At 64.4% G+C, this 119,641-nt stretch overlaps 14 protein-coding genes across 25 annotated transcripts; 6 read left to right on the forward strand and 8 right to left on the reverse strand.

Moving 5' to 3' along the window:
• The first annotated feature begins 1,969 nt into the window (after positions 1-1,969).
• Positions 1,970-4,888, forward strand: TSPAN10 (tetraspanin 10). Its single transcript, XM_032322173.1, is given in 3 exon segments — positions 1,970-1,984; positions 1,986-2,578; positions 3,950-4,888. Coding segments are annotated over 3 exon segments (966 nt in total). The 3' UTR covers positions 4,308-4,888.
• A 1,238-nt stretch (positions 4,889-6,126) lies between these two features.
• Positions 6,127-7,192, reverse strand: PDE6G (phosphodiesterase 6G). The gene is made up of 3 exons (XM_032322221.1): positions 7,026-7,192; positions 6,631-6,671; positions 6,127-6,203 (listed from the first exon to the last, which is right to left on the reverse strand). Exons 1-3 carry the CDS (start codon positions 7,169-7,171, stop codon positions 6,127-6,129), a joined length of 264 nt encoding a protein of 87 aa, XP_032178112.1. The 5' UTR covers positions 7,172-7,192.
• Positions 7,193-10,663: 3,471 nt separating this feature from the next.
• OXLD1 (oxidoreductase like domain containing 1) lies at positions 10,664-12,096 on the reverse strand. Its single transcript, XM_032322215.1, has 2 exons — positions 11,966-12,096; positions 10,664-11,247 (listed from the first exon to the last, which is right to left on the reverse strand). Exons 1-2 carry the CDS (start codon positions 12,023-12,025, stop codon positions 10,828-10,830), a joined length of 480 nt encoding a protein of 159 aa, XP_032178106.1. The 5' UTR covers positions 12,026-12,096; the 3' UTR covers positions 10,664-10,827.
• Positions 12,097-12,200: 104 nt separating this feature from the next.
• On the forward strand, positions 12,201-17,417 carry CCDC137 (coiled-coil domain containing 137). Of its 2 annotated transcripts, none has more exons than XM_032322181.1 (7): positions 12,201-12,381; positions 12,717-12,850; positions 14,120-14,342; positions 15,697-15,779; positions 15,878-15,957; positions 16,124-16,347; positions 16,644-17,417. In XM_032322181.1, exons 1-6 carry the CDS (start codon positions 12,251-12,253, stop codon positions 16,343-16,345), a joined length of 873 nt encoding a protein of 290 aa, XP_032178072.1. In that variant the 5' UTR covers positions 12,201-12,250; the 3' UTR covers positions 16,346-16,347; positions 16,644-17,417. The 2 variants fall into 2 exon arrangements, with proteins under 2 accessions (XP_032178072.1, XP_032178073.1); XM_032322182.1 differs by having other exon boundaries at positions 12,720-12,850.
• A 1,666-nt stretch (positions 17,418-19,083) lies between these two features.
• ARL16 (ADP ribosylation factor like GTPase 16) lies at positions 19,084-21,341 on the reverse strand. 2 transcript variants are annotated; one of them, XM_032322201.1, is made up of 5 exons: positions 21,200-21,341; positions 20,989-21,047; positions 20,469-20,582; positions 19,822-19,937; positions 19,084-19,682 (listed from the first exon to the last, which is right to left on the reverse strand). In XM_032322201.1, exons 1-5 carry the CDS (start codon positions 21,324-21,326, stop codon positions 19,511-19,513), a joined length of 588 nt encoding a protein of 195 aa, XP_032178092.1. In that variant the 5' UTR covers positions 21,327-21,341; the 3' UTR covers positions 19,084-19,510. The 2 variants fall into 2 exon arrangements, with proteins under 2 accessions (XP_032178092.1, XP_032178091.1); XM_032322200.1 differs by having other exon boundaries at positions 19,816-19,937; positions 21,200-21,303.
• A 143-nt stretch (positions 21,342-21,484) lies between these two features.
• On the forward strand, positions 21,485-35,503 carry HGS (hepatocyte growth factor-regulated tyrosine kinase substrate). Of its 2 annotated transcripts, none has more exons than XM_032322120.1 (22): positions 21,485-21,614; positions 23,021-23,105; positions 23,415-23,490; positions 23,887-23,979; positions 25,614-25,737; positions 26,744-26,796; positions 27,302-27,370; positions 28,024-28,148; positions 28,983-29,061; positions 29,129-29,227; positions 29,376-29,477; positions 30,057-30,095; positions 30,171-30,314; positions 30,414-30,473; positions 30,959-31,172; positions 31,529-31,701; positions 31,778-31,918; positions 32,043-32,220; positions 33,634-33,767; positions 33,842-33,961; positions 34,360-34,449; positions 34,829-35,503. In XM_032322120.1, exons 1-22 carry the CDS (start codon positions 21,578-21,580, stop codon positions 34,937-34,939), a joined length of 2,346 nt encoding a protein of 781 aa, XP_032178011.1. In that variant the 5' UTR covers positions 21,485-21,577; the 3' UTR covers positions 34,940-35,503. The 2 variants fall into 2 exon arrangements, with proteins under 2 accessions (XP_032178011.1, XP_032178012.1); XM_032322121.1 differs by having other exon boundaries at positions 30,962-31,172; positions 34,829-34,939.
• A 1,911-nt stretch (positions 35,504-37,414) lies between these two features.
• MRPL12 (mitochondrial ribosomal protein L12) lies at positions 37,415-40,870 on the forward strand. The gene is made up of 5 exons (XM_032322199.1): positions 37,415-37,589; positions 38,172-38,358; positions 38,480-38,566; positions 40,226-40,360; positions 40,486-40,870. Exons 1-5 carry the CDS (start codon positions 37,516-37,518, stop codon positions 40,600-40,602), a joined length of 600 nt encoding a protein of 199 aa, XP_032178090.1. The 5' UTR covers positions 37,415-37,515; the 3' UTR covers positions 40,603-40,870.
• Positions 40,871-42,864: 1,994 nt separating this feature from the next.
• On the forward strand, positions 42,865-50,500 carry SLC25A10 (solute carrier family 25 member 10). Of its 5 annotated transcripts, none has more exons than XM_032322185.1 (12): positions 43,860-43,959; positions 44,855-45,063; positions 46,730-46,852; positions 47,134-47,248; positions 47,334-47,382; positions 47,652-47,693; positions 48,330-48,373; positions 48,500-48,570; positions 48,861-48,953; positions 49,269-49,346; positions 50,152-50,208; positions 50,301-50,500. In XM_032322185.1, exons 3-12 carry the CDS (start codon positions 46,769-46,771, stop codon positions 50,400-50,402), a joined length of 735 nt encoding a protein of 244 aa, XP_032178076.1. In that variant the 5' UTR covers positions 43,860-43,959; positions 44,855-45,063; positions 46,730-46,768; the 3' UTR covers positions 50,403-50,500. The 5 variants fall into 5 exon arrangements, with proteins under 5 accessions (XP_032178078.1, XP_032178076.1, XP_032178074.1 ...); XM_032322186.1 differs by having other exon boundaries at positions 43,897-43,959; positions 44,858-45,063; XM_032322187.1 differs by lacking the exons at positions 43,860-43,959; positions 44,855-45,063 and adding an exon at positions 42,865-43,288 and having other exon boundaries at positions 46,733-46,852.
• Positions 50,501-67,201: 16,701 nt separating this feature from the next.
• On the reverse strand, positions 67,202-74,017 carry LOC116578166. Of its 2 annotated transcripts, XM_032322196.1 has the most exons (3): positions 73,032-74,017; positions 69,186-69,435; positions 67,202-67,623 (listed from the first exon to the last, which is right to left on the reverse strand). In XM_032322196.1, the coding sequence occupies exons 1-3, from the start codon at positions 73,096-73,098 to the stop codon at positions 67,338-67,340; spliced, it is 603 nt and encodes a 200-aa protein (XP_032178087.1). In that variant the 5' UTR covers positions 73,099-74,017; the 3' UTR covers positions 67,202-67,337. The 2 variants fall into 2 exon arrangements, 1 of the variants encoding a protein (XP_032178087.1); XR_004280755.1 differs by lacking the exons at positions 67,202-67,623; positions 73,032-74,017 and adding an exon at positions 71,159-71,234 and having other exon boundaries at positions 69,346-69,435.
• A 63-nt stretch (positions 74,018-74,080) lies between these two features.
• GCGR (glucagon receptor) lies at positions 74,081-78,181 on the forward strand. Of its 2 annotated transcripts, XM_032322152.1 has the most exons (13): positions 74,081-74,169; positions 74,241-74,343; positions 75,088-75,195; positions 75,276-75,397; positions 75,491-75,597; positions 75,680-75,836; positions 75,917-76,076; positions 76,147-76,207; positions 76,485-76,554; positions 76,833-76,921; positions 77,051-77,189; positions 77,274-77,315; positions 77,658-78,181. In XM_032322152.1, exons 1-13 carry the CDS (start codon positions 74,107-74,109, stop codon positions 77,886-77,888), a joined length of 1,452 nt encoding a protein of 483 aa, XP_032178043.1. In that variant the 5' UTR covers positions 74,081-74,106; the 3' UTR covers positions 77,889-78,181. The 2 variants fall into 2 exon arrangements, with proteins under 2 accessions (XP_032178043.1, XP_032178044.1); XM_032322153.1 differs by lacking the exons at positions 74,081-74,169; positions 74,241-74,343 and adding an exon at positions 74,358-74,931 and having other exon boundaries at positions 75,088-75,172.
• Positions 78,182-82,612: 4,431 nt separating this feature from the next.
• Positions 82,613-90,602, reverse strand: MCRIP1 (MAPK regulated corepressor interacting protein 1). 3 transcript variants are annotated; one of them, XM_032322203.1, is made up of 5 exons: positions 90,535-90,602; positions 84,426-84,480; positions 84,213-84,331; positions 83,608-83,709; positions 82,613-83,457 (listed from the first exon to the last, which is right to left on the reverse strand). In XM_032322203.1, exons 2-5 carry the CDS (start codon positions 84,431-84,433, stop codon positions 83,393-83,395), a joined length of 294 nt encoding a protein of 97 aa, XP_032178094.1. In that variant the 5' UTR covers positions 84,434-84,480; positions 90,535-90,602; the 3' UTR covers positions 82,613-83,392. The 3 variants fall into 3 exon arrangements, with proteins under 3 accessions (XP_032178094.1, XP_032178093.1, XP_032178095.1); XM_032322202.1 differs by lacking the exon at positions 90,535-90,602 and adding an exon at positions 90,016-90,247; XM_032322204.1 differs by lacking the exon at positions 90,535-90,602 and adding an exon at positions 89,257-89,567.
• A 392-nt stretch (positions 90,603-90,994) lies between these two features.
• PPP1R27 (protein phosphatase 1 regulatory subunit 27) lies at positions 90,995-92,183 on the reverse strand. Its single transcript, XM_032322216.1, has 3 exons — positions 91,856-92,183; positions 91,616-91,766; positions 90,995-91,331 (listed from the first exon to the last, which is right to left on the reverse strand). Exons 1-3 carry the CDS (start codon positions 92,043-92,045, stop codon positions 91,208-91,210), a joined length of 465 nt encoding a protein of 154 aa, XP_032178107.1. The 5' UTR covers positions 92,046-92,183; the 3' UTR covers positions 90,995-91,207.
• A 4,082-nt stretch (positions 92,184-96,265) lies between these two features.
• P4HB (prolyl 4-hydroxylase subunit beta) lies at positions 96,266-105,877 on the reverse strand. Its single transcript, XM_032322150.1, has 11 exons — positions 105,653-105,877; positions 104,557-104,763; positions 103,125-103,258; positions 102,856-102,993; positions 99,077-99,181; positions 98,771-98,896; positions 98,493-98,693; positions 98,197-98,317; positions 97,903-98,084; positions 97,747-97,833; positions 96,266-97,206 (listed from the first exon to the last, which is right to left on the reverse strand). Exons 1-11 carry the CDS (start codon positions 105,801-105,803, stop codon positions 97,129-97,131), a joined length of 1,530 nt encoding a protein of 509 aa, XP_032178041.1. The 5' UTR covers positions 105,804-105,877; the 3' UTR covers positions 96,266-97,128.
• Positions 105,878-111,271: 5,394 nt separating this feature from the next.
• ARHGDIA (Rho GDP dissociation inhibitor alpha) lies at positions 111,272-115,224 on the reverse strand. The gene is made up of 6 exons (XM_032322195.1): positions 115,113-115,224; positions 113,455-113,671; positions 113,246-113,329; positions 112,929-113,005; positions 112,782-112,845; positions 111,272-112,636 (listed from the first exon to the last, which is right to left on the reverse strand). The coding sequence occupies exons 2-6, from the start codon at positions 113,642-113,644 to the stop codon at positions 112,437-112,439; spliced, it is 615 nt and encodes a 204-aa protein (XP_032178086.1). The 5' UTR covers positions 113,645-113,671; positions 115,113-115,224; the 3' UTR covers positions 111,272-112,436.
• Between the last annotated feature and the right edge of the window lie 4,417 nt (positions 115,225-119,641).

The raw sequence follows: 119,641 nt of genomic DNA on the forward strand, positions 1-119,641 counted from the left end.
GAGGACAGCCCCGCCGCCCACGTCACGCCTGCCCAGAACTCCGGGGAATCCCCCAGCGAGGCTGTGGCTCAGCCCTCTGGGGGGTGCTCTGGGTCTCCACGGGCAGGGGCTGTCTTAAGCCCTACAGTGTGACGCCTCACATGACCTGGCCATGACTGTGGCATCCTGGCTCGGCTCACCGCTCACCCGGCCCTGGGCTGCAGAGCTCGCCGGTCGGCTGAGGGCACCAGCTCCAGCGTCTGAGCTAGAGACGCCTGGCCGGGGACCAGCACACCTGTCCGGGCGCGGAATGGAGGCGGGGGAAAGGCGCCCCCTGCTGTCCCAGGTAAGCCAGTGCCCTGGTGGCCTCCGCCCCCCCACCCCCCCTTGGCAATGTCTCCACCCTGAAGGCCCTGGGGAGGACCTCAGGCACGTTCTCACCTACCCTGGCCCCAAGCCCCACCCTGAGCCTCAGCCAGTGCTGGGCTGGCCGGTTGGTGCCCCCCTCTGACCGCCAAGGAGGTAAGATTAGGGCGGGGAGGGGGGAGTCTCACTAATCCAGAGCTTTATCCTCACCCAGCACCTTGCCACAACTCTTTCCCCTCGTGTGTGTGAGGGGGTGTGGGGTACGCACACTCTGAGAAAAGCACACCCCCAGGCGATGTGCCCACGGGCCTTCGGCGCATCCCCTGCCCTCCCCCTCCGCCCGTGACCTCTCTGCCTTCTTGCTGTTTCTCCCCTTCCCCACTGCGGCCTGCGGTTCTGGAAGCAAGACAGTGAGCTCGGGCGTGGGAGGGGCCATCCCGACACCCCTCCGGGGCATCTGGCAGGGCCGTAACCTTGTGGCCCCCGCCCCCCACCTCTGGCGAACCCAGCCCCTCCACCCCCCAGCCTGGCCCAGCAGCCTGTCCTTCTGCTCCCACTGACTGTTGGGGTCTGGGGGGCTGATCAATGCCCCTTTCCTCGCCTCCAAGTTCACAGTGAATGAGGTTTCAAGGCAGAATCGGATGTCGGGAGCGGAGGGCAGCCTCGTCCTGGTACGCTGGTGTGGAAGGGAGGCCCTGCCTAGGTGTGGCCCAGGGGACTGTCTTTTCCGCCGGGGCCACAGCTTCCTAATCCTCCCAGATTTCAAGGGCAGACGGTCCCTCTCCCTCCAGCAGGGAGCGAACAGAAGTGCGACCCGACCCGCATCTGCCTGCGGGTGGAGAGGGTGGGGGGTGGGGGCAGGCAGATTTGAAATCGAGATTGTCCACGAAGGGACAAAGGGGGGCAGAGTCAGCAGCTTCTCCACGAGCCACTCCTCTGGGAAGGGGGGGATGGGTCAGCACTTCTCTACTTCGCACACTTGGTGTGACCAGTGCCCAGGGCGCGGCTGAGCGTCCCGCTAGAGGGCAAGGCAAGGGAGGCCCCGACTCCCACAGAGCCCTGGTCTCCTGGCCCTCCTTCTCCCTGCCCTGGGAGCCTGGCTGGCCTGGCCCCGAGTCTGTGCTCAGAGTGGGGTCCTGCGATGCTAGGGCTGGTCTGAGTCGGGGAAGAGGAAAAGACAGTCCCCTGGGCCAGCCCTTCTGCCTGGGGGGCCTCCACCTCCTGGGCCCGGTGGGGAAGCCCTTCTCTGGACTGCATCGACAGCCCAGCCCACGCAGATGCTGTTCAGACCGCCTGCCACGTGCCTGAGCTGCGGGGCCCACGTCTTCCCTCACACAGAGGGGATGGAGGGTGCTCGTGTGTTCCTGGAACGCCTGCTTCCCGGGATCGCCTCACTTTGTCTCCCGCGAGCTAGCGGGGTGCAGCCCTCCATTCTGCAGGAGACGAGCCTTCCCATTCCCCAGCTGCCTGGCCGGGAGACAAGCCTGGAGGCTGGCGCGTCAGTCCCCGGCCATCTCGGGTCTGCGAGCCTTCCCTTCTCTGCCCACTGTCCAGCCTCTTCCCCGCTGCCAGGCTCCGACCCCAGCCTCGAAGACGTGACCCTCCCTGTTGATTATCCCAGATTATGCCAGTGAGGTCTCCCCCGTGTGCTCCTTCCTCCACAGGGCGCTGGGGGCCGGGAGGAGCCCCTCCCCGCAAGCAGCCAGGAGCCCCAAGAGGACCGGCTCTGGAGGGCAGGCCTGGGGGGAGACCCGGCCTCCTCTCTCCCCTTGGGAAGCAGCTGCCTGAAATACCTGATCTTCCTGTTCAACTTCCTCTTCTCTCTGCTTGGTGCACTGGCCCTGGCCTTCGGGCTCTGGGGCTTGGCTGTCAAGGGGTCTCTGCGGGGGAGCGGGGCAGCGGCCCTGCCGGAAGACGCCTTGCTGGGACTGGCGCTGGGGGGGCTGGCGGTCAGTGCCGTGAGCCTGGCGGGCTGCCTGGGCGCCTTCTGCGAGAACGCTTGCCTGCTGCGCTGCTTCTCGGGGGGTCTCATCGCCTTCCTGGCGCTGGAGGCGGTGGTGGGGTCCCTGCTGGTGGCCCTCTGGGGCCCGCTGCAGGACGGCCTGGAGCCCACGCTGCGTGCGGCCATCACCCACTATCAGGACGACGCGGACCTGCGCTTCCTCATTGACCAGGTCCAGCTGGGGCTGCAGTGCTGCGGGGTGTCTTCCTACCGGGACTGGACGCGGAACCCGTGAGTCCCAGAGCCCATGGGGCAGGGGGGCGTCCCCGGCGGCCAGCCGACCGGACCACACGGACATACTCGCACACGTGCTCACTTGTACACGCACACGAGTGTGTGCACACATGCCCGTGCACACACGCGGGCCCCCTGCGTGTTTCTGCCCCCTCCAACCGGGGACCAGGCGGACAGGGATCATAGCGGAGAAGCTGAGCCGGCAGACTCAGAGACTCAGCTTGGGGAGTGTTTTGGGTAAGGTCATCACACCGGATGTCTCACTGTCAAGTGCACTTAAGTTAAATGAGGGCATTGTTCTGGACTCCACAGTTCTCTCTCCATAGCGTGTGTGTGTATAAGCATCTCTGTGTGTACACGTGTGTGCTTGTGTGTGCGCACGTGTGTCTGTGTCTATTCTGTGTGCACGCATGTGCGTGTGCGTGCTTGTCTGTGTGCGTCTCTGTGCGTGTGTGTGCACGTGTGTGTCTGCACGTGTGTCTCGTGTGTCTGTCGGTGCATGCCTATGTGTGAATGTATCTGTGTGTGCATGTGTGTACGTGTGCATGCTTGTGTGTCCGCATGTGTGTGTCTCTGTGCTTGTGTCCGCATGTGTGTGCGCACGTGTGTGTGTCTGTGTGTGTGTTTCTGTGTGCGTGTCCGTGTGTGTCTCCGCATGTGTGTCTGCGTGCGTGTCCGTGTGCGCATGTGTGTCCACATGTGTATGTGTGCACACGTGCACGTCCGCATGTGTGTGTGCGTGTGTGTCGCGGGCATGTTTGTCTGCATGTGTGTGTGTCTCTGTGTGCGTGTGTCCACATATGTGTGTGCACGTGTGTCTGTGTGTGCGTGTCTCTGTCCGCATGTATGTGCGTCTACATGCATGTGTTGCATGTGCGCGTTGGTGTGTGTCTGCGTGTGTGTCTCCACATGTGTGTCTATATGCGTCTGTGTGCGTGTCTGTGTCCGTGTGTGTGTCTGTGTCTCTGCATGTGACCGCATGTGTGTGTGCACGTGTGTGTGTGTAAGTGTTGTCTATTTAGGGACACCAGGCAGGGATCGTCTAGTTCTGCTGGAGGACAACTGACCACGACAGATGGTCACGAAGACTTGAAAACCGGCCTCTTGCACCCAGCAGTCACTGAAGCATGCCAGCGTTCTAGAAGCATCCACATGTGTGCTCTTGTTCGTGAGCTGAGTGTGACTTTGGACTGGTGATTCCCCCTGAATCACCGGAAGCTGGCTGTTGTGTATGCACAAGTGTGTGTGTGTGTGTGTGTGTGTGTGTGGCCGTGGACATTGGGAGGGTCGGTGAGAGAACTTTCCTCAGCGCCGGGCCCGGAATGGTGGGCCCTGCCCTCTGGACCGATGCCCCATGTTCCCTTGCAGGTCCTTTAACTGCAGCTCCGAGAGGGCCCAGGCCTGCGGCCTCCCTGCCTCCTGCTGTGTCAGCCCCAGGGGAGATGGAGTAGTCGGCCACGACCCGTGCGGCTTCGGAGCTCTGGGCCCAGATGAGGCCATTCAGAGGCGGGTGCACCTGGAGGGCTGCAGCCTTGCGCTCCGCGGGTGGCTGCGCGCCAACGTCCGGGCTGCCGGGGCCTGGGCCATCGCCACTGTGGTCATCCAGGGCCTGGAGCTTCTGCTGGCGGCCCGGCTGGTGAGGGCCCTGGCTGTCCGCCAGGGGTTGGCAGGGAGCCCCAGAACCGCAGGGACAGAAAGGCCCACCGCCAAACCGGCCCAGGGCTGACAGCCCCGTGGGACCCCCAGGGAAGGTGTCCAAGCAAGCGTCCTGCATCTCAGACACTCTGGCCTCCTCCCCCCGCTGGGTCTCCCGCCCCCCAGGGGTCCCTTTCGCGGAGGGTAGGGCATGTCCACCTCCTTCCCAGTTGTTTGGGCCTGCGAGAACAAGTCCCTGCACCGCCACCTGACCTCACTCTCTCTCGGAGACTTTTGCCCTTGGCCACGGAGCACTTGCCAACCCCGCGTGGCCTGCGTGAGCCGCACCTGCCAGCGCCTACCTCCTACAGAGGATGCCAACGCTCCCCGGAGCATACGGGGCTCTCGGGGCCAGATGCAAGCCTGCTGTCGAGCCCCCGACTCCAACTCACACCCCCGACCGTCGCCTCCAACCTCCGGCTCCGCACACCTGGGCTCCCTACCTCTGACCCCATCCTGCCCCAGCCTCTGGGTGCCCCCCGCCACCCCATCCTGCCCCAGCCTCTGGGTGCCCCCCGCCACCCCACTCCCTGCTGCCCGGCCCTCTCCGTCCACTGTGGTGGCCACGGCGGGGCCCCGACGGGAATAAATTTTGGTGAGCTGCATCTTTTATGGAAAATGGCACCCGTCTCAGTGGGCAGTGTGAAGAAGCCTTCCGTCTGCGCGCCCACACGGACCCCCAGCCAGGCAGGGAGCCGGCCGCGGCTGCTTCGCCCCCTGCCCACGGGCACCCTGAGCGGCCTTCATTGCCTCGGGTTACCATGGCTTTTTCTGGCTTCCACATGAATGGGAATCTGTCCGGTCGCTGCCGTGTGAACAGGCCCCACAGAGGCACCTGGTCCCCACGGACACCCTTGGCGGGCGCCAGACAGCAACTGCTGCTAGCAACCATTTCGCCAGGCCGCCTGGGTGTGGCGTCCAGCGTGGACACCGCTGCTGGCTCACCAGTGGGCACCTGGCCAGCGGTAGAGGACAGCTAAGGACAGGCTGGCTGGGCCACTAAGCGAATTCCCTGATCTCCCCGCCCCTGTTTCCTCCCATGAGGCTGAGCTGAGCACACCCTTCTGGCGTGAGCTGCTGCTGGGCCTCGTCTGCCTCCTTGGTGAGGCCTGCTCCGGGGGCTGGCTGTGCACGCAGCTGCCTCCCAGCCTGGCTGGCCGGGCTGCATGGACCCCCAGCCTCCACGTCTAGTGTGTTTCCTTCCCTCTCAGCCTGGCCAGGCCCCTGCTGCCCCCACCACCCTGCTCCTTCGTCCCTCCGCCCCTGCTGGAGACCCATGCCCTCGGACCCTGCCCCCACCCACCACCCACTCCAGCCGAGTGAAAGAGGGGCACGCGAATTTTATTTTGAAACCAGGACAGCATGTGTGGGCTATGTTGGGTAGGATGTTTCCTGCTGGTGAGGGGTTTGGAGGGTGTTGGTCAGGCACCGCCAGGACTCCCCCCCAGGAATCCCCAACCCAAGGGCAGCAGCTGGGAAGGGCTAGTGAGGGGAGCTTATTCTCATCACCAGACACCAGGACAGGAGTGGCCTGTGACGAACATTCCTGGGAGACCCTGCTCTGGCTTTCCAGCCCTAAGAGAAGGTCTGTGGGCCAATGTTTCTGGAGGCTCTGCTTCAGCAGAGCCTGCCCGGCCCTGAGGTGTCTGGCAGGGAGCTGGTGCACTTCTGGTAACTTCTGGTAACTGGCATCTGGGGGCCTGAGGTTGCCACCCTGCAGGGGTCTCCAGACACAAACCGGGCAATCTGGACACCCTTGGTGGGGAAGGGGCTCCTCACAGGAATCCTGAGCAGGGGTCGCAGCGGGCAGCAGGGGAGATGGCCCTGAGGCTCCGGGTCAGGCTCTGGTGCTAGATGATGCCGTACTGGGCCAGTTCGTGGAGCTCCAGGTGGTTGAACGCCTCCCACGGGCAGATGACCGTGATGTCTGCAGGAGAAGGAACAGTGACACCGGAAGGCTCCTGGCCCCAGGGGCTCCCCCCACCCAGACCCTGTCGTTTGCACCCCAAGTGGTGAGGGCAGAAGTCCTGGGTGGAGAGCCCTCCCCGCCAGGGCATGCCAGCTTGAGGGTGTCAAGTGCTAGAAGGTGGGTGTAGCACGCCAGCGAGACAAAGGGGTCAGCAAGGCCTCCTTGTCACTTTCCAGTCCCTCCAAGTATCCAGTAAACCCACTGAATGCGAGCAGCCCCACCTCGGGGAGGCCCAAAGCTCGATGTTGGGGCGGAGAAAGCAGGACAGGCTTGGGGTGGTGCTCCAGGTGAGCTCTGGCTGGACAAACCGGAGGGAGTATGGGCCCGGCACACGGACAGGCAGGAGAGTGGGGGGGACCCGGGAAGAACCTGGCGGCCGTCATACCTGTTCCCAGACCTTCCATTCCAGGGATGTCGTCCCCAAACCTGCGGGACAGGGTGGTCAGGGCCAGTGGCCGGGAAGAGGGGAGTGGGGGTGCATGGGGGCACCCCTGTGCTTGAGTGTCTGCCAGTGTGCCCTGGCTGTGCGTGCGTGTGCAGGGACACACATGGGTGCGAGGGCTGTGGCTGTGGCCTAAGTGGCCGTGAGCATGGTCTCCAGGTCCATTCGGCAGCAACAGGTAGAGGGTGACAGGAGTCCCTGAGCCCTCCCGCCGCCCATGCTGAGGAATGGGGGACCCTCAGGACCCCGGCTAAGAAAGGGTGGCCAAGCCCCCTGCTGTAGGTCAGCACCCCCCTTCCTGTGTAGCCTGTAGGGCAGCCTCCACCAGCTCTGCTTACCCTTGGACACCTTTCTTGGGGGGCTTGCTCTTGAATTGTCTGGTTTGCCGCTGCTTAAATTTGGGGGGCCCTTTTCTGGGAGTGACGGGCCCCCCTGTCACCCTGGTGGCCGAGCGGATCTCGGCCTTGGGTGGCTCCAGGTTCATGGCCAGGCTGGGAGAGGCCCCACGGCAAACTCCGGCTTCTAGACTCCCTCACGCCGTGGGCTGGGGACACACCGGGGGGGGGGGGTCCCGGTCAGCTCCCTTGCTTCTGCCTCCCTTGCAGGTCTCAATCCAGTAGAACAGAGAAAGTCCTGAAACAGGAAACCCGGGGTCCTGAGCACGACCTCAGTGGTGGCCCCCCGCCATCTCCACGTGGGGCTCTACCTGGGGTCAGGCAGGAGGACCCCAGGTGCACCCCGCTCAGCTGTCTCCCCTTCTGCAACCCCACCCCAATCCCTGGGGGTAGCGACCCTCAGCCTCATTCCTGGCAGCACGTCAGGCATCCAGCTGGGCCAACGAGGGGTGACAGAGAAATGGAGGGCACGGTGCCCGGCAGGAAGGGCCCTGTCTCAGAAGTCCCGAGCTGAGCTGAGCAACCGCCACCTCCCGCAGTTTCTTCCCTCTGTTGGTAAATACCCCAGCCACTCACTGTGCTAAGAGGCTGCCCTGGGCACCAGCGTCACCTGCTGGTGTCCATGAACCCACTGCACAGGGCGACCCTCCCTCTGCTTCTCCCTGGATGTCCTAAGCCCCACTGACCCTGCTCAAGGGCAACCCAGCTTCCCCTAAGCCTATTAGCCCCAGAGGGTAACTCTAATCCCTCTGAGGCGCTGTGAGTCTAGAAGGTTCTGGGGTTAAACCACAGGATGCAGACTAGAGCCGCTGACACCACCCTGTGGGCCCCCTTTGCCACTCCAGTCCTGTGGGCTGTAGTGCCCGAGGCCAGCCTTGGGCTGCCACCAGCTGCAGGCTAGAGCCTCATGGCTGAGACCGACAGGCAGGCGAAGCAGGCTGGGTGGTGGGGTGGGCGCCCAGTACCAGGCACACCCCACCACGGATCTTTCCTAACGTTTATGCCCCTTGCCAGAAACTGCACCAGCCCAGGAGGACATACATGGGGTCCAAGCTGACCTGCGGCAGGCCTGGTGGTCCTGGCTGTTCAGGTCCCATCACCCCTACCCCCCACAGCTTAGATGGTGTAGGCTGCCCAGTCCCAGGTCCTGGGCCCAGTGTGCACAGCCCTGACCCAGACGGAACTCCTTGTCAGACGCTAGCCTCGTGGAAACCATGGGCCAAGCTCTCCCAGCGGCCCCCGCCGCGGTCCCATCTCTGGCTGAGGACCACTCAAGTTGGCTGAGAGTGCGTGGCCCAAGGTCCACTAGACCATTGCTGGCCTTGGGGACCACCTGCAACCATCCTTAGATAGGGGGGAACTGAGAGTGACCAGGTGGGGACCCCCTCTGACTAGGACAGCAGACAGACTCCTGTGGCTCCAGCCAGCAGCACGGCGGTGAGAAGCCCACCAACTCCCCACCGTCTGCACAGACATCCACCCCCCCCCGGGTAAGTGGCCACCAAGAGAGCGGCTGAGGAAGGTCAGGACTCACCAAGCTCTGGGCAGGTCTCGGGAGGCCGTGGGTGTGAATGTCCAGGCATCCCCCGGCAGGGGCCCGGCTGGGCATTTATCCTGCCTCTGGGTAAGCGGATTGGGATGACCCCCGACACAGCACTAACGAGATTGGTAGGGCCACTCGGGAGGGTGGTGGGAGGGCCCCGGCCCTGAGGGCTCCGGGGATGAGGGAAGGGCTGAGGATGGGACCGGGACAGGGACGGGACGTGCCATCGCGGACTGCAGGGCGGACGAGCTGCTTGTCTTGGAAATGAGGAAACTGTCCTGGCTGAGGTCCTGGGTATCCCCACTTTCAGTTCTCTGACCGCTAAAGCATCCACCTTCATGGCCCCCGAAGTCCCGTGTAGTCTGGCCACTGTCTACCTCTTGGACCTCCTTTCATCCCGCTGCCTCGTTCTCCATGCTCAAGGCCCCTTCTTCCACCCCAGGATCTTTGCACCTGCTGCTCTGTTGGCGTGAGGTGCACCTCTCCTCACTTGCTCTGCTCCCTCTTCCCAGGACTTCAGAGCCCTGCCCCAGGGTCATTTCCTCAGGGTAACCCCCCAGGATAGAGCAGGATGGCTTTCATAGGCCCCCACGGCAGCTAGAACTCGTTCACGCTCCTAGAGTTGTGCGTCCAGATAATGCTCCTGTTAACCTCCATCTTCTGTGTTGGAGTGGAACACAGCAGAGGTTTCTGCTGGACCGCAGCTTCTAGCCCAGGTCCAGACACGTCACAGATGGCCAGCCGGTGCCTATGAAACCAACCAATGGGCAGCCAAGACCTGCAGCCTCGTGACTGGGCTGGTGCTGCACAGGCATCCCTGACTGCCGTGGGCTGCGTGGAGGAGGAGCCCGCCTTGCTGGAGGGAGCAAGGCCAGCGGCTGCCCCGGCACGGGACTTCGCTGTGGCTCTGTCATTCCGCAGTAGCGCTAACTCCGTAGGATCCTTCAGATGCGCATGGTTAGGTGTACCCAGGTACATACAGACAACTTCCTATAAATCTGCATTTTGGAAAACCTCCACATCTCTGCGATAAGCCACCCTTCATGGAGCCTCAGAGCCTGCCAAGCTTTGCCGTTGTCCTTGGAGAAAAGCTTTCTCTTTCTGGGACGTTTTTGAATCTGTATGAGGCTGTGTTAAACGAGATGCTCTGTGAGATACAACCCAGTAGGTATGGGGCACCATAAACCCTGTTCCTGGAAGGCACGCAGCCATCCACAAAGATGGCCTGAGCCACAGATGTCTAACTAGGCCCTGCGTTTTGCTTCCATTCTCGCCCACACATCTCTACGTGACTCGCCAGCTTTACGTTAAAGGTTCCTACCTGGGAAGCCTGTTTATCAGCTCGAACCCCTCCTGAGTTCATCCTTAAATGAGGAGAGAGAAAACACAAAGTCCTCTCAACTCCTTCCCCATCCAGGCTACTGGTATGGGCGCTTGGAATTGCTGGGGGAGGGAGGTAAGTCGGGACCATGTCCGTGATGGGGGTGAGCAGGGGACGGGGATTGGCAGGGAGGGCGCTAAGAAAAAGCTCTTCCCGGGCAGAGTGGTCCCACAGCCAGGTCTGCAGCTGAGGACTGCCTTCCTTATTCACTCCAACTTGGCTAGCACCGGGAGGCTGATTCTAGGGCTGGTGCTGGAGGCCCTAGGTCAGTTGCCTGGGTCATCGTGTCTAAGTGGGTTGCAAGGACTGGGGGCTCAGGCCCCCGAGGGCTGATCACCAACCTTCTAGCTGGCTGGTGGGTGGGCATCTCCCCAGGGAGCCTGACAGCTGGAAAGACGGGGCCTTCCCAGGGGGCCGTGTCCACGCCTGCCAAGGGCTTTGCCAACAGCAACTTCATGGGCCCAGGCAGTCCTCTCTCTGCCACTGAGAATAACCACAGCGGACCTTGGGGCAGGACTTCTGCGTGTTGGGACATGGAAGGGGACTCTGGGGACGGTCATGACGTGGCTCGTCAAAGACATGGACCTTACTTCGCCCTTACAGTTGCCAAACCTGCAGGATCTCAATGAAAGTTCAAAGGCAAGCCGCACACGCTTTCTTTGACAACCTCACATAAGGCTTATTTATTCTCAGATCAAGTCAATCGATGATTCTTCCTAGTCCAGCCTGACACGAAGGGCCACGCAAGCTCCTTGATGCTTCCTGAGGAGGAGGAGGAGGAGGAGGAGGCCGGAGCCGGTGTGGGTGCTGGGCCCGCAGGCTTAGCCTCCGCCCCTCACTCGGAGCCGGATCTCCACCCTGAGGAAGGCCTTGAGGTTCTCGTCGGCCACGTGCTCCTCGAGGGCAGCCAGGGCTCGCTCCCCGCCATCCTGGTAGTGCCGCAGCAGCGCATCCGCATACTCCACCCACACGCAGCTGGGGCAGCCGCTCATGCAGCAGTTTGTGGGGGGCTGGAGGTCAGGTGGTGGGGGGTACAGGGGCTCAGGGGCGGCCCTGCCAGGCATGGACGACTTGGGTGGCCTGCTGCCCTCAGCACCTGCCTGAGAGCCCTCCTCTGCAGGGTCCTTCCGGAAATCTCTGTGGCCTTCACAGGCATGGACAGAGACACGCGGCCTGCTAAGAATGCTGCCGCTTCCAGGAAGCCTTTGGCACCGGTCCCAGTTGGAGAATCCACGCGGCCCCTGAGAAGACACACGCTGGTGAGCCCTGCCGGCCCCCAGCTCCAGGGAAATTTCAACCCGGGTCGCTGGCGGGGGCTGCAGGCGCCCCCCCATTCCTCACTGCCGGGAGATCTTGGACTGCAGACTCGGGTTCCCGTCTGCAAAGTGGACACAGGCCTGGAGAAAGGCTGGGTTCAGGGACAGGCACTGGGCGTGCACTCCAGCAGATGGGGCCTGGGGGCGCCCTGGCACCCCTCCTCCTTGGGCAGAAGTGGGGGCGGGTGGAAGCCCGCGGGCTGCGGCCACACAGCAGCGGCTCCCTCCGACCCGTGCTGCCGCGCGCCGCGCCTCTGACCATCCTGCCTGACGCGCCGCGCCTCCTTCCCTGTCCTCCTCCAGCTCACCCCGTAAAGATCGCGAGGGCAGCCTCCCCACTTCTCCAGCCCCGGCCCCCCAGCGTCCGGTCCCCTGCTTGCTGGTGTCCGGGGCTCTCCACACTGACTGCCCCCGCCCTGCCTTCCTTATTCACTCCAACTCCGGCGAGGAGCACCAGCTCCTCGTTCACTGCGGCTCTCCCGAGGGACTGGACACAGCCCGGCCCGCGCGGGGCGGCGCTGCCCGCGGAGCCGGGGCTGGGACAGAACGACAGCAGGCGGCGCGGGCCCGGACTCTCTGTCCCTACCGGGCCCCCGCCCCCCCGAACGCGCCCCGCCCCGGCGCCCGCCTCGCCGGTACTTGCCGGACCGCGGGCAGCGGCGGCCACCGTCCGGCCTCCCGCAACCAACCTCCGGAGCAGCATCACCCGCTGCCCGGCCCGGGCGCACGCGCGCACGCGCGCCGCAGCCCGAGGCCCCGCCCCCCCCGAGCGCGTAAGCGGCGGCCGCTCTGGCCAATCCCGGCTCGCCGGAGAGCAGCACCGCCCCAATGGTCGCAGAGCTGAGCGCAGGAAGCGGAAATGGCGGTCGTGGGGCGGGACTGTGCGGAAGGGCGGAAGTGGCTTACTGTGGGAGCACCAGGCGTGTGGATGGCGCGACTCGGGCGCCGCGGTGCTGCGCCCGTGGGGCCGGGGGAGCCGCGGGGTGCTGGGCGGCCGCGGGGGCGGCGGCAGCAGGTGCGGGGGACGCCGCGCTCAGCGCCGTGGCCCGGACCGCGCAGGTGGGTCTTAGTGCCCCGCCGTCCCTACCTGGCCCCTCGCTCCGTCCGGCCGCGGCTGCGTGGGAGGATCGCCGGGTGAGCGGAGGCGCGAGGGTCCCCGGCGCGGCACTGGCCCCTCCCGGGGTGCGGTCCCCGCCGTCCTGCGGCTCCGGGAGCGCCGCGCAGCCCAGCGTCCTGCGAGAACCCAGCTCGGGCGGTCTCCGGGGAGGGTGCTCCTCGCCTGGCCGCGGCAGCCAGGCCGGCCCCCAGGTTCGCTTTCCAGGCCCAGCTGCGGTGTCCCGGGTTCTGCTTCGGCCGAGCCGGGGCGCGTCTCACCGTCCCGCTCTCGCTCCCAGCAGAGGAGAGAAGCAGGCGAATTGCAAGCCGCAGAACCGCGATGAGCAGGAAATCCCCTTCCGGCTGCGAGAGATCCTGAGGAGCCGCCAGGAGATGGGAAGTCGCGTCAGCAACCGGGAGCGGAGGAGGCAAGGTAAGCGCGGGCTCGTCCGGGGCGCCGCAGCCCCGGGCGCCCCCGTCCGCTGAGCCGCCGAAGTGCTGAACGGCCTCGACAGCAGCGACCCGCCCGCGCCCAGGGCTCCGAAGGTGCGGGAGCTGTGGAGTGCTGACCAAGCCTGGCGTCCCCGGGCCCCCGAGGGGCTGGCGGAGGGCAGTGTGGTTTCACGGCCGCTGTGAGCATTGTTGGTTCCCCTCCCAAGCCGTGGAGCGCCATCAGGAGGGACGGTGGGTTCAGACTGACTTTGAGGAAAGATCCCCGCGGAACGATTTGAGGGAGTGGACAGGGCAGGCCAGGGAAGCTCTTGCAAGTGAGAAACGGCCGTTTCTTGGACGGGAGTGCAGAAACAGTGGGGCAGAGAAGTGGATGTTTTCTGGAGGTTAAGGAGGGACTTGATCAGACACTCCCCCACCCCTGGCCTGGAACTGCTCACCTTTCCGACCCCTCACCCAGAGGCCAGGTTGGGTGCCCCCCTGTCGGCCTGTGTCAGAGATAGCAGTTGGGTCATTTGGGGGAAGGGTGTCTGGCATGATGGTGTTTCGTGTATATACGTGTCTTCCCAAATACAAGTTTTATCATTTCTTTGTAAAGCTCACGCTTTCCTTCGGGGGTTATACGCCCGCCGAAGACCTAGCGACAGAAAGAGGCAGGGAAGGTGAGAGGAGGGTGCACACTGGCCCCGGTTTGAACTGTGCGTTACTGGGCTGGCTCTTGCTTTGGGATGTTGAAGACAAACACATGCGTGGTGAAGCAAGCAGGGGTGGAAGGTATGAGGTACGGTATAGCCTTCTCGCTGTCTCTGGAGCCTCCTCTTCCGCCTTGAAAGAAAGCTCTGTTCCCGTTCTGCCGTGCCTGCCCGAGAGGAGCACCCTGTTCGTTTTCCCGTACTTGCAATGAGAACGCTACCCGTTCCTCCTGCGCCGCGCTTAACGCCCTGGGTTTGCGCGCTGAGATCTTCACATGCACGTACACTAGTTACTCACCAGTCTTCCGTGGGTGGTTAAATAACGTTTAGGTTCTTCTCGGTTTTCTTCCTTGGCCGAGCCATGGTGGACATCTGTGATGTGCAGCGGTGGGCTGGGGGGCTCCCACCCACACGGGTGCCTGAGCTGGGCACCGTGAACGTTCAGCGGCTGTCGCTGGGCTGCCCTGACTTGAGTCTGGTCTTCCTTCCCTATGGCCCCGGGCAGGGAACTGAGCCGGCCAGCCTGGCGCCACATCCCTGACCTCTCCGTTTGTCCTCAGCCCAGGTGGCCTTCAAGAAGACACTGGAGAAGGAAGCAAAGGGAGCGGAGCCAGACATCGCTGTCCCCAAATTCAAGCAGAAGAAGTGGGAGTCTGACGGGGCCTACATCCAGCGAATGGAGCAGGAGGCCCAGCACGTGCTCTTCCTCAGCAAAAACCAGGTGGCCCGACAGCCCGAGGTGCAGGCGGCTCCCAAGAAGGAGAAGTCAGAGCGGAAGAAAGCGTGAGTGGGGTGGGGTGGCAGCCCCGTGACTGTTCTCTGCAGCGGTAGTGCTTTCTCGCTGCGGGAGCGCCACCCCGTGATTCCGGGGGAGCCTGGAAGTGAAAACTTGGTCCGTTGCCGAGTGTTTTTCTCTGCGTCAGAGCTTTTCAGCCTTGGGGGTTCAGGGAGTCTCTGAGCCCACGGAACTCTGAAGGCCTAGCTCCATCTTTCCCTTTCTCTGGAAAAGCATCAAGGGGGCCCAAGAGCCAGGTGAGGTCAAGGGCCTGTTGTCCACCCTGGCTAGTTGCAACAGAAAGGGGGAAAAAGACAAGGCTGGTGGTCCCTCAGGAGGGCTTGCTGGCCCCTGGGGAACCCCACGCAGCTGTGGGGCTCCCTCCGCTTCTGACTGGCTGATGCCACCTCCTCTCTGAGGACCTGGACCCGGATCGTTGCCCTGAAAGAAGTTTGAGGCCTTCAGCTGTGCCGCACACCCGAGTCCTGCGACCATTCAGCCCCAGGCCTCATCTGTAAAGCGGGGAAACGGCCATCTCCAGCCAGGGCCTAATGAGGTCCTTGCAGGGGTCCTGAGGGTGGCATCCGGCACCAGGAAGGAGCCCACTGCCAGCTGTAGTGCCCCTGCCCCCAGCCCTGAAGTCTGGGAAGGAAGCCCTGTGCCACCTCCCTGGGCCTGTGGGCAGGGGCGGGGAGGTGGTTTCAGCAAACAAGGGATTTTCGAGACGTTTCTGCCACAACTGCAGTGTTTGAGATGAGCGGATCCCAGCTTTCATCAGAAGTTTCTATCCCAGCTGTGGGAGCTGGAGCTGGTCAGCAGCCCCACGGTGCTGCCCGTGTCTGAGCGCCCTGTGCTTGTGGTCAGGCCGAGTGACAACAAGCAAGTCACAGAAAAGTGGAAGCACGCACTGGAGCCACAGCTGTCTCTCACACACAGGGCTGCCCTGAGAGGCCCTTCAGAAGCAGCGGCCCTGTCGACACTTGGGGCCAGTGACTGTCAGCGGCAGGGCCATTCCTTGCGGCACAGGGTGTGGGACGACAGCTGGGCCTCTAGCCTCTATCCGAGATGCCAGGAGCACTCCTACCCCGCCCCCCCAGCTGTTGGGACAACCCAGAGTGTCTCCAGACACTGTCAGAGGTGCTCGGGGGGCACCATTGTCTCCCGAGAACACGGCCGTGGGACCCAATGGGCCCTGTTCTGCATGCACGGTTGTCGGGGGAGGCGGTCACCAGACTGGGGACTTGGCGGCAGCCTGCCAGCCTGTGCTGTGGGGCACCTTCCTGGGCAGGGGTGACCTCCGCCTTCTGAGTCCTGTGAGATGAGACTTGGGGAATCTGAACGGCATTGTGCTTTCTTCCCCAGGTTCCAGAGACGGAGGCTGGAGAGAATCCGGCGGCGAAGGGAAGAGAAGGCAGCGGAGAGGCTGGAGCAGGAGCTGCTCCGAGGTAGGTCTTCAGGGGCCATCGTGTGGGCCCTGAGCACCTGGGCCTCTGTGGGGACCGCGATGGCCAGAGGCATCAGTTTTGCCCCTCTGCCCCTCCAGACACAGTGAAGTTTGGCGAGGTTGCTCTGCAGCCCCCGGAGCTGACCGCCCAGCCCAGGACAAGCACAAGCCGGGACCAGGTAAGTGGGGGCAGCTGCCCTGGGTGTCCCCCAGGGCCACCTGGTCCAGGGCCTACACGCGGAGTCCCACATTCTCACTGGGCATCCAGCTGTTGGACCAACGTGGGCCCTTTGTTACCCCTCCTCCTTCCTGAACTGAGCCTCGGTCTCCGTCTCCGTTCTTCAGCCTGGGAGGAAGTCGCTGATGCTTAGGAGGCTTCTGAGCCCTGGCGGCGTGTCGCAGCCGCTGAGCACGTCGCTGGCCCGACAGCGGATTATCAGGGAGGAGAGAGAGCGGGCCGTGCAGGCCTACCGGGCACTGAAGCAGCCGCGGCAGCCGGGGCTCAGTCAGCACAGCCGGCCTGCTCCCCGCACCTCACTTACGGGAGGAAGGCGGACGCCTCTGTGATGGTGAGAGCAGGGCCTCCACCCCCGGCTCAGGGAGGGCGGCTGGATGGCCGGAGCACACGCTGGCACTCCCACGCCCCAGGTGCTGGCTCTCCAGCGCAGGAGAGGGTTTCCGGCCTTTGGCCTCTCACTTTTTCTCCCTAAGATGGCTTTTTTGTGAGAGACCCTTTGCCGGGCAGTCTCACACAGGGCATTATCTGTCCCAAGTGTCCATAGAGTGGCCAGCACCCGTTTGGGATGGACACAGCCGGTCAGGCACACCTGGCATCACTCCTCGCAGCTTTGTTCTGAACACACAGGTCTAGGCTCCGCTACCCCAGGACTGCTTTACGGAGAGAGGACGATGCCACAGTCCGTCATTCAGCGCCAGTCCATGGGAGACACTGCAGACTCCATGGGCTGAATCCATAAGGGAAGCTCGGTGTGGTTCAACGGCACAGGACGGCTTGGAGCACAGGCCGGAGCGGGGGCGGGGTTGGCGTCCGGGCCACGGAGAGGCGCGCTCCTGATGCCGTGTCCCTGGAGCCAGGTGGAGTCCACCCACACTCTCACTGGGTATGGAGACAGGACAGCCCCCATGCAATGTGGGTTTGCCAGGGGGGTTGTGTTCTCAAGGTCTTTGGGGAAAGAAGAACAGGTCTGAAGCAGCTTGAGGGCAAGGGCAGGACCCTGGCCCAGGACTTTCCCATGGCTAAAAGGGCTGTGTGGGGAATTCCTGCCAACGGCAGGGCCTGGCAAGGTTTGAACCTTCCAGCAGAACCTAAGGAGGGAATGCCCAGATGTTGCACGGCACAGACCTCTTGGCCGTCGAACACAAAGGGGGAGTCCTACTGCCCACATCCTTGTGAGGACAGCACTGGTCCCCTTTGGGCTTGAACAGCCCGGGAACAGCTCCGTCTCAGGCTTGGCTAGGGTGCCCTACAGAATGTAGTGTAGTGTGCTTCTGTGGGATCCTTTTTTGTTTGTCCCTGTTTGCAGCCTTTATAATGTTTTGTAGTTGTTTTCTGTTGTTTTTTTTTTTTTAAATTAAAACCTGAGTTGGGGCGCCTGGGTGCTCAGTGGGTTAAAGCTTCTGCCTTCGGCTGAGGTCACGGTCTCAGGGTGCTGGGGTCGAGCCCCGCATCGGGCTCCCTGCTCGGCGGGAGCCTGCTGCCCCCCTTCCCTCTCCCTGCCTGCCTCTCTGCCTACTTGGAATCTCTGTCAAATAAAATCTTTAAAAAAACCAAAAACTTTCTGCGTTGAAGTGGTTTCTGTGACCAGGGCTAGTGTCCCAGGGCTGTTTGTGTGTGGCACGGGCCTCGTCCCCGACATCGGGTACCCAGGAGCCCTGGGTCCACTGTGGCGGCAGATACGTGTGGCGGTGGTGGGGCAGGGGGTGTGCTGCTCCCTCAGTGGTTGGCACCCTTCCCGCGCTAGGATTCCAGGTCGGGGGCAGGGTGGCAAGACCGGGGTGAACATGGTCCCGGAGGGAACCCATGCTCCTGGACACGTCGCCAAGCGTGGCGTGAAAGCCAGAAGGTGGGAATGGGTTGTGGCTAGAGGTTTGCTTTTCAAAACCAGGTCCAGCTCAGCCACAGGATGCAGTCACCTCGAGCCTGTCAGTGTCCCAAGAACTCACCAACTCGGCCCAGGCTGGCTTTATCACGGGTGACCAGGCCCAAATCCAAGATGGACCCCAGCTTGGGGTCACCCCTAGAGATGGAGCCAGGTGCTTGTCTCCTGAGTGTGTGCTGTGCTTAAGTTGTCTGAAGGGGGGTGGACAGCCAGTTATGCTGGGTACCAAACTCAAATCCACGAGGACTCCGTGGGCGAGGCCACTGGCACGCGCGGCTGTGTGGTGTGACTCGGAGGGCAGTGACAGCAGCGTGCAGCAGTAGCAGACCTTCCCAGGGAGGAGTGCTTCCACGCGGTGGCAGGCGGACTTGGAGCCCCAGCGGCCGGTGGTCTCTGCCAGAGCTCCTCTGAGGCATGATCTGCAACCCCTGCACATAATACCCCCTGCCCCCAGCAACGCGGCCGACTGGAGACCACCCTGGTGGGGCCCAGGCCACCACTCTGCTCTGCACGACGGGGTTCCTTCCCAGCCCAGCTAGCCTCCACTGCCAGCTGGGACAGAGAAAGCCATTTGTAGAAAACGCACCACCACACCCAGGAGAAGGCTTCTCAACCAACCGCAGCGGCCTAACACCTCTCCCTGGAGCCCTGGAAGCAGGGGAACGGGACACTATTTCCAAAAAAAGTCTTTACAGATATAACTACAGATCTCGAGATCATCCTAGATTTAGAGTGGACCCTAAATCCAGTGACCCTATAGGTGTCCCTATAAGGAGAAAAAAGCACATGAAGACAGACGCAGGGATTCCAGGTCTGCAAGTCCCAAGCTGAGTTATATCAAGAATGGCCGGCAGCTGCTGGAGGCCAGAAGAGAAGCGAGGAAGGCATTCTCCTTCGGGGCCTCCAGAAGGAACCAGCCGTGCGATCAGTGTTTGACCTCCACAACTGTGAGCGTAAATCTGGGTGGTTTTAAGCCACCAAGTTTGTGGCACTCTGTGACGGAGGCCCCAGGACATGAATGCACCCTTGTTTTCCTGCAGGCCCCCTCGGCGGGAATCAGGATGAGCTCGCCGGGACCTCCTACGATCTCAGAGCTGCCCTCCACCTCGCCTACCTGCAGGACCACTACGCCCTCCCCCGCGACGACCGACCGTGCACTGAGCAGAAGAACCAGTGAAAACACCATTCTCATTCCGACTGCACGCTCAGATCTTTCTGACAACAGCCTCATACAGCGGGGGTCGTGTTGTCAGCCTGTCACAGACTCAACAGGTACAGCCTGTACCACATTAAGAGGCCGTGTTTGTGGGGTGTGCAGTCCAAACAGCTCTGGGAAAGGGAATACACCCCGGGAGCGTCAGCCCAGCATGGGCATAGGACACCCTGTCCACCTTCCAGCCCTGTGGACGATCTCTTTCAGAGACCAGCTGTCTAGAGTTTCTGGAACTGGGGTTCCTCCGTTTACACAGCACTGCAACTCGGGCCAGAAGCCCATCCCCTAGACTTCTGTGGAGCCATCCTGCCCCTGTAAGAGCAGATTGACGGAGACCAAGCAGAGCTGTTCTCGGTCTCCTCCCCAGGGCCGGCCAGTGGCGCTACTCCTGGCAGTGGGTCAGCCGTCGGCTCTGTGGGTGTCCTGGAGCCAGCGCAGCACTGCCGCCAAGCCAGTGCCCCTGCGGGCGCTGATCTCCACCGTGCTGACGTTCTGCCTGGCAGAAGCAATGATGTCTGGGAGCCTCATCAAGGACTTCATCTCCTCCACGGTCATGTAACAGGGCAGATCACTGGAGCAGAAAAAGCGCTCTGTCCAGGTGAGCTGCCACAGGCCCATCCCAACCCCCGCTAAACGCCCCTCCATGGCTACGCTCCGAGGGACCTCCTCACGGGGGGACCCCAGCGCTCTCCAGGATGACAGACCCGTACATCTTATTGAAGAGTATCAAGACCGACGCTCCTGCGAGTTCTTCTGCAGAAAGGAGACCCAGGAGCTGCACGCAGGACGCAGACAGCTGAGTGGGGTTAGCGGCGTCCATCATGAACTAGGGAAGAAAAATGCAGAGCAGGGCCACCCGGTGAGGGAGACAGTCCTTCCCGAATCCCCTTCCTTGAGCGTCATAACCTGACTCAGAAAAGCAAAATGACTTTGAACAAGGGGCCTGGGGTCAGTGGAGGTAAAGAGAAACGAGTCGCACGACAGTGACCCGTGGCCGCTTGTTTCCGCCCGTCCAGGACTCTCTCTACTTACGTGGCATCCGTTCTCCCAGGCAGGGCCCGGGGATCTGGGGCACAGGCCGTGCTAGGGGACGGGCCATGCAAAGATCAAGCACACAGAACACGGGCAGGGGAGCGGTGCAGAGAGCAAGCTCGCTGCGGGCAGAGGAGGACCCCTGGGCCCGCAAGCCCCACGTGGGCTGTCAGGTCGGCGCTCCGACTGGGCGCCAGGGGTCCAGCTGGATTTCCAAAAGGAAGCCGGCGACCAGCACAACTGCCCGGGAACCCAAACTCCAGCCGGTGGGGAGTGCGGTCCGGCACCAGCCCGCGGCTGAACAAGTTCTCGGCTCGTGACCTACCAGGAGACAGCGGCAACTTCCGTAGTAGCTGGGCCAGATGGGTCCCATGCAGCCCCCCAGCTCCCGAACGGTGACCCTCCTCGGCACCACGATGTCCGTCAGGTCGGTGCCCACCTGTGCAAAAACCCCGGGGCACGACGGACACAAGCGCTTCCCCACTGGGAACTCCTGGGGAGGAGCGCGCGCCGCCGTCCGCGCTGGTCCGAACCCCACGGTGCCCGTTCTCGAGGGCCGAGACCCTGCCGCCCCCGCCAGCAAGGCCGAAGCGGCCTCCGGAGTCCAGGCCCGATGCCCCAGAGCGGGCTGCGGCCGCCGCTCCGACCCCCATCCGTGCGGGTCGCCTCTGGGGCGCGCAGGGGAAGCAGCGCGACCAGGGGCGCGGGGCGGGCGCTCGGGGCCCCGCCAGCCGCCCACCCACGTCCGCCGCAGCCGTGCCCGGGAGGCAGGACGCCCCGCTCGACCACCGCCGGCTCCAGCTTCCCCTGAACCCCGCCGCACCTGCGGGAGCGCGGAGGCCTACCGTGGGCCGCGTCGGCGGCGGGTCGCCCAGGTCGCCCTTCCCATCCCCGGAGCTCAGCTGTGCGGGCAGTCAAGGATCCCGAGCGGGGAGGGAAGGCGGGCGGCGGCCGCACCCCGCCCCGGGCCCCGGCCCCGCGCCCCCGGGAGCACCCGACGCCCGCACAGCCGCCCGGCCCCGCGCCCGCCCGGCCCCCGCCGGCGCGGAAGGATAGTCAGCAGCCTCTTCACCAACAGCGTCTTCCCGACGCCCGCCGGCCCCAGCAGCAGACACATCACGGCCGCCGACCCCAGCCGGCCCCCGTAGCTCGGCGCAAGTCCCGCCCTCCGCCCCGCTCTCATTGGCTAGGCCTCACGTCCGAGCTGTTCATTGGTTCTCGGCGCCCAATCGGCGCACTGCGTCTGGGGCCAGTAGAAAAGCCCGCCTCCTCGCGGCTCCCGGCTCGCGGCTCCCGGCTCGCGGCTCGCGGCTCGCGGCCCGCCCTGGTGACGCGCGTTTGCGCGCGCCCGAGGCAAAGGCGGAAGCGGAAGTCGGGGGCGCGCCGGTTCGCAGCGGAGAGCGCAGCGGCGTCGGGTCGGGGTCCGGGGTCGCCATGGGGCGCGGCAGCGGCACCTTCGAGCGTCTCCTAGGTAACGCGGCCTCCGCCCCTCGAGGCTGGCGAGCGTCCCGGGAGCCGAGCCCGGGGACGACCGCCGAGCGACCCGGGCCCGCCCGGGGTGTGGGTGGGCGCGCCGGCGGTGCGGGGACCCGGCCGTCCAGGGCGCTGGGCGCGGGCCGCGACCCGAGTGTGTGAGGGTCCGCGGAGGAGGCCGGGCCCGCGCTCGCGGCGACTGTGCTCGGGGCTCCGCTCCTGGGCCAGGGGCGGTCAGGGCCCCGGGGAAATGATCGGTCCCGGGGCCCTCGGGCATCCGACTGAGCGGGCCACGAGTCCTGAGTCACGAAAAGGGGCGACCGAGTCCGATAGGCCCCCGCCCCAGATCCTCGGTTGCAGGGGAACCGAGGGTGCCCCAGACATCGGGCTCCGCAGGGTGGAGCCGGTAGTGTCCTCCCGGGACCTGCCGCGCTCTTAGAGCGCTGCTTCCCTGGGAGGCAGGCCAGCCCCGTCTGTCCCCGCCGGGCTCCCGGGAGGCCCTGCCAGGGGCGGACGGCCGATCCTCTCTGAGCGTCCTGGAGGTCATCAGTTTTAGCCAAAGGAAATAGATGTTTGGGGGCACGTGAAACTGGGTGGGCTCTCTCGGAGTGGGTGTCCTGGGTGCTCCGCAGTGGGCCGGAGCCTGCCTTTTTCCCTGGACGTGGCCTTGGAGGAGACCTCAGATGAGGCACCTTTCTTGTTCTGAGAATGTGCAGGCTGGGGGGTGGTTCAGCCCTCCAAAGCGCAGTCCAGAAGTCACTAGCGGATCCCAGCTGGGTGTGCACGCGCCTCATTAGCCACCCCCGGCCCCCTCCCCGAGTCCAGGGAGGAGAGCAGCAGGGCAGGGGGAGCAGAGCGGGTGTGCGCGTGAGGCAGCTGTGATGGGCAGAGCGTACAGGTGTTAGCTGAAGAATACTTCCCGGAGGTCAGTCCTGCCTCCGTCCTGGCCCCAGCTGCGATCTCATCGGGCAGGTTCAACGTGGGGAAAACAGGGGACTGGGGCTTGAGGTGGCGGAGTGTCGTGTGAAAGCCCGCCTGGCTCAGACCGGCAAGCGGGGTGACTTGGGGCAGTGACCTCCGTTCTCGGCTTCGTTGTGTTTGTGGGTAAAGACGGCGGAGAAAGGACGGTGCTCGGGAGGCGGTGTGGGAACTCGGGGATCACCGGCGTGTTTGGATCAGGTGCGCAGCAGGCGTGCTGGTGGCGTTTCCTAAGCTGTTTGCCTTGTTTCTTGGAAGGAGAGCACTCGTGATTGTTGGGCATCAAGAGGATTTTCATGTGGTTTTCCATTCCGTCTAAATGTTTTAAATGGGAAGCAGGCGGTTCTTTCTCTCTGTTGCTGAGCAGTGGGGCCGGCCAGGGAATTAGAGAGGATAAGCCCCGGTAACGGTGTGATTTTGCCATAGACAAAGCCACCAGCCAGCTTCTGCTGGAGACCGACTGGGAGTCCATCCTCCAGATCTGTGACCTCATCCGCCAGGGGGACACACAGTAAGTGAGGAGGGTCTGTGCCTGCTCAGAAGCAGGAGGGGCGGCAGCATGGCGCTCCCGGCTCCCTTGGTAGGCGCAGACGCCTCGCGATCCCGCCGCGTCGAGCATGCTAGGCCTTGGGCAGAGAATCGCGCGGTCTCCACGCTGGGGTTTTGGGGATCTGGGGACAAGGGAAGGGTTTTCTCTGTACGGCCTGCAGGTGCTTAACGTTTGCTTGGGGATTTGGAAGATCAGAGGATGGAGGTTTTTCAACTCAGCTTCTAAGGGGCTTTTCTTTTCTTCTCTTTTATCAACCTCTTTTCCTTTCAGAGCCAAATATGCCGTGAGTTCCATCAAAAAGAAAGTCAACGACAAGAATCCTCACGTGGCCTTGTACGCCCTGGAGGTAACTTGACCCCCGCATGCTGGCCCCCTCCAGAGTCGCCACCCCAGTCTCCAGAGGGCAGGGACCGCTTGACCCTGGGGCCTCACCCGCCTGCCTGGGGCGTGAGGGCAGGTCAGAGCGGCCCTGACGGAGGGCAGTGCCTTGCCCACCCCACCTGAACCTGGCAGACTTAGGGCGCTAAGATGGATTCTCATCTCTGCCCCTGGGGGTCCGAAACGGAGTCAGAAGGAGCATGTGTAGCGTCACTTACTGCCTGACTCGGAGCTGCCACAGGGACTCTTCTGGTGGGCTTGGTTGCCCGAGGGGCCTGTCTTCTCTTCGGGAGGTGGACCTGTGCAAGGCAGCTGTCCCTGGCCCACGCGGTGGCTCAAGCCTGTCCTCCCTCGGGTCCCCCAGGTCATGGAGTCTGTGGTGAAGAACTGCGGCCAGACGGTCCACGACGAGGTGGCCAACAAGCAGACGATGGAGGAGCTGAAGGAGCTGCTGAAGGTGGGCCCTGGCGGCGCCGGGGAGCCTGCGTACCCGAGGCCGCGCCCGTGCCTCTGGGGCTTGGCCAGCACCTGGAGCAGCCGCAGGACCAGGCAGAACCGGGGGCAGGAAGGCGAGCGTGGGTGGTCCCCGCACCTGGGGAACCCCAGCTTGATGACGTTGGGGCTTCACTGGAAGCACACGGGGACCCAGGGGAGACCCCACTCTTCCTGGGGGGAATCAGGGGCATCTTCCCAGGGGCAGGGCTCTGAGCCTCGCTGGGTGGTGGAGGAGGAGGGGAAGGAGCTGTGTGTGTGTGTGTGTGTGTGTGTGTGCGTGAGCAGCTGTGAGCGCGCTGTGCGGGCAGAGGCCTGGGGGGAGCCCCAAATGGCGCCTGGGGGAGTCCCACCCAGCTTCCAGGCAGGGAGGTGTGCGTGTCCGACATGTCTGTACGGGGAGGCTGGGGGACGCAGCACAGCAGGGACACCTTGGGAGTGGGTCTCACACCCTCCATCACACCAGGGGAGGGACGGGTCTCCAGAGCCGCGAGAGAGAATGCACACAGGCCACCGCCCAGGGCCCCACAGGCCACGGCTGCCCACCTGCAGGGATTGTGATGTGGGTGGTGACACCGGCGGGTTGTGTGATGCAGAGCAGGCGGTACAGGGGTGCGTCCGCCCCACAGGGGTGAGGTGACTGGGGCAGTGGCCAAAGAGCGTAGCCCTGGACACGGTCTCTTCTACCGTTAGTGGGCAGGGCCTCAGCTTCCTGGCTCGTGTGGGTGCCCGTGGCCTCACGTGGCCGAGAGCCCATGTGGGACCTGAGCTGGGCCCCAACTAGTGACCTGGCCAGTCCTGTGGCAGAAGAGCAGAAGGGTCAGACCCTGCGCTTCTCATGTTCCAAGGTCGTGTCCTGCACATGGTGCAAGTGATCTGAGCCCATTAGTGCCCCCGTAGGAAATGGACCTACTGACGGATGCCGATTACAGGGGATCACTGGAAGCCTAGTGGGTGCACGTGTTTGGCATCCCAGGAGCGGCTTTCTGCTGCCGTGTCCCTGAGTGTCTCCCAGAGAGCTCTAGGAATGTGACCGATGGTGTGCTCAGCTGGCGGAAGTGGTGGCTCTGCGCGTGGGGCAGCTCCTGGGGTGCCCGCCCCCCACCCCCCAGGCTGGCCACGAGCAGAGGAGAGGCGGCCGGCTTCACATCTGCTCCCTCAGCGCGGGGCTGGTGGGCGCTGCCTGGTGGAGCCTGGGGTTTGCGGGAGCCACACCGGTTTTCAGACTCGGGCCTCTAACAGCCAAGCTCCTGGGGCAGGAGAGGAAGCAGCAGGTGGTTACAGGGTAGTGGGCCTGGGGAGCCAGTCTTCGGGGACTCCCCAGCTTTGCCCAGGGCATTAAGGAAGAGTCAGGCCCTGAGCGGGCACACCGCTGTGATGAGTGTGTCCTTGGGGACGGGGCTTCATGGCAGAGGGCTGGGCCTGGGGAGTGGGTCCATGCCTGGCCCCAGTGTCCCCTGCGGGGCACCGGCCCCGCCTCTGCCTCCCCGCACGCTCAGCGTGGCGCAGTCTTCCTGCCACTTGTCACACAGTCGCCGCTGGTGCTCGCGTCTCCCTCCACCGTCCTCACTGTCTGTCTTTCCCTCCTTCCCTGAGCAGAGGCAGGTGGAAGTAAACGTCCGGAACAAGATCCTGTACTTGATCCAGGCCTGGGCGCACGCCTTCCGGAACGAGCCCAAGTACAAGGTGGTCCAGGACACGTACCAGATCATGAAGGTGGAAGGTGTGTGGGGCGAGTCTGTCGGCTCCCAGGCTCGGCACGCCACCTCGAATGAGCTGAGGGGCTGCTTTGCCCCAGGCAGAGCCAGGGAAGGCTGTGTGCGCCCTGCCCAGGGCAGGGGGACAGCACCACAGTGTGTGACCGGTGGCGGTGGCAGCGTGCTCTGGGCTCTGGAGCCCCTACGTTTCCTGACCTCACGCCTGGTCGGGGCAGGGCAAGGGCCTGTGGTGGATCACAGCCAAGCGAGTAGATTGAGCTGAGGAGCTACTTCCCGCACGTTGGGTCCTAGGAAGGAAGTGGAGCTGGGGACCCTGCCTTTGGGGGCTGACTCAGCACGAGGAGTGGGAGAAGTCCTGGAGAGAGGGGCTTGACAAGGAAGGCCGTGGACAGGGCTCGCACGGGGCAGTGAGTTGGGACTAGGGCGGCCCCCATCTGTGCGCAGGCCCTGGGATAAGGCACGGAGCAGGGGTAGCGTTTGGTGGCTACGAGCGAGTAGGACCCCGTGGAGACTGTGATGAGGGTCCTGTCCGCGTCTGTGAGCTGGTCTCAGGCCCTGAATCCCGGGCACGCGGTGGTGGGGGAATGCTTGCGTTCGCTTTTCTGGGGAGACAGCCCAAAACTTTATGGCGTCCTTGAGGGGTCTGTGGCTCCATAAAAAGCTGGGGCGTCTATTTTAAGAGTCCTGAGAGGTACAGGGAGCTGAGGTGTGGGGCCGGGAGAGGGACAGGAGGTTCAGGGAAGATCTGTGAGGCCTCGATGTGGTGGGAGTGAGGCCAGGCCCCAAGCCCTGGGGCAGGGTCACACAGCCGGGCGCCCTCGCCTGGTGCTGGGTCACTGCACTTGCTGCCCAGGGGCTCTGGGCCTCCTCTTGTAGGTCTGCTTGGGGAGGTGGGTGCCCGGAGCTAGGACATGGCTCCTGAAGGTCTTGGGGCAGGCAAGGACAGCTGAGGCTGCCAGGGCCTCACGTGCCCGGGTGGCGCTGGCGGTGACCGCGGTCTTCTCTGTCCAGGACACGTCTTCCCGGAGTTCAAGGAGAGCGATGCCATGTTTGCCGCAGAGAGAGTGAGTTCCGGGCGCTGGGATCGGGGAATTGGCTGTCTCTCTCTCTTTACTCTAAGTAATCCCTGCACCCAGCGTGGGGCTCAAACTCGTGACTCCGAGCTCGAGAGCCCCGCACTCTTCCAAGTAAGCCAGCCGGGCGCCCCAGGAGTCCGGCTGCTTTAAGGAAGCAGAAGTGAGGTCCCGGGGTCCCAGCTTGTGCGGGGGAAGGTCCGTGGGTGAGCTGCCGTTTTGTCTGAGAAACGACTCGCGTGGGCGGGGCAGCCGCGCCTCCGTGGGCTCCGTTTGGATCGCGGCTGGATCGCAGCTGGCCGGGCGGGCTCGTGTGGCTCGGGCGGATACTGCCCCCCAGCCGCAGGGAGTCCGCGCTCACGCCTGTACAGAGGAGCGCCCGTTTGGGGTGGGCTCCGGCCTCGCAGACTGGGCCCTCAGCCCCTGAGCCCACAGTGGGGTCTTGGCCAGGACGCGGCCCGTGCAATCCTGAGTCTGCCTGTCCTCCCCACCCCAGGCCCCTGACTGGGTGGACGCCGAGGAGTGCCACCGCTGTAGAGTGCAGTTCGGGGTGGTGACCCGCAAGGTGAGTGTGCCCACCCCAGGGCCAACCCCACGGCCCCCACTGTCCCCGCGAGGCCACTGGAGCTACTTGGGGTCCTTTTCCTCTTGGCTTGACCCCGTGGGGCGTGGAGCAGATCCAGCCCCTAGCTCTGTGGGGAGCGGGGCCACCAGGGGCCCCGAGTCCGATGGTCTGTGCTGCCCAGTGAAGCTTGGACACAGCTCTGTCCCCCAGGGGACAGGAGTGCTGCAGCCTTGGGGCTTCGGGAGGCTCGGGCGTGTGTTCCCTGGGCCTCCTGCGGCTCCCCGCCCGTGTGCTCCGGGCCTCCCGCGGCCGATCTCCCCCGCCCTGAGGCACTGGCCGTGATGGCGAAGGCCGAGGCAGGCATCTGAGCAGACTCCCTGGGCCACCGTCAGCAAAGCCTCTTCCCTCCCGACCTAATTTGTGCATGATTCTTATGAAATTTTCTTTTTAATTTGACTTCTTTTCCCCCAAACGGTGGCTGCAGTTGAGAGCCTGGAAACGTGCCATTTCTCTAGGGTCTGGGTAGTCTCTCTCCTCTGCCCACCCTGGGAGGCCCGGCTGACACCCCGTGTGGCGGGCAGCAGTGGACGGGGAGGGTGCCAGGGGTCAGCGGCCCAGCCCCAGGCCGCACCCTGACCCGCCTCATGTCACAGCACCACTGCCGGGCGTGCGGCCAGATCTTCTGCGGCAAGTGCTCATCCAAGTACTCCACCATCCCCAAGTTTGGCATCGAGAAGGAGGTGCGCGTGTGCGAGCCGTGCTACGAGCAGCTGAACAAGTGAGTCCTTGCCCGGCGCCCGCAGGCCAGCTGTGCTCCCGTGGGCCGGCTGTGCTCCCGCGGGCCGGGCTGTGCTCCCGCGGGCCGGGCTGCTCTTCCTGATTTGGGGTTTGTCTGTCAGTTTGTCTGCTTTGTAGCTTAGTAGCTCTGACGTCAAACAGGGAAAAGATACAGGGAAAAGATACGGGCGCGGGAAGCCGACCCCACGGGGCATGGGCTCCTCCCAGGTTCCTCGGTTAAAGGCGCGGTCTCCCTTCTCCGTCTGCTCGGGTGTCCCGCGTGTCGTGTCCATTCTGAAGCTCTGAGAGTGACCGGTCCCAGTCAGGTCCTGTGCCAGTTTTGTCCCCCTCAGGCCCACCCGGGCCCCCAGCACATAGCAGGTGGCCGTCGCGGCGGCTCCGCTCCTGTGACACAGGTCTGCTTGCAGCCTCTTTGTCCTGACATGTGCGTCTCTCAAGGGCCTGGGCTGGTGTGGTGCCCCCCTTGGTTTGGGTCTGGGGTCTCGTGTACACTCCCTGTGTGATTCCAGAATGAGGCTGTTCCTCTCCGTGCAGCCATCCTCGGGGCCCGTGCCCCCAGGGATCTCCTTCCTTGGTTAGCTGGTGCCTGCAGGCAGGCTGCTGTCTTGGGAAGTTCCTTTCCTGTGTTTGAACCTCATTTCCAGGAAAGGGGCCTGGGGCTTAGGCTGGGGTCCCGTGTCCCAGCGGCGGCACAGCTGGTTTGACGCACCAGTTTTTCCCCAGAGCGTTGCCCGTGGCCCTGCTGTCCTCGTTCTGCGGGCCTGCTGGGGGCCGGGCGGTGCTGCTCAGCCACCCCGTGCCGTCTCTCCTCCAGGAAGGCGGAAGGAAAGGCCTCGTCCACAACGGAGCTGCCCCCCGAGTACCTGACCAGCCCCCTGTCCCAGCAGTCCCAGGTACTGGCCGCGGGTCCCTGGGGGTGCCTCGCTCCTGGGCCCCGCTCACCAGCCCGTGTATCCCCAGCTGCCCCCCAAGCGGGACGAGACGGCGCTGCAGGAGGAGGAGGAGCTGCAGCTGGCGCTGGCGCTGTCGCAGTCGGAGGCCGAGGAGAAGGAGAGGATGGTGAGCCGCGGGGGGGGGGGGGGGGGGGGGGGGGGGGCTGCCCTGGTGCCGGGGCGTCGGGGGAGGGGTGCCCCTGGGTGTTTGGGGGAAGGCAGAGGAGAATGGGGTTGGCCCATGTGCACGGGGACCCTTCCTGTCTCTCCCACAGAGACAGAAGTCGGCTTACGCCGCTGCCACGTACCCCAAGGCCGAGCCCGCGCCCGTGGCCTCGTCGGCGCCCCCCGCCAGCAGCCTGTACTCGTCGCCCGTGGTGAGCGCCCGCATGCCGGGCCACACTTCCCGTGCGAGAGCGGGGCGGGCTGCCCCAGAAAGGATGGTCTGATCAAGCCAAGGAGGGTCGTGGTCCAGCCTGGCCCTCACCAGCTCTGCGCTCCTGATCAGGGGTTCCCTGTGGGGGAGGAGGACACTGGGGAGACGGAGGACCTCCCCAGCGTGAGAGGAAGCGGCACACCCTGGGGTCGGAGGTGGCCTGCCTCTTTCTGGCCTTGCCTCCCTCTTTGAATAGGGGTGGGTGGCAGGCGGGACGGAAGGTTCAGGAAGCCAGGGCAAGCTCGGTGGGGCTCTGGGTGGGGCCAGGTGGGAGGGCGCACAAACAGCTGTGCGGTCCACCGTCGGGACCGGTGCTGTCGTTCCTGGGAAGGCTGGGGGGGTTACTGCCCTGCGCCTTGTTCAGTCACAGAGCCCCTGGGGGCCCCTCGGACGGACCGGCCGCTGCCTGGGGTCTACTGTCACCATGGTGGCATCCCAGCCTCCCAAGCAACAGCCTGGGAGGACCTGGGAATGTGTTGGAGCCCGTGGGTCACGGCTGCTCTGGCCTGTGTCTCCCCAGACCTCATCGGCGCCGCTAGCTGAGGACATCGACCCTGAGGTGAGGGCGTCCCCACGTGCAGTGCCCTCCCCTGCCATCCCCGGCCCTTGGGGGTGACACTCATTGTGTGCACAGCTCGCCCGGTACCTCAACCGGAACTACTGGGAGAAGAAGCAGGAGGAGGCCCGCAAGAGCCCGACCCCGTCCGCGCCCGCACCCCTGACGGAACCAGCCGCCCCGCCTGCGGAGGGCCACGCCGTCCCTGCCAGCGCACTGGAGGTGGGTGGCGCTCGGCACTCCGGGCCCACAGTCCTGGGCTGGGTGGGGGGTGCCCTGCGACTGGCCAACAGACCCCTCACCTCCTCTGCCTTCTTCCAGACTCCCCTCCCAGAGACAGATGCTCAGCCCGTAGCTCCGTCCAGTGGCCCCTTCGGCGAGGTAAGCTGTGGCTCCCTCACAGGCCCCACACGGGCACCCTCTCCTGACACGGCCGAGCCCTGCCCACAGTGACCTCTCAGGGGCAAGCCATTCCAACCCAGAGCTCTCGATGGAACCCAGAACAGGGCCACTTGCTGCCTAGAAGAGATCAGAATATTCTAGGGCAGCCCGGAACTACCCAGCTGAGTCCTTGCTCTGTCCTGGAGCTTCTGGGCTCCGTTGGTCCCTGGATGAAGGGACCAGGGTCTCTTCGAGGGAGGCAGGCCCCGCACGGGGCAGGGGCAGAGGGGCTGCAAGCCAGGCTGCCGGAGCTGCAGCCAGCTCTGCCCCGGCCAGCGCCACACCCCCGTGCGTGAACTGAGCCTCCTTGGGTCTCCGTGTTTGCGTGTGTGCTAACGGGGTCCTCTCGCAGCACCCCTGGGGGGATGGGGCCCCCACGCCTGGGGTTGGGGGCAGCTCCGCAAGAGCCCGCCGTGTGTCCCCAGCAGCAGTACCAGAACGGGGAGTCGGAGGAGAGCCACGCTCAGTTCCTGAAGGCCCTGCAGAACGCCGTCACCACCTTTGTCAACCGCATGAAGAGCAACCACGTGCGGGGCCGCAGCATCACCAACGACTCGGCCGTACTGTCCCTCTTCCAGTCCATCAACGGCATGCACCCACGGCTGCTGGAGCTGCTCAACCAGCTGGACGAGCGCCGGCGTAGGTGTCGCCACCTCCCGGGGGGCCCCCTCGGCGTGGGGTCATGGGAGCGCTCCGTGCCGGCCGCTCGCGGCGGCCGTGGGGACGGGTCCTCGGGCGGGAACCCTCCGGGACAGCAGCTTCTTGAGAGCGCGTCTCTGGGCCATGGGCAACGCGGAAGGTCCCAGCGGTGGGAGGTGGCCTGGCGAGCGTAGCACTGTCCACTCCGGGAAGAATCCTGGCCGGGCCCTGACCTTGGGCCCCCAGAGGCCGGCGGTGCCCCGCGCATCGGCGCTTGGCCTGGCAAGGGTGAGGCGCTGGGCTGTGGGCGCTCCCCTTCCGCGCCACACACTCGCGGCGCGGCCCTCTCCCCGCAGTCTACTACGAGGGGCTGCAGGACAAGCTGGCACAGATCCGCGATGCCCGGGGGGCGCTGAGTGCCCTGCGGGAGGAGCACCGGGAGAAGCTTCGCCGGGCGGCCGAGGAGGCCGAGCGCCAGCGCCAGATCCAGCTGGCCCAGAAGCTGGAAATCATGCGGCAGAAAAAGCAGGTGGGGTGTCCGGCCCCGCTGGCGGGGGGGCGGCCCAGCTCGGGGACCGCGCTGATGGCTGCCCCGTGGCCCGCAGGAGTACCTGGAGGTGCAGCGGCAGCTGGCCGTGCAGCGGCTGCGCGAGCAGGAGCAGGAGCGGCAGCTGCGCCTGGAGCAGCAGAAGCAGACCGTCCAGATGCGCGCCCAGATGCCCGCCTTCTCCCTGCCCTACGCCCAGGCACGCGGCGCCCCCCCATCCACTTTGCCCCCTCATGGCCCCCGGACACGTGCTGCCCTGCCCCTAGCTGGGGGCTCCTGCTGCTGCCCAGGGCCGCTCTGACCGCCTCTCTCTCTGTCCCCAGCTCCAGGCCATGCCCGCAGCCGGGGGTGTGCTGTACCAGCCCTCGGGTCCGACAAGCTTCCCGGGCACCTTCAGCCCTGCTGGCTCCGTGGAGGGCTCCCCCATGCACACAGTGTACATGAGCCAGCCGGCCGCCGCCGCCAGCACCCCCTACCCCAGCATGCCCGGGGCCGCCACAGGTAATGGGGCCAGAGCAGGTGCCCGCCGGCCAAGATGCGCGCCAGACCGCTAGCGTTTCCTCCTCTGTTCTTGATTTGCTCTGGTTTCAGTTTTCAGAGAAGTTAAATGGTACAAAGGGTTTTCTAGATTTCCCAGGTCTTAACGTTGTGTTACGTTGCTCCGTGTCTTCCTACGTGCACACGTGGACTTTTCTCCTGAACCTTTTTAGACTGGGTGGCGGGCTCGACACCCTTCGCTCCCAGCGCTGTCGGCGTGCATTTCCTAAACGCGGGGACGCGCCGTTGTGGCCTGGGCACAGAGACTAGGTCGAGAGCCGAGGAGGCAGTGGTGCGACCTCATCCAGGGTCGGGTTCGGCTCTCCCACACCGTCCGGGTAACGCCCCTTGCGCTGATAGGAAACCCCATGGCTGTTGCCTTTAGCAGTTTGGCTGCTTTTCATCTCTGATCTAGAATGTTCTTATTTTGCCTCTGTGTTCATGACACTGACTTATCAAAGAGCACTGGTCTGCTGTTTTGCAGACCACCCCACGGTGGTTGTGTCTGGTCTTCGTGGCCGGGTTTTGGCTGGTGTTCTGGGCTCTGGAGCGCTGAGCAGGAAGGCGCAGCCGGCGCTGGCTGTGCGGTGTGCGGGCAGCCTGTCCGGGCTCCTCCCCGCCAAGGCCCGGCCGTCCCACGGCAGTTAGCAGCTCAGTGGAGATGGGGCTTGCATCCTTGTTCCTCCGAAGTGGTCCCCGCTTTAGTGTCTCCGTCGTGTCTGAGGCTGTTGTAACGTTTGTCAGCCAGTGACTTTCTCATCTCGTTCCCCTCCTGTCGGTCCGCTGTCTGTCCGCTGTAGGGAGGCACTTCTCTTGGCTCTCCGTCATGCCCATCCACGTGGATCCGTCTTACTCAGAGTTCACAGTGGGTCTCGTCGCTCAGACGGTCCCGGGTGTGGCTCCTGGGCTGTCTCCCCACGTTCCGTGTTCACGCTGTTGCTGCTCAGCCCTGGAGGCAGCCCCGGTCCCGGCGAGGGGTGTGCTTAGCGCGCCAGGCCCTCTCAGCAGACCGACTTAGAGATGCAGTGTGGGGCTCCCCCCGCTCCCTGCTCCATTCATTCCTGGCTGCACAGAAAGTGGTTTCAGCGGTGCCAGCCTGAGCCCCTGGGCGGAGGCCCACCTGACCAGGCTCACTAGGTCTGTCGTCTTCTGTCGTGAGGCCCTGATTTCCAGAACGTGGAAGAGTTCATTTCCCACCCCTCCCAGGCCGCCGTTACACCGCAGCCGTGCTGTTGGGGTCGTTCCTTCTGACTACGTTCAGCGCCAGAGCGCCTTTCCTGTCCGTGCTGGTTTTGTTTCCTTTTGTGACTGTGGGAGACATGAACTTGGCTCCACAAGTCCCCGCAGGGAACTGAGCTCACTCCTCTCCCTCCACAGATCCCGGCATGGTGGGTGCCTACATGTACCCAGCAGGGGCCACCAGTGCACAGGCGGCCCCCCAGGGCCCCGCCGGGCCCACCGCCAGCCCAGCCTACTCGTCCTACCAGCCCACGCCCACACAGGCTTATCAGGTAGGTGGGCCGGGCTGCTCCCCCTCCCGGGGAGGGCCCGCAGCCCTGCTCCCATCACACTCTGCCCTCTACAGAACGTGGCCTCCCAGGCCCCCCAGAGCCTCCCGGCCATGTCCCAGCCTCCGCAGTCTGGCGCCATGGGCTACATGGGGAGTCAGTCGGTGTCTATCGGTTACCAGCCTTACGGCATGCAGGTGAGAGCCCACGGGGGGCGTCGCGTGGAGAAGGGGCTGGGGGAGCAGTGGGCAGGCCCCGCCCCGCTGCCCACCACTCCCTTCCCCGCCTTTAGGCTCCTAGCTGGTGGGCGTTTGATTTTCAAGTCAGAACCGCCTCCCCTGGGGTGCCTGGGTGGCTCAGTGGGTTAAGCCTCTGCCTTCGGCTCAGGTCATGGTCTCAGGGTCCTGGGGTCGAGCCCCGCATCGGGCTCTCTGCTCAGCGGGGAGCCTGCTTCCTTCTCTCTCTGCCTGCCTCTCTGCCTACTTGTGATCTCTGTCTGTCAAATAAATAAAATCTTTAAAAGAAAAAGAAAAAGAAACGCCTCCCCTTTACTGGCATACAGGCTTTCTTCACATGGGATTTGCTTCATTTTCAGAGTCTCATGAACACCCTCCCCAGCCAGGACGCGCCTCTGCCACCCCCGCAGCAGCCCTACATTGCGGGGCAGCAGCCCCTGTACCAGCAGGTGAGCCCCTCCCCAGGCTGCCCCCAAGCTTGGCTTGCCGAAGATGGTAAGGCTGTCCCAGGAGGAGGAGATGGTGCGGGCCGGACTGCTGCCCAGCAGAGTGAGGACAGAAACACGGCCCACATGCACGCACACAGCAACGCAGTGTCCATGCACGTACTCAACCCTGTGGACACTGGCCGGGCACCCCTGGGGTCTCCGCAAGAGCAGGACAGCAGACAACCCACGACAAGCTGGGAGGAGGCAGGCCTGGCACGGACTGGGCTTTGCTGGCACCGAGCACCCGGGCTGAGATGAAAAGCTGCTAGACTGGGGGCCAGTGGGGGGAAGGCCGGGGTCTGGGGAGGGAGGACTGATGGTTCCTGTGCCCTCCCCCCAGATGGCGCCTTCCGGAGGACCGCCCCAACAGCCGCCTCCAGTGGCCCAGCCGCCACCTGCACAGGGCCCTCCGGCACAGGGCAGTGAGGCCCAGCTCATCTCGTTCGACTGACCGCAGCTGGGAGCGCGTCCAGAACAACACTACGGTTCTCTGAACCACCGCCTCCGTCTCTAACTAGCGTCGTCCTCTCGCCTCGCTTTCCTCTTCCCGCCATGCTGTGACCCTGCTGACGCGGGGCGGCCCTGCACCCGCACCCTCGGTCCCTCCCGCTGACTCCTCGTGCCCCCCAGCTCCATCCTCCTCCCCATCTCCCCGAGTTGGTCTTGGGCTTCTTTCCCCAGGGCTGGGCCTCAGAGGGTGGAGGGAAGGACCTTCTCCGAGAGGGAGCCTTCAGCCCAGTGCGTCAGGTCCCGTGAGGGCTGGCCGGAGTGGGGTTCCTCTCCCCGTCCAGCCCGGGCCTCCCATCTGCACCCGGGACACCGCACAGCCTGTGGTCCGACTAGCGTGTGTGCTCCCCAGAGCCCTCCCGCGTGGCTGCCGGCGGTCCACAGGCCCTCCTTGGCCCTCACGGGAGGGTGGGGGCTGTCTCCAGCTTCTCCGCTTCTGAGCTGCCATTTCATCCAGTGCCCCGAGGAGACGGAGTGGAACACTGATAATAAAATGTCTTTCAACAAGTATCAGAGTGTCTGTTCAGGAGGAAGGTGGCACGCAGCTGGTCCAGCTCGACAGGGGCAAGTAGGCACATGTCTGGGGTTGGCCTGGCTCCAGCCAGGCCTGGCTCCCAGGGCAGTCTCCGGGGTGGGCACTACTCTGGCAGCAGCTGCAGACCTGCTCCCTCCCTGAGACAGCCTCCCTGGAGCTGTGCCCTTGGGGAGCCCAGCAGCCGTCCTCCCGTGACTCCTCTGCCCTGACTCCTTGAAGACTTGCAAAGCCCAAGGATGGAGTGTGATTCATACAGCAGAGCTGTGGTCTGGAAGAAAATACCTTAAGATAGGGGCGCCTGGGTGGCTCAGTGGGTTAAGGCCTCTGCCTTCGGCTCAGGTCATGATCTCCGGGTCCGGGGATTGAGCCCCACATGGAGCCCCGCATCGCATCGGGCTCTCTGCTCATCGGGATCTCTGCTCATCGGGGAGCCTGCTTACCCCCCACTGCCAACCGCCTCTTTGCTTACTTGTGGTCAAATAAATAAAATCTTAAAGAAAAAGCCGTAAGGGGGCGCCTGGGTGGCTCAGTGGGTTAAGCCGCTGCCTTCGGCTCAGGTCATGATCTCAGGGTCCTGGGATCGAGTCCCGCATCGGGCTCTCTGCTCAGCGGGGAGCCTGTTTCCTCCTCTCTCTCTGCCTGCCTCTGCCTACTTGTGATCTCTGTCTGTCAAATAAATAAATAAAACCTTTAAAAAAAAAAAAAAAGAAAAAGCCGTAAGATACTGTAGGCCCAGCCCCTGGCACCCAGAGTTCGGACCGTGTCCCACACCGTAAACACCTCTGAGGTGACCCAGCATTTGCTCTTCGATGGAGAAGTGGACTAATAGGCCATCGGAGCGCAGACCAGAGACAGGGCCTGGAGAGCTCGGCCTTCCTGATCTGGTAAGTGCTGCCCCGCGCCGGCTCGCAGAACAGCGGCTGGGAGAGGAGACTGACCTGACCAGCAGGGCAGGCGGAGGGCTGGGCTGAAGGCCCCCGCCCCACCCGTGCGGTGTTTGAGCGCCGCAATGGAAGGACGGCGGGCCTTCGGGGGTTCGGGCCGCCGGATGCGCAGCCAGGGCGTCCGCGGTCCCTTCCCCCAGGTGAACCGCCAGCCCTCCCGCCCGCGACCCCAGCCCCCGACCCTTCCAGGCTCCATCACAACCCTAGGGTCGCTGTCAGCAGAGAACCCCGAGTTCAACCGCCCAGACGCGCGGGCCCAGGACGCGGCCTGGCTCCGGGGCTCCGGGGCGGCGTGACCCGAGAGAAAACGTGCTCCCGCGCTGGCGCCAAGGGCCGCCCTCCAGGGGGAGGAGGACGCCGAGGGCTGCCCAGAGGGCAGCGGAGCTCCCGGCGCTAGGTGACCCCGGCTGCGGGCGGCCAGGGCGGGCGTGGCCCCCACCACGGGGCCTGCCGAGAAAGGGCACTTGGGACCCTCACGCCCGCCCCGCAGCGGAGCCGAAACCCGGGGTCAGCCGGCGCGAGGGTACGGCGGGGTCACTGCACTGTCCTCCCTGGCCGGACCGCTCCGGGGCCCGAGCCACCTCCCCGAGCCTCGGCCTTCTCGGCCTTCGTCCCCCTTGGGAGGAGAGGGCCCAGCGACTCGGCGTCCCGCCCCAGGACCCCGACTCCGACCCCAACTCCCAGCCGCCACCAACGAGCCCCTGCGCCTGCGCGGCTCGTCGCCCTGCGGTAACCACAGAGAGCGAGGGGGAGCCCGCACGAGGCGCGGCTAGAGCGTCCTCTCCAACTTGTTTCCCCGGCGGCCTCGTGGGCAAGAGCGTCCTCACGCAGCTCCAATGCTCGGCGGCCCCGGCGGCTAGAGCGTCCTCACGCAGCTCGAATGCTCGGCGGCCCCGGCGGCTAGAGCGTCCTCACGCAGCTCGAATGCTCGGCGGCCCCGGCGGCTAGAGCGTCCTCACTCACCTCGAATGCTCGGCGGCCCCGGCGGCTAGAGCGTCCTCCTCCCCGGGAGCCGCGTGTGACCTTCCCGCCCGCGGACCGATGCTGCCCGCAGCCGCTCGCCCCATGTGGGGGCCGTGTCTCAGGCTTCAGGGCGCTGCGCTCCGTCTCGCCAGGTATCTCCGAGGGCTGGCGGGGTGGCAAGGTCGGGGGCTCGGCCGGCCGCTGAGGGTGCGGGCTGCGGGCGGCGGCGGGCGGGAGGCCACCCCGACTCGCGGGTCCCGGCGGCGGTGCGGGGTCGCGAGGGACCCCTCCGCCCACTCCCTACCCTGGCGGGCGGCTGAGCGTGCTCGGGGCGGCCCCAGATGACCGTGCGCAGGTCCCCGCCCCTCCCCGGGCCTCGGTTGCCCCCGCAGCCCCAAGGCCGTGGTAGGGCTCCCGTCGGCGGGTCGGCGTCGAGCCGCCCGAGGGCCCCAGCGTCGGAGCGGCGGTCCGAGACCGGCGCGTTCGGGTCCGCGTCCTGCCCCCGCGGGCCGGTCGCGCGTCCACCCGGAAACGAACGCGCCTGCAGGTCCGCGCGCGGGTCTCCGAGACTCGGGGAGGACCCGAAGGAGGCCCGGAGCCCCTCGTCCGCCCGGACCCGCATCCGGCAGCCTGGGCTGGGACCGAGGAGCCCGCCCTGAGCTGCTGCGACCCCCGCCCCCGTCCGGGCCCGCGCCTGGGCCCGGCTGACGGCCGTGTTGGGGGGGGGGGGCTAGGCAACAGGTGCCGCGCGTCTGCGCTGTGCGGCGGGTGAGATGCAGCGGCCGTCGGAGGGGCGAGGCCCTCGCCGGTGCCCCGCTGGATGACGCGCCCAAGGAGTACCCTCCCAAGATCCAGCAGCTGGTCCGGGACATCGCCAGCCTGACGCTCCTGGAGATCTCGGATCTCAACGAGCTTCTGAAGGTATCGCGGCCCGGCCCCTGCCCTGTGTCGCTCTCTGTGTCCGAAGCGGCTCCCCAAGTGCGAGGGCCGCGCCCGGCTTGCGGTGTGGGTGTGTTTGAACTGCTGTCGCTTCTCCCTGCAGAAAACGCTGAAGATCCAGGATGTCGGACTCGTGCCGATGGGCGGCGCCTTGCCTGGAGCTGCCCCGGCTGCGGCAGCGACCCCCGAGGTGAGCACAGGCCAGGGGCCCCCCCCAAAAGGGTGCCACCATGTCACATGGCCACATTTCTCTCATTGTCCCTCATCTTGGGCCTGCATCAGCCGACACATCCCACAGAGTTGTGTGTTCTCCCTGTGGGCCCCCTGCAGCCTGCTTGGGCCGCCTTCCCTGCCAAGGACATGCAGGTCCCTGCCCACACGGAGACCGTGCTTCTTGTTGAATGAAATAAGAGGAGAAAAAAAATTTTGTCGCACAGCAGAGCATCATAAGTGCGGGGGGGGAAGTAGGGAAGATGACGGGGAGGGTTACAGCTTCAGGGAAGGCTGTAAGAAGGAGCTGACCCCGTGGGGGAGATTTGAGGCCTATGGGAGGAGAGCAGAGTTCCCGGCAGAGGGCCAGCGTCCACGAGAGCCGTGGGGCACGGTCAGGGCTGAACCAGAGATTGGGAGGTGGGCGGTGGGCAGGTTTGGTTCTCCACGAAGAAACCAGCAGACCTGAAGTCACACACTTTTGTTGTGGTTTTTGTTTCATGGGGGGGGGGTGTTGCAATTTGTGGGGGGAGATTCCAAAGTTATCAACAGGTACAAAGAACAACCCATATACCTACCATCCAGCCCCAATAGCAATAAGGTTTTTCCATACTTACTTCGCTTTTCCCTTGGTGTTTAAGGCACGTGTCTGGTCTGTCCTTTCCCTGTGTGCTCCAGCCCATGTCTCTCAAACCGAGGTGTTTTCTTAATGAAGCCACGAGCTGTGAGCAACAAACGTCATTAACGGTGATTTTCTAGCTCAGATACCCAGATCCGCTGATGGTCCCAGACTCCGTAGCAGTTGGTCTACCCCAGCCTAAGTACGGTCTGTCTGGTCGCATCTGGTCCCTGGGTCTGTGAAGTCTGGCTCCTGTCCTCAGTCTGCATTCCATGGCCATCCCCTAGGTCAGGGGTCCTGTAGAGCGTCCCCCGTCCCAGATGTGTCTGAGGGTTCCAGTGGCATCAGCCCCGCTCCCCCCCGTCTGCTGTGAACTGGCAGCTTTACAGGCTGATAAGATTCAGGCTGAGCATTTGGGGCAAGGAGCGACAGAATTACTGTGGAATTTACTGTCTGAACTGGAACGCTTCTGAGAATGAAAGGGCACCGTTAACAACCCGGCGGCAAATCCAAACCAGACTGCCCCAGGCTGCGGGGCCACGCGGCCCCTGCTCCGCGGCGGTGCTGCCCCTGCGCCTGTGACAGCAGCGGCTCCTCCCACCTTCCCCTCGCGGGTCCCTTGGGGAAGGTGGAGTGCAGCTGCCTGTCACTTTGTCCCCCACGAGGGATTGGGGTTTGGCTGAGGACGGGAATGCTGCTGTTTCCCCTACACGCTGCTGGATAAGAGCTGTGGGTGGCCCCCTGCCTGTCCCCCACAATGCAGCTTTGGCAAGATGAGGGAACTTGAGCGGGTGGCAAGGGGGAGGCAGAGTCAGAACAGCCTCCGGGAGAAGGCGGCCTCCCCAGCGAGGGAGCCGGGTCCCAGCCGGGGGCGGTGTGAGGGAGGGAACTCTGGCTGGTTCGCCTCCTGTGGGAACGGCAGGCCTTGCCGGCCTGGCTTTGGGGCCTGGGGTTACAGGACAGGGCCGCGCAGGAGCAGATGTGCCACTTTGCCCGGTGCTTGCTCTCCCCCTCCCCGAGGTGGCAGAAGATGACGTCCCGGTACAGAAAGAACAGACGCACTTCACCGTCCGCCTGACAGAGGCAAAGCCTGTGGACAAAGTGAGGCTGATCAAGGAAATCAAGAACTGCATCCAGGGCATAAACCTCGTTCAGGTGAGCCCGCGTGCTGCACGGGCCCCCAGCTGTCCCTAACGCGCGAATGGCTCTGGGACTGGCTCCTTCTGGGGCAGGTCAGTTGCAGTCACCCAGGCGCCATTTCTGACTTTGCTCTGTGGCAGGCAAAGAAGCTGGTGGAGTCCCTGCCCCAGGAAATCAAAGCCAATGTCGCCAAGGCCGAGGCAGAGAAGATCAAGGCAGCCCTGGAGGCGGTGGGCGGCACTGTGGTTCTGGAGTAGGCCAGCTCTGAGGACTGGTGGACAGGGGTGCCTGGGACCTGGGTGAGGCCCCAGCATCTGGGCCCCGCTGTGGGGAGCGGCCTCCGGACAGGACGACGGCACTGGTGCCCATGGGCCGACTCCATCAGGCGGATGGACCTGCTGAGCCTGGAGGCACGGCTCCTGTGTGAGCGAGCGCCAGGGAGACAGACTCTAGAACATACTGCGGTCAACGCGCACCCCCTGGTGGCCACTGAGAAAAATACATTGTTCGGGCGCGGTGTGTGCAGAGTGATGTGTCTGGGTGGGCCAGGCTGAGCTCACTAAGGTGGCCCCCTCATTGCCCAGCAGGACATGTGGGGGTCACCGGCGGTCTTTGGGTCCTTTGTGTGCCGGGGCCTGACCTCCCAGGGCTGGCAGGAGCACACCATGGGGTGTGTGCAATGCCCACCCTGCCTGGGGGGTTTAGCCGGCATGTGGCTGATGGCAGATCATCCCCTAGGAAGTGGGCGGGGGGCACCTGTGGTGGTCTTTAGCAGAGCGAGAATGGCAGACCCCTTCCTGGCCACGCTGGAATAATCTGCAAGGACAGGGCTGCGGGACCAGAAGGAGACATCGCGTTGGGAGAGAACCCCTCAGGACAGGCGTGGGGAGCTGCTGTGCTTCTAGGGGAGGCGTGCCCAGCACCCAGAGAACATGCTTCCTGCTGAATGCTTTATAAGAAGGCTGCTCCCTGACCCCAAGAAACCCACTGGCCCAGTCTGGCCCCAGCTGGCCTGGAGAGTTAATGATTCACCATCAGCAGATCTGGTGGGCCCATCCCTCAACCCACGCCTACTAGGCCACTTGGAGCAGGTATGGCTGGCCCTGCACTCTGCAGATCCAGCTGCGTCTTGTGGGGGAAGGGAGTGGTCTGAATTCAGAGACAGTCCTCAGCCGGCCTTGGCAGGTCGCGTGCATTGTCTGCGTGTTCTCTGAGCCCCCTTGCCTTTGCAGAGGAGTTGGGGTGATGGTGGGGACTCCCTCCACCTGCTCCATGCTGGCTGGACTGGGGATGGCTGCTGGGAAGAGCAGGTGTTGCTGAACCCCAGGGCCATGAGGCTCTCAGGCCAGCCCCATTCTGTCTGCCTGACACTGGGCTCGGCCGTGCTCACGAGTTCTTCACTTGGGGCTGTCCACCTGACCTCGTGGTCCTGGCTGGTCCTACCCCCACCCCTCCTGCTCTGGTCTGCAGTTGGCCAATAAAGTTGTGTCTCCGACCTGGCATAGGTGGGTGCGCCCTGAATCCCTGGGATGTCACGTGACCTTGGCCCCTGGGCTCAGCAGAGGGGTGGGTCTGCTGTGCGTCCTGAGTCGCGGTGACGGCACCCACACAAAACCTTACAGGTCCATCAGATCCTGGTGGAAGTGCTAGGTTAGTGAAACATGGAAAAGGAAGATCTGGAGCTCTTGCCCATTCCAGGGACTCTGGTGCCTGCCTGGCCCCCCACGTGGCCCCGTCGGTCCTCCCTAAGCTGCGTGAGGACGAGGGAGTGCAGCAGCGCAGACGGGCCCCACCTGAGAGGTCTGGCCAGGCAGCCGTGTTTTCAAGACCTCACCTGACCTCCCCGTCTAAGACCTTGGGTTCATGAACAAGTCCTTAGAATCCATTCGAGAATTCATCTGAGGATCCTTGAGTTTGCTGACGTACAGCTTGCAAAGTGCCACCTTTTTCTTAAAAAGGTTCCCCATACTTGGTGCATTTTCCATTTCCCAGCATTCCTCCACCGAGGGAGTTGCAGGCTGCGACGTGCTGGGCTGCTGTTCTTGACATTTTCAGTGTTCAGGTCTCTTCAGGCCGCTCCCTGCAGCCCACTGATGTGGCGTGTGACCTGTCTCGAAGCACAAAAGCCGTAGGTGTGGAAGCCGCCTCGTTCTGTGACGCGTTTCTCACTTTATGTTGCAGAGCTTTTGGTGTGTGTCTCACACCTTCTGTTTTTGTTTTGGGGGTGTTTTTTTGATGGAATTGCTTTTCCTAACTTAATTTCAGTTTATTGCTGATACGTAGAAATACAATTGAGTTTTTTTTTAAGTTCTATGTCCAATGAGGGGCTTGAACTCAGAACCCGAAGAACAAAAGTCACATGCTCTTGGAACTGAGCCAGCCAGAAGCCTCTCTGGGTTCCGGGAAATTGCTGTGACCCTCCGCCCACTGTGCCCACCCCCGCCCTGACCCGCACCTTCCTGTGGGAGGGGTCTCTGGCTCGGTCTCCTCTGGGTCCTTGTGCCCGGCCGGAAGGTGACCCAGGGGTGCAGATTTCCACCTTGCCCAGCAGATGCGTCCTTAGCCTAGAGCACACTCGCGCCTCCAGTTTGCTGGCTGGGGGAATGAGAGTGGGGAGCTGCGCACAGGTGGCTGTTTCCTGGGGGCACGCAGACTCCCAATACACCTCCCAGAAGCCGGCACCCGCCGGGGCTCGGAACTTCCCGTCTCCTGGTCCCCTCCAGGACGGCTGCCTGGGGCTGTGTGGTCAGAGCACACCTGAGGCTGCACTTGGCTGGGAGCACCGGAGGTCGGCTGGTGTTCCCGAACTGTCCTTTGCCCCTAGTTTCCCTGTAATCCGCAGACTGGCTCCAGGAAGGCTTTCTGCCACCCGCCTGGCGCATGCACGTGTCCCAGGGCTGACCCCTAGGGCCTGCGTGATGAGGCTGTGACGCTGGGTGCAAGGTCAGGGCCGCGGCTGGGGCGGGCTGTTTGCAGGAGGCTGGCCTTCGGGTGTGTCAGGGACTGGCCGGGCGCCGAGGCCGCTCCTCCGCGTTGACCTTCGGAGACCTGCCCTAGGCGTGGGGGTGACCCTGCAGGGGCGGAGGGGGGCGGAGGTCGCCGCGTTCCCGGGGGCAGTGGAGCCGGCCCACCCAGCAGGCTCCCAGGAGTTGGTGCAGGGGCGGGGGGCCGGCCACGCCCCCACCCCTCGGGTACAGCAGCCGGCATTTCCGCGGGGCCCAGTCGACTCAGCTGCCGGGACGCGGCCGCTTTAAGACGCGCGCGGTCCGCCCCGCCCCCGGCTCGAGGCGGAGTCTAGCCGGCCCCGCCCCTGGCCCCGCCCCCCGGGCCGCGCGGGCGCATTGGCTGCGCGGGGCGCGGTTGGCGGGTGGCGCTTTGAACTCGGCGCGGGCGGCGGTGCGGGCCGGGGTCCGGGGCGGCGTCGGGGTCCGGTCGCGGCCGGGCGGAGGCCGGGGCCGGGCTGCGGGCAGCAGGAGCCGCGAGCGAGCCGCCGGCGCTCCCGGGCGTCCGCGGCGCGGGCCATGGCGGCGGAGGCGCGCGTGTCGCGCTGGTACTTCGGGGGACTGGCCTCCTGCGGGGCCGCCTGCTGCACGCACCCGTTAGACCTGCTCAAGGTGAGGCCGGCGCGGCCCGGGCGGGGGCGGGGGCGGGCGGGGGGCGGCGGGGAGGCGCGGGGGGCCGCCCGCCCCTGGGCGCTGACCCGCCTCGCCCCGCACCGGCCCGGGAGGGCCTGAGACCTGGGGCCGCCGGAGACCCTGCCCACTCCGCGGCGGAGGTGCCCCTTGTCGGGGACCGCGGGTCGCGTCCGGCGTCGGTCGTGCCCCATACCACCTGTGTGACCTTGGGCTGGCCGCTTGGCCTCTCTGAGTCCGTTTCCATCCCGCAGCTCCGAGGACAGGAGTCCGCCGGGTTTGGAGTCGAGGGGGTGGTTCTGTGGCGTGCGCGCTGGGTGGCTCCAGCACCCCCAGCGCGTGGGCCGGTGGGTACCCAGCGCACAATGAGGGAACGCGACCCGTCCCTGCAGGTCCCTGCCCCGGGCTGCTTCTCCTGGACTGGGAAGGCACCTGGAAGCCGCAGACCCTGTGCCCACGCAGGTCCTGCTCTGGGGGCGGGCAGGAAGCATTCACACTCATTTTACTTTTTTTAGGAAAAAAGTGCTTGTGGGGCGGTATGAGACAGAGCTGCTCTTGTCTCCCGGGGCCAGCCAAGGGGGGTTTGTTTTCTGTCCCTTTCTCACTACAAAGAACAAAGAAGAAAGGGCCAATGATGCAAAGCCTCGTCTGCCCAGGAGGCCCTGCCCTGAGGAACCTGGGGCCAGGGGGCAGCTCCCTGGCCACCTCCTTCCCTCCCCACCCCCTGCAAAGCAGCCTGACCCCCATACTCACTCCCTGGGAGGGACTGGCGCCTGTGGCCCTGTTCACCCAGACCTCAGCCTCCTGCCAGGCAGCCCCGCCCCCGCCCCCGGCCCCGCCCGCGGCCCTCCTCCACCCCAGGACCTGTTTCTTCCAGCAGCCTTTGTTCTAAATAGAGGGGATGGACTTCCTCAGTGAAAACGCAAACCAAACCACCAGTCCGGGCAGGACTAGCCACTAGCCGACATGGGGGCTGGAGGTGGTGGCCCCACTGGCGCACCTGACACCTGGCTTGTCCTGCGAGAGGCCTGAGAGGCGGCAGGGGGAGCAGGGCCAGGCCCCGGGGGATGCAGTGACCACTGAGAGAGGAGGACCGGGAACAGAAGGCTGCGTTTTGGTTTGAGAACGGAGAAACCTCCTCGTGTCTGTTTTGCTTTGCTTTCCCGTTGCCCACGCAGGCCTGCGCCACCCTAGGGTTTGGCTCTGTGTCTGATTATGGGGGACGCAGCTTCCAAGGGCCCTGTCCACTGTCCGAGGCTCCTTGGGACTTCGCATGACTTCGCTGTCCCATGCCCTGCCCCCCGGTGCTGTTTTGCTGCAGAAGGCCGCCAGGAGGGAGGTTAAGGGAGGCAGGCAGCCACCGGACTCTGACTGCTGTCTGGCCCGGGGAGGGGGGCGGGCGGCAGGCAGTGTGGCAGCCTTGGAGGCCGGCCTCCCTGGCTGAGCTGGTTGCCTCTCGACGGGGTGGCCACTGGAGAATTGACTTTACAGCTCTTTGAACTCTCCTTTTGCCCCGTGCCCTGGCTCAGTCTCACAGCTGCTTCTCGCCTGGACAAGGGCTGCTTTCCGCGTGGACGCCTTGCCCCCAGGCCCAGTGCCCTCTGTCCCGTCCAGCTAGCCGATGCGGCTGAGCGGAGCCCCCTCCCCACCTTCGCTGCCCCCCAGCCAGACACCCCAGCTAGCGCCGGCATTGGCTCCAGTCCAGGCGTAAAGTGGGGCCCACACCCAAGGCCCTGGGAAGGGAAGGGAAAAGTACCCCCACCAGCTACTTAATCCTCATAGCACACTGAGGGAAACTGAGGCAGAAGGGTCCGTAACCTCCCCGAGTAGGCCCAGCCAGAACGTGACTGGGGCCGGGCAGAGTGGGGTGTAGGACAGACTCTGGGAAGGCCGTGCCCCGGCCCCCCAGGAGCGTCCTTTCCCGTCTCCCCCACTGGACCCCCAGCATCTCTTCCAAGGCCTTCATGTTTCTTCAGCCTGTCTCTGAGGCCCCCTAACTTTTTTTTTTTTACGATTATATTTATTTGACAGAAAGACCGTGAGAGAGGGAACACAAGCAGGGGGAGTGGGAGAGGGGGAGCCCGACAAAGGGCTCGATCCCAGGACCTCGGGATCACGACCTGAGCCAAAGGCAGCCGCTTAACAGCTGAGCCCCCAGGCGCCCCGTCCCCATAATTTTTGATCCCTCCTGAGAAGTGGCGTGGCTAAGAAATGGGGCTCTGGAGGGGCGCCTGGGGGGCTCAGTGGGTTAAGCCTCTGCCTTCAGCCCAGGTCATGATCTCAGGGTCCTGGGATGGAGCCCCACATCGGGATCTCTGCCCAGCAGGGAGCCTGCTTCCCCCCCAACCCCTGCCTGCCTCTCTGCCAGCTTGTGATCTCTGTCTGTCAAATCAATCAATCAATCAGTCAATCTTGGGAAAAAAAGACGGGGCTCTGGAGTCCCCTAGCCGGGGTCTGCATCCTGCCTCAGTGTCCTCATTGGCGTGGGACTGAGGACCCCACTCCAGCCGCGCGCCGTGAGGGCCGGACGCGTGTGTGGACTGTTCCTCGCAGGCCGGGCAGGCTCCCCAGTGTTGTCGCTCCTAAGGCAGAATAGGGTGGAATGGAGGTTGGGGCCCAGTGCGGGCGTGGAGTCCCAGCCGGGCCCCCGTAGGAGACCTCTGTGTCTCTCTGTGCCTCGGTTTCCCGTCTGAACTGCGTCTCCGTGTGGCTGAGGGCGGCTGGCGGAGCGGCGGGTGAGCGGCTGTCCCCACAGGTGCACCTGCAGACGCAGCAGCAGGTGAAGCTGCGCATGACGGGCATGGCGCTGCAGGTGGTGCGCTCCGACGGCGTGCTGGCGCTCTACAACGGCCTCAGCGCCTCCCTGTGCCGACAGGTGCCTCGGGCTGCCCCTCCCGGGACGCTGGGTGGGCAGGGCACCCCGCTCTCGGAGCTGGCTCACGACCTCCCCTGAGAGATGGGGAGACTGAGCCCGGGGAGGGAAACCCGGATGCAGCCGGCCCGGGTTTGAGCATCGGCTCAGTCCCGCGCCGACCCAGTCACTTGCTGACCGTGGGGCCTTGGGAGGGTCCTTCCCTGCCCCGTGGCCCATGATGGGGGCGGGTGGGGGCGGACGGGCTGCGCCTCCTGTACCTTCTGAGCACCCTGTTCCCCCAGATGACCTACTCCCTGACTCGGTTCGCCATCTATGAGACCGTGCGGGACCACGTGACCAAGGGCAGCGAGGGGCCCCTGCCCTTCTACAAGAAGGTGTTGCTGGGCGCCATCAGCGGTGAGCTGCCCGCCGGGCTGGGGGCGGGGGGGCGCAGGTGGGCAACACCCGCGTCGCATGTTGGCTCTGGGGTCTGTCGTCCCAGGTTGCATTGGCGGCTTCGTGGGGACGCCCGCGGATATGGTCAATGTCAGGTCAGTGTGTGCCCCGCCCCTGCCAAGGTCAGGGTCTTTCCTGACTGGGGGGGGGGGGGGTGCTGACTCGCTGGTGTCCGCGGTGTGTTCAGCTTGGGGGGGGGCTGACTCGCTGGTGTCCGCGGTGTGTTCCGCTTGGAACAAGCGCATGGACCTTGGGGTCCTGGACCCAGGGGTGGGAGGAGGGGGCGGGGCGAGCCCCACAGCGCGCTGGCCTCTGTGCGGGGCGCACCGGGCCCTTCCGCCCTGAGCCGGTGTGGTGGTTTCAGGATGCAGAATGACGTGAAGCTGCCCCCGAGTCGGCGTCGCAAGTGAGTGGCCGGGCCGGGCTCCACTCTGGTTTGTGGGGGGCTGCCGGGGGCACGGGGTAGGGAGACCTGAGCAGCTCTGCGGGCCCCAGCTGGGAGTCCCAACGGGCCCTGCTGCGTGTGGCGTCCCCGGGAGTGGCAGAGACGGCTGACCCCGCGCCCATCCGCCCTGAGTCAAGAGGGCTTCTGGGTCCTTTCCAGGGGCCGGGGTGGGGGCCGGCTGCGTCCCCTGCCTGTCTGGTGTCTTGTACGTTCACAGGAAGGACCGTTTACAAGTTTAAGTGACTTTGGGCCTTTAAACAAGTTTGGGAGCTGGGGTTTTTTGTTTTTTGTTTTTTAACAGTAAAAATATCATTCTTCATAAAGTCTGAGATCCTATTGATCCCAAGGCTGTTACAGACTGACACCCCAGCTAGAGTAGAAATTGGTTCCAGTCCAGGGGCAAAACGGGGCTCCAGGCTGGCCCCCCACCCTCTCACCCTAAGGAACAGCCACAGCCAGGCCCAGCCTCGGGGGGTCTTCAGGCACTGTCGTCCCCTGCCCCCGTGGGAGCTGCATGGCTCTCCCCATGGAGGGCCCTCCCGTGGGGGCCATTGGGCAGGGAAAGCCTCACATGGGCCCCTGGTCTGTCCCTGGCAGCTATGCCCACGCCGTGGACGGCTTGTACCGCGTGGCCCGGGAAGGTAAGAGGAGCAGGCCCTGTGTTTGGGGGAGTCCAAGGAGGCAGAAGGGCCTGGGAGCATCGTGCAGGACCTGGGGGGGAGGCTGGGGGGCACTGGGCTGGGCGCCTGACCTCCGTTCTCCGGCAGAGGGTCTGAAGAAGCTGTTCTCGGGCGCCAGCATGGCATCCAGTCGAGGGTTGCTTGTCACCGTGGGCCAGGTGGGGCTCCTGCTGGTGGGGGGCTCTCGGGGTGGCATCTGGGGGACCTGCCCTCGGCCCCTGGAGAGGTGGTGGAGGAAGGCGGTGGGCTCGGACCACACCCGGGGGCTGGGGAGGTGGGTAGGCCCCTCCCGGTCGGGCCTCCCCCATCTGCCTGGTCACGGTGACCGTGGAGACGTGCTGCGGAGCAGGCGCCTGGTCGGTCCCGGTGACGTCCCTGTGGGCCCCTGTCTGCTCCCCCTGGGGCTGGGAGCCATCCCACGGACCTGCTCACCGCTGCACCCCTGCAGCTGTCCTGCTACGATCAGGCCAAGCAGCTGGTACTCAGCACCGGGCACGTGCCTGACGGCGTCCTCACACACCTCGTCGCCAGCTCCATCGCGGTGAGTGCCGGGCCTGGCCGTTGGGGCCTGGGGCCGACCAGCCTCGGGAGCTGAGGGTGCCCGGGACGAGGCCGGGGCTCGGAAGGCAGGAGGCTATGGGCAGGGGTGGCGGAGGTCCCTCTCGGGCTGCATATGTAGGCGGGTGCCCAGGCTCCGGAGCCCCAGCTGAGATGACTCCGAGTGACCCCCAGTGTCCCGGGGTCCTGCAGCTCTGAGGGTCCCTCTGAGGGTCCGGGCCCCGGGTTTCTGAGGGGAGGGCGAGAGGGGCCGGCTCACTCTGCCCAGCAGGCCCATCGGTGCTGTGCTCCCCCGTAGGGTGGGTGTGCCACGATCCTGTGCCAGCCCCTGGACGTCCTGAAGACGCGTCTCATGAACTCCAGGGGCGAGTATCAGGTGAGTCGCAGCTGCAGTCACCATCCCCCTCGACGGTACAGGCGTGCGGGCAGGGACGGGGGACCCGGGAGGGGTCCCCACACGGCCACCCTCGGCCTCCGTGGCTGGGTGCACCCGTGTCCCCATCCTGGCACGTGGCTGAGGCTTTCTCTCCCGCCGCTGTTCCAGCCAGCCGTGCAGCGGCCCTCGGCCCTGTGTGTATTTAACCCGATTCCTTGCTGTGTCGCAGAGCTGGCTGGTTCGCTGAAGTCCGTGAAAGTCGGTGGGGGCCGCAATCAAGGCGGCTGGCCAGACCCCGGGGCCCCTGCATGGCCTCATCAGTGTCCTTACTGGGCCCTATGCCTCTTGCCAGATGCCCCCCCCGCACCGTGTGGGGCCGCCATACGCTGTGGGTGCCCAGAGGGTCACCTGTGCCTGGTTCTGCTGTGTCAGCAGGGCTGGTAGCCAGTGACCTTGCCTGCCTGCCGTCACGACCTTTGATGCCCGGCCGCTCACTGTGCAGGGCCCCTGGCCAGTGCTGTGGACGGGGCTGTCATGTGTGCCTTGAGAAAAAGCAGCTCGTTCTCTTTTTTTTTTTTTAAGATTTTATTTATTTATTGGACAGACAGAGATCACAAGCAGACAGAGAGGCAGACAGAGAGAGAGGGGGGAAGCAGGCTCCCCGCTGAGCAGAGAGCCCGATGCGGGGCTGGATCCCAGGACCCTGGGATCATGACCCGAGCTGAAGGCAGAGGCTTAACCCACTGAGCCACCCAGGCGCCCCAAAGCAGCTCTTTTTATTGCTTAATTTCTGTGTTTTCTGCAGGGTGTTCTCCACTGCGCGGTAGAGACAGCAAAGCTGGGGCCGCTGGCCTTTTACAAGGTGGGCTGCTGATGGGGGCGGGGCCGCGGGGCGGGGCCGCGGGGCGGGGCGGGCCCTGGGGCTCCCCTCACTTCCGGCTTCCGGGTCCCCAGGGCCTCCTGCCTGCGGGCGTCCGCCTCCTGCCGCACACGGTGCTGACGTTCGTGTTTCTGGAGCAGCTCCGCAAGCACTTCGGCGTCAGAGTGCTTTCCTGATGGGCCGGGCCCGGGCGACCCCGCGCCCAGGAGGGTTGGTGGGCTGGGCGCTGCCCGGGTGCCCAGGCCTCCGTCCTCGGGGCCCCCCACCCTGGCCTGCCCCCGTGGGCTCCAGCCGCACCCAGCCTACCTGGGCCGGAGATCCTTCCAGTCCCCTCCGTCCCCCCCACCTCCTGCCTGCCCGCCCCAGGCTCTCCCCACCTGGCATTCCGGGGGACCCCCATGTCCCCCCCAGGCACAGTAATGACCCAGAGGGGCGGTGTCCGGGCCCTGGGTTCGGTTCTCTCCTCCCCCAGTAGCCTGCTCACCCTGGAGGTGGGCTGCTCTCCAGTCCCGGGCCTTCAGCAGCAGCTTCCATCCAGGGACTGGAGGCCACGGAGGGGGTGCCGACCCCCGGCACAGCTCAGCAGACTCGGGGTGTGCACAGACACTTTTATTTCTGGAGAGGGACCGTAGCTCTTCCGACATTCTCAAAGGCAGCTGTGCCCCCCCAGCCCCGGGGCCCCTGGGCAGACGGCGCGGGGCAGAACCACCAAGCCCAGGCAGGAGGGCGCGCGCATGGCCCGTGGGCACCAGGTTGCTTTAACGAGAAATTTCACCGAAACCTCTCAGTGCCGCGAGCCTGCTGCCGCCTTCAGAGAGTGGGCAGCGCCCCACATGCTGTCCGCGTCTCCCCCAGCTCCCCATGCAGGGGCCCGCTCTGTGCGGCCAGCGGCTGCCCACAGAGCACCCCCAGCCTGAGTCTGGCGCCAGGCAGCCTGTTCCCCGACCCCGCAAGGGGATCTCTGCAGGGTGTCAATAAAGGACCGCGCAGTGCTCCGCACCCCGTGTCTGTGTGCAGGCTCCGGCCCGCGAGACCCGCTCTGCCCCCTCCAAAGAGACTATCCAGTTCTGGGGGGCAAGGCTGAGGGCCCAGAGGGAGAAAGAGGCCCCAGCCTGACCACGTACATCGGGGAGGGCTGTGGGTGGAGGAACTGGGGGGGGCGGGGACGGGCAGGACGTGCACACCGGGGGTTCAGTTGGATCCAAGTTCCCACGGCCCCCCGCCGGGCTGCCTGAGCAGGCACCTGGGTGCTATAAGGCACCCCCTGCTCCCCACTGGCTCTGTCCCAGCTGCCCTGGGAGCCCTGCTCTGGGCTGTGTGAGGAGCCCCAGAGGCTGAGCACACCCTTGGACAGACGGGGAGGAGGCGGGGGCACCCGGAGGCCTTCCAAAGTTGCAGACCGGTGGACTCCACCCTCGGCAGCACCTTGGGACATCGGGACCTCGGACTCCTGGCTCTGGAGCGCTGTGGGTGCAGAGGGAATCTCCGTAGAGCTGCTGCGGTGGCAGGGCTCCCGCCCCCCGTCCCCCCAGCTGCGGCAGACGTGTGCACCGGCCCTGCGCCCCCCACGTTATTTGGAAGCGAATTCTGGACTGGAAGACATTTATAGATCAAAGCTTCAGCGCCTGTATCTAAAAATGGTCTTTAACGGGCACCTGCCTGGCTCTGTGGGTTAATTGACTTCTGGTCTTGGCTCAGGCCACGATCTCAGGGTCGTGGGATCGAGCCCCATGTCAGGCTCTGCTCGGCACAGCGTCAGCTTGGGAATCCATCTCAAGTCCTTAGAAATAGTCTCAAAAAATGCGACCGTTACTCCAGTAGTAACTCGTGTAGGTACAGGAACGTCGGTCTATATCCTCAAATTTCCAGTTCTACTTTGAAAGAGCTGGTTTCCTGGGAATCCGTCCAGGCCTGCATGTGTCCCTCCTGCCCCTTCTCTGCCTGTCCTCGGTCCTGCGGCCTGTCCTGGAACTCAGCACCCTGGTCCCTGAGTTTCCTAAAACGCAATAATCTGGGGCGCGCCTGGGTGGCTCAGTGGGTTAAAGCCTCTGCCTTCGGCTCAGGTCATGGTCCCAGGGTCCTGGGATCGAGCCCAGCATCGGGCTCCCTGCTCAGCGGGAAGCCTGCTTCCCCCTCTCTCTCTCTCTGCCTGCCCCTCTGCCTATTTGTGATCTCTGTCTGTCAAATAAATAAATAAAATCTTAAAAAAAAAAAAAAAAAACGCAATAATCTGAATCCAGGTCCCATTTCTGAGCCAAGGACCTGGTGTGGGGTGTGGTTCCTGTGTCCTTGCTAAGAGTCTTGAGGTCTGGCCAGGTTAGGGGGTTGGCACAAAGCAGCCATGCACCTGGGGTTGCGGGAGGCGACGCAAGTTTTCCGGGAGAGCGGTCTTGGGCGGGGGACGACAGGTTGCTGGCCAAGGGTGGGGCCTGTGGGGCTCGGCTCGGAGGCGGGGGTGGGGAGGGCAGTGGGCGGGGCAGGCGGACTAGGACCTGGCTGGGTGCGTCGTCCAAAGAGCGCCCAGGGCCAGGCCCAACTCTGGCAGTCTGGGGCTTGCCGATGACTCCGGGTCAAGCCCCACTGAGACCGCTAGAACCACAGCCCAGTAGGACAAGGGGCGGGCGGGGCCTGGGAAAGCTGCTTCGCTCAGGCCACAGACCCCACTTGAGCCTGGTGTTGGGCGGCGGGGGCGGGGGGGGGGGTGTCCTCTCTTCTCGGAGCTGCTTCTGCTTCGGTTTGGAGCCAGGAGTCCTACCTGCATGCATAACCTGTCCCTCCCACGACCAAGGGGAGAAAGTGCCCCGACTGGTTTGGCAGGGACAGCCTGGCCAGGACCTAGTGGTGTGGCTGGGACGCTGGCTTTCCCGGGACAGGGACGCGGACAGCATGGGGAGCGTGGGGACGGGGTGCTGTGGAGACAGGCGACAGGCAGAGCCTCCACAGGCCACGGCTTCCCACTTCCCCGAGCCCGCGCTCCGCACGGAAGGGCAGCGGGGAGGTCCTGCCGGTCCAGGGGCCCCATGTTGCTCCTCCAACACTGAAAGCCAGCAGCCCCCCGGGGCCACTGCCTGCTCCCGCAGTCCCTGGGGCCCCAAGCCGATTACTGGCCCACGGGGACAGGGACAGGAGAGCTCACAGCAGCCCTCACCAGTCTGCCCGGCCTTTTTTTCTTAAAGAAACACTTCACACTTGACAAAAAGCTACATGCCCGGTATTTGTGGACAAATGTCAAGGGGGCCCAGAGCAGTCACGGGAGAAAGGACATTCTAGCAATAGGATGTATTGGGCTGCTGGACCCTCACTCCCCCATGGACTCGGCTCCTCAGCACAGACGGGCGGGCCTGGCAGGCGCAGCCCAGGACGCGGTGGGGCCGGTGCGGGTGTCTCCGCCGCTCCTGCAGGGGAAGCTGGGCCCCAGAGGAGAGAAGCAGCTGAGTGTGACAGCAGGTGAGAAGCATGTCCCCACGACACCTGGGCAGGGACGACCCCAAGTCCACTACCCGCCGACTGGGCCACCAGCACGTGGCCTGTCTGTACGACGCGGGATTTCTCGGCCATAAAAAGGAGTGGACAGCTGGAAGGCAGCAGGTGTGCTCCCCACATCTGGGGACCGGCAAGGTCTCGCTCCCCTGAGCCCACACCCCCAGCCTCCCCGCAAACCGCCAGGGCAGCACAGAGATCCACGGCCTGTCCTCCGCCCGCGCCGCCGTTGGCCAGGGAAGGAGGCGTTCTGCCGCGATGGGACGGGGCCATGGGACGGCGGCGCGGGCTCGTACCTACTGTGTAGAGAGACAGTAGTTCCGTTTCATATTTTGCTTAGAAGGGAGATCATTCTATGGAACTTTGAAAAGAGAATTTTGGTTTAAAGATTTCAAGTCCTCTCTACACCAAACATGGGGCTTGAACCCACAGCCCCGAGATCGAGGGGTGCTCGCTCCCCTCAGCCACCCGGGTGCCCCTGCAGGATCCGACTCCAGGATCCCGTTGAGGGAGGAGGGAGCTGGGGGCGGGAGGGGCCGTGGGCAGGGCAGCCTGTGGTGCGAGAAGTCTGGAGAGGCTGGGGTCCTCTGGGGCTGCTGGGGACAAGGGGGGGCACCAGTGACCTCCTGGCCCGGGTCGCCCGCCCCACTGCATCCAGCCGGGGTGGGACGAGCTCATCTCTTCATCAACAGCCGGGGTTGGGTTGGGTTTGGTTTTTAAGGAACCCACAGACCACAGCACAAACTCAAACTCGCAGGGTAGGGAAGGCTTCTGGGGAACATCGCGCCTTCCCCCAAACAGACCCTCCCCCGGAGACAGCCCGGCCCGCCAGACCCGGGTACTCCGCCGGCAGGAGAGCGAGCACGGGGAAACCGCTCGTCGGGGTAGGACTCACAAGTCTGGATGCCTCCATACACTCTTGAAAGCATCACCCCAGGCAAGATGGTGGGCACATCCAACACCCCAGAGGTTTCCTCCTGCCCCTCCCATCCTGGGAAACCACCGATCTTTCATCACTGCAGATTTCTGTAATTTTATGTAAATAAAACCATATAACATGTACTCTTCTGTTTATTTATTTATTTATTTATTTATTTTAACGATTTTATTTATTTATTTGACAGAGAGAGATCACAAGTAGGCAGAGAGGCAGACAGAGAGGCAGGCAGAGAGAGAGAGGAGGAAGCAGGCTCCCTGCTGAGCAGAGAGCCCGATGCGGGGCTCGATCCCAGGACCCTGAGATCACGACCCGAGCCGAAGGCAGCGACTTAACCCACGGAGCCACCCAGGCGCCCCTCTTCTGTTTTTTTAAATGAGCTCCGCACCCAGTGTGGGGCTCGAACTCATGACCCCCCAGATCAAGGGTTGCATGCCCTGCGACGGAGCTGGCCAGGCGCCCTGGTCATTTCAAATCTGTGATCTCCTCCTTGACTCCAGAGTTATTTAGAAAAATAGACAAATCCGTTATTCTAGTTGGAGACCGGACCACCCACCCTCGATGACAGCACAAGTGGATAGAAAATCACGAGGAGGCGGAAGACCTCAGCACCCACCCACAGGGCCTGGCCGACACCCGTGGGGTGTTCCACGCACAGCAGCAGAGCCCAGGGAGACCACGGTGGACCATTTCCTGAGCCCGAAAACAAACCCCAACAAATTTAAAAGACTTGAAACCATACAAATTGCATCACCAGCCGCAATGAAATCAAGCTAGACGTCAGTGGCAGAAAGATGACACTTGGAAACCATCTCTGGATCCAGAGGACAGAGGACACCTCAAGGAAAACTGGAAAAAAAGGAAAAGGAAAGCTGAAGGGGCACCTGGGTGGCTCAATAGCTTAAAGCCTCTGCCTTCGGCTCAGGTCATGGGACCAGAGTCCTGGGATCGAGCCCCGCATCGGGCTCTCTGCTCAGCGGGGAGCCTGCTTCCTCCTCTCTCTCTGCCTGCCTCTCTGCCTACTTGTGATCTCTGTCTGTCAAATAAATAAATAAAATCTTTTAAAAAAGAGAATCTCTTAGTAACGCAGGAGTAGAAAATATTTCCTTGATATGATAAAGGGCATTTCCTTAAGAATACAGAGAAAAATTACGGGCACCTGGGTGGCTCAGTGGGTTAAGCCGCTGCCTTCGGCTCGGGTCATGATCTCAGGGTCCTGGGATCGAGTCCCGCATCGGGCTCTCTGCTCAGCGGGGAGCCTGCTTCCTCCTCTCTCTCTGCCTGCCTCTCCGTCTACTTGTGATTTCTGCCTGTCAAATAAATAAATAAAATCTTTAAAAAAAAAAAAAGAATACAGAGAAAAATTAAAATATTTAGAAGGATAAACCTTTGATTATTTAACAATTTTAAAAATTATGCATGATAAAAATTTCATAAACAAAAATATACAAACACACATACAAATTACAAACCCGAGACAACATTTGCAAAGTATGTGATAAAAGCTTCCTAATATACTAATTGCTCCTACAAATCACTGTACTAAGAAACCTGAGAGAAAAATAGGCTAAGATTGTTCATCTTTTGTGGGCCATACACCTTGCATTAGCTGCGAGTCTTCTGATCATATGGTAGAGAAACAAGGTTCAAAATGACTTGTACAAAAGAAATGTTTCGGCTTACATAACTGAAAAGCCTGGGTGTTAGCTTTCAGGTATGGCTCGATCCAGGTGCTTCACCCATTCCTCCTCTGCCTCAGTCCAGCTTTCCTCTGCATGACTTCATTGTCAGGCAGCCTCTCCTCAAAAGGGGACCACATTGCAGCAGTTCAGATCCCCCATGAAGAGGGGAGAGCAAAGATCCGGATGAGCTCTCCCGGACCCCACCAGAGTCAACCCCAAACTCAGGCGTCCCAGGACAGGCCGAGCCGCCGAGCTTGAGTGTCCAGGCTCTGCAGCCCAAGAGTGGGGAGAGGGTCCCCAAAGGGAAAACAAGCTGCTGTTCACAGAAAAGTATGAAGAGACTGGCCGATGTCCCGCAGACGGAAGTTCTGCCCCTCGCAACCCTACCTAGAAATTAAAAGAGCACAGGCGTGTCACTCCTCTGCCCAGAATGCGGTCCTGTCGCTGCCGGACGTGGGCGCGCAGCTGGAGGGTGTCACGCCAGCCCGCGAGACAAACACGGTATGCTTTCAGTCAAGTGTGCAGTTTAGGAAACAAACATGCAGAGGGTAAAAAGACAAGCCAGGAAACGGACTCCTCTCTGGAGACTTCGCTGATGTTGGGGCGGGCAGGTGACAGGGTCTCAGAGGACGCTTGTCCAGCGGCTGGCTCAGTCTGGAAGTGCTGAGTCACTGCCTCTTACCCGCCAGACTGCTCTTACCCCAACTTAAATAACCAGATTAAAACAAACAAACAAACTTGGAACTACAAAAAGAAAGAAAAAAAGAAATGGGCATCTGGGTGGCTCAGTGGGTTAAGCCTCTGCCTTCAGTTCAGGTCATGATCTCAGGGTCCTGGGATCGAGCCCCGCATGGGCTCCCCCTCCCCCCCAGCCTGCCTCTCTGCCTACTTGTGATCTCTGTCAAATAAATAAGTAAAATCTTAAAAAAGAGAGACAGAGGAAAAAAATTAAAACAGCTCGGGATCCTGTCCTCGGAGAATGTGTTCTCCCACAGAGCCCGCGGAGCAGCCGTGATGCGCTTCAGGACACAGCGGGGAGGGGGACACCGGGGCACTCTGTCGATCAGGGGTCAGACACGGCCGATCTCAGGCTCCGCAGGCACTGGGGGGTCCTGCTTGTCCCCCGTGCCTCCCTCCAGCCCTGCGCACCGGCTCCCTCTCTCACAAACAAACAAGAAGAAGAGCGTGGCGCTCCGATGCCTCCAGCCCGACACTAACCGACGGGTTGCACAGAGGCTCGGGCAGGAGCTCGGAGAGCCTGGACCAGGGCCAAGGGGGAGCAAAGGGAAGTGGGAGAGGCCAGCAGAGCCCCGAGGCAGGGTGCGGGCTGGCCGGCAGGGCCCGGGCGCTGGGGCTCCGGGGCCAGGTGCTGTCAGGGGGCCTGGGTGAGGCCGGGGGCTCAGTCAGGTGCGGGGAGCACAAGGCTGCCCCTGGCTGGCAGTTCCTCAGGGGACAACGAGCTGCTGCTCCTCTTCTCCAGGCTGTCCCAGAGAGATGAGGCCAGTGGCCCTGGGGGAACTCCCCCCACCCCGGGGTTGCCGTTCCCTAACATGCCATTGCCAACATGTGGGGTGGCCCGGGGGCCCCTGAGAGGACAGATGGTTACCCACACGTGGCTGTCTGTCCAGTGGAAGGACATCCCGACACACACGACAGGAGGGGCGGACAGGGAAGACATCCCCCCGCGCCCGGGGGAGCAGAGCCAGACGCAGGAGGGCAAACCCAGCGCGATCCCTCCGACAGGTGTCAGGAAGGAACGTGTGCAGCCACGTGAGGCTGGGGAGAGGGATGCGGCTCCGGGCCGGGCAGGCGGGCTCTGCACGTGACCGCGTGGCGGCTGCGCTCCCAGCGCTGTTCTGAACCCCCGACCTCGTGCTTCAAACGCGTGGACGGGACGGCATGCCAATAAAGCTGTTAAGAAAAGTGAACTATTGGGACTCTATCAAGATAAAAAGCTTCTGCCCAGGGGCGCCTGGGTGGCTCAGTGGGTTAAGCCTCTGCCTTTGGCTCAGGCCGTGATCTCAGGGTCCCGGGATCGAGCCCCGCGTTGGGCTCCCAGCTCGGTGGGGAGTCTGCTTCTCTGTCTGACCTTCTCCCTGTCCTGCGCGCGCGCTCTCTCTCTCTCTCACATAAATAAATAAATAAATAAATAAAGATCTTTTAAAAAGTAAAAAAAGATCTTAAAATGCCATATAGGACACAAGAAGAAGAAAAAATTGGAAGAGCAGAAGGACACCACAGGCGGCTGTGAGAAGGGCAGAGGTCCAGCCGGCCCGGGAGCCCCCCGAGGAAAGCTGCGTCCCCCCGGGCCTCGGACCCCCTTCCCGCCCCTCTGGGGAGCCCACCACCCCCACGGGAGGGAGGAGAACACGGCCCGGGCAGAGCGGCAGTGCAGCCCGTCCCTGCACCCGCCTGCCTGCTGCCCCGTGGTGTTCCTTTATGCTGCGGGTCGGTGTCCTGCGAGAGCCGGGTCCCCCAGCCGTCGGGCCGAGGGCTTCCTCTGGCTGTGCCCCCCAGGCAGGCGGCCCACCGGGGCCGGCCCAGCAGAGCCCACTGTCATTTGCTCGGTGGACGTGTCTGTGGCTGGGAGAAGGAGCTGGGGGTGAGCAGGTCCACCGCCAAGCAGGCCACCGCCTTGCGGAAAGCCTGTCACCCCCAGGGTGGCCACTGGGTGGCAGTCACGGGCCGCCCGTGGCCAGGAAGACCTCGTAGCAGGAGCAGGTAGGGTCAGGTGGGTGGTGGGGGGGTTAGTGACCCAGAAGGGTGCTGCCCTGCGGGGCCCAGGCCGGGGTTCCTCGTGCCCAACCAGCCGCTGAGGACACGCCTCCCAGGGGACAAGAGGAGCCAGCACACGAAGCCGGCACAGGAAGAATTGGCAGAAATTATTTCCGGGTTTGCCTGGGAACAATACTGATCTGGAAAATACAAGCTTCCCAAACCCGGGGCTCAGAGGTGGTTCGAGCCCCCAGGACTTCCGAGGGGCGGCGGGGCCCAGGGAGACGTGCTTCCTGCACCGGGGTAGGACCCCGGGCCTCTCTGTGGGTCCCACACGGCTGCCAGCACGGGACCACAGAGGGGCGCCCGAGAGGGTGACAGGCAGGCCAAGGACATTTGAGGGGCCTGCGCCCACCTGGGGGAAGCAGGTAGGGGGACATGCTAGACCACACAGCTGGTCTGTCCAGCCAGGAGTGTGTCTGTCCTCCCTCCTGACTCCAGCAGGAGACAGTGGGCAGTTTGCAGCAGGAGGGGGATCCCCGAGTTTGGGCCGAGTGTGGAAGCCTCTGGCTGCCTTGGTTGAATGGTTTGGGGACTGCAGTCATGGGTCCCATGGGCGCACAGGGCCGTGGGGAAAGGGGGCAGAGGACCATGTGACCCCAGGCCTTGGGGGCAGGTACAGTGCAGGGGCACAGAGAGGGGCCTGCTTGTTTCCAGCATGGGCCCCGGGATCACTCCACCACCCCTCCTGCCCTGTGTGCAACCCTCGGGGAAGTGAGTGCAGCTTCCTTTTCCCAGTGAGCCTTGCCAGAAAGACTAGGACCACCATGGGGCTCCCTCTCCCCCCAGCATGATACACCAAGGCCCTCCCATGAGGAGACTCGGAGCACCAGCCACTATGGCCGGCTTTGCCCTCAAAGGACACTGGAGGGGCCACACCTGGCAGTAGACACAAGACAGGTAATTCGTTCTTGGGGACCCTGGAGCCCACCGGGGCCCCACTTCCCATGACAGATCCCAGCGCCCAGGCTTGGCCCCTGACCCCTGTGTTCCCTGGAGGCCTGGCCTCTGCGGGCTCTGTGGGCGACTCCTGCCTGGGGGGGTCAGGGTCAGACAGGACTCCAGGGCCCACTGTCTGACCCTGGAAGGCTCAGAGCTCCCCGTGCCAGCAGGGCATAGCTACACTCTTTTGGGTGAAGAGTGGTTCCGGGGTGATCTGGGCCCTGGCCAGGCAGCTTAGCTTGTTCCTTTCCCCAGGTGAGTCAGAGCTGAAGCCACGTGGGACCAGGCACCAGAAAAGCAGCTTAGTCTCCACCAAGGTGCCCCACACTTTCTGTGTGTGTCTGAGGCATGTGCATCAGGTGACAAGACCAGTGTGGCAGCCCAGGGATGAAGCCAGCACAGAGGGCAGGCAGAACAGACAGTCCCCGAGAGACAGAACCGCAGCCCTGATCAAGCTTCTCCTGAAGCCGACCCCTCTGTCATTCAGTGTGACCCATTTATTCTTCCAGTCAGTTTGAGTTTTCAATGACTTAAAACCAGAAATACCTTCAGTCATGCGGCATATTTCCAAATACTAGACGAGCTTGCGACAGTGGGAGCCGCCTGCCGGCGGGTGGTAGTTATGAAGGGCAGTCCTGCAGCAGCGAGCACGGGCATCTTGTCTCGCAACGAGGACAGAGGCGCGTACCCCGAGTCCATCCCCGAGACCAGAGGGTGCGCCCGGGCTTCCAGGACAGGATCTGGGATCCAGCTGGCTTCCGGCTCAGGCCGGACAGTATCAAACCCCTGCATCACCCAACAAATCAGCGTGGTAAACGACACGTACCACGAAATGTGCCACGTTCATGCGGACGGCTCGGTGCCGCTGAGCACGTCCATGTTCTTGTGCCGCCACCGCCACTGCCATCCACCTTCCCACGCTGGAGTTCTGTCCCCATAAACATTGACCTCCCAGCCCCTGGCACCCCCAGCCCTTTTGTCTCTACGACTGCGAGTCCTCTGGGGGAATGATGCAGTATTTGCTCCTCTGTGATGGGCTGAGGTCAACGAGCGTGTCCTGTAGGTCCGTCCACGTGCAAGCGGGTGCCAGGATGTCCTTTCTAAGACCAACTAATATTCCACCGTGTGGACGGACCGGCTACATCCGTTCACACGTCAGCGGACACAGGCTGCTCCAGCTGCTGGCGATCTGAGGTGTCCCGCTGTGGCTGTCCAAGTCCCTGCCCTCACGTCTTCTGGGGACACCCACGAGGCACTCCATGTTGCCTTTTGGAAGGGCCTGCCTTAGGTCTTCGAGGTGGACACCAGTCTCCGCGTCGGCAACCCCCCTCCCCACAGGGAGGCCCCATGGTTCCTTGGGTGTCCTGCCTTAGGAATGGCACAGACCCTTATCGACAGTCCTCGAAAGGCCCATGTGGCTCCCACACCCCAGGCTCAGGTCTGAAATTCTGAGGGGGTCACCCACTCTTGGCTTTGGGGTGCAGAGGCCAGGGGGTCCCCATCTACCCCTTGCAGCGTGGACTGGACTCGCCGGCGTGCCTCGGCCAACAGACGGTGACACGAGTGACAGCATGTCCCCTCCGAGATTAGTTACAAGAAGGTTTCGGTCCTGCCCTCACTCCCCCACACACTCCTCAGGGAGCTGGCTGCCGCCTCGCTCGCTCCTGAGAGCCCACAGAGGAAGGAACGGCTGTCCCTGGCCAGCAGCCTGTGAGGACCTGCAGATTCCTGACGCCCAGCAAGCGCGAGGCGGTACACGTTGCTGCTGTAAGTGGCCGGATCTGGGATAATTCGTTACGCAGCAGGCGGTAGCTAATGCACTCTGCTAGGACACTACGTCCGAGGCTCCCGTGGGTCACAGCTCCCTGGGAGCCAACCCACCTTGCCGCCCGCTGGGCCATCTGGGGACCGGGCACCCCACGGAACGATGGGCACCCCAGCTCTGGCGGGCCCCCCCCACCGACCCTGGCCTAAGGAGGATCCAGAACTTGCCGACATCCCCAGAGCCTGGCGTGGCCGCTCGTCTGCCCTCAGGGCGCCCCGGGGACCTCGGCAGGCGCAGGTGCTCTGATCCTGCAGAAGGAGCCCGGCCGGCCCTCCCGCCCTCTGTCTCCTGGCCCTTCCCCGGTTCTTCCCAAGGCAGCTCACCGCAGGCCCTGGCACCCCCCACCCCCGGCTTCCTTCCAGGAACACATCCCTGCCTGGGCCCGAAGGCCCCCGCTGTGCATAAACTCCTCCGGGCCTGCCCAGTTCCTCCGGCTGCTCCCGAGTCCTCACACTCCCTTCCAGTTCTCCTGCGGGCTCCCGGCCAGCGGCTCCTCCTGCGCTAGCCCGTCCCCGCCCAGGGCAGGGAGGCCGGACCGGCCCTCCACGCCAGCTTCTGCGAGCCGGGCTCCTCCCTTCAGGCCTCTGCTCAGGCCCCGGAGGCGGGAGTGGGGGCGTAGGAGGGAGGGGGGGGTGGGGTGTCCCCGGGGCCTCTCCTGGTGCTCCTCTGCAGGAGTCGCGCTCTAGTCCCTTTCTAGAAGGACCTGGTCTTACTGGGTCAGGGCCCACCCTGTGACCTCATTTTGCTTTAATTACCTTAATTGCAGTCACTCCCTGAAGTGCTGGAGGTTGAGACGTTGAGGCCCCGACGTGGGGGGACTCAGCTGGGCCCTGACAGGCACCTCTGGGTCTTGCTGCCCCGAATCCCCGCGTGGTGACTTCAGGGCTTCCTGCTGGCTCGAGCCTGACCCTCAACAGTACCGTCGTGCTCCCCAACCCCCAAAGCCCCAGGGCTGTGGCCCGTGTGTCCCTGCCCACCTGCGGCCCACGCCAGTCCGACGCGTGAGCATCTGTCCCCACCCTGCTGCCCGCACCCCGCGAGGGAGGGACAGGAGGGGCAGGGAGCCCCCAGCTTCCCCGTCCCAGGGCTCTGCTGAGTCCCCTTGCTGAGACAAGAGAGGGTGGCTGGCGCCAGTCTGCGGGCCACCTGTGTCCCACGGAGACCAGGGCCAGGGCGCAGGGAGCCGTGGAAGGTCACCCGCGCCACGGGGCTGGGCATCAGTGGGACTGACCCGCAAGAGCTGCGGCTCCCGGCCAGCCCGACCCAGCGCCCCACAAGGCTTCATCCCTCCTGCGGCTTCCCTGGTTCTCGCCCCTCCGTGCGCCGTCCTCTGCCTGCGCACTTGGCCTGGCTCACTCTGCAGGAGCCCAGGGCCCAGCCTGCCTCCCGTCCTAATCGCCTGGATGACCCAGACGGGGGCTTGGGGCTTGTCTGTCCCCACCACACCATGACCTCCTGGGTTAGGGGCCCCCTGCCCTCTGGCCTCCTCGGGGCCCATCCACCACCTGTCCCCCGGCCGTCCCTGCCAGTGGCGCCGCCCCCCTGCCCCCCTGCTCTGTCGCTGACCTGAACCTGGCCCCATCGAGAGCTGGCGGCCCCAGGGCCCCTTCCCGCCGCCACCCTCCCTCTAAGTGGCCTGATTCGATCCAGCCCCAGCAGAGGATAATGACCTGGATGGTGGCTCGGGGCGAGAGGCAGCCGGCGAGACAGAGGCCAGGACCCGGTGTCCCAGAGGATGGAGGTCACTCGGAGGGAGGATGCCACTGTCCTCGGTCCGGCCCCCTTCCTGCAAACTGGGGCCTGGGCCCTTCCCCCAGCACAGGCCGGGGGGCAGCGGGCAAGTCTGTGCCCGCTGCTTCACCTTTGAAGGCTCAGGCTCCCTGTGTGTGACGCGGGGGTGGAAACCACAGCCCTCCACTGAGGCTGGGCTCAGGGCCCCGAGTCCCTGCAGGTCAAGTGCACGGGTTCTGGGCCCTGGCCACCCCCTCCTGGGGGTCCTTGGCCACGCTTGCGTGACTCAGTTTCCCTGTGCCTCAGCAGACCGTGTCTGGAACGGTGCTAGGGCCAGCATCCAGCCTGGAGGAGTGGTGACACCGGGCAGGAGGGCCATCAGCCACGGGGCCGCCGTCAGGGAGGGCCGTGGAGAAGGTCGGTCGGGAGGGTGGAGACCAGAAGGATCCCGGGGGTGGCAGGACAGAGGTTTGAGGCCCAAACCCTGTCCCAGGGCCTGCCTCAGGGGCTGCTTCCCCCCAGCCACAGGCACAAAGCCCACACTCCTGCTCCCGCCCGCCCCTCTGGTGGCACCAGCTTCTGTCTGCAGATGGACAGGAGGTCTGTGCTCTCCCTACGCAGTGCTGGGCCTGTGCCAATGGACAGGGACAGATAAGCGGCCCCCAGGCCTGACCCACAGCCAAAGGTCAGCCGGGACCTTCCCCCAGGGGCATGGTGGGGCCTGGACATGGCTCTTCTGCCACCTCACTGCTCCCTGACCTCCCCCCCGGAGACTCAGAGACGGCAGTGAGCACCCCAGGGCCTTCCAGCTGGGCCTGTGCACACACCCGCACACGGGCACACACATGCACACGGACACACACAACCGCACGCGGACACCCATACGGACACGGACATGCACCCACACATGGACACACACAGACATACACAGGGACAGGGACACACACCCGCACAGGGACACACACACACGCACGCACAATCACATTCCCTACCCAAACAAGCAAGTCTGCACGCACCAAGGACCCTCCATGTCTTGGGTCTGAGGGAAGGACCAGGAACCCTGGAGAGCAGGAGCAGGAGGGGCAGTGCCCGCCGCACGGAGCAGGCTCCGGCCTGGGCACAGGATCCTAGGGCCGCGGCTCACACTCGCACAACTGAAGACCCCTGCTGGGAGAGGGGGTCCCCTGAAGGTGTTTTAAATCTCCAGCTCTGGCAGAGGCCCCTGAAGGAGGGAGCCTTGGCTGGGGACTTTCCTCAGATGCACCTGCCCCCAGCAGTGACCTGGCATCTCAGCGCCTTACTTGAAAAAGATGTACGTGCACACACTTAAAACCAAAACAGAGCTTTGTGCTGGTGAACACATATAGCCACGAAGCTCTTAAATTCTACAAGTGAGGGGCGCCTGGGTGGCTCAGTGGGTTAAAGCCTCTGCCTTCGGCTCAGGTCATGATCTCAGGGTCCTGGGATCGAGCCCCGCATCGGGCTCTCTGCTCAGCGGGGAGCCTGCTTTCTCCTCTCTCTCTGCCTGCCTCTCTGCCTACTTGTGATCTCTGTCTGTCAAATAAATAAATAAAATAAAAATTTATCAAAATATTAGCATATGAAATACAGAAATATACAGAAAGGATACTTCCTGACCACAGAATGCAAGGTTGGTCCAACGTCTGAAAATCAGTGTCATTTACCACAGCAATAGACTGAGAAAAATCAGATCATTTCATAAAAAATCAAAGTCGTCTGATAAAATCCAACATCCATTCATGACAGGACGAAGCAAGCAGGCGCCTCCCAACACAGCAGGAGCGGGCATCGGTGATCTTTCTTGGATGGATAAGCCGCATCTCCCGTCTTCAGACCGCACGTTCGCCTCCACAGAAAACCCAAAGAATCGACACTGCACACAGAACTGACGAGTGAGTTTAGGGAGGCCGTAGGATACAAAGTCAATATTTGGAAAACAAAGATAGTTTGTATGCACTAGCAGTGAACCACCAGAAACACAAATTTAATGTAACTTATTTATTTATTAAAGATTTTATTTATTTATTTGACAGACAGAGACACACGTAGGCAGAGAGGCAGGCGGCGGGGGGCGGGGGGGGATGCAGGCTTCCCGCTGGGCAGAGAGCCCAAAGCGGGGCTCGATCCCAGGACCCTGGGATCATGACCCGGGCGGAAGGCAGAGCCCCAACCCACTGAGCCACCCAGGCGCCCTGACGTAATTACTTTTGAGGGAGAGCGCGCAAGCACCGGCGCACAGGGCGAGCGGCGGCGGGAGAGGGAGTCTTAACCAGACCCCGCGCCGCGCACAGAGCCTGACGTGGGGCTCGGTCTCTGGAGCCCGAGACCGTGACCCGAGCCACACCGAGAGGCGGACACTCCACGGACCGCGCCCCCGGGGCTCCCCAGCAGTTTCTCTCGAAGTGAAGCCCACGCCGCCCGGTGAGCCCACAGCCCGCTCCCAGGTGCCTCCTCCGGGAGCAGGGACAGCAGGTCCCCACAGGGACCAGCACCGGCCCCGCCGGGCAGCAGGCGGAGGCGACCAGGGAATCGGGCCTCGGAAGGCTGGTGAGCGGAGGAGCGGCGCTCGCGTGTCGTGGCCGCCTCCGTGGCCCAGCGGGCTGTGACAGAGAGGTGCCTCCACGGCTCCGTGATGAGGACCAGAAGCCAGGCACGGAGGGCCGCGCGGTGCGCTTCGAGGGAACTCGTGGAAAGCCGGCGCTGTAGGACCGAAGTCCCGGCAGGGCGGCCTGGGGCCCCGGGAGAGCCCCGGCGACAAGACTCAGGAGGGGCTTTGGGGTGATAAAATGTTCCGTATCTTGATTCCGGTGGCGGCACGACAATGTTTGAGAAACTTCCCTGAACGGTCCATTTCGGGTGCTTCTGCGCGCGGGCATCAGGCCCCGACAAAGGGGACTTTAGCTCGAGCTGCGGGACGAGCGGGGCGAGCGCCGGCGCAGCTGATGTGAAGGCGGCGCCGGTGCGGGCCGAGCCGCCGGCCCCACGCAACCGGGGCGGGGCGGGGGGGGACACGTGTGGCCTCGGAAACGTCGCGTGGGATGGAGGAGCCGCAGACTGGGCCACGCTGCGCCCCCCAGGCCACGCTCCCTGACGCCTCATCTGGACACGCGCGCGCGTGTGATCGGAGGCCGGGGTGCGGACACACGGCGCGGGGGGCGCAGGAGGGGACGGTGGGCGCGTCAGAGGAGACTGACAGTTTTCGTTCCCTCTTTTGTTTTTATCTTTTATTTATCTATTTTTTTAGAATTTCAGGTGCGAATTCAGCTGCTATCAGCTCTGAAAGTTTTATTTATTTATTTTAATTTTTTTCTTTTTTAAAGATTTTATTTATTTATTTGACAGAGAGAGATCACAAGCAGGCAGAGAGGCAGGCAGAGAGAGAGACGGAAGCAGGCTCCCCGCTGAGCAGAGAGCCCGATGCGGGGCTTGAGCCCAGGACCCTGGGCAGAGGCTTTAACCCACTGAGCCACCCAGGCGCCCGTCTCACACATTTGTAAAAGGAAACATGAGCACTGGGCACCGAGTCCGCAGCGCCCCCGGCCCCGCCCCGGTCGGAAGCTGCTGGCCAGAGCCGCGCTGGTCGCTCAGGTGCTGGGCCTCCTCCGGGCGCGGGGCTCACGGTCTGTCCCGTGGGGTTTGGCTCTGTCTTCTCTGAGACTTGCCCAACTTAGCCTTTCAATCCTTCTGTTAGAGTTGAAGAATTTCCGACATTATATTTTTAATTTCCCCAGGCCCTTTCTGGCCCTGTTTTCCTACCTGGCCAGTCGCCCGCGCCGCCGGGGAACCCGCAGGCCCGTCCCGCTTCCTCCCGCGGCCTCCTTGCCCGGGGTTCTCTGTCTCGGGCCAGGACGGCTGCTGGCCCGTGGCCTCCGCCCCCACCTAAGAGCGAGGCGCAGGACAGGTCCCATTTGCGTGCGCTTTGGGTGGTCCTGCTCCTTGATTCCTGCGGCCGAGAACAGCTCTCAGGGGCCTCGGGCTGACACTGGGGACACCTCTGGGACAGGCTGTGGGATACACGCCGGGGATAAAACTATATCCAAAGTCGGGCGTCCGTGGCCCGTGAAGGTGTGTGGGAGACACCGCCCGGACCACGGGCAGCGGCTCTGTCCGGCCGGCCAACGCCCACCACCGCCTCCGTCAGCCCTGATGCGTCCCTCTGCACTGGGTCTGTGTCCAGCACTGGCCAGTCCGGACCCCTGCCCTCCTTGCTGCCATCATGAGCCCCCAGGAACGTGGTCGCCAGGTCCGTCTGGTTCTGCAGACAGGCAAGCAGGGCCTCCTGGGGCCACAGCCTCCCTCCCACGGGGTCAAGCGCCTGAACTCAGCCCCACTGGTGTTCTCTGCAGAACCCACGGACAGAGCCTGCATTCCAGGGGCCAGGGAGGAGGCGTGGGGGCGGGGGAGGGCAGTCTCCGCCCCAGTCTTCCCCAGACCTCAGGAGCCTGCATACCTCCGGGGACACGCCACTCCCATGGGGTCCCTAGCAGCCGCCTTCCTCAGCTCTCCGGCCCTCAGAGGCTATGTGGGAAGGCCCAGCCCCCTCCATTCCCAGCTCCTTCTCTGTTTATGTCTTATGAATCAGCTCTGTAAATAGAGGTGGCCCAGCCCCAGGAAGGCCCCCACCCCCATCTGTCCCATCGGCACCCACCAAGGCCATGCGCCCCCCACTGCGTCGCCCGTCACCTGGGTCAGGTGTGACCCCCCATGCAGCTCCAGGCGCTCTGCACTCATTCTAACTCATCTCCTGGCCGGGACTCCACCAGGGCTGCAGGGCCGGGTTTCCCAGGGGATGGAAGGGGGTAACCCCGAGATCTGTGCCCACCCACACCGTGCTCCACCCCCCAGAAAGGGGTGAGGAGCTGGAGGAAGGGTGTGGGGAGGGTGGAGGTGCAGGCAAGGAGTCCTTGGGCACAAACCTCGCATGGCCCCCTCCTCCCACACCTGCGGCCTCTGCCCAGGCGGCGGGCAGCCCCTACCCAGGCAGAGCCAGAATTTCTTTTTTTTTTTTTTTTGATTTTATTTTTATTTATTTGTCAGGGATAGAGGGAGAGAGAGCGAGCGAGCACAGGCGGACAGAGAGGCAGCCAGAGGGAGAAGCAGGCTCCCTGCCCAGCAAGGAGCCCGATGTGGGACTCAATCCCAGGACGCTGAGATCATGACCTGAGCCGAAGGCAGCCGCTTAACCAACTGAGCCACCCAGGCGTCCCAGAGCCAGAATTTCTGACCTTTGCCTCTGATCTTTGCCTTTGGCCCAGTCCCAGAACCAAAAGAGAAAGGCTCGCTCTGGGGGCAGGGTCTCAGGTGGGCGGCAGGAACAGGTCTGGAGGGCACCTGACGACACATGCGTGCAGCCCTGGGAGCCCCTCCTGTGAGACTCCAGACAGAGGCCAGGCGGAGACCCGCTAAAGGCCGGCTGTCTGTCCATCCGTCCCAGGGCAGTGCGGACCAGTGTCAGCTCTGCTCTGGGAGAAACAGAGGCCCATGGGTACCAGCACCCCGTAAAACAGAAGTAGAGTCGGGTTAAGGGCCCCAGAGACAAAGGACAGCATCTAACAAAGTTGCTGACCTGTTGGGCCAGGGAGGACGTCTTGGGTGACGGTGGGTGGCTGGAAAGGGGCTGACAGCGGAGAGGAGCCCCAGACTGATGGCAGAGAAACACCGGAAGGAGAATGAAGACTTGCTGATGGACAGGAGACCTTCCTGGGTTTTCCCTCCTGCTGACGGGCCAGGTGTCCAGAGGCCAGAGGGTGTTGGAGGTGCCTTGAGGAGAGGGGAGTGGCCCAGGGGCGAGGGCTCCCCAGGTGGGGCTGTGGGAGCTGTGGGAGCGAGAAAGAGAGCAGAGGGGCGTGCAGATGAGGAGGAGGGTGCCAGGGAGCCACAGGCACAGGAGGGCTTTCTAGGAGGACATGACCATCAGGGTCCCAGGATGCTGAATGGCCAGGAAGGATGTGGCCCCAAAGTGTCCACCGGGCTTGGTGGCCCAGAAGTCACTGGCGCTGAGTATGGGCTGGGATTCAGATCTTGGACCTGGGGAGGGAAATGGGACAGGAGAGGACATCCTAGGAGGGTGACTGGGGGCAGGAGCCCGGGGAGGAGGGATAGAAGGAGAGAAGGAGCCGAGTGTCCACCTTGGCCACAGGGCAGCCCTGGAGAAGCAGGGGCAGCCCGGTGGGGAAAGGCATGTCCCACCCAAGGGGCTGTTGAGTGAGTGGTGCTGGAGAGGGGGACCAGAGACCCAGGGTTAAATGGGGGGTCCCAGGGGGACCCCCTTCCCCACCTGCTCCGTCCCCCCTCACCCCGTCCAGTCTGCTCTGCGGCGGGAAAGAAATGTCACTTAGGAGCTGCCGTGGTGGTTAGTGGGGGCCCAGTCCTCGGAGCAAATCCGCTCCGCACTGGGAAAGAAGCCGGAGGATGGCCACACGGGCTGGTTGGGAGGGGGACCGAGAGGAGGGGGCGCAGTCCCAGGCTCCACCTCAGTGGAGGTGGTCACCCCGCTGTCCGTCTGCGAGTCCCGCGGGGAGCTGTGGGCCCGGGATGACCCGGTCTGCAGCCGGCTCCGAGGCGCGGGCGTGCGCACGGCGAGCTCGCGGCGCGGGGGTCTGCGGGGCGGGGTCTGCGGGGCGGGGTCTGCGGGGCGGGGTCTGCGCGGGGTCGCCGCGGGTGCGAAGCCGCAGGCAGGGTCCGGGGCCGGCCGGGATCTCGCGGGCGCGCCTGGGGGACGGAGGTGGGCGGCGGGAGCAATGCGGGGAGGGGCAGACAGGGACCCCCGTCTGCGGCTTCCCCCTTTCCCTCCTCCCTCCCCCACTACGCAGGCCACTCCCGCCCCCGCCCCCGCCCCCGCCCCCGCCCGCCTGCGCCGCCACCACCGCCACCACCGCCACCCAGCGTCGCCGCTGGAAAGTTTGCGCTCGGCGGGCGCGGAGGGCAGCAGGGAGCCGTGGGCCGGAGCGGGAGCCGGAGCCGCAGACGGTGAGCACCTGGCCAGTCCAAGGGGACGGCCCCGCAGGGCCGCCGGTCGGGGGACAGACGGGCGGGCGCGGCCAGGGCCCACGGCATCGGCAGTACGGCAACAGCGGGCGGGGACCCCTAGTCGTGCGCCAGGAGGTCTTGGGGCCTGGGGTGTCGCAGTCTTCACCCCTGTCGGACCCCTCTGGTCCCCACCCCCAGATGGGCCCTTCCCGCTCACAGTCGACTGGGTCCCGCACCCTCAGGCGCTGGGTGGGGGGGCTCAGCGCTTCCCCTGCCCTCCCCACCCTGGGCACTCTGTCGCGCTGCCGGCCACTCCTCGTCGCTCTCCCCAAGGGGCCCACGTGCAGCACCGCGGGGACACCCCAGGGGCCTGGCGCTGTGGGTGGCCCTGCTTGTCCCCTGTGGAGGGCCCCAGCTCCCCAGGACTCCCCAGCGGCATCCCCTCCGCCTGGGTGTCCCTGGGAGGGGGCGTGTGGCCCTGGCACCCCACCTGGTCTGCTCTTCTGTGGGGCCCACACTTGTCACTTTGACCCACAGGGAGGGTGGGTCACTGCCCTGCCCTGTTCTCACCTCCAGCCTCCGAGGCCCCCACCGTGAACCGACTGGCCCCCTGACGTCTGGACACTCACATCTTCGAGGACGGGCCTGGCTGTGTCTGGGTCCTTCCGAGCCGGGGTGCGGGGGTTGGGGGGACTGCCGCTGGTGGGGACTTGCACCCTGGCGGCATCCGGGTCAGCCCCGCCCCAGGGGGGTGGGGAGGAAGCAGGAATCCCTCTCTGTCAACAGCCTTTGGCCCCTGAGCCTACCCCACGGGCCATGACCTTCCTGCTAGTTGCTCTGGTTTCACAAAAACAGCCTCCCCCCCCCACCTCCGCCCCAGCTCAGACCCTTCTGAGGCTTGGAGTCCTCCTCCCCACCCATTCGGATCCTGGGGCAAGCGGTGGGTGCGGGTAACCGTTGCACCCTTGCCTGTCTGACAGGCCACCCACCCATTCTGGGGGCCTCCTCCAGCTCCGGTCCGGGAGTCCCTCAGCTACCCCAGTGGGAACTGCTAGGATGCCGGCGGGGCCCTGAACACCAAGGAGTGCTGTGTTCTGTGGGGTTTGGGGCCAGTAGCCCCCCTCCACCCCTGTGGGAGGTGGGCTGCGTGAAGCCCTGAGGGCACGGCGGAGGGGCTGGGAGGGGAGATCCCCTTGGCAACCCCGGACTCTCCACGTGAAGCCCTGCCGCACATCCAGCCCGGAGCTCATATTTGTGCTGGGACCGTCCAGGTCCTGGGAGGGAGCAGGGCCGCTGGGTCCATGAAGGGCGGAGGCTCGTCCTGCAGGGCCCTGGCGCCCCCTCCCCCCCACTGGCTCCACCAAGGGTAATAAGGCTAACACTGGGGCAGAGGGGGGAGACCCTGGGAGCAGGGTCACTGGCACCGCTGGGCCTGTGCCTTTGACCACCTCAGCACCTGGGTTTCAAGCTCATTCATTCAGCACAGGGTACCCCCTGCCGGCGTCAGGGGCTCACGGGAAGGAAGGGCCTGGAGACGACAGACCCCCCCTTCTCTTCCGGTGGCAGAGCTCTTGACGCCTCATGACAAGGAAGCAGGGACCCCCACTAGACCAGCGGGGGAAACTGAGGCTCGGAAAAGGGAAATTGTGCACCCTCGACCCAGAACCAGAAACGGGCCGGCCTCACATCCGGGCACCCGGCAGGGGCCTGAGGGCCTCAGCCTGGCACAGCCGGAAGTCGGCAGGCCCGGCTCCCGCTTCGCCAACAGCTTCGCTGAGGGACAGCCCTGCAGTCCTGGAGCTGCTTTGCTGTCGGCCCCTAGCGCCAGCTGCAGGGCATCTGGGCAGGGAACATCTGCCTTCCTGCCCAGGCTCTCAGCCAGCCCTTGCCACTGTCCCTGCTCTCACCCAGGCTCGGGCCGCCCTGCACCCCCGAGCCTGCCTGCCCGGCTCTCCCTCCAGCCACTGGGCACAGCCTGCGAGAGGCTGGTTCTGGGCTGTTCCTTACCCTCCCAGCCTGGCTGGGCAAGGGCCGGGCAGCAGACAGGGCTGCCCGATCAGAATCAGGAGATGAACCCCCACGGGTGACCCCGGAGCTGGAGGGGGCCGAACCTGCCCTCAGTCTCCACCTGCGGCACCTTTCCTGCGGGAAGGGTCATGCGCACCCTGGCCCCTGCTCTCCTGAGCCCGCAGCCCGGTGATGCCTCACCTGGCCCAGGGACTGGGGACTCGTGACCGCTGGGTGAGGCCTCCACCAGGCCTGGCCTGCACCCATGACTGAGGGCCGGGTCGGGAGCCCCACAACACGCTGGGGTCTAGGTGCCCACCCTGGATCCCTGAGCTCTCTCGCCCTCCGCGGTAGTGTCTCAGGGTCCCCTCAGGGGCGAGGGGGTAGTCTCAGGGGAGTCCTGGGTTGAGCTGGCACCCCGTGCGGCCCCCCTTACCCCGGCCACTCGCTATCTTCCAGCCTACTGGCTGTCCGTCCATCTGTCCGACCGTCCATCCATCCATCCATCTCTTGCTCACTGCTTGCCAGGGCCCATCTGCAGACCTGGAGGGCTCACACAAGTCATTCCTACGGGGCCCACAGCCCAGGCCCTAAAGGGCCCCTCCCTGCTGCCCCCGAGGAATTCAATCGGAGTCAGAGAAAGCAGGAGAGGAGAACAGATGCGGCTCTGGCCCGGAGCTCTGCCCAGACTTGGGCCAGGCCCCCCGAGCACCAGGAGGGCGGGGGTCCCACGTCTGGGCCCCTGGCCGCCGCACTGACCATCCTGAAGGACTGTGCTGCCAGCCACCTGCGCCACGTGCCCCAGGGGCGGGGCGTGAGCCTTGTGTGGGGCCCAGAGGGCACATAGGGATACCCCAGGGCCTGGGAAGGGTGCTGTGTGGGACGGGACTGTCCTGAGCTTGTGCCTGCACTCCCGGTCCCCTGGGCAGGGCTGGGAGCTGGCCCGGGGCCACCTTGATAACCAACCACAGTGACGGATGGCGCTGGCGCCCCGCCCCAGCCTGGCCCGCTGCCTTTCCCAGGGGCTAAGAATGGGGGGGGAGGATGGCAGGGCCGAGGGGAGGCGGTGGGTCCCGGGTCGCTGCTCCCCACAGGACGGAAGCACCACCAGCGCGCAGAGGTGGGGCTCGCCGGCTGTGTGAGCTGCAGGAGAGGCAGCCACGGGCAGGGCCACGGGAAACCCAGCTCCACCCAGGGGAGACAGAGGACCTCCAGGACCCTGGGCGGCACCTCCCAGCGCACGGCCAGACCCCTGCCCCGTCGCCGGCAAAGAGCTCCTCCTTGGGGTGTCTTCTCCCTCCCGGCTCCTGCCTCCTCTATAGGACCCGAGGCTCAGCGGGGTGGTTCGAGGAAAGCCCCCAGCCCGCTGGCCACAGCAGACCCAGCCGGGCCTTCTCACGTGGCTGTCCGTCCACAGGCCCTGCTGCTCCGACCGGAAGCCCCCACAAGGACCCCCCTGCCTGGCAGTGCGGCCCCAGCCCGATGTGGTGGGTGGGTGGCCGCTCACAGGCATGTGCCCCGCCCCGCCGCCCTGCCCCCACCTGCTGCTGCTGCTGCTGCTGCTGTTTTGCCAGGTGAGCGCGGCGGGGCCCCCACCCCCTGCTGACGCGGCTCTGTCCCACCTGTCCCGCCCTCTGTCCCCCAGCCACAGGCCCCATCTGCGCAGGTGATGGACTTCCTGTTCGAGAAGTGGAAGCTCTACGGTGACCAGTGTCTCTCCAACCTGAGCCTGCTGCCCCCACCCACGGGTGAGCCCCTGGCCGCTCCCCCAAGTCCAGGGCTTGGCCAGGCAGTGGCTATGGAGCTCCCTGCCGGACAAGGCCCTATTCCCTTGTCCCCCATTGATAGGGAACCATGGAGAGGCCAGTCAGGGACGTCCCCGAGACCACACACCAGCATATAAAAGAAATGGTAGAACGGCCTCAGAACTTGGTGTCCGCTGCCCTCGCCCCGCCCTCTTGCTGGTCCCAGGGCCACCAGCTTTGCTCCCGTGGAGCTCCAGGCCCAGGGGGCAGCCAGTGTTGGGGGGAGGCAGCCCACGAAAGTGGCCAGACCACACAAGGCCTAGGCAGGAGAGGGAGATGGGCCCTCCCGGGGAGGGCTCAAGCAGGGACGGGCACCCCCTTCCGTACAAGCCCTGAGGGCCCCTTAGGGTCACAGCGGGAGGTTAGGGTAGGAGCAGCTTGCCAGCAGGCCAAGTACCACCGTCTGACCATGGGAGGGGGCCCCGACTGGGCAGAGGGAAGGATGGGGTTTGAGCTATGGAGCTTACCCTGGACCCTGGAAGGAAGCCGATAGACAGGGGTTCCGCCCCAGAGAGGGAGGAGCAAATTCAGGTGGGTTTGGGGTGGTGCGCGAGGGGGAGGCGGCTGCCGGGACCCAGGGAGATCTGGGGGGAGACTGCATGCTGGGGGCAGAGGGTGGGGTATGGGGGCTTCCGGGAGGAGCCCCGTCCTGCTGAGGGGCACCCCCCGTCCTGCCTCGCCCCGCAGAGCTGGTCTGTAATAGAACCTTTGACAAGTACGCCTGCTGGCCGGACACCCCTGCCAACACTACGGCCAACACGTCCTGCCCCTGGTACTTGCCCTGGCACCCCAAAGGTGACCACAGAGGGGCAGTGGGGGGTGGCGGAGGGGGCCGAGGCTAGAGCTCAGGTGCTGATCGGAGCCTGGGCCCCCAGTGCAGCACCGCCTTGTCTTCAAGAAGTGCGGGCCCGATGGGCAGTGGGTGCGCGGGCCGCGGGGGCAGTCCTGGCGCAACGCGTCTCAGTGCCAGATGGATGAGCATGAGCTCAAGGGCCAGGTGAGCCCACGGCAGGTGCGGCAGGAGCCAGGCCGGAGGGGAGGGGGCGGGCATAGTGGCTCTTCAGCCCTGACCAGCCCCTACCCTTCGTAGAAGGAGGTGGCCGAGATGTACAGCGGCCTTCAGGTGATGTACACGGTGGGGTACTCTCTGTCCCTGGGGGCGCTGCTGCTGGCTCTGGCTCTCCTGCTGGGCCTCAGGTACGCCCACCCCCACCCAGCGCTCGCCACCCCCCCCCCGCGGGCCGGGCAGCAGGCGGGCCCTGAACCCCTGTTCCCGCAGCCAGCTCCGCTGCACCCGGAACTACATCCACGCAAACCTGTTTGCGTCCTTCGTGCTCAAGGCCAGCTCCGTGCTGGTCATCGATGCGCTGCTCGAGACACGGTACAGCCAGAAGATCGGGGATGACCTCCGCGTGAGCGTCTGGCTGAGTGACGGGGTGAGCACCCACGCCTCCGGGCGCCCGGCCCCAGGGCTGCGGGGGGGGTGTGACCTGAGCTCATGGGCCCCTGCGGCCAGGCGGTGGCCGGCTGCCGGGTGGCCGCAGTGTTCATGCAGTACGGCGTGGTGGCCAACTACAGCTGGCTGCTGGTGGAGGGTGTGTACCTGCACAGCCTGCTGGGCCTCGCCGCCCTCCCGGACAGGAGCTTCTTCGCCCTCTACCTGGGCATCGGCTGGGGTGAGTAGGCCGGCGCGGTAGGGGGCAGGCTGGCCGGGGCCACCGGACCACAGCTGCCCCCTCCCCGCAGGCGCCCCCATGCTCTTTGTCATCCCCTGGGCCGTGGTCAAGTGCCTGTTTGAGAACATCCAGTGAGTATGAGCCGACCAGAACTTGGACCCAAGGCGGCCCCGGGCTCACCCCTTCTGGGCTCGGCGCCCTGGGCTGGGTCTGTGGGGAGTACCCGGGCAGCACTGGGGTGCGGTGGGGGGGCACCTGTAGTCGGAGGTGGTGGTGGGCGGGAAAGCAAGACTGCCCCAGGATGGGGGTCCTTTAGGACCATCTCCCCTGCTACCCCAAGCGCTGATTGGAGCCCCGTGACGTCAGGGGGTGGGGGGCTGGCGGGGTGTGAGCTGGCCCCGCCCATAGGTGCTGGACCCGCAACGACAACATGGCCTTCTGGTGGATCCTGCGCTTCCCTGTGTTCCTGGCCATCCTGGTGAGGACGCGCACGTGCAGCCCCTGCTGGCCCCACAGAGCGGGGCAGAGAGGCCTGGGGTCTGCCCGCCCCAACCCCGCCCCGGTCCCCCCTTGCTGGCTCGCCTGACATCCTGCCTGGGCAGACAGGGAGCGAGGCCCTGGCACTCAGGCGGGACCCGGGCCTCGGGTTCAGGAGCTCGTCCCCAGCTGGGGGCCCAGCAGCCCCAGGGCCAGGGGGGCCAGGAAGGCTTCAGGGCGGGGTCCGGGCTTGTCCTGAGCCGCGCCCTCCACACGCAGATCAACTTCTTCATCTTCATCCGCATCCTTCTCATCCTCACGGCCAAACTGCGAGCCCGCCAGATGCGCCACACAGACTCCAAGTTCCGGTGGGTGCGGGCCGCCAGCAGAGCCCGAGACCCCCCCCACCGCAGGGGCCAGGAGGGGCGGGCCGGGGGGGCGGGCCGGGGCCCCCCGTGGGCGGGGCCAGGCCCGGCGGCTCAGACTCCCACCCGCAGGCTGGCGAAGTCCACCCTGACCCTCATCCCCCTGCTGGGGGTCCATGAGGTGGTGTTTGCCTTCGTGACCGACGAGCACGCCCAGGGGACCCTGCGCTCTGCCAAGCTCTTCTTCGACCTCTTCCTCAGCTCCTTCCAGGTGCCGCCCCGCCCCCTGTAACCACCTGCCCGCCCCCCCCCCCCCCCCCGCCTGGGTGCCGCCCTGACTGGCCCCTCTCTCCAGGGCCTGCTGGTGGCTGTTCTGTACTGTTTCCTCAATAAGGAGGTAGGTGGGGAGGTCTGGTCCTAGCGTGCAGCCGGGGAGCAGCCAGGCACAGAGCGGCACCAAGGCTCCCTGGCCTCCCCCGTGCAGCTGGGGGGAGGGGGGTGTAGCCCTTCGTGCCCCTCTGCGCTTATTGGTCACAGTCGCCATGATTCTGGGCGCTGGACCCCGAGACGGCCTTGGGCTGGTCCTTGGGGAGCACACGGTGAAGGGGGTGCCCAGACAAGGAAGAGCCCAGTGTTCTGGCTGGAACCTGCCTTGCTCTGCACCTGGGGCCCCGCAGTCCTTCAAGGCTGGGAGGCTGGGACTGTGGGACAGGCCCGACCTGCCCTGCCCCCACCCCAGGTGCAGTCGGAGCTGCTGCGGCGCTGGAACCGCTGGCGTGCCGGTCGCTCACTGCGGGAAGAACGCCACCCCAGCAGGCTCGGACCCCCAGCCCGGCCCACTGGCGACCCCCCCAGCGAGAAGCCGCTGCTCTCCAGATCCGGAGGCAGCAGCAATGAGACTGGCCGGGACCCTTCTGCAGACCCCTGCCTGGTCAGCAGTCTCCCCGGGCTGGCCGAGAGCCCCTTCTAAAGCTCCAGGAGGCCCCAGGAGGCCCAGCTAGGGCCGGACTCAGGGGCTGAGAGAGAGCACTGCTGGACCTCGCAGAGCCAGATGCCCGGCGGCGGCAGGAGGGCTGGGAGCCATGGTGGCTTCGCTGCTCACCGTCCGCAGTGGGGTGGTCTGAGGGCTGGGGGCTCCCTGCATACCTGCTCCGTGCAGTGGGGGACGCGCTGGGAGGAGCCCCGCCAGCAGGCCGAGCTCAAGGAAACGTGTATTCTCTGACAATAAAGCGTCCAAGCCGGGGCTGCCTGGCACACCCGGGACAACTGGGCTGAGGGAGAGGTACGCACTGGGCCAGGGCCTCCCCATCAGAAGGGAGCAGCCTCGCTTGGGGCCGAGAGCTAGTGTGCTCCCTCCGGGAGTCCCCACTTTACAGATGAACTGGAGCTGGAACCCCCGAGAGGGTCCCAAACATGACTCATGGCTGACAGTGTGCCCCCCACGCCCGCCCCCCCCCCGCTGGAGCGGTTTCCGGCCGCCCTCCCTTGCTGGTTGAAGAGGGGCTCAGCACACCCTGCGCCAGAGTGGATGGCCCGTCCGCCGTTTGTTTTGGCTCCCAGACCCCAAGAGGGTCACCATCTGCCCAAACAGGCATGTGAACGGTGGGGGACGCCTAGAGAAACCCCCCGTGCCGCACTTCCCACCAGCCCCGTGTGGACACCTCTGGTTGTATCCTGGAGTCCGGCCAGGGCTGGACTCAGGCCCTGCAAGGGCATTGGCAGGCGATCCAGATAAAATGGGGGGAAACCAACCGCCGGGAACTGGAATGACGGAGTGAAGGCAGCAGCCCTTCCCCTGAGACCTCTGTGGTCCTGACACACTCGCTCGGCCCAGGGGCCCGACCCCCTCCACACCGGCGCGCGGCTGGGCGGCTGTGTGCAGCAAGGACCCTGTCCACAGTATTTGGGTGGGCACCCTACCGGGCAGGCCGGGACCCTGAGGGGAGCGAGCGTCCTACACCGGAAGAGCCAGGCAGTGCACTGGGGTGCGGAGCCCAACTGTTTGGGGGCGCACGCTGAGGTCCAGGTCGCCGTCTTGGGGAACTAGTGCGGGAACTAGTGCGGGAGTGGAGATGGCGTGGGGGCTGTGCTCACGGGTCGGGAGTGCCCCGGGAGGAGGAAGGAGTCAGACCCGAGAGCATACACTGCTCGGTGGGCCGGGTGCCCCCGCTTCAAGGCGCCGGCGGAAGGTGACCGCGGAGCTCAGGGGTGTGGGGTGTCCACAGCCTCCCCGGGCCACGTGGGCTGGAGTTGCTCAGGCAGAGCCAGGCTAATTGGAGAAAATGAGCGGACAGAAGGCCTCTCAGGAAAAGTAAATAAAATTACTCCCCCGCCAGGCACTGGGGCCCTCCTGAGAGGGGCCGTCACCCCATCGGGCCCACAGCCCCGCGGGCCGGGACGCGGAGGGGGCGGGCCCGGAGAAGCGGGCCGCTGGTCGGGGCCCACGGAGCTCTGTCGGGGCCCAGGCAGGCGGGCGGTGGTGCGCAGACCGGCAGGGTCGGCAGAGCAGGGGGGAAGCGCCAGCCACGCGGCGGCCAGGCCGAGGCCCCTGACCCTGAGGCTTCAGACCACCTCTCTCGGGCCCTCCGGAGCCCCGGCCCACGGGGCGCGCCCACCAGCCCGTGCGCCGCGGAAGCCCGTGTGGGGCACAGGCGCGCACCGGAGCGCAGTTCTCCTTCACGCCCGCTGCGCTCAGGGGTGGGACCGCCCGGGGGTGGGGGCGAGCTGCTCGCCCAGCGGCCTCCTGCCAGCCCGCCCCGCCGGACGCCCTCTGCCTGCCTCCTTCACCTTGGCCCTGTCCCCAGGAGAACTGGAGCCGACCGGCAGGGCTGAGCGCGGAGGCCTGGCAGGGGCTGCACCGGCCCCGCCAATGAACACTGACTTCTGACCAGGCCACCCTGCAGGTGTGGGGTGGGGGGCGCCTTCCCACAGCCCAGCACCCACACCTCTCTCGGTCCCCGAACATGAACACTCCGGGGCCTCCGCCTCTTTCCCATCTCCACGGCAGTCCTTGGCCTCCGGCCCCTCCCGTAAATCCACGGGTCCCACCTCGCACGTGTGCGCACCTGCGCGTGTGTGCGTGTGTGCGGACGCGCGTGCTACTGAAGAGTGAAGGACCAGGACACACAGGGTCAACCCTAGGAGAGCGGAGGGGTCAGCCCAGGGTGGCCGCGGTGCCGGCGGGGTGCGCGTCACGGGGGCAGGGGGACCTCAAGCGGGGCAGTGAGCAGGAGACACACCGTCCGGGGGACCAGTGACCGCGCCCCCTGGGGAAGCTTAGATGACCCGGTGGACAGTTCAAGACTTAGTGCACAGAAAACCAACCAAGCAAAAAAGGGCCGTGAGTAACTTCAAGGAAAACAAAATGTTGGGCAGAAAAAAACCGTCACAATTTACCACACGGTTCAGCTCTGCAAACGGACACGGTAACGTGAACACTCAGCACTGGCGTGACCGTGACCCGAGCGAGGAGAGAAAACCCGGTCTGTCCAGCGGCACGGTGGCCGGGCAGCGCGTAGGGAGGATGAAACAGGAAAACCAAGAAGGAACCGTGCTTAGAAGCAGAAATACAAACGAAGAGCTGAAGGCACGTCGGTGGGCCGGTCCACTCTGCACGAACCCCCCCCCCCCCCCCCGCCGGGGACGCTCCAGCAGCCCCAGCAACCCCCCCCCCCGGCTCTCTCTCTCTCTGACCCCACTTTCCACCGTCAGCCCTTTTTTCCTGCTACCTCCTCCCTGCTTGACGGGCATCAGGCCGCCCTGAAGTCTAGAGGACTCCCGGGGCTTATCTCCACCCCCGTGGTCCTCCCAAACCCATTCTTTGGACTCCCCTTCCCCTGCACCCCCTCAAACTCTGCACATCCACACGGAGCTCCTGGGCTTGCCCCGCCCGCAGCTCCGCTTCCTCCGGCTCACTGGGGCAGCCCCCGCAGGTCTCTGCGTCTACCCGGAATGCGCCGCCAGCGCGCTCCCAGCCCAGCAGCCAGAGCCAGCGTCCCACACCCCATGCAGCCCCGCACCTCACTCCAGCTTACAGAAACGTGGGGACAGAGGTGCCTGTCCACAGGAGGAGGTGACCAGCCAAAGGCAGACTGCAAGCAACTGCACCTTGAAGCACCCAAGGGGTCTTCACTACATCCAAGGGGGAGGGGCGGTGAGCCTTCAGGGACAGGCCCGGCGGACGGGAGGCGGCAGACGCTCTGCCTTCCCACCCTGAGCCCGTAACCCACCTGGGATATATTCCGATGTTACGAGAAACACGGACTGTGTATCAAGTATCTGGGAATTATTGTTCAGGCCATACACATAAACACGCTCAGTATTTACTAAATCAAAATTGTGGTAAAAGCAAAAGCCTAAAAATCTGAGTCAGGCCGTGCTCTGAAAGGAGCTGAAGGCAGGGTCATACCGTCGCCCCACGCTGAACTAGGGACTGATGTGCGCACGTGCGGGGCACAGGGTGGCGGAGCAGAGGGGACGTCCCCGCTCCGCCAAGATGCTCACTGCCCTCACGGCACTGGAGGGCAGGGGTCTCCAAGCACTCGCCGGCACCACACGGCCACAGTGAAGTCCCAGCAGCCTGGACGGGGAGGAGGCAGCACCGCTGAGGCTGGGCTTGGACCAGAGGGCCCGGGCTGGGCCGAGAGCCGCGCCCGACAAACAGAAGGACCTCCTCGCTAACCCGCCTCCCTCCGCCCCTCCCCTCTGGTCCCCGACACCCCCTAACGACTGCTCAGAGTCCTCACCCGTTAGGCAAAATCTCCAAAGGGGACACACGGACCCAAGTTAGGGAAGGGATGGTTCCACACCCACCCATTTTCCTGCCTCCAGGGCCTCCACCTCCAGTGCCCAGCTGAGCTCTGCTCACCCTCCTGGCACGTGGCCTCTGGGCCACACTCCACCTCTGAGGTGGGTCTCAGCACAAAGACCCCAGGCTGAGCGCCTCCACCCCACGCAAAACCGAAGTGGGCAGGGTTACTGAGTGAAATGCCCTTGAGGGCTCTCCTGTGGTCCCCACACCCCCAGTGGTCAGGTAGACAGGCCCACGGGTATCACCACTAGTGCAGGAGGCCAGGGAGGGTGGCTGGGGGCCCTCGGACCCCTCGGCAAGGCTCCCACAGGTCCCCAGGGAGCAAGCAAGGCCACGCGGTTAGAGACCAGGCGCAGGGCCAGCACCGGCCAGCTCCCACTGGCAGTGAGCCAAGGCGGCTGTTTATTACACGACCTGTCCTTCCTGTGCCCTGTCCCAGAGGAACACCCTCGCAAGAAGACGCCTCCTGGAGTCACCTGTAGGCCCCAGAGTACTCTTTCAGGAAAGCATGTTCCCAAAATAAACTCCAGTTCCCTGTATGGGACCTGGCCTACCAGGGCTTTCCAGGTTTGAAGGTCAAGTGACTTGGGTCTCTCTCAGGGCCCAGTGGCCACTCCTCCATCGGTACGGCAGAGGAACCACTCCCCCCAAGGTCCAGGGCTGCAGAGGGAGCCTCTGCCTCCAGGGTCCCCACCCCTAAAGCAATGGTCCCCAAGCAGCACAGGAGGGCCACCTCAGCCTCTCTCCTCCCCCAGCGCCCACTGCCCCCTGTGAGGCCTGAGTCCCCTAGAGGAACCCAGGGAGCTGATGGGAGGCCTGGGGTTCAGGGTGGGGCCTGACCGTGGGTCTCCAGCCCTCCGTGGCCGGACAGACCAAGGGGCCGCTCCAGCACCGCCGGCTTTATTCACTGGTCCTTGGGCTCCGGGCACAGACACTCGGCTTTTGAAGGGCACAGGAGGAAAAGGGGGCCCTGGTGACCCTCCCAGCACATGGTACAGGGCCAGGATCATCTTCACACCCCTTCCCGCGGGGACCCCTGTGGCCTCAGGGCCGCAGACAGCAAGGGGCTAGGCCCGGTCGTCCAGGACCCTTTCTGAGGGGTGCTCAGTGCCATCCTGAAGCTGATGCAGGAAAGGAAGGGGCCAGGCTGGACAACGGGCTGAAGGATCAGATGCTCCCCAAGGTGTCCAGCCCAGAAAAGCAGCAGGGCTTGGTGGGGGGCGCACAACTACTATGGGAGAGAGCATCGCAGTCCTGCCTCCTGACCCCTCAGGGACAAGCCCAGTCCCACCAGCCTGGGGAAGAGCAGAGGCCCCCGTGCCCCCCTCATGACCTTGGAAGTGGCCAGGGGTAGGGACTCAGGGGGTAGGGGCAACAGGAGGTGATGGGAAGTGAAGACAAGTCAGAGTCAAGGCCCTGGACTGGGGGCGGGCAGGGCAGGCAGCTCCAAAGACGCGGCTCCGGGGAGAGCAGGGGCTGGCGGGGCCTCCCCCGTGACGGGGGCAGCTGGACACCCCAAGAAGAAAGGAGGGGACTCGGGGAGGAAGGGCAGGCCATGGCCAGCGATCGTGCCCCTCCTGATCCTGGGGTTTACAGCCCCTCCCCATCCCAGCATCAGGCGGCGCCCCGGTCTCCTGGAGGCCAGGGGAGGGACACGGCGCGCTTCAGGACTTCTTGGCGTCCGGCGTGTTCCGGCGCTTCAGGTCGCTCAGGTCGATGGGCTTGAAGGCTGTCGGGGGACAGAGTGGTCAGTGGCAGCGTGGACACAGAGGCAAGGCCCAGGACCCGTCCCGCACCTGCCCCTGGCAGCCACGGCCCCGTGCCGCGCCGTCTTCCAGCCCTCCCCCGAGCACCGCCCCGGGCCAGCTGCTCCGCTCACTCTTCAGACTGGGGTTAGGGACCTTCTCCACGTACTCCTCCACCAGGCCCCGCTCGCTGCCGGACATCTGGCTCCGCAGGTCCCGCTCCACGCCCTGCCAGGCTGTGAAAGGCAAGGGGGCGGCATCAGCACCCCAGTGTGGCTGGGGAGTCAGGCAGAGTCCAAGTGGTCAGGGCCCCTCCCCCCCCACTCCCAGGCCCCCCCCCCCCCGGCTTCCGGCCCCCAGGACTGCTCCCGCCCGGGCCTGGCTGCTGGTGGGCTCGCAGACACGCGTGACCCGGCGCTCTCCATCCTCGGCTCGGGCGCCCCGCCTAGCCCCCCTCCTGGCACACGTGGGCACACGCACCCAGCCACACGCCTCCACACGGCTGGGTCCTCCCAGAGCACCCTGTCTTCCCGTCTCCCACAGGGGCTCCCTCTCCTGGAGACCACCTGGCCCACACCACTGCCTCCTCCCCGGGGAGCCGCACGCCGCCCCACCCCACCCTCCCGACCAGACATGGCCGCTGAAGACCAGGCCAGGCAAGAGCCCAAACTCTGGGATGGCGCTGGGGGCTCTGAGGACTTCTCGGCGCCCCAGCCCTGGCTGGGGGCGCCCCGCGTACCTTCGTAAATGAAACGCACATTCTCCTCGTGGGCTGGGGTGAAGATCTCACTGCTGCTGGGGGGAGAGCGGGGGCTGCTGTTCCTCTTGCCGTTGTAGACAACTCTGGAGACGGGGGAACTGGGGGGGCCCGAGCACATAAGGAAGAGCTGGGGGTGAAGTGGGGCCCATCCCCTACCCCCCAGGAGAGGCCACCCTGCTGCCTAACACCCACCTGGTCATTGCGGGGCTGTCTGGTCCTGCACTCCACAGCCGGGTCCCCTCGGCCTCTGAAAAGGAAGCCCAGACCCTGGGAGTGGGACAGAGTCACCCTCTCCATGGGAACTTCAAGGGAGGGAGGGGTGCGGGGCCCACCTTCTCCACCAAGCTGACGCCGAACTGCTGTGGGCTCCCTGTCCACCCAGAAGCCCCGCAGGGGAAGGACCAGCCACAGTCTGGGCAGAGTCAACCAGCTGGAGGCTGAGAGCTGGCAACCTGGCCCTGAACTCACAGTGCCCTCCTGCAGGGCAGCCCCCAGCTGCTGGACCACCCCTATGCAGGGAGCCCCTTCCCCCACGGTCGGTGGCTTGGGATGGCTCCAACGGCAGTGCCCAGATGCCCCCTTTCCAGAGTCACAGAACACCTCTCGTGAAGTCTAGGTCTGCAGGGGAGAGCCGCAGCGACCCCAGTGAACCCCAACTCTGCCCTCCCTGCCCACAGGGCCTGGAGTGCTGTCTTCACTGCGCCTGGTTCCCACCTGTGAAACAGCGACGGGCTTCGCGGGGAGGACCAGCTTGCGGGGCCCTGAGGCCAGGGCACGAGTGAGTCGGCGCACGGGACGTGGCAGGAGGAAAGGTGTGAGCCTGGAAGAAGCTGCCAGGCCCGACTCGGGCACAAAGACCCTGGGCTGCTGCCTATTTCCAGCCTCTCTGTCGACTCCGGTTTTATGGCCCAGGGGGAAGCCTTGGTAATTTTTAAGATTTTATTTACTCATCAGAGAGAGTGAGAGCACACTCTGAAGGGAGCTGCAGGCAGAGGGAGAAGCGGTCCTCCTGCTGAGCAGGACTCGGTCCCAGGACCCTGGGACCATGACCCCTAGCCAAAGGCAGATGTGTGACCCACTGAGCCCCGCAGGCGACCCGGGGGCTGGTATTTTTAGGCTCAGTCTCAAACCAGCCGCAGAACAGTACCCCCCTCTCTGGCTGACAGCAGAGCACAGAGTAAGGAAGTTGCCTCCACAGAGCCAGTCCCAGGCCTGGCCTGGCCCCAGAACAGACGACCCTAGGTACTGGGGGCAGACAGAGGGGGGCCCTGAGCACAAAAGCTCCTGCCCCCCTCCCTCCTAGAGCCCAGAGCAGAGAGATGCGGCCCTTCCCAGAGGACCAGAAAGCTGTGGGTCCTTGTCCTCTGGCTTACTCAGTCCCATCACCGACGATCCCAGCCTTTGAACACCTGCACAGGTAACCAGCAGCCCAGAAAGCAAGACAAGGACCTCGGAAGAGCACAAAACCAGCTTCCTGGGCGACCCACCCCACCCCATCCCGCAGCAGCCCAGTCCCTCTCACAGGGACTTCTCCTCCCGTGGACTCAGGGGGCTTGCTGACCCTTCCCAGGCATCAGCCCCCCGAACACTGGAGCAGAGAGAAAGCCCTTTCTGGCCTAAGGACACCCTGGGCCACTCAAGGGGCTGTCAGCCGTCGGACAAGGTGGGGGGCTCCCATTACCCGCAGGATGGAGGGGCCAGGAGGACCAGCCAGCCCCTGCCTGCCCGCAGCCAGTCCCTGGCCTCTTCCTGTCCAGGCTTCGTCAGCCCTCCCGCAGGTGGTGCTCCGCGATCGGGGAGGCCCCTGCTGCACGGCCCTGCCCTTCCCGCCTCAGCTGGCCCGCTGCAGGGCTCTCCCCACCAGGCAGCCTCCAGGGACCACCCAGCCTGTGCGGGCATGTGACCTCCTCTTAGGATCCCCTACTTATCGGCCCTGGGCCAACTCAGGTGCTCACCCCCTCTTGGCTCCCGTCACAATGTCTGCCCACGATGCCACGGTGGGGCTCTGTGGACACCTCACCGGCTCCTCTCCATCTCTGCAGACCCAGGGCCTAACCTGGGCTGGCCCCTGAGCAGCCGCCCTGCAGGGTCTGAGCCTGTAACCTGAGCCCCAGGCCCACAGAGCACTCGGTCCCCACGCTGGGGAGCCAGCCCCACTGGGCTTCCTGACTAAACCAGCAGCATGAGAAAGTCACATCAGTTCCCTGTCCCAGACCTGCGCATCTGTCACAAAGGCCGTCCCCTACGGACATCCTACTTCAGCTAAGGTTTCTAGTACCCTGGGCAAACTGCACGAACACGGGCCTTTGTATCACACATCCAGGAGCTTCTGACGGCCTGGAGGCCTGAAGAACAAACAGAATGACGTTTCAAAAAGGAGCCACCTTCTGCCTCCTCTCCCAGCACGAAGTCACCTTCTGCCTCCTCTCCCAGCACGAAGTCTACGGCGCCAGGCCGACCGCTAGAGCCTGAGTCTTACCAGCCTGTCCTCCCGGACGGAGAAACCCCTGCACCGTCCCGGGCCTCCCTCCAGCTCAGCCTCCCTCCCCTGGGCCTTTGTCACCAACAACGGGTCCCGGCCCCACCCCCACCAGACCCAGCCATCTGGCAAGACTCAGCAGCACCTGGAGAAGCAGCCTCTGGGAGACAGAAGGGACAGTGACCTGCCACTCCCTCCCCCTCCCCACCTCCTACGGTGACTGGGTGACTGGACCTCCACTCCTGATGCCAGAGAAACTTCCCACTAAGATCAATGCGCACCCCAAGCCATCCTCGTCCTGGGCATGTGCCCAAGACACGGGCCACGTGGCCGCTGAGAGGTGCCCAGGAGTGGCCGGAGAAGCGCCCCCCACGAGCACCCAATGGAAGAACCACTAAGAATGGGGGTGTGTGTCGAGCCTGCTCCTGCCCCCGAGAAGGGACGACACCGCTGGGGGCCTGAGCCGCGTGAGAGCAGGAGACGCGGCACGGAGGGAAAGACCAACGACGAAGCCCGGGACACGGGCGCCCTGGGAGCAGCCCCGGCGCAGGGCCAACCGCAGAGGCTCCGACGGGAGAAAGGGAAAGGCGTCCGTGGGGAGACCTGTACGAGGACAGCTGGAGGACAGTCTGCGCCTAATCGACCGCCGGACCTGCGCGACACCTCCCCGACCTCGGCAGGCACGGTCTGGGCGGAATGAGGGGAGGAGGTGGCCGTCAGCCAGGGCTGCCCATCCGTGAGCGGCAGCTAGGAAGGGAGGCCGGGGGCTGGCTGACCACGGGGCATCTCCGATGAGCCAGAGGGACACCGGAGCGCCGCTGTGCCGCAGAAAGTGCTGAATGGGGCCACGAGAGTGGCAGGGTGGAGGCGTTGCGTGACCAACGTGCTGGGGAGAGCAGCACAGCCCTGGGGGAGTGCCAAGGACACCTAGCAAGACAGGCCGAGCCATGGAGGACCATGGAGCCTCCAGTCCAGCAGGACGGGGACCTGGTGCTCGGGGAGGGCTGGGGACGAGGGCCAGGGACAACAGCCTGGGGAGGGCAGGCCTCCCACAGAGTACCCGGCTGGCACCACTTCCCAAACCACCCCCCTCCTCCCCCTCATTGGCCTTCCCTCTTCTGCTCACAGGACTAGACGCACAATTATTTCCTCAACTCTGGGGCGCCTGGGGGGGCTCTGTCAGCGGAGCGTCTGCCTCCGGCTCAGGTCATGATCTCGGGCTCCCGGGATCGAGCCCCGCGTCAGGCTTCCTGCTCAGCGGGGAGCCTGCTTCTCCCTCTCCCGCTCCCCATGCTTGTGCGCTCGCTCTCTCTCGCTCCCTGTCAAATAAACAAAAATCTTTAAAAAAAAAAAAAAAAAAAAGGAAAAGAAAAGAAACAGGGTCTCATCTGGCCACCGCGAGCGCGTCGATGTTTGCCGCATCCTTCCAGTCTGGGTGACCGTGATGTGACGGACAGCTCGGTCACTGGCGTCTAGATCTGACGACGCAACGACGGTCTCCCCTGGGCCCACAAGCCCACCAGCAGCAAGCCCAGGGCCAGCCTTCCCAGAGCCGCCAACGTGCTCTCCCGCCACCTCTTCCCATTCGCAGCCACCCCCCACCCAACGAGACTCCCCCCAACTCCGGTCCTGACCCCTCCCCAAGTAATACCCCACCCTACGTGCCCTGGGCCCTCTAATGCCATCAGGCCCTCAGCGTGGCCCAATCTATTCCTTCAGGTGTGTCTGACCGCTGGGCTCCAGCTCACGCCCAAACAGTTTCTGAAGCAGAACCGCCTCTGCCAGCCGCCATCACCCCAGAGAACCACATGCCGCGCCCCCACGCTGTGCTCGCCGCAGGGCCGGACTCTGGTCCACGGCTGTCGAGCTCATGGGGGCCGGCGGCTGCAGGCTAGGCACACAGCCGCGTCCAGAACCGTTCTGTGGCTGGAGCTCACCGATGCTTGCTCTGCGGCCTCCAGGGCCATCCCTGCCTTCCCGGGCCTGGGAGTCCCTGTGTCAACCAAAGCAGCCCCCACGGATGCGCGCTGGGCTCTCCTGCTTGACGAGAGAAGAACGCACTGACGGGGCACTAGTGGGAGTGGCCGGCCACTGCTGACTACAAAGCACAGGCCAGGACCGTCCTGGGCACCGCAAATGCAGAGCCAGCCCACTCACAGGGAGGCGGCGGCCCGGGCACTCCCAGCACGTGTGAAAAGGCAGCAGTGCCACCAGTCACAGCAAGCCGCCGCCACCCAGCCAAGCACGGTCTGAAGCCCCAGCGGCTCCCAGGATCCGAGCCTCCAGGGCGGCGGCAGCCAGGGCCAGGCCCAGACAGCTCAGCCCACCTGAGCACCTCAGAGCCGCTGATGCCCTTGGTGGCCCCCTGTGGCAGGTCCCTGAACACCCTCCCGTCAATGTGGTTCTGCCCAGGAGTCTCTCCGGATGGATCCGTTTTGTGCCTTGCTCTTGCCCGGGAACCAAGGAGGCCTCCCGGGGGGAGGCAGGGCATGGGGGGACCCGAAGCCCCGCCCTCAGCCCCCCGTCCCAGACTTTCCCACACACAGCCGCATGCGCAGAGACAGGAGCCGAGAGGACACGCTTGTTCAGAGGCGACGGTGAGGACTCCGGAGTTAGAAGCCGTTCTGCACACGGTAGTCCTTCTGCGCTCCTGCGAATGCCTGATGCTCAGGTTTTCTTAGACTCCACGTTCCCCGACACTGCGTCTCTGCTGTACCCCACAATCCCAGCCATGAAGACTCCCAGAAATCGACCTACTATCCCCGCGGGCACCAGAACACTGCTGTGCGAGCACCCGCAGAGGCGCTCCCGAGGACCCGGGCAAAACCTCTAAGGCGCGCGCCCTCCGCCCTCCGCCCTCGCCCTTCGCCCTCTCCCTTCGCCCTCGCCCTTCGCCCTCCGCCCTCGCCCTCCGCCCCAAGCAACAGCCCTGAGGGCGTGCACCCCCACCCCGACCCACAAACCCAGCATCCCCCCCGACCCCGAATCAAGCCGGCGCCTGCCCCACGCGGCCCCTGCTCCCGCTCCCCTCCGAAAGCTCCCTGCCCAGAACTCGCGCGCTCCCACTGCAGCTGGGGGGCCGCTCGCGGTGTCCCCTCCCCCAATACTCATGCTTGAGATTCCGCTAAAAGGCCGCCTTCTGTCGGAAGCCTCCCTGGGGCTGGCCAGAGCGCAGGACTTGGGCACCGCCATACCCCCGGCCACCAGCAACCGCGGCAGCCCCCGGGGCGGCGTCAGGCCCTGCAGCCCGGAGAGCTGGCTCCCCGGGGGCCGGGCCCAGCTCACCCGCGTTGCGCCCCGCACCTAGCCCCGCACCACCGGGCCTGCGGGAAAGGCTGGAAAACGGGAAGGAAACGCTGCGGCGGGGCCTGGCCAGCTGCATCCCAGGAGGCAAGAAGCATCCTCCGGACTGTCCCCTTTGGGGACGGGGGAAGGCGGGACATCTGTCCACCTCGGCGGCGGCTGCTTCACAGACCGAAAAGGGCGGGTCCCCGGCTGCCCCTCCCGAGCCCATCTCCCCGGTGGCGGGGCGCCCGCTCCCGAGCGGCGCGCGGACCAGCCCCGCCACGTCCGCACGGCCCCTCCCCGCCGCCCCCGCCGCCCCCGCCGCGCCGGGCTGCGCGCCCCCCCGCAGGCCCAGCGACTCGGGCGCGGCGGACCGAACGCTGCGCCGGCTCCCGGCCCTGCGCGACCCCGCCCGAGCCCTCCCCGCGCCAACCGCCGCGCCAGGGCGGGCCCCGGCCGCGCCCGCCCCGCCCCCGCGCCCGCCTCACCTCGCCCCCGCGCCGCGCCCGCCCCGCCCCCGCGCCCGCCTCTCCTCACCTCACTTCACCCGCTCCGCCGCCGCCGCCGCCGCTGCCGCCAACACCGCCGCCGCCAGCAGGGGCCCGGCCGGAAGTGACGTCACCGCCGCGCGCAGGCGCAGGCGCGGGGAGCGTGAGGCCCACGTGACGGCCGGCGCGCGCAGCAGGCGGGGGCGGGGCCCGAGGCCGGGGCTTTGCTGCGCCTGCGCGCCGGGTGTTGCCCGGCCGCGGGGCGGCGGGGTAGGGGGCGCGGGGCATGCGGTGTCGGGGGCTGCGGAGCCGCGGGGAGCGCAGCCGAGCGGCTGGGGCGGCGGCGTCCGGGGGGTCCCGGGCTGGCGCGGTCAGACAGCTCGGAGCCCGGAGCCCCGAGACTCTGGCCGCCTGCGTTGGCGCCGACGCCCGGACCCACAAGCCGGTGTGGACGGCAGGGCCCGCGCACCGCCGGGAGCGCGGGAGCTGGGGCCCGTCCCCAGTAACCAGGCTACCACCAGGGGCTAGCGAATGACGTTTATTGAAAAAGTAAAAAGAATCCCAATAAAAAATTCACCTGCAGAAAAAGCCAGGCCAGAAGGGGGGGTGCCCAGGTACCGGGGTCCCACCGGCGGGCAGTTCCGAGCACTTTGGGGGTGGGCGCCCAACTTCTCCAGGCAGGGCCCGAGCCCTGGGGGCGGGGCGGGGCGGGGCGGGGGGGCTCAGTCCATCGTGGTCCCCTTGAAGAGCTCCACCAGGTCCTTGAAGTCCGGGTCGATGAGGTCCGACGGCAGGTCTCCGTCGTCGTTGGCGGCGTCTCTGTCTGCCCCCAGCGAGATGAGGTACCTGGGGGGCCAAGGCGGCAGTGGGGAGGTGGCCGAGGGCGCTCTGACCCCACCCCGGGCCGCGGGTTGCCGCTGACCCACACCCTTGTAGGGTTTCTGCAGGAGGGGCGCAGAGGAGGGAACCTGACCCTGCGCCAACGACTGTCCAGCCCGCAGGGAAGACGGCAGAGAGGAGGTTCCAGGAGCTCGTGGGGTTCTCAGCTGGACCTGGGCCGCCCAGACCACATCCGGGAGGCTCCTTGAGGCCAGAGTGGTGGGGACAGAGCCCGCGGCCGTACCCCTCACCTGGCTATGTCCGGGTACCCGTCGCTGCAAGCGATGTGCAGAGGCGTCCAGCCGGTCTCGTCCCGCTGGTGGATGTCAGCCCCGTACTTGACCAGCAGCTTCACACACTCCAGGTTCCCGGAGAGCACAGCCTCGTGCAGGGCGGCCAGGCCTGCGCAGGGCATGACCAGGCAGCAGGGGTCAGGGCGGAGCCTTCCCGGGACACGGCACAGACCCGCGCTAGGCCACACAAGCACTCACCTGAGGGGTGGATGGTGTCCAGGGCGACCTTCCGAGCCCGGATGAAGCGCCCCACCTGTTCCAGGTCCCCTTGGCGGATGTGGTCCAAGAACAGGACGTCGTTAGGGAAGCGCACGCTGCGGTCGGCCAGCAGCCGCCTGCGCCGCTGCCGGGGGCTGTACCGGGCATAGCGGCTGGTCCTGCTGGGCATCCTGGGTGCTGTGGCGGGCCCGCCGTGTGGGGACCCTGCTGCTCGGGGAAGGGACGTGTCCGGCTGGGATCACACCGCGCATGCAGTCTCCTCCTCCGCCGCCGCCGCGCTCCTGGGCCGCCCGGCGCCTCCGTCTTATATAGGACCATGGCGCTATATAAAGCTGCGCAGTCATGCTCCCGCCGGGAGGGGCTGAAACGGAGCAGCGCCGGCCCTGTGCGCGGGATCATGTTCAGTGGCTCATCTTTCAGCCCACCTGTTGTTGTGCCCTGGCCAAAGGGGTCAGATCCTTCCTGGCCACTGCTGTCTGCCCCACAGCTGGGCCCAGAAGGTGCCTTACAGAGGGCGAGAGAAGGCACTAGAAGGACAGGACCCATGAGGAACGCAAGCAGCTACCAAGGTCATGGAGAGGGCCCAGGTACCTGCCAAAGGCATGGAGGCGCAGAAAAAAGGTCATGGTGTCCGGTGAGGGTGGCTGCGTCCACCTCCCGGAGAACAAGGGGGCTGCTCCCCAGCCAAGGAGGAGGCACAGGGCCCTGACTATGCCAGACCAGGTCCAGCCCTGTATCCCAGCAGGATACAGGACCTGTATCCCTCTCTGTCACTTGTCACCTCCCCTTAGGCTTGCACCATGCTTCTCTCCTCCTCAGAAACTTCCCAGGTCAGAATCCCAATAAACACCTCGGTTTCCGGCTGCCCAGCCCATGCTGCCCTGTTTCCCTCCAAACGCATGTCCCCACCACCCACACTTCCCCTGCTTCCAGGCTCCCGCCTCTCAGTGCCAAGGACATCCGTGCTCCCACTTGAGAGAGCGTGCCATCTGCTCCCCCAGGAGGGGCCGTTACACCCCGAGGGGTGTGAGCTCTGCTTGGCCTAGACACCTATGGGAGTGGAACCGGCGGAATGCTAAGGAGATGCCCAGCCGGCTGGGCCAGCACGAGCAGTCCTACTGTGGCCACCAGTATGTGGAGGTGGCCTGGCTTCACTGGAGAAAAGCAATAGACATGAGCACACTCCCAGGAGCAGGCCTGGGGGCTCAGGGTCAGCCCCCGCAGCACGAGAGGCTGGCTGGCTGCGTTTATTAGGGCTGCTGTCACCAAGTACCAGATTGGGGACTTAAACCTGATTTTCTTGTGGTTCTAAAGGCCAGAAGCCCAAAATCAAGGTGTTGCAGGGTTGGTTCCTTCAGAAGAAGAATCTGTTCCAGACCCCTCTCCTGGCTTTTGGTAGTGGTCCTTGGTATTCTTCGGGCTCGTAGATGTATCACCGCATCTCTGCCCATATGGTCTTCTCCCTTCCTGTGTGTGTCTAGATTTCCCCTTTTTGTAAGAATCCCAGTCATTGGATCAGGGTCTTCCCATGCCAGCATGACTTCATCTTGACTGATCACATCTGTGACCTCTGTATTTCCAAATAAGATCACAGTCTGGGACTCTGGGGTTAGCACGGCCACATCGGAAGATCGGAGGGATGCGGTGCAGCCTGTAATGTGGGTGTGCGATGCCCCTGGGTGGTCACCCAAATCCTGAATGAGGACAGAGCCCAGATGGACGGGCGCTGGGCACAAGGGTGGAGCAGGCAGCCTGCTTACCAGCAGCCTTGTGTCACCATGCTGGTTTGGATCCAACAAAACCAAATCAACAAATGTGTTTAACACCCTCTAGGTGCAAAGCCTTGGGCCAAATGCTGTGGAGAAGCAGGGCAGTGCCTCGGACAGACTGCCCGCCCTGACAAGTTTCCCCAGCCCTTTCCAGAGCCCCCGCCTGCGGCTGGCGGGACCCGATACAGGGCTGGTGCCCAGTGGCCCTGCACTGCAGGCTCATAGGCTGGTGCCAGCTGATCTTAACTACTGGTCACTTGGGAGGGGTCAGTATAGCTTCTGGCTGGTTTCCAGGAGAAAGAACTTTCCTTTGATGTGAAGATTGCCTATTCTGGTGTCGTGGAAAGTTGTGTTTGCCCTCCCAGAACCCCGGATACAGCTGCCAAGGGCACAGCCCTTCCCAACAGTGACCCAGCTTTGGGCTAGAGACAGGCTGGTCCATGCCAGCCTGTTGGCGATCCCAGTGATGCAGCCCCTGGCCCATCAGACTGAGGTGGGCTGAGAGCTTGGCTGTTTGTGGCTTTGGCATTTCCATTTGGATCAGAGAAGAGGCAGGTGCCCAAAGCCCCTCCTGCCAGTCACAACAGACCCCCCCGAAAGGTATTTAATGTGTTTTTTATTCTAGCGAGGACACGGGACTGTCCTCTAAACCACAGGCGTGACCTGAGGCATCCCCTTTTGGAAACCTTTGGTCAGAAGCCAGGGGTGAGCCTCTGACCCACGGCTGTTTGCAGAGCCTCCCTGTCCCGCAGCCATGGTGGAGCCGAACCGGATTGATCCAGCTTGGCCTCTGCCACCCATGGGCACTTATAAAGTGACCTGGTTTGTACAATGCTAGGCTTTTGCCTTCTAGAGCCTTACAGCCAACTAAGACATTTAATCAATCCAAGAAGCTTACTCTGAAAAGTCCAAGGAAAAGCGGGAGCCGGAGGGCCTGTTAGGAGAACAGGTGCAGGCCTATTGCCGGGTCCTCTCCCGCCGGCGGGCTTTGTGGCTGGAGGACCTCAAGGGGCTGGTGCGCGGCTGGACAGCAGCCTCTAAGCACCTGCAGAGAGCAGAAGAAAAGGGGGGAGGGGAGAGAGAGATTTGGGATGTCCCAGGCTGCTAAGCCGGAGCTGAGCACCCTGCTAACCCGGCAGCCCTGCCAGGTCTTGGACTCTACCGCGCAGCCTCCCAGCCAACCCTGGGGCCCTGGAATGTGCCCATCAGCTGCCTCTGCGAAAGGGGAAAGGTATGGGTGACTCACTCCCCTCCCGGGAGCACATGACGGCCCGGCTCTCTGTGCACAGGACACAGCTTGGCACAGCTGGGTCGTAGGGTCACCCACACCCGCCGCTGGGGCCGGGAGCACAGCCTCCCGCAGCGCGCAGTTCTGACTCCCGATGGCCTCGCTCTGTGCTGGCTTCCTTCACGGGAGGCCATGCGTCCCCTTGGGGGAGTAGCTCACATTTTGCGGGCAGGGCTACCGCCCTCCCCTCCTAGGACCAAGGCGCAACACACGTAAACCCTGGAGTGGAAGAGCTAGAAGCCAGCGCCAGCGCAGGCCACCCGATGACCGGGGCTGCCGAGGGGAGGAGTGGCTGAGGGCCTGACTGGTGCTGCCCAGGGTGCTAACGCTGGGTCCTCCCAGCCCGCTGGCTGGGTACTGCCCTCCTCACCTGGGCTGGGGTCTGTGCGGGCCTGGAGGCCGGGCTGCCAGCTGCAGGGATGACCCGGCAGGCACACGGGAGTGAGCAGAGAACACCGAGGAGCCCAATGGCAGCACATTTTATGGGTGCGTCTGCACCGGCGAAGCCCCCATTGGCACGCGGGCATCAGAGCTGGGGGGCCAGGGACGGAACAACGCCTGTGTGCTGCAGGGCTTCTCGGGAACTGTGCTTCATGCTGTCCTTGACCCAAGCTGGACCGAGCGTTCATGTGCATTCCCTCCCAGAACATCGGCCGGCAGCCCTTCGGTCCCACCTGCTGCTGTAGACATGCTGAGACCAAGATGCGAAGCCTGGGGTGGGGGCGGCGGGGCGACCGTCAGAGTCCTGCCAGCTGTTGTGGAGCCCCTCTCCTGCTCTCGAGGTACCCACAGGCGCCCCCACACTTCCCGGGGTCCCAAGGAGTCGCTGTCGGGCTCCCACACGCCGTCGGCCCCACACCGCAGCTGGGCCCGCCATCCAGGAAAACCAGTTCTCTCAGCATGAACTCCAAGCGAGCTGAGGTTCTTTGGGTCAAATCTTTAAAACCTGGGTGATTTGCTATTTGAACACACGACCCTGACCATTGTGTCTCAGTGGTGAGCACAGCAGTGCCACTGGGTCACCTGTGCCCAAGCGCACGCTGCTGGCTCGTCAGACCCCCGGCGGCAGGAAGCCTTGGCACTGGCTGGGCGCAGGCTCCACAAGTGGCCACTTGTGTCCCAAGGCAGCGAGATGCCCCAGGACAGCACCAGACCCCCACCCCCATCCAGCTGTAGCACCTGTGGCCGTGCATGCTTGGCGACTGACCACCTGGGACACGCCTGTGGCTTCCATGGACGCCCCACGCTCTGAGAAAGCTGCCCCGATGGGGAGAGGCCTAACCCCAGCCCACTCCCCGCCACATGGAGAGCTTGTGAAGCAGAGACAAGAGGTAGTAAAATTTCAACTTTATTTGGCCAATGTATTCAATTCCAATATCGTGGTAGAAACGGCTGCAGAACGGCCCGCACGTGGTTCGGCTCAAGCACCCTTGGCCGTCGCCCAGCCTGGAAATGGAGGGTTCTGGTTGTGCCTGCCGCAGGCCTCAGGCGGTGCTGGAAGTCACAGAGCACCAGGGAGCCTGGCTCGGGGAGGAAGGGGGGCCACCCGGGTCTGCCCTGGGCTCAGCCAGCATCCACCACCCCCTCCAGTCGTACAGGCCCCTGTGACGGAGACCTAGAGTCGCCATCTAAGCCAACAACACGAGACCCACGCTCCGTCACACGTTACCAGCAGGAGGGGAGAGGGACCCGGCCGGCCTGGCCCGGCCCCTCCCACACAGGGGACAGGAGTCTCCAGGGAGGCCCGGCCACAGTGGGACACCCTGACGTCCAAAAATGTCTCAAAATCCCACAAATGGAATTTCTAAAAGTGATACTATAAACCCTAACAGGAAGGAGACTTCACCTGCATGAGATTCAGAGACATTTTAACAAGCACTTTGGACAGAACCATGTACGAAAAAGTACATCACAATTAAAAAAAAAAAAAACAAAAAAACAAAAAAACAAACAGCCCACCACAGTGAGCTGGCCCGGAGAGAAATCCCTTTCCAAAAACTGAAAAGCACAAGTAAGAGACGGGTCTAAATTTACACGTGTCAGGATAAAGTGTTGCTTCAGAAAAATTCCCTGCATTTCCGGTCGGTGTCCCCTCCTTGCCGTGAGGGTCCTCGGGCTTCCGGAGGCCGCGCCTGTGGGCGGCGCTGCCCGGGGGTGGGGGTCGCGTCTGGGGGGCCAGGTGTGCGCGCTGCGCCTCACAGCTCGTCCCGCACGGCTCTCTGGTCGTCCTCCTCCAGGTCAGGCTCCTCCGCTTCTTCCAGGTCTTCCAGGTCCTGGGGTGGGGGCGGGAGGCACGAGGAAACCCGCTGGGACAGGACCGGGGCAGGCCCGGCCCCGGCACCCGGGCCCTGCAGCCCAGCTGGCCACGCAGACCGAAGCGAACAACTCTGGTCTCTACGCGCGGACGCCAGGGGGCCTCCCGCCAACAAGACAGACAGGGAGGGTTGCCCAGGGCCCCAGCCTTCAGGGTCTGTGGGGCCAGGGACAGCCCTATGCCAGCTTCACGGTGTGCTCCCTTGGCAGGCCTGCTGCCCCTCCTGCCCCCCCTCCACCTAGCAGACCCTCTGCTTTGCCCCAGCCGCCCAAGGCTGAAGCTGCTGTCCGGCAGGACACCTCAGCCACCCGGCCGGGGAACAGCCCGAGTCCCGGCTGGCAGGGGGCCTTATGGGACGAGTCTAAGGTGCCTCCAGCAAATACCGCACTCCAAGACCCCCTGACGGCCGCCGGCCGGAGCGCTCTGCAGGGAGAGCGGCTCTGCCCAGCCTAGGGACACACGCATGCCCCACCAGTGGCGCCCACTGACCCCCACTCACGTCATCGTCCCCAGCCCCGTCCTGGCCACCACTCTCCAAGAACTTCTTAAAACCGTCTAGTGTCCGCTCCCCGTTGTAATCAATGACCTGTGGAGGGGGGTAGGGTCAGGGAGCTGGGCAGCCCCCCCACCCCCCGCCCCCGGGCTGGCCACGCACCGTCCTGTCCGCGCCGGCGGGGAAGAACTTCAGCGTGGGGAAGCTGTGCACTTTCACGGCCTCCACCTCGTTGGCCGTGGAGTCCATCTTGGCGATGACAATGTTTTCGTGGTCCTTGTACGTCTCCCCCAGCTTATCCCAAATGGGGGCCAGCTGTTTGCAGTGGCCACACCATGGGGCGTCTGAAAGAGAGCCGTGCCGAGGCGCTGGGCCCAGAGCCGCCGCTGCCTGCCCCCAGCGCGCACGTCCTCGCGGGGCGGACAGGCCCGGGGGCGCTGGAGGGACTTCACTTACAGAATTCCACAAAGACGTTCTTTTTCTCATCGAAGGCCACTTCTTCAAAGTTCTTCCCAACCAGCACCTTGACAGGCTGCTTGTCCCAGTCTTCGGGCAGCTCCTGGCTCATGAGGTGGGGCTGGAGGGCAGGGGAACAGGGTCACGGACGCCCATAGCCCCCACACCGGCCCTCGGAGCCGCAGGAGAGGACCGTGCCCGGAGGTCGGGGCTGCTCCGCGCTCTCTAAGCAGGGGAGCCCCGAGGGCCCAGAGGCCGGCACAGGCCAGCGCCGTGCCAGGACGCGGCTCCCCCACCTTGATCTTGCCCTCCAGGAAGCGATGGCAGAACTCCTCGATCTTCGCCGCCGTCAGCTCGTCGGACTCCGGCTTGTACTTGGTCATCTCCTCCTCCAGGGTGATGAGGCGCACGGCGGGGCACTCCTCCTTCTTGAGGCCGAAGAACTCGAGGATGCGCTGGTTGTCGGCGTGGTCGCTGTCGATGAAGATGAACAGGATCTGGGCGGAAGCAGCGCGGTCAGGTGGGGCCACAGCGGCTCCCGCCCTCCGACCGCGGCAGGCGTGGGAGGGCTCACCTTCCCCTTGAAGCGCTCAGCGGCCGTCTTGAAGTTGCTCAGCTTGCTGTCGTAGTCGGGCACACTCTTGGGCAGGAACAGCAGGATGTGGGTCTTGATTTCGCCTCCGAAGATCTTTGGGGCCGTCTGTGTCATAAGCAGAGGGCACTGGGTCTGGGCCATGAACTGAGCCGCTAACGAGATTCCCTCTGCGGCTGCGATGCCACCGAGGCAACACTGCCTATCAAGGGGTCCCTGGGGCCGGGACCTCGTGACCCCCCCACGCCACCCCATCCTCAGGGCACAGGACCCACAGAAGAGCCACACCTGCTCCGTGAACTCGATGACCAGCGGCAGCTGGTTGTGCTTGATGAAGTCTAGCAGTTTCTCTTTGGTGACGTCCCCCTCAAAGTTGTTGCGGCCTTCGTCGAACTGTGGATGCAGAGAGGGACCCTGTGAGGCACCCGGTGCTCCCAGAGCCTCCCGCAGCGCCCCCCACGGGCAGCCCGGGCTTGGCGGTCTGGCAGCCCCCTTCCAGTCCGGCTTCAAGAGCAACAGAGAGCAGAAGCCACATGCCTCTGCACCAAACAAAGCCGAGACAAGCTGCAGAGGGCGGCCTCTCTCCAGCACCAGGCAACAGCGACACCAAAGGGAGGGCGCGGGGCCTTTCACAGCGGCTGCACTTTCCTGCTTGGCCTCCAAACGCGCCCTCTCCTGGGCCTGCTGTGCCCTGCTGTGCCCTTGGACAGAAGCAGAGATGAGGGACGTCCAGACAGACAGAGGTCAGCCGAGGCTGCCTCCACCAGGCAGACGCCAGTGAATGCCAAAAACCCAACACTCTCACCACCCAGCTGCAGTCAGCGCAGAAAAACCAACTTTCACAAGTTATTACAAATAACTTGTTGTTTTAGATGGACGAGCTTTAAGTTGCTTCCTCGCCCAACCTGGGCCTGGAACTCTCAACCCTGAGGTTAAGTGTCACCCGCTCTTCCGACTACACCAGCGGGCGCCCCTGAATGGCTCAGTGGGTGAAGCCTCTGCCTTCGGCTCGGGTCACGGTCTCAGGGTCCTGGCATCCAGTCCCGCCTGGGCTCCCTGCTCAGCGGGGAGCCTGCTTCTCCCTCTGCCTCTCTCTCAAATAAGTAACATCTTTAGGGAAAAAAAAAAATTTCTCAGTTCTAATTTCTGACCCAATAAAAACCAGTAAGTGTAATATGCAGCCACTCCAGCTCTCTGGGATCCCCAGCAACATGAAGAGTCTGAAGAGTCCCGGGGCCCGAAGGTGGGAGGCCGAGCTGTTCCCCAGAGAGGCCCAACGGGAGCCCAGCCGCAGCTGCGGCTCTGGATGGGGTGCACAGAAGGGCTGACCGGCTGCCCGAGCCTGCCCAGGTGAGCCTTCTGTCCTTCCCCTGAACTGTCACATCAGACGCAGGGACCGAAACTACCACCCTTCCCTTCCCCAGAGGAACTTCTGCAAGAGCAGGTGGCCACTCCCCCCTCCCGCCAACATTCCGCTCGAGCCGGAGCTCCATCCTGACCATGACGGGGCTGCTCAGGTGGACCGGACCAAGGGCTGGGCACTGGGAGCCCCTCTCCCGGGCGAAACTGAAGCCTGCTTGCTCTCCCCCAAAGCCTAGGATGGAGAAGAGGGAAAGGCGGCGAGGAGCCAGGAGGCTGAGCCCCACCAGGCCTGCGCCCCCAGCAAGTTCCTGAGCCCCTCCGAGCGGCACACGGGCCGTGGCACATGGGCCACGGCGCCCGCCACTTCCCCAGAACCGTCTCCGCCCCCAGCTGGGAGTGGGGCCTGGAGAGCAGAGCTGCCCCACGCACCTGTCTCGAGACATGATCTTTTCAGTAACGGTACCGCATCCCTCAATGCTCACGGTCTACGCTAGTGAAAAACAATGAGCTCTCACCCAGCTAGGGACAAGAGCAGAGGCCAGCTGCATCGGGCCCCAGCAGCTAACGTCCCCAAAAGGCTCGACGCTGTAGGCAGTGGAAGAGAAGCCTAGCCCCACAGCTACTCCTAGGCCTCCGGCTTCAAAGAATACAAAAGAAAAAGCAAACCCCGTGACAAAGACACAGTGTAAGCAGCTCTCAAACCAAAGGTCCAACAGGCAGTGACCCATGCCCCAAGCCCCCATCCTTCCAGGGAGTGGCTGCCGGCTGCTCCTGGGAGCCCACCTGCCCCGTCCTGCTGGGAAGGCACCCAGCTCAGCGTGCCCCCAACCCCTCAACGGCCCTGGGCAGACAGGAAGACCCAGCACTTTGAGGAACCGGGCTGATCAGCCCGCAGGAGACGGGCGGCTGCCCGGTACCAGCTCAGGAGCTGGACCTGAGCCTCCCTCCTCTCGTCCGTGGCACGGCCCACGGGACGGCGGCTGTGACTCCTGCTGACCCGCGCAGCACCAAGTCCCAGGGCTCTACCGGGCTTCTGCTCAAGGCTGCCCCCAACCGGCATCAGACCCAAGGGGGCCGGCTGTGCCCTGCGAGCAAGGACCACAGGAAGCACACGGTGGTCGGTTCACCCACTGAGCTCCTGCACATGAAGCCTCCGCAGACCCTCACGGACACGTGAGCACCCACAGGCCCTGTATGGAAACTGGTGCTCTGGGGGCGCCTGGGGGGCTCAGATGGTTGGGGGTCTGCCTCCAGCTCGGGTCATGGTCCCGGGCCCTGGGATCGAGTCCTGCCTCAGGCTCCCTGCTCAGCGCGGGACCTGCTCCTCCCTCTGCCCTTGCGTCACCCTCCCTTCCTTTCCTCTCCAACGAGTAAGCCGGCGCTCTGGGCCTTCAGGCTGGTGGGGGGCACTGTGCGGACGCAGGACAGCGTACTGGCCTCGGTGGCATCAGAGAAACTCCCTCCTCCGTCAGCCTCAACCTCGGGACCCAGGGCTCCCCGTCACCCCGAGGCCCACCCCTCCAACGCCCCAGGGGCTCCCTCGTCACACGTGTAACTGGGATCTCCCGGGCACCCGTGCGAGGACTAGTGGCTCATCTAGCAAAGCCGCTCCCTTTGAGAGCGAAGACAGTGTCTGGAGGTCTCTCCGAGGCAAGGCGGACCACAGAAACAGCAGAAGAAAGCCACCCCAAGCCGGCGTGTCCCTGGTCCTCTGCCTGGGAGACACCTAGGACCCCTGCCAGTGCCTGGCGTAGTGCCAGATGCAGCAGTTACTACGCAGAACTGACCGTGGCCTGTCTTTAGTCACTTGGCCCAGCAGCCCCACACGCAAGGAGGCGCATACACGGAGGCCCCAGCCTGGAGCCTGGCACCCCTTTGGACCACACATTGTACTGCTTTACTGGAGCTCTGAACCTGCCCACTTCCCACAGGGACAAACCAGGACTCAGAGACCCGATCTCCAGCCCCGAGGACATGCCTCCTGCCCCGTCCCCACTCTCCAGGGCCTGCGCCATCAGAACCGCACAGACACACCACGGGCCAAGGCAGGAGAGCGTACTCGGACATCATGGGGGTTCAGCCAGCCCACCTGGCTGTGTAGTGGCTAAAACAAAAATCGAAAGACCCTGTGACCCCACAGTCACGCTGCACATGGGAACCAGGCCTTGTCCTAGCAATGGTGCAAGCAACTGAAGGGCACGTGGCCCAGGACCCGTGCTCGCCACACCACGGGGGCCGGACTGGGCCGGCGGTGGGAACACCTGCCCAAGAGCCAACACTCAGAGTCTCTGTTTCCAGTGAGCAGGACGGTCACGGAAGCAGGAGCGCCGGTCGCACGGCGCTGTCTGCAGGATTACGATCCTGTGCTTGGAACCAGTCACGGCGCGACCTCTGCTGTTCTTCCCAGTCTTTTAGAAGAGTCAACCCTGCAGAGCGGCCGTGCTCCCGTTAGCATGGCCCAGCAGCCGCCACGCGAGCCACAGCAACCCCACGGCGCAAAGTCTGAAGGCCGCGTCCAATCGGCTCCTCTGGCCGGACGTTGCACAACATTGCACAACTGCACCCTCGGTAAGTCGGGGGCCAGGGCAGGGCAGCACCGCCCGGCCAAGGTCCACCAGCCCCAGGGCGATAAGGACAGCAGCCCCCCCCCCCCCCCCGCCACGGTGTCTCAGCGCCCGGGGTGGGGCCGAGGGAGGGCCACTCACCTTCTTAAAGAGCACGACCCCGTCCCCTGCCAGCTGGTATCTAGAGAACACGTCACTGTTGGATGTGATCCCAAAAGGTATGTCGTCGACAGCCTCTGCTGCCAGCAGGAACTGCTTGGCAAAGTCCGACTCCACGTCCTACACAGGAGAAGCTGTAGAGGTGACCACAGTCCCTGGCACCGTGGGTCCCTGCCGGGCCTCGTCCCCGGGGAACCCTTCTCCCATGCTAGGGGGATGAAGGCTCCGAGAGGAAGCTCCCAAGCCTCTACCTTGAAGAAGCCGATGACGGTCACCTCGCTGGACTCCAGCAAGGCCTCTGCGGCCGCCGCATCAGGCAGAGTGGTGGCGGCCGGGCCTGTGCGCTTCTTCAGCCAATTCACGATGTCCTCGGCCTCCCGGCCAGCTGCGCCCAAACACACGCGGTTCCGCTGAGAGCCAGGCCCGCCCTGCCCCTCTGAGCGCTCTGCCAGAGCCAGAGCAGCCTAACCCTGCCGCGGGACAGAGGGACAGCCGCCTCGTCCTCACACCCGTGCGAGTCCTATCGCCAACAAGACTCTCTGTGCGCATGAGAAGCTGCGACCGGGTCGCAGGGAAAGGCAGTGGCTGCCTCTGGCGATAGTTACAATTGCTTCTCCTTCCCTGGTCCCTCTGCATTTTCAGAATCTCCCTGACGCGGGAAATCACTGAGCATGCGCACACGCACGCTTCTGCCCTGGCCTCACTGTACGCGTCATCTTAATTAAAGATGTGGCGCAACTTTAAAAAAAGGAAAAAGTAAGAGGGCTGCCTGGGAAGTCTGCTGAACACCAGCTTTCCCTGTGACAACAGGCAGAGCTCCGGCTGGCCTTGGGCATCCGGGCCACTCCGGTGTCGCTGTCCGCGGGGTGGCCGACCACATGTGCCTGCTGGACCAGCAGGGCAGAGCGATGGTGCACCTGCGTGCCACCCAGAGCCAACAAGATGGACAGCTAGAAGCCTGCTCCTTCTGAGCCCGAGGCCAATCGCTCCCCCCCGCAGCTGGGCTGCCTGGTCCGACCTGAGAAGGGCTGGGGGAGCTCGCACCGAGAAAGGGCTCTGCCAAGGGGCGGCTCAAGGCTGAGTCACCAGTTACAGGTGGATTAGGAGTGGCTGTCTCATTCGCCAAAGCTACGCGTCAGCGATGGGATCGTACAACTGCACGCTTCCTGTTCCAAAAGCGAACACCGGAACCATAAAACAGCAGCACAGGAAGGAGCCCAGAGTCGCCGGCGTCAGGATTAACGAGGCTCCTGCAGAGCTTTCCGACAGCAGAGCCACAGAACCGGTTCTAGAGACAAAAGTCTCTCCTCTCATCAGTACCTACCAGGCCACAGGGGCCCAGCCCGAGGCAGCCACAAGGGCTCGCGCCGCAGAGCTCGGCGGTGACAGGTGCCTGATGCCGGCCTGTCCCGGCGGCACTCGGCTCGGCGGCCGGACACCCGCGTTGGCGGTCACTACCCTCGCTCCCGGGTGTGGTCCCTTCCTCTCCTCCCGGGTCGGTCTCGGGACGCGCCTCAGCCCGCAGCTCGCCAGCCCCGAAGGCTGTCCCTCTCCACCAGAGAGACGCTGCAGGGATGGCCGGACACTCCTCACAAGGGCCTGAGAGGCGGAACTGGATGGAGATCAGCCCCCTCCCCGCCCCTCAGCCCCGCTCCGCGTTCGGGGGCAGCGCGGCAGTCACACCTGTGTACTCCCTGGGAGCAGCTGTGTCTCCGTTCTTGAAGAACTTGATCGTAGGGTAGCCGCGGACGCCATACTGCTGGGCCAGATCAGACTCTTCCGTGGCATCCACCTTGGCCAGCCTGATCTCCGAACCTTCTGCCTTCAGCTTCCCAGCGGCTTTGGCGTACTCGGGGGCCAGAGCCTTGCAGTGGCCGCACCAAGGGGCATCTGAAAAAGAAGCGGGGTGCTAGAGAGGGGCACTGCCCAAGTCCCCCGCGTCCCCCCTCTCCTCCGTCCTTCCTTCCATGACCATCTTATCTGCTCACCCAGATAACCCCGGGAACACTCACGGCTGGGCGGATAGCTCGGGGCTCGGAAGCGGTATTGGGACAGAGGCCAGAGGGACGAACCGCACCAGCCCCCGCTGCTCCTGCCGGCTCAGCACCGGTCGGACTCTAGCCACGGGGACCCTCCCACCACCGCGGGCAGCACGGGCAGCCACGTCCCTGGCACTGCCCCGGGGAAGCAGGGGGGCTAAGAGCTGGTCGCCAGTGCCGGCCGCACCTGTGCGCAGCGGCGCGGACGCCGCGCTTAGCAGAGGCTCGGGCACCGCGGTGCAGAGCTGCCTCTCCGCTGAGGCCGGCAGCCCCGCGGGCTCGAGACTCCGGCCGGCCGCGTCAACACTTGCGCACACACGGGGGCTGGGTGCGGGGGGACAGCACGCGGCAAGGCCGTGCCCGCGGGGCGCGCGCTCTGGGGCCGGCCCGGGGCAGGCGGGGGGCTGCCCTCCGAGCGCCCCTTGGTACCTGCGGCGGCTCACAGGGGTCCCCGCTGTCCCGGGCCCACGGAGCGACCTGCCACGCGGACAGCAGGCACAAAGGCACGAGCGGGCCGTGGACCTGCCGCCCCCCGCGCGGTCCGGCTCGGGCAGGAGGGGCGGCCCCAGGGCTGACAGCAGCGCCGCGGGCTGCCGAGGGGCGGCGGCCCGCGCGGCCGGGGGTGGGGGCGGGCGCCGCGGAGCGCCGCGTGCCCGCCGGCCCCGGCCCCGGCCCCGGCCCCGGCCCCGGCCCCCGACCCGCCCCGCGGCGCCAGGCCCGGCCCGGGCGGCGGCACTCACAGAACTCCACCAGCAGGTACTTGTGGGCCGCCAGCGCCTCCTCGAAGTTGCCCTTGTTGAGCACCAGGACGTGGTCCTCCTCCTCCGGGGCGGCGGCGCCCGCGCGCGTCAGCGCGGCCAGGGCCAGGCAGAGCAGAGCGCGGCGCAGCATGTCGGCAGCGGGCGCGGCGCTTCGGTTGGCGCCGCCGGGACAGCGAGGCCACGAGAGCGCGCGCCGGCCGCCCCGCCCCTATAAGCCCGAACGCCGCCGAGCGCGCGCCCGCCCGCGCCCGCGCCCGATTGGCTGGTGGGAGTCGGGGCCCGCCTTCGAAGCCCTCGGGCTGGCTACCCGCACTGGCCCCCGACCCCGGATTCGGAATCGCCGTGGAGGCCGCCCTCCCTCTCTCCCGGGATTGGTCGGGGAGCTCGCGCTCGCACTCTTCCCGGGCTTCCCATTGGCTTCCGGTGGAGAACTTTCTCTTCCTCGACTTGTGATTGGTGGCTTTCTCCTACACCCTCCGTGGGTCTGGAATGGCTGCGGCTTGTGGGGACCCGGGCTCTGTGGCTCCTGATTGGCTGGGAGATGAGCGCACCCCCGCGCGTTCCCTCGTCGAACGTGGCAGTGGGGCGGAGTTCTCGGTTGAGGGGCGGGGCTGCGCCTGCGTCTGTGAAACCCCTCGTGTTGCATTTTGATTGGACGGCCAGTCCGTAACTGACACCTCTCAGCTACCACCCCAGCTCCGCAAGCCGGAAGCCGGGCTAACGCAACTTCCGGTGTGCGTGAAGTTCGGGCGGTGCCTGTCAGGGACCCGGGCTGAGGACGCGGACGGCGGCACGTGGGGCTCGGCGGGCCGGGGCGGGCCGGGGCGGGCCGGGGCGGGCCGGGGCGGGCCGGGGCGGGCCCGGCGGAGGCGGCGGCGGGTCGGGGCGCCGAGGAGGCGCGGGGGAAGCCGAGCCCGGACGTGCTGGGCCGGAAAGCGGGCGAGGAAGCGGGGGAGGCCGGGCCGTCCGCCCGCGGGTCCGGAGCCGGGGACGCGGCCCCGTGGCGTCGGGGCAGCCCGGCCGGGGAAGGCTTCGGGCGGCGACGCGGGGTCCTGCCGGCCGAGCCGGGACGCGCGGACCGAGCGCGGGGGTCCCGTGGGCGCGTCCCGCTTGTGCCCGGCGGCGGCGGCTTCTGCAGGGCGGAAATCCCGGGGCCGCGGGCGGAGGTCGCGGCCGCCCCGCGTGCCCCCCTCCCCCGCCGCTCTGCTCCCCGCGCCCTCCCCGCACGGCCCTCCCCGCACGGCCCTCCGCGCACGGCCCTCCGCGCTCGCTTCCCCGTCGGAGCGGCCCCGCCGCAGCCGCAGACGCGTCGCCAGCCTCCGGCTCGGCGGGCAGCGGCGTCGGCCGTGTGACGTCGCGTCCCCGGAGCGCGGCCGGGCGGGGGCTTGGGAGGCGCCTCCCCGCCTCCCGTGCAGGGCTCCCCGCGCCGGAGGAGCCGTTCCGGGGTCTCCGTGTCCGCGCCGCGGCCCGGCCCCAGGCAGGGCTTGTCTCCGCTGGGATGTCTGTCCGCACGGAAAGGCCGTGAACGTGCCCGCCGCAGCGTCCGTGCGGCCCTGGCCTGACGGTCCGGCGGACGAGTGACCGGTAGTTGCGGGCCAAGTCCCTCTGCTCTCTGGGGAGTGCGTGGCGCTTCGCCTCACGGCTGCTGCCTGCGTCCCGGCGTCTGTCCCTGCCACTACGCGAACCTCACAGCCCGGGCCTTGGGCCTGGTGGAGGAGGTCATTGTATCCCGGTCTGACCCGCGTGTAGATGCCTACGGGGACTTGCTGACGAGCACAGCGAACAAGGGGACGGTCCCCTGGCGCTGATGCTTGTGATGGTTCGGAGCAGCGTCACTCCAGAGCTGGCGGCCTTGACAAGACACAGGAACCTCGGGGTCAGGGCGAGAACAAGGGGCGCCTGGGTGGCTCAGTCCTTGAGCATCTGCCTTTGAGCGAGTGAGCGAGTGAGCGAGTGACCGAGCCCCGCGCCGGGCTCCCTGCTCAGCGGGGAGTCTGCTTCCCTTCCTCCCTCTCTGCCTCCTTGTGATCTGTCAAATAAATAAATTTTTTTGAAGAATGGTCTATTGACCAGAACAAAACAGCTTTCCGTTGTGTCCATGTGCCACACTGGGCACGGACCACTCTGCAGGACACGCTTAGCAGAATTCATCTAATAGAGACTTTCAGTGACTCAAATATATTGAATTTGTGATTATAATCTAAACTGTTGAGGGGCACCTGGGTGGCTTGGTTGGTTAAGCATCTGCCTTCAGGTCATGATCCCTGGGGTCCTGGGATTGAGCCCTGCGTCGGGCTCCCTTTTCAGCGGGAAGCCTGCTTCCCCTCTTCCCACTCCCCCTGCTTGTGTTCCCTCTCGCTGTCTCTCTCTGTAAGTAAATTAAGTCTTTAAAAGGAAAAGCGGGGGCGGGGTGGGGGACACAAAGCAGACCCGATCCCACTGTGGCTGCGAATGAGCCTCACTCTCCGGGTCTGTCCCTCTCTGTGCTGCGTGCAGTCCACGGGCCTTGACGCAGGTGAAGACGGTGCAGCCAGTGGCCACAGCTATGAAAACCAGGGCGTAAACGAGGCTCTGGCCTAACGGGCCTTGGTGTTTGGGTATCTTGGCTGTGCCTTCTCAAGACGCCTGCCCAGCTTGCACTGGTCTCCTGTACTGACCTGTGCAGGAGCGGCAAAGTGGGGTTGTCAGAAAGCTGGAAGGAAGCCTGGTTTGGGGAAGGTCTGAGGTCCCCCGTTTCAGTGGGGCTGGTCCCAGAACACAGGCTGCTTCACTGAACACCTTTGCAAACCTCGGCTTTGAGGGGAGGGCTGGCATCCACCTCCCTCGAGAGACCCACTCACGTACCACCCAAAAGCTCCAGAGAGAGGCTGTGGGGCTGTGTTCACCATGTACCCTGGGTCCCGAGCTGGAACGTGCCCTTGGAGGTCAGGGCCCACCTGCCCTGTGGCTGCGGCCCAGCCTCTCAGGACCAGTGCCACGGCCGCACGACACCCTCCAGGCGTCTCTCATTCTCTGAGAAGGTGCCCATTACACCTCATGCGAATTACTGGGTGATACGATGTTTTGAAAAATAGAGTTCTCAGGGGTTCCTGAATGGCTCAGTCCATTAAGCATCTGCCTTCTGCTCTTGGTCCTGGGACCAAGTCTCGCATCAGGGAGTCTGCTTCTCCCTCTTCTGCAGCTCTCTGTCAATTAAAAAATAAGATCTTAAAAAAAAAAAAAAGTTCTTGGGTTGCCTGGGTGGCTCAGTCGGTGAAGCATGTGCCTTCAGCTCAGGTCAAGATCCCAGGGTCCTGGGGTGGAGTCTGGCATCAGGCTCCCTGCTCGGTGGAGAGTCTGTTTCTCCCTCTGCTTGTGCTCATTCTCTGTCTTTCAAAAAGATAAAGTCTTGTTTGTTAATTTGTTTTTAAGAATTTATTTATTTGACAGATCACAAGTAGGCAGCGAGGCAGGCAGAGAGAGAGAGAGGAGGAAGCAGGCTTCCCAGGACCTTGGGATCATGACATGAGCCAAAGGCAGAGGCTTTAACCCGCTGAGCCACCCAGGCTCCCTGAGTTGTTTGTTTTGTTTTTGTTTTTTTAACAGAGTTCTCAGAATAAAACTCCTTTCCAATCTGTGCTAGGGTAGAAGGTGTTGAGGGAGTCGACAGCAGGCTCACGGACACCCAGGAAGTGCTCGCTAGGCTACTGAAGGACAGCTCCTGACTGTAGGGTCCCACTGCCAGGCAGGACCATGCGACCCTGCACACGTGCATGCTGGGGCACCGTGGGGATCCGCGGCCCTGGGGGTGGGGTAGTGGGAGGGGGTCCTGATTCCAGAGTGGGATGGAGCAGGGCGTGAAGATTATCGTAAATCACGGTCATTGGTGATGAATCAGTCACGTTAGAGATCCTTACTCTGTGTCCACACAGAGTAAGTGGAAGAGTCAGTGGAAGAAGGGCCCATCTGGGAATAGATGACGAGGGGGTAGCTTGGGGGCTCCTGGGGGACATGGACAGGGGACACAATGGAAGAGGCCCCCAGACTGTACAGACAGGTTCAGGGTGAAACCAGGAGGACCAGGTTAGACTTGGGACTGACGAGACACGTCCTGCAAGTCTTGCAGGTGCTGCCCGATGTGACCCTTCACCCGGGGAGGGGCCGGAGCAAAGTCCTGGCCCTTGGCAAGGTGCCGGTACAACTCGGCACTTAGGGTCCGAGTCCACGTGTGTGACTAAAGCTGGGAAAATCCATGGCCTGAGGGAGCCTCAGAAGGCCCTGACCCGCTGAACTGTCGACGCACGGTTTAAACCCTGGCTTTAGATTTTCCATCGACCTTGTAGGAAACGTGCTGGGAGAGGTACAGCGGTGGCCAGCCCCGGACTGTGATGGGCTGGCTGAGCTCGAGACCCTGCCCGGGTATACCTCTGGGGGCCAGGGTGCGTTTCAGAGGTCGCTGCATCCTTGTTCAGTGGGAAAGGTACCCAGACCCTGGGCCCAGGATGGTCTAACCCTACTGGCTTTTTGTGCCACCTGACGGGGCCAGGCTCCTCTCTAACCTGTGTCTGGGTGGGAAGGGCCACTTCATCTTGTCATCCACCAGGGGGACCTGGTGAGCGGGGCCGGGGCCACCGACAGCCCCGTGGGAGATGTCCACCGCAGCCCCACCCAGGGAAAAGCTGCCGGCTGGCACCCCCTGCTGGAAAGCACTGGCAGGAGGGCAGAGCCTGGAAGGTGTGGCCAGCCGAGCCTCTCCGAGAGCAGCTTCCTGTCACCATGAAGTGTGGCACAAAACCCCTTTCTAGCCCGCCCAGAGCACGGAAAGGGCAGGTTTCCCAACAGGCACCAGGCCACAGGAGGTGGTTTCCAGTCTGCGCTTTTCCCGTCCTCGGGCTGGGGAGGGAACATCAGAGTTGCTCTGCGCCCTCCCACGGTGTGACGAAAGGAAGCAGTGTCCCCCTTCTGCTCCGCCCCCCCCCAAGGTCCGGTAGAGGCTGTGCAGTCCTCCAGGAGCCCCCTTGTGTTTTTTAAAGATTTTATTTGTTTGTTTGACTGACAGATCACAAGTAGGCATAGAGGCAGGCAGAGAGAGAGGGGAAGCAGGCTCCCCGCTGAGCAGAGCCCGATGTGGGGCTCAGTCCCAGGACCCCGAGACCATGACCTGAGCCGAAGGCAGAGGCTTAACCCACTGAGCCCCCCAGGCGCCCCCTCTTGCGGCTCTTCTGCACCTCTAACAGTGAGGGCCCCCCAGTCTCCTCCTGTCTACCCCACTTCACCCATTCCACCCCTGGAGCCAGGGTCCTGGAGGGCCCTCCAGGACACTGACTTCCAGTCCAGCCTCCTGCCCCTGCTGCTGGGTACAGGGACTGTCTCTGGCAAGGTTCCCCTTTTTCAGGGTTGGGACATTTCCTCACGAAGCCTGTGCTCCAGGCCCCAGAAAGACCTCCTGCACCCCCTGCCCCCAAGCCAAGAACCGTGTGACTTGGGCAATTGGGGAGATTCGAGGCCTGCGCCCAGGGAAGCACTGGCCGGATCTTAAAAGAAAAGCTTCAAATCATTCAACAGCCGCAGGCACCATGGCTGCCCCCCACCCCCCGAGACAAGCAGCAGACACCCTGGCTGCTTTGGGGGAGTTTATTTCCCGGTCAGAAAAGGAGAAGCAGGGTCAGGCTCCTGAACATCCTAGGCCCAGGCCCAACAGGGGAGGCAAGGGGAGGGGAGGCACAGGGGAGGGCTCCGACTGTGCGCGCTTGGTCCCACAGTTGTCCTGGCTGGGTCCGGGGAGGGCCTGCCGGGGATGGTGGCACCGAGCCTGGGGGCAGAGGTGGCAGGCCAGGGGGCCCAGAGGACGGCACATATGGAGGCAATAAATACTGACAGGCCAGGCACACGACTCCAGGCCGGCAGGCCCAGGTGGGACGAGTAAGGCTCGGCCGCTGGCTTTGTCCACCGAGGGCGGTCTGCTGGGGCCGTGGGCTCCAGCACTGCCCACAAGGACAAAGAAGGCAGAGGCGTGAGGACACCTGGCCTCCCAGATGGGAATGGAGGCAACTTCAGTTTTGGCAATTTGGCTTCCCCCCAGCCCCTGGAGCCGTCCCCACAGCCCCGGCCGGGGGAGGGGGCTGGCTAGGCCCTAGCGGGCAGGGGAGCAGCAGCAGCACACCCCACACCCCTCCCCGGGCCACGGGGACTGCGGGTGGGGCAGGGACCGGGGGAGACCACATGCTCATGCAGACATGGGGGGGTTAGAGGTTAGTGACGGCCCCCACAGCACACGTTCCACATGTTAAGGCATCATGGTTAGACAGTTACTGACAGCGATGGATGAACTGACCGGGGACAGGTGAAAGCAGGAGGGTGGCTGGCCCCCAAGAGGCCTCGAGTCATGCACCCCACCCCACCCCCACCCCGGAAGAAGAGAAAGAACAGGATTCAGGGCAACTGCAAAGGCCTGCAAGGACCTGGGCGTCCAGGAAATTCCCTTGGAAGAGCCAGTGCCTCAGGTCAATTAGGACGAGTGGAGGAACCCAAAGGGGTACGGAAGGGGAGGTGGAGGCCTGGCCTGGAGGCTCCCTCCCCCCTCCCCAGCACAGGCAGAAGCAGCAAGGCGAGACCACCGAGGAGGCTGGGGCCGGGAGGGAGGGGCAGGGTCGGCTGGGGGGGGGGGGCAGACCTGTCAGCACTTTGGTAAGGGGTCAGGATGCAGAGGGGGGCTGATGGGGGTGGGGCACGTCAGACAGGTCCGTCCGTCTGTCCGGAGGCCTGCCCGCCTTCGGGTCAGGGCTCAGTCCTTCCAGTCCTTTTTGATGGTAAGGTTCCACTCCCAGGACAGGTGGTCCGTCTTGTCGTCGTCTGTGAACCGGGACTTGATGTTGTAGCTCCCTCGGGCCAGCATACCCTTGGGCGCCTCCTCCGTGGGGGTCAGAAACTCGTACTCCTCCGCCCGGGGTCCGTAGCTCCCCACCATGTAGTCGGTCTTGTCGACTGCGTGCAGGAAATGGGCGGTCACCAAGGCTGCCGACCCCACGCAGGGCCGAAGGCACACACCGCCTTCTCTCTCCCCATCCTGATCCCAGGGCCCCCGGGCAGCACCCCCATCGTGGGGGCAGGGCGCCACCCCCCCACTCACTCTTGACGCCCTTCCTATACGTGTGTTGGATGTACTTCATGCCAGACACGATCTCCCGGTTCACCTGCAGGGAGAGAAGCCAGGCCAAGCTCGGCGAGGCTTTCCAGGCCCACGGCCCCCCAGCACCTCCCACAGCCCCTGCCTTACTCGGAAAGAGATTTTTATCCGGTATTCCACGCCCTCCTTCAGCACAAAGGACTGCCTCCTGAAGCCCTCCAGATCGCCTGTGCCCAAGAAAAGATTGTCTAGAAGGCTCAGCTGCAGGAAGGGGCACAACACTCCCTCGGTGCCCACCCTGAGCCACACAGCCCCAGGCGGCCCCATCCAGGACCCCCAGCCCCTCCAAAGCCAGGGCCGCAGACTTCCCGGCCGCGCTTCCCACGCCCCCCACAAGAGGGCACGTGCGTGCTGAGAAAGTACTTCGAGCGGAACCAGCAGGCTAACCCTAACCTCAGGCCACTCACCTGTCAGGTCCAGCTCCAGGGGCCCCGGGGCCGTGCTGCACACCAGGGTCAGGCGGGTCACAACAACATTGGGGACGTTGGGGTCTGCGGATGAGAGCAGGTTAGAGCTCTACCCCAGCCCTAACTTGCCGTTGGCGGGGGGAGGAGCGGCTGGCGGCAGGAACCCACAGTGACAGGTGTCCCTCTTGGTGCTGCCTCAGCCCACTTACCAGCAGACACAGTCACGCGGCCCAACAGGGCCTCCTTGTACTTGCGCAGACTCTCGTCATCCTTGTCCAGCTCCTGGATCTCCTGGATGCTCTTCTGGGCGGGGGGCTTGTAGTTGACCGAGTGCTCGTCCTCCTCGTTCTCCGCGGCGATCTGTGCCAGCTGCTCCGCGGTGGGCTCCTGCTCGGCCATGCTCACCTCTAGCTGGGTCTGCGACACCTGTGGGACCGACAGGGTTGTGGCAGCCTGAAGGCACGCAGTGTCTGCCTGTCTGGCCTCTCAGCAGGTCGACCCCCAGCACGCCTCTGCCGGATGGACGGGCCCTCGGCGAGTAACCGGCCCGTGCTTGGGCCCCAGGCAGGCAGCCTTTTGGAGGAAAGCAACCGCACACAGAGCAAAAGTCCCGAACACAGACTCCTGAAGCCCAGAGAAGGCCACACTCTGTGCCCTGCCCACCGTGCGGACCCCCGGAAGCCTGGGTAGAGCATCCAGAACTACGGAGGCCCTCCAGCGTGCTCCCTAGGAAGACGGGGCACACCTCTCCCACAGCTGGGCACAGCGACAGCCGCCCCGCCACACTGGCAGGGCGGGGCCACCTCTTCAATCCTGCCCAAATCCTGCCCTTCTTGCGAAGCTGCCCAGACCCTCTTCCTAAGGAAACCTCCTCCTGGGTCTCCCTGACCACACACTCCTCGGGTTTTGTCCTAACAAGGAAGTGGGGCCCTGTCCTGCAAGTGCAGGGTTCTCCTGGAGCTCAGATGACCGGCCGGCGAGAGCCACAGGCGGGTCCCAGGCGGGCACGAGGAACCCCAACCACCTGCCAGCCTTCTCCCCAACTGTGAGGCCGTGTGACCTGCAACGTGGGAAGGGCTGCAGGGCTGCAAGGTCTCGGCGCCCCTTCCGGGATCCTGGCTCAGAAGAGCTTGGGGCAGCGCTGTGGAGCGCACAGCAGCAGCGCAGGGGGCAGCCCCGGGCTCCCCAGGACTAAGGATCCCCCCCGCGCCCGCCAGAACGGCTGAGGAACCGGCGAGGCCCTCTCCGACCCTCGCGCCGCACGGGAAGTGGGCCAGAGCGCAGTCCACGCTGGCCCTCGGCCGGCCCCGGAAGGACCGCCGAGCCTGTCCCCCGGGACCGCGCCGGCAGCCTGGAGCCGCCCGGCGCCGGACCGCACAAAGGGCCGCCGGAGCCCCGAGCCGGCCGGCCGCCACAGGTGGGGTGGGGCGCGCCCGCCGGTCCCGGCCGCCGGGCCGCTTCCTCTGGAATTCCTCCCGAAGGCTCACGCCCTGACGCCACCCAAGTGTGGCCGCAGGCGACGGGCTCCGCGAGCGCGCCGGCCGCGGCCCCCACTTCCTTCCGCAGGGCTCCGCAATCTGGGCGGGCGCGCGGGCTGCGGGGCTCGGGGGGCCTCGCCGCTCGGGCCGGCCGCCGCGCCCGCGTCCCCGGGGAGGGGGCGCCAGGCCTGGACCCGGCCGGCGCGCAGCGGCGCGGGCGGGGGCGCGGCGGGGCGCGGGCGGCGGCCCCCGAGGAGGCCCCCCGAGCCCCGGCGGGCGGCGCGAACAAAGGCGCGGCGCCCCCAGCTCCGCGGCGCCCCCGCCCGGGCCCCGCCCCGCCTCGCCCCCGCCGCCCCCTGCCCGCCGCCGCCGCCGCCGCCGCCGCTCACCGGAGGCTCGACCGCGCCGCTCTCGCGCTCCCTCCCGCACGGAATGACGAACGTCGCGGCCCCGCCCGCGCGCTCCCGGCCGGCCACTTCCGGGGTCACGCGACTTCCGCTCGCGCCGGGCGGCCGCCGTGGGGCGCATGCGCGCGCGCGGGCTGCCGGGAGCGCGCCGCCACCATCTTGTGGCGCCGGCCTCGTGGGCGCGTCCCGCGAGGTCCGGGCCGGGTTAGGGCTTGGCGCGCTTTGCTGCCGGTGATTTTTGTTGGTCCCGGGCGTCCTCGGGGCTCGGCCGCCAGCCCGGGGCACGGGGCAGTTTCACGGCCTCGCGTGCGCCCCCCCCTTCCCGTACATCGTGACCCGTCCCCGAGGTGCCCCAGCGCGGGTCTGTGAAGCGCGGGACCGGCGGCCTGTGTCGTCCGACTGGGACCCCAGGGCCGCCCCGGCGCCGCTGGAGGGGAGCCTGTCCCCGCGCGGGTGGCCCGGCCTCTCCGTCCGCTGTTGCTCGCGCACGCGAGAGGAGCGCCGGGCTGTCGGCAGCGGCTGTCGGCTGGGGTCCGACGGGTGCCGCGCGCAGACCCGGAGACGCTGTGTAGTCCCCGCACGCCCCCGGCTCCCGCGACCCCGGCGGGTCCCCGCACGCCCCCGGCTCCCGCGACCCCGGCGGGTCCCCGCACGCCCCCGGCTCCCGCGACCCCGGCGGGTCCCCGCACGCCCCCGGCTCCCGCGACCCCGGCGGGTCCCCGCAGGCCCCGGCTCCCGGGACCTGGCAGGGCCTGGGGCGCCTGCCCACCTGCGACGCTGCCCTCGGCCTCCGCCATCCCCGGCCCCCGCCCGGCCCCTCATGTGGATGGGGGCATTTTCTACCACAATCTGAATGCAAAATAGGAACCCGGCTATCTTTTGAACACGTTTAAATATTGAGGATTCTGTGTAACTTAGGGGTCGCGCGGTCAGCTTTGTGTGCGGAGCCTTGCAAGGACGGCGGTTCGGTGGGTGGCTTGCCAGGCTTCCTGTCGTCGAAGTCCAGAGCCCACAGCCCACTGTCCTGCATTGCCCAGCTGTAGGTAGAGGAAAACTCCGCTTTCAGATGACCCAAGTGCTTTTATTTATTTTTTATTTTTATTTACTTTTTAAGATTTTGTTTGTTCATTAGAGAGAGAGAGCACAGGCGGCCGAGGGGGGGCGGGGGGACAGCAGAGGGAGAGGAAGAAGGCTCGGGCTGAGCAGGGAGCCTGACCAGGATGCGGGGGTCATGACCTGAGTGGACGGCAGCCCCTTGATGGCGTGAAGTCACCCAGGAGTCCCACCACCACCAAGAGCTTTTAAGAAACAAAGCAAAAAGCAAAAAATTCCTATTGTAGGTAATTTCAGACATACACTTTGTTAGGAATCTGTTACTGTGTAAAAACACGTGGGGGCATTTAGCAGCTTAAAGCAAGAGTTCCTCGGCTGTTCCTGGGGGCCCGGGAGCGGCGTGGCTAGTGGTCCGGCTCCGGTCTCCTGAGGCTGCTGCAAGCAGTGGGCCAGAGCGGATCCTAACATCTGGGGGAATTCCAAGCCCTTGCCAATGCGGTGAGCAGGATGCTCCGTCCTTGTGAGCCAGAGGGTTTACTGCCTTGCCACCCGCCACTCCCGGCCCCTCCAGAGGGCTGCTTGCAGCAAGGCCACTGGCTTCTCCCAGGAGGCCTTGGAGAGACAGGGGGACGCGGAATAATAGCCAGCGGAGCAGCAAGCAGCGTCTCTAATAACATCCGTCTCAGGAGGAAGGTCGCTTCTGCACTCTTCCGGCCTCACAGACCTGCCCTAGTATAGCCTGGGAGGGGCCCACAGGGCTGGGAGTACCAGCAGGCAAGGCCGTTGGGCCTGCCTTGGAGGTGGTCCCCCGCATGCACCAGAGGAGAGAGAAGGGCAGGACGAGCCCAGGGCACCTGCCGTCTAGCCTCCACAGTTAGCCTCCACTTGTTCCCCCGTGCCGGCTACTGGTTGGAAGCAAACCTCAGAGGTTATTTCCACCGTGAATATTTCAACACGTATTTATTTCGAAGGAAGGGAATCCTTTCTGGGGAGAAGCAACAGCCACAGCCCCAGTATCTGCCCTGTTCACGTATCTACCACTGTGTAAGGAACCATCCGAAGTGGAGGGGCTCGGAGCTGTGATTTACAGCTCTCTCCGCTATTCTGTGGGCTGGGTGAGCTCCGCTGGGGCTCTCCTGCCGCTGCCGTCAGATCAGGTCCACGCTGGGGCCCCATCGGGTTGCGCCTGAAGGAGACTGCCGGCCCCAGGCCCTTCCACGAGACTCCTGTGAGATTTGGGCCGCTGGATCCAAGAGCAGATGTTCTGAGAGGCCTGTTCCCAATCTCCGTGTGAACCCACGGGGGCTTCCAGAGACCAGACTCCTGCCGCTTTTCACGGGTCAAGCAACTTGAGCCAGTGCAGGTCTAAGGGCCGGGAATCAGATCCCACCCTCTCAATGGGAAGAAAAGTGTCCCTCTAATAGGACCAAATGACGCACGTTCCTCTCCGGTTAACACGCTGCCTGCCAGGACCCCCGAAAGTCTTCATTTTGGCGTCAGCTCAGGGCGCAGGTGAGAGTGAGGCTGGGGTGTGACTTATCTTAATTTGGAAATTGGGGCTCAGGACCCAGAAGCCCTGCCCCGCAGCACCGGATAAACCATCCCATCTCCATCCCTGACCTGCACAACCTGTGAGTGTGATAGAAAATGGGGCGCCTGGGTGGCTCAGTGGGTTAAGCCTCTGCCTTCGGCTCTGGTCATGATCCCAGAGTCCTGGGATCGAATCCCGCATTGGGCTCTCTGCTCAGCGGGGAGCCTGCTTCTCTCTCTTTCTCTGCCTGCCTCTCTGTCTGCTTGTGATCTCTGTCAAATAAATAAATAAAATCTTTAAAAAAAAATAGTATACCTACCAAAGTTAACAATGCTTTCTTAGTATCATCAAATGTTAAATGTTCAATTTTTCCATCTCAAAACTTTTTTTTTTCTTTTTTAAGATTCTATTTAGGGACGCCTGGGTGGCTCAGTTGTTACGTATCTGCCTTCGGCTTGGGTCATGATCCTAGGGTCCTGGGATCGAGCCCTGCATGGGGCTCCCCACTCAGCTTCTCCCTCTGCCACCCCTGCTGCTTTGTGCTCTCTCTTGCACTCTGTCAGATAAATAAGTACAATCTTAAAAAAAAGAAACTAAAAACAACTCTTGTTCAAGCTGGCCTGTCCACATCAGGACCGAGGCAGGGTCAACACGGTGCACTTGGGCAGTGTGTGGCTAAAGTGTTTTTTCTCATGCACCTGTCTGAAAGCAGCCAGATGTCCCACAGTTCAATTAAATTCTGGCGCTTTCTGGAGGTAGCCCAGACCTGCAAGTTGAGGGCTCAGTCCTACGAGGCGAGGCTCCCCCTACTTCAGATGCCAGACGTGCGTCAGGTCCGCAGGCTGCCCATGGTTTTGCTGGCCAGTTATAAACACAAGGGGATCCTTTCTGGGGAGAAGCAACAGCCACAGCCCCAGTATCTGCCCTGTTCACGTATCTACCACTGTGTAAGGAAACACCCGAAGTGGAGGGGCTTGACCACTCCTCAGGTTTGAGAACTTGCTAAAACAAGTCACAGAACTCGGGAAAATGCTTTACTTACAATGACTGGTTTATGATAAAGGACACAACACAAGAATGGCCAATGACCAGAGAGGTCTCTGATGAGGCACGAGGCATGGGGTCGGGGGTGTAACTTCCTTGCCTTTCTCCAGGGGCACCACCCTCCCAGCACCTCCAAGGGTTCACCAACCCAGAAGCCGAACCCCATAATTTAGGGGTTTTTATGGATGTGTCATTAAAAAAGGCACAACTGCGGGGCGCTTGGGTGGCTCAGTGGGTTAAAGCCTCTGCCTTCGGCTCAGGTCATGGTCTCAGGGTCCTGGGATCGAGCCCCGCATCCGGCTCTCTGCTCAGCGGGGAGCCTGCTTCCTCCTCTGTCTGCCTCTCTGCCTACTTGTGATCTGTCTCTGTCAAAGAAATAAATAAAATTAAAAAAAAAAAAGGCACAACTGGTCAAATCATCAGCCATTGATGATGAACTCCGTTTCCAGCCCTGCTCCCCTCCGCAGACGTTGGGGTGGGACGGGGCAGAACATCCCACTCCGCTAAACACGGCTTGGTCTTCCTGGTGACGGGCTCCGCCCTGGAGCTGTGCAGGGGCCCCAAGAGTCATCTCATCAGCACAGACCCTGGTGTAGTCGGCTGAAAGGTTTTATTTTATTTTTTACTTTATTTATTTATTTATTTTTTAAAAAGATTTATTTATTTATTTGACAGACAGAGATCACAAGCAGGCAGAGAGAGAGGGGAAAGCAGGCTTCCTGCGTGCAGGGAGCCCGATGCAGGGCTTGATCCCAGGACCCTGGGATCCTGACCTGAGCCGAAGGCAGAGGCTTTAACCCACTGAGCCACCCAGGGGCCCCCCCTATTTTTTTAATACCCTTCTTTTTTTTTTTAAGATTTTATTTATTTGAGAGCGAGCAGG

Source organism: Mustela erminea, chromosome 18, assembly GCF_009829155.1.
Source record: "Mustela erminea isolate mMusErm1 chromosome 18, mMusErm1.Pri, whole genome shotgun sequence".
Taxonomy (NCBI): Eukaryota; Metazoa; Chordata; class Mammalia; order Carnivora; family Mustelidae; genus Mustela; species Mustela erminea.

Excerpts from the sequence above, each read along its gene's own strand:
- PDE6G (XM_032322221.1), bottom strand. The coding sequence starts at position 7,171 with ATGAACCTGGAGCCACCCAAGGCCGAGATCCGCTCGGCCACCAGGGTG. Across the intron at positions 6,672-7,025 it reads CCCAAGAAAGGTGTCCAAGG|GTTTGGGGACGACATCCCTG; the intron begins GTAAGCAGAGCT and ends CCTGTCCCGCAG. Across the intron at positions 6,204-6,630 it reads AATGGAAGGTCTGGGAACAG|ACATCACGGTCATCTGCCCG; the intron begins GTATGACGGCCG and ends CTTCTCCTGCAG.
- OXLD1 (XM_032322215.1), bottom strand. The coding sequence starts at position 12,025 with ATGCTGCTCCGGAGGTTGGTTGCGGGAGGCCGGACGGTGGCCGCCGCT. Across the intron at positions 11,248-11,965 it reads CCGCCGCTGCCCGCGGTCCG|GGGCCGCGTGGATTCTCCAA; the intron begins GCAAGTACCGGC and ends GTGTCTTCTCAG.
- CCDC137 (XM_032322181.1), top strand. The coding sequence starts at position 12,251 with ATGGCGCGACTCGGGCGCCGCGGTGCTGCGCCCGTGGGGCCGGGGGAG. Across the intron at positions 12,382-12,716 it reads CCGTGGCCCGGACCGCGCAG|CAGAGGAGAGAAGCAGGCGA; the intron begins GTGGGTCTTAGT and ends TCTCGCTCCCAG. Across the intron at positions 15,780-15,877 it reads GGAGCAGGAGCTGCTCCGAG|ACACAGTGAAGTTTGGCGAG; the intron begins GTAGGTCTTCAG and ends CTGCCCCTCCAG.
- ARL16 (XM_032322201.1), bottom strand. The coding sequence starts at position 21,326 with ATGAGAGCGGGGCGGAGGGCGGGACTTGCGCCGAGCTACGGGGGCCGG. Across the intron at positions 21,048-21,199 it reads GTTGGTGAAGAGGCTGCTGA|AGCTGAGCTCCGGGGATGGG; the intron begins CTATCCTTCCGC and ends GACTGCCCGCAC. Across the intron at positions 19,683-19,821 it reads TTGATACTCTTCAATAAGAT|TGATCTGCCCTGTTACATGA; the intron begins GTACGGGTCTGT and ends TTTCTGCTCCAG.
- HGS (XM_032322120.1), top strand. The coding sequence starts at position 21,578 with ATGGGGCGCGGCAGCGGCACCTTCGAGCGTCTCCTAG. Across the intron at positions 23,491-23,886 it reads TGGCCTTGTACGCCCTGGAG|GTCATGGAGTCTGTGGTGAA; the intron begins GTAACTTGACCC and ends CGGGTCCCCCAG. Across the intron at positions 33,962-34,359 it reads ACCAGCCTTACGGCATGCAG|AGTCTCATGAACACCCTCCC; the intron begins GTGAGAGCCCAC and ends CTTCATTTTCAG.
- MRPL12 (XM_032322199.1), top strand. The coding sequence starts at position 37,516 with ATGCTGCCCGCAGCCGCTCGCCCCATGTGGGGGCCGTGTCTCAGGCTT. Across the intron at positions 37,590-38,171 it reads GCTGCGCTCCGTCTCGCCAG|GCAACAGGTGCCGCGCGTCT; the intron begins GTATCTCCGAGG and ends GGGGGGGGCTAG. Across the intron at positions 38,359-38,479 it reads ATCTCAACGAGCTTCTGAAG|AAAACGCTGAAGATCCAGGA; the intron begins GTATCGCGGCCC and ends TTCTCCCTGCAG.
- SLC25A10 (XM_032322183.1), top strand. The coding sequence starts at position 43,867 with ATGGCGGCGGAGGCGCGCGTGTCGCGCTGGTACTTCGGGGGACTGGCC. Across the intron at positions 43,960-46,732 it reads ACCCGTTAGACCTGCTCAAG|GTGCACCTGCAGACGCAGCA; the intron begins GTGAGGCCGGCG and ends CTGTCCCCACAG. Across the intron at positions 47,249-47,333 it reads GTTGCTGGGCGCCATCAGCG|GTTGCATTGGCGGCTTCGTG; the intron begins GTGAGCTGCCCG and ends CTGTCGTCCCAG.
- LOC116578166 (XM_032322196.1), bottom strand. The coding sequence starts at position 73,098 with ATGGATGGATGGACGGTCGGACAGATGGACGGACAGCCAGTAGGCTGG. Across the intron at positions 69,436-73,031 it reads GAAGATAGCGAGTGGCCGGG|CTCCCACAGCCCCACCTGGG; the intron begins GTAAGGGGGGCC and ends TCGCTCCCACAG. Across the intron at positions 67,624-69,185 it reads CGTCCTCCCTGGCCCAACAG|CCTGTCCCAGAGGTGTCCCC; the intron begins GTCAGCAACTTT and ends TGTATCCCACAG.
- GCGR (XM_032322152.1), top strand. The coding sequence starts at position 74,107 with ATGTGCCCCGCCCCGCCGCCCTGCCCCCACCTGCTGCTGCTGCTGCTG. Across the intron at positions 75,598-75,679 it reads GCTCTCCTGCTGGGCCTCAG|CCAGCTCCGCTGCACCCGGA; the intron begins GTACGCCCACCC and ends CTGTTCCCGCAG. Across the intron at positions 77,316-77,657 it reads ACTGTTTCCTCAATAAGGAG|GTGCAGTCGGAGCTGCTGCG; the intron begins GTAGGTGGGGAG and ends CCCCCACCCCAG.
- MCRIP1 (XM_032322202.1), bottom strand. The coding sequence starts at position 90,226 with ATGGGCTCGGGAGGGGCAGCCGGGGACCCGCCCTTTTCGGTCTGTGAA. Across the intron at positions 84,332-84,425 it reads GACAGCCCCGCAATGACCAG|TTCCCCCGTCTCCAGAGTTG; the intron begins GTGGGTGTTAGG and ends GGGCCCCCCCAG. Across the intron at positions 83,458-83,607 it reads CCCTAACCCCAGTCTGAAGA|CCTTCAAGCCCATCGACCTG; the intron begins GTGAGCGGAGCA and ends GTCCCCCGACAG.
- PPP1R27 (XM_032322216.1), bottom strand. The coding sequence starts at position 92,045 with ATGCCCAGCAGGACCAGCCGCTATGCCCGGTACAGCCCCCGGCAGCGG. Across the intron at positions 91,767-91,855 it reads GGACACCATCCACCCCTCAG|GCCTGGCCGCCCTGCACGAG; the intron begins GTGAGTGCTTGT and ends TGCCCTGCGCAG. Across the intron at positions 91,332-91,615 it reads GGGTACCCGGACATAGCCAG|GTACCTCATCTCGCTGGGGG; the intron begins GTGAGGGGTACG and ends TTGGCCCCCCAG.
- P4HB (XM_032322150.1), bottom strand. The coding sequence starts at position 105,803 with ATGCTGCGCCGCGCTCTGCTCTGCCTGGCCCTGGCCGCGCTGACGCGC. Across the intron at positions 98,897-99,076 it reads TCATCGAGTTCACGGAGCAG|ACGGCCCCAAAGATCTTCGG; the intron begins GTGTGGCTCTTC and ends CTTATGACACAG. Across the intron at positions 97,834-97,902 it reads CCGCCGGCGCGGACAGGACG|GTCATTGATTACAACGGGGA; the intron begins GTGCGTGGCCAG and ends CCCCCTCCACAG.
- ARHGDIA (XM_032322195.1), bottom strand. The coding sequence starts at position 113,644 with ATGGCCGAGCAGGAGCCCACCGCGGAGCAGCTGGCACAGATCGCCGCG. Across the intron at positions 113,330-113,454 it reads CCGCGTGACTGTGTCTGCTG|ACCCCAACGTCCCCAATGTT; the intron begins GTAAGTGGGCTG and ends TCTCATCCGCAG. Across the intron at positions 112,846-112,928 it reads GGATAAAAATCTCTTTCCGA|GTGAACCGGGAGATCGTGTC; the intron begins GTAAGGCAGGGG and ends CTCTCCCTGCAG.